Genomic DNA, 116,989 nt, shown 5'->3' on the forward strand with positions numbered 1-116,989 from the left:
CTTCAGAGAGGCTTTAAACATTCCTCTCTATTTTTCTATGTAAGGTTTCTAAGTGAAGTGTACATGTTGGTAACATGAAAGCATGCTTGTATGTATGCATACATTGAGACAGCTGCTTGTAAAGGTTATTATATGAGGTCCTGCCCAGTTTTCTCACTGTTGGATTAAGATGAAACGGCTTGGTGTCTTCAGAAAGAAAGGGAGGTAAGGGCTGTGACCTTCTCATGCACATTGCTGTGACCCTGGTGAGTGAAGTGGTCCTGTCAGCTGTGCAACGCAGGCCTCTCCCCTTCTCACAAGTTATTTATAGTGCTGTGTTATTGTCCTGTAGTCCTTGCATGTAGAAGTGCCTTGAATGTAGGCAGCTCTTGTGATCCTCTCTGCCTCCTGCACTCAGTGTTTGTAAAACATCATGTAAAATTCCAATTGAATAGAGAATTTTTTTTTTTTTCATCAGTACACCGACATCTGCGATTCCCACAGTTATTGAATTTGTACGAGATGGATTGATACCTCATTCTGCATTATGTTCTTTTCCATTGCCATTTTCATTGATTTGATTTGAGTAAATTGCATTCTTATGGAAAGTGTGTTAGTCTATTTGGGGGGCACATTCAATTGAATGGAGTTGAGTGCCCTTGACATCATGTTCCTTTAATTATACCAAGACTGAATGTTCTTCCTTGTTGCCATCACCTTACATGAACTGGATTAAATTGATTACTTTCCATCCATTTTTAATTTGCTACTTTATACAAAATAAAGAGGGGTTTAAAAAGAACAACTACAGTAATCTACACTCAGATTGCTGTAGGCTGAGCAGGTGCTTCCTCAATCCTATCAAAAACAAGGATCTGCATAGAGAAATGGTCCAACATTCCTCCAAAGTGTTCCTTAACCTTGTCAAGAGGACAAGGAACTGGACCCCAAGCTGTTACGTTTGCCAAAGCTAGATGCACTAAAGATGCACTAAAGTACTAAACCAGGGGTGCCAATAATTATGAAACCTGGTGAAATCCATTTTTCTTTTGAGTTTGATATTGGTTGGTTCCATTGAAGCATTATTAAAGTACAGTATTTTTTACATGTTGCCATTTCGTGTTTACCTCAATAATTATATTATTTATATAAGTAATTTTGCGCATGGCCAGTGAGGGGTGCAAAGCCCACTGTACATTTTATGGAGGCAGGGAGATGAGCTCATGAAAGGCAGAGTAAGGAAGACCGAACCATGGAGGTGTTATGTATGGGGTCATCAATCATTTCGGTTTAGGATTTTGGTTATTTCTCAAATTAAATCAGTAATTTATGAATGCCAACATACTGTCAACTACGGCCCATGAGAAATCACCATTACACGATTGCTACAGTATACATATTGTACATCTAAATGATTTGTTACTCTATGCATACTGTGATATTTATTGCCATATTGCACCACTGTGATTGACAATGTTGTAGGAAGAGAGGCTGCTTCTGTGGAAGCTGAAGCTTGGAGGCTCTCACCTCGACTCAGAAAGCTCTCTCTTTTTAATGGACCAAATGTGATATACGAGCCTTCAGGGGGATGAACGAGCTGAAATGGACAGAGAGCTCTTTATTTATTTATCTTATTTTAGCGGCTCTGAGCCAAACTCTTCCAGCGGCACTGGAGTGAGCACATTCACACCTGCCCCGCACCTTTCGTATCCCACCTTTACTTTCACACACTTCTCACGTCTTCCGGGAGTGTGAGAGCGGATCGTGTAACATTCATCCGCACTGAAGGGGCCTTCTGTCTTCTTCTTGGGCGCGCAGGCTGTGGGTTTGAACATGCCCGTGTTCCGCGTTTTCCCATTAACTCTGCGCCTGACATATTTGCATAACCATGGATGGGTGATGCTTTATTGTGTAGGTCTCTCGTGACACAGGAGATGCTCGCTCATGCACGAACGTAATTAATCAGCAGCCATCAATGTCATGTTGGGGGTGGGGTTCAGTCTCGTTGATAAGAGCTCTACAAGCACAAGCGATGAGACTCTGCTAAGCACACCCTCAGACATAGCAGAAGTTAATTTAATGAATTGAATAGACTGCATGCATGCATTGGAACAAATTATGCAATGACACCTCAGGATAAAATATTTTGTCCAAGAGCAGTGTACAATTACAATCGTGTTACCTGATTTACCTGTTAACCAGAATCTATTAATTTGATGCCACAAGAGGCGTTTCTAGTATAAAAGTTTTATAAATACATCCTCTATCACTATGCCGTCACTATGGTAATTGTGTCCCTGTAACCAGAACACAACACAGCAATGTAACAACAATGTAACAGACTTGTTTTTGCCTTCCTTGCCTTGCCTAGTTTTGCCTTCTCCCATTCTGTATGATCTGGCCCTGCTATCAAACAGCTGATCTCCTAGGCTTTTCGCACACAACAGTCTCCAAAGTTTGCAGTGAATGGTGCAAAAACATCCCGTGAGCAGCAGTTGTGGATAGGCTACAGCAGCAAACTTAATGAGTCTAAAAAATAGGTCTAATAAATACCTAATATAGTGCTCACTGAGTGTATATTCGCTTTCATTACTGTGTCCATTGTCCATTCACAGCGGCCCATTTTCACTGCTGCTGTTGCACCTTGCAGGCTGATCTGCATTGCAAATCTCATTGAGTCCAGACTTTATCTCCAGCTGGGGATATCATTAAAGGGAGCCAAAGACAGTCGTGTTGACAGTCTGTCTGGGCTTTTCATGGGAAACAATGCTGCCATGTGTGTGTATGTGTGTGTGTGTATATGTGTGTGTGCCTCCCATACCCTCCTTAGGAACTCCATTTTGTCGCCCTGTCTGACAAGTGTCCACACAGCCACAAAGACACAGCATAAGAAGGTGCCTGCTGTTTATAACAATAGCCTGTGAAGCCACCCATTGTATTATACATGGAGACACTGTAAACATAGTGGGGGAAGGCAGGCTAGAAATTGTCATGGTTCAAACATATTTGGCATATCTTTGCCCAGAATGTGCTTTTCGGGATCTTTACTTTAGTCTCTACTGAATTAATCAGCGGAAAGAGTCAAGTAAAAGATGTGGGAAAGGTGGAAGAGATGGGAAGGGAGCAGTTAAGGGGCAACAGGTCCGGCAGTCAGCTGGTTTGATCCCTCAGCCTGGGTGTGTTGAAGTGTCCCTGAACAAGACACCTAGCCCCCAAATGCTCCTGACGAGCTGGTTGGTGCCTTGCGTGGCAGCCAGTCACCTTTGGTGTGTGAGTGTGTGTGTAAATGGGTGAATGAGAGAATAAAAGCGCAATATAAATGCCTTCCATTTACCATTTACCAACTATGTCCCTTAATCTCCGACTGTTCTCAGGGGAGATGATCTGGATAGCCTATTGTTCTTGCTAAATAGGAAACAAAACAATAAACGTGGTAGCCAATGCAGATCACAGGAAGGGCAGTGTGATTACACACTGTGAGAATGAGCCAGAGAAGAGGCCAGAGTTGACTACTTGGCGTTCAGAGGCATCCCCTCAAAGCGCAACAAAGCAACATGTTCTATACTTTCAAACCCCTGTAGGGCAATGGTAGACTGTGTACTTAGGTGTGGCCATATGAATCAACATTGTCTTCTTATGGACAGGAAGTCCAGAATGACTCCCATTGTCCCTTGCTTCCTCCGACTACAGCAGGGTGTGTATTTTTAACTGAAATCTAATGCCATGCAAATGACCCGAGCTATAGTGGGCAATTAACAATATCAGGAAACTTTCCTTTTAGCACAGCAGCCGATTGTGACTACCATGTACACTTCCTGTATATAAACTACGGTGTATCCTATGAAAGATACGAAAAGAGTCACATCAAATTCTGATCATCTTTTCCTATGCGACTGTTGACCTTCTGTTCTAAAGTGAATTACACCTAACAAATGAGCTCACAGAGTTCGTATGTTTATTCAAGGTGTTCAAGGTCCAAGTTCTACTTTAAATAAAAGTCCACAATGCTTAAATCTCTATGCATTCAGGCAATATAATAAAGCCAATTTTATAAAAGGACAAATTCATAAGTATGAAAAAAAATATGCAGTGCTGATTCCATTATATTATCATGTATTATATTCCTGTGCTTTGAGATAGCATATGTGACTTAAATTGGAAGATATTGGGAATTCATAAGACAAAGTGCTTATTTTATACATCCATTTTATACAGAAACCCGTTTTAAAAAGCAGCTAGGCTGATGACAGGAACACAATTCTATTTTGAGGAGAGGTTCACTGTTCAGGAGATTAAATTAGGCTTTTACATTACTCTACAAAGCCACTATAAAAATGACATTGTCAAATCAGTTAGCTTGCACAATGTTATTACTGCAGGCGATTGAAATAGATCCTCATAGCCTTGAACTGAACTTTTGATATTTGATATTGTAATGCACTGTTGATATAAAGACCATTTTTTGTTCCCAGATCTACTCCGGTAAAACCACTAAAACGTTACATGAAATAATATTTGCCCTTTTTCATCACCACAGAACTGCTGGACAGTAAAAGTTAATGATTGAAGCTACATTGTAGCAGAAATAAAGCCCTGAATGCTAAAGAGTCACTGTGTGCACTGTGAATATATCACCCTGCTTTCTGACGGTTTACAAATGGCTTGCGCGAGGTGTCACAGGATTGCCTGGATCTGTCTAAGCCTTACAGTATCACACCCTAATCCTCTCATAAATAGATTGCAAACTGTGAGTACAGGACATTGGATTACCCCTCTTTATTCCATTCACTGTTTTTATTTGTTTTACTCTACAAACATCTTCTTTTTTTTTTTAGATTAGCTTGACTGCCAAGACTGCTGATTCAACAATCAGCTGAATATGGATCCATTACTGTTACAATAGCAGTGCAAGCATTCCTCGCTGATGTAATCTTGGTTTTCACCTCTTGGCTAACTGATTGGGTCTGGATTGAGTAAAACCGTTTACAATTTCACAAGCTCTTGAGTCAGCTTTGCATTGGCTAAAGCCAAACTATGAGAACAGATAAACATCTGTTCTTCAACTTGTACCACCTGGGTTTTGACTGGCTTACTGTATGTACAGTACCCTGTTTTACAGTAAAGTATACAGTTTATTTTACCATGGATTTATATATATATTTTGTATACTATATTTACCTTTATGTTTTCATCTATGGACATTTATCAGTGTTGTGTGTGTTTTCCATTTCTATTTTATTTCTTCCCCAATATTTACTTTAGTTTTTAGGTTTCCTGTTTTTGTTTTTTGTTTTTTTGTAATTCTAAACCCCCAAAGGAACTTCCAATCAATCTTTAGACTAAATCTTAATATATACCTTATATAGTGCTTGTCATAGCCATTGTCTTATCCAATTTCTAAATGAAAACAGCTAACTTGAAAACTAGCACATGAGCAAGAGAACTGCATATTCCTCCTCTTCAGATAAAAGGAAAACACTGATGATAACATCACAGAGAGTGGTCATTCATCCTCATTCTCTACCTGTCAGATGACCTTTGCTAATGTGATATGTGTTAGACCTGCTTTTCTTAGCCCGGCTGACATATTTTATGGCAACCGAATGCTCAGCTCCAATACGAATGCACAAGACTGCAGGAAGGACCCATGAACTCCTTAAGTCATTTGAAACCCTGCTGTGCACATGTTTGCCATGTGAAGCCCTACTTTCCTTTCTACGTGCAGTATCCAAATCAAGAGCACCGTTGTCACAACATATCATTGTTTTTGGGCCCGAGGCATTGCTGGAGAACCATGCTACCCTCCGAATATATACTGCATGCAGGAACATAATGGCTGTCACTTTGAGAGCTGCAATCTTCTAATGGCAATGGCACTGTAAGCAACAGAATGAACAACAAGCAGAGACTTGCCTGAGCAGAATGTATAATATGACAAAGACTTGATTATGGCTCTCTAAGGACAACCCAGGGGCCAGTCACACCAATGCTGATGTGAACAGCCTTACCTGTTTTTATTGATCGCTGGAGAGCAAACAGACTATTGTGCCAAAAACACACAGAAGGAAAGAGAGAAAACCAATCCTTTACTTCTTTCATCCCTGAGGCTGGCAGTAGGGTATTATTCCTTTCAAAGTTGCTTTTCTAATACAAAAAAAGCCCTTGACAACATTATATTCATTCCATAAGTCCTAATGGCACAATGGTAAACAGACCTCAAACAACAGCTTTAGGGTGGTGAACCACATTCATTGAAGGCTTTACATAAACTGAACTATAGATTCCTGGTTTACAGCCTGCCAAGTTCAGTCAATGAGAGAAACAATACTCACTTGGCAAAATCCTGACTCCATTACCCCATCATGAAGCTACTGGTAGTAATTGGATGCAAATGTTCAGACAAACTGAGCAAAAAAGGCACAATGTTAAGTCAGTTCAACCAAAAATTGCTATGAAGGTAGTTCTTTAAATATACTTAAGATTTAAAATATTGTATTTTTTATGTTATCATTTGAAGGAGCAAAGCTCACATAGCTCAGATAAAGATGATAAAGAGGTTAAGGTGTTTTGCATATCCATACCGTTTCTGTACTGGCTGACTCCTCAGGCATCTGGGGCTGCAGAAGAATGATCATGGTGTGTTTTTACAAAGCCACAGCACAGGGAGGATCCAACATTGTACATTGACTGGCCACGCTAGCATTTTCACATAGTGCCATTCTGCCAGTTCTAGGAACAGCACACCACCTTTCAGTCATTGAATAATCTAATTAATATGTAGGCTTGGAGGTCACTAATCTTCGGTGACAGTGAGAAATGCAGTCATGTCTACATATGTCCTTTTGGGCACTTTTCTAGGTAGATTATTACATGTTTGTGGAATTTCATATTTGTTCCATCCTTGGTCAGAGCACAACTAAATTCTTGCACGACTCACACGTTTCTCATAGGAAAAAGGCAGAGATTCAAACCTCAGCTCCTCCCATGCTGGTTCTTAGTGCCATAGACAATTCAGGGATCTCTGCTCATATCTTGCGCAATTATTCACCAGTTTGTCCAAGGATCTAAAAAATTTTTTTTAATGAAGCACAATTGTTCAAATGTTGTAGCTGGTGCAAAAAATATATATATATACAACATGGAAATATGTCATCCACATTTAAGTGTGAACAATCTTTCAACAATCAACGGAATATCTTTCAGGATCATATCACATGCCACATTTTTACTAACTTACATTTTTGGAAGTAAATGAGAGAGGCAGCTTGTACACATATAACTTGGACTGCATTTCTATTTTATTTTGGAGGACGTGTATCCCCCAAACACTCAAGAGCAGACTAAAGTATGAATATAAATGTTCGTAAAAAAATAAAAAAAACATAAAAAATGAAAGTGAAGAATGAGTAGCCTATATTGCAAGCAGGTAAAAAAAAAGTGTTCTTTTTTTTTTTTTTTTAACAGAGCATAGGGTTCATACGGGAAATATGTCATCAGAACGTGCGCGTGCATGTGGTCTGTGGGGCATGTGATTGCTCGTTCACAGAAAGACTGGGAACGAGAGCAGTAGACTACACACAATAGTGCGGCGTGCGAGAGTGAACTTTAATATTGTGGAGCTTCTCAAACTTTGACAGAGAAATCTGACACAAAAAGGTGTCCGACGGATGTTTTGACCTTCAGGGCGTCGGAGGGTTAACCTCTTAATACTACGAAAATCAACAAAGTTTTGTATTAAAGGGAATTTGCGGTTTTTTAGATTTAGCTCGTTAAACAACTAAATAGCTAGCTTGCTGGCTAGCTACATCTTCACACACGGACCTGCAACTTGCTTGTCTACAGCGTTGTTTCAGGAATACTTAGCTAGCAGCTTGCTAGCATTGTAGCAAACAGATTTTCATCCCAGAATGGACAAAGTGGTTGTCACTGAAAAGAAAAGGTAGGCTACATGTTGTGCTTTGTAGGGAGATGGGTGATGTGTATTTTTTATGTTCGTCTACAGGTTATGTTGCCAACCACGTCATCTTCTTAATACGTGCAATTTATTGATAAACACGTTCGTTTGCTAGCTAAATATGTTTGTATAGTTTTCTTGAGTTACCAATTTGGCCAATCTAAAAGGCATAGCTAGCTAACTTATACGTCGTTAAGCAGTGCTAGTTGGCCGTCCTGGCTTAACGTTACACTAGACACCGTCCACGTCGCCATTTTGTCGCTGACACTAGACCAGCTAGCTACATTTCTGTGGTGATCCTAATCTAACAAATTAAGTACATTGACCACATTGCTAGCTAGTTACTATTTTTAACGGAAAAACATGTAAAGTTAGCTTTAATGTGAGCAAGCTCTTTAGCAAATAGCTACACGTAAGTTAACTAACTGGGCAGCTGCTAGTTAGTGTTAGAACTAGTAGTACTCTAACTATGCTAGTTATCTAACGTTTGTTGTGAGCAATGTAGGTTTTCCTGCCTGACTTATTAGCTAACAGGCTTACCTTAGGCTATCTGTCTTTAACCGCATGTTTTGCCTTTCCATGACACTTAACGTTAATCCCTTGGTCTTCATTCGTTTGCATCGGTTTACCAGTTATTTAAAAGCTAACTTAGAAACCTAGTGTTGTCGGAAGTATAGAATGGATTTGGATGATTACTGTAAATCCGTTAAATTTATAATTCACAACTTTATAAAATGTTAACTTGTTGCTTCTATTTTCCCAAGTTTGTCTTAAGGGCTTTAACTTATTAGGTAGCATCTGTGTCAATCTGGCCACGGTTTCTGTTAATAAACTTGTTTTTCTTCTTAGCAGACGATTTCAGGTCGCCGTTTTGGTATTGTCCATTATATGGTTGCATATTTACTCAGGAAATTGTTGAGTAAAATCTTAATACTTGACCTTGTTTCACTTGGCTACGTTCATGATCCCCAAGAACATGTTTCTTGTCTTGTTGGTTTAAACGAACTGACGTTAAATTAGTTGGTAACATATAGGTACTTTCACTGAAACTTACTTCTATGGCTTTTTCACAGTTCAAATCAGGAAAATGTATTTGGCTATCTTGATATTGCCTATTTGCGTCGGGTTTATAATTTTTCTAGATGATTGTAAAAATGTGCCTGTTGCCTGCTTTGACAGCATATTTAAAAAAATGAATTGTGAATATTATAATGTACAATTATGAGCATTTAAGCTAAACCTATTTGGTAATATAGCTGTGGTAATGTTACATAATTCTAACATGATGTGTAAAAGTGATGGGGAGGGAAACTTGGCTTAGCGGAGGTACAGTGGTAGCGAAGTAATTTGATACAATACTTGGGGCCGTCTGCACAAGATCAGGCTTTCCTCCAGGGCATTAACTCGTGGTCGTGTCCTGTGTGATGTGGTGGGACTTCGTTTTTTTTGTTTCTGTGTTGGAGCGAGTTCCTGGTTACCCCAAGTCTTATTCGGTACATGTTCCTCGCCACCTGTCAGTAATACTTACTGACCAGTGAAATTTGTAGTCACCTTTGAGATTGTATTCCTGTGTGCTTTGTAGAGCACAATAATTACCAAATGGAGATGTTGCCATCCATGGAGGCTATGGGTTTTCAAGATGGAAAAATGGTCATGGATTTGTAAAGTTTCTGGATCTGATTTAGAAAAATAAATCCAATATCTTACAGTATCTTGTATTCAATTCGATGGGAAGTCGGTTTTGGGGACATCTGCTGTATTGCTCTGGGCTGGAGCTATCTCTTCTGCTGAAAGCTGTTCTATAGAGCATTATATATTTGAGCTGATTATCCTCCATTGTATACTGAGCCCAAGAGGTTGCCAGACAGTGTATAAGTTAGCTTTGCAGGCTTGAGTACAGTAGTGCTCCATCTTGTTCTCAAAAGCCGAGAATCATCAACAGTATTGTTTCTTAATTACTGTTTTAATATTTAGAGGGATTATTTACCCTCTTAAGCCACAGTATGCCGGAAATAGCCATGTATGATATGAAGAGTCAAATAAAAGTGAAGAAAAAAGACTACAAAAAGAGAAATTAAAAGGTTTTTAATGATCAAATTAAAGACTTAATGAACTTATGGACACATGGCCACTAAAACCGTTCAGTTGAAAATTAAGAAGTAAAGGACAAACCTGCATTGTGTTAATGTTTCAGGGACACGATTACAGACGTAATCGTGTTCAGTGACCTAATTAGGAACCTATTGATCCTCCTCCGTCTTTCTTTTCAACGGTTAAAAAGGAAAATGTTGTCTCTTTATGCGATAGTGCTCACAGTGCTATACTGCAAACTATGTCAACATGGAACTTTATTCTTAATGCCATGTTTAGCTTTTTCTGGAATAATGTGGTTTAAGAGTGAAAATAATCCATCCAAACATGAAAAGCAATGTATTAAAATACTCTGATTGCTATTGTGGCTAGAACAGAAAATAACATGCACAGGTCACACTTGGTCCTCTAGGACTGTGTTTAAGAACCACTGCTCTGGCTTATATTGCACACCATAGGAAAACAATGTGTTATTTCATTTCCGCCATGCATATGGGCTCAATATGTTTTGTGCATGTTCAGTGTACATTTGATTTTACATTTTGTTGTTCTACATATCTCAGTTCTTAGTCACTGAAAACCTGACGTCAATGAGAGTTCCTGTTGCAACATGTCGGAGCTGAGACTAGACTAGGGGAAGCAGCACTGAAATTGGCAGTTTAAAATATACTGTTTAGACTGGGGTGTGTTTTTTTAATGCTGTTCTTGTATCTGGAAATGGCTGTAAATTATTAAGTTTTACCTTTCAGTGAGAATTTCTAGACATTCTACTGTAATGTCAACCTGAGCGTGACAACATAAACTTAGTACTTACTTCCGAATTAAACTTATGTCCAAAACAGTCAATTGTGACCATTTTGAAATCTCATAAAATGTAGGCTAACAACAGGAAAATTCTTAAAAATAGATGTATTAGTCCCATACCAAGGCACCAACCAGCTCGTCAGGAGCAATTGGGGGTTAGGTAATGCTGCTATCTTCATGAATATCAAGACGAAGATATACATATTTTCATAATAGTCATTTTATTTTAATGACGCTATAGGCTGATTCGCTGTAATACTTTGTCAAATGGTAAATGTAGTTTCAAAAATGTGCCAAACTACTCAAGGCTCGAGAGTGCTCCTGTTTTAGGAGGGTTTGCATTTGATGCGTCAATAATTTAGGAGTACATTTACTATTTGGAATGCATTTGTGTGCTCCTACATTTTTTTATGTAATTTTTAGCCCAAGGTTATAAACTACAGACATTACCACGGTATTCTGCTAGAAGTGCATTTCTGCAGGCTTGTAGCCTGGCAAATATTACATAACGTTGGCCGTGATATTATATAATGCAAGATAATGTTTTGCATTACAATGCATGAATGTCTAGTGGCAGATATCCCTAGGCATTCCATGTGTATATATGTTAGTGACTGCCGTTTGAGGATGCAGTGAGGAAATGGGTTTAGCCTAGTGTTATTTTGATGATGATTTGGAGGTTAATAATGATTGGACACTACATTGCCTTAAGTCAGGCTGACTTTATTTTCAGTGTGGTAAAATGTCTTGATAATACCAAGCAGAAAATACTTGTGTGGTTGGGGATGGATAAACCATAACTCCATGTGGTAGAAGTCCTCTGAGATACCAGACATCAAATTTGGTAACTCAGGTTTATATTGGATGAATCCCTACTTCTTTTTGTAATTCTGATCGAACATTTCTACATCCTGTCTTGTTTTACTTTATTTCTACATGGCTGTTCATCTGGTCGAAAAACGTTACAAACATAGGACTTACGATGCTTCACAAATGCACTCTATCTTCTGAACACTCTTTAAAAGCTACAAGCTTGTCTCGCTGCACTGTCTGCTCTGCAGCATTGACAGTGCTCAGTTGTGGTTTGCTTTGCTCTGCTCTACGACATGAACAAATGCCAGAAATAATGTTTGAGGTCATCTCGTACTCCCTCAGTATGGTGCTATTATGCACTGTTACAAAAGCACCATTACCTATCCTCTTCGCAAACAAGCTTGCTGTCAGTGTGTTATAGATGTAACTTTGTATTTAGAATTTTAGTTTGATCCTTTGCAAACACAGTTAACTTAGTCGTGCTTTGTTGCACGTTTAATTTCCATTCTATGATTCCATCCAGGTCTAGCACGATTGCACATATTAATCAACTGAATGCACTTAATGTTTCTCATGCATTGTAAATTGCTGTGGGTAAGAGTGCCTGGGTTAGCCAATTCCATTTCCATTAGTCCAGAGGAATGGCACTTTTGAAAATATTAATGTGGTGAGGTTTTCTTTAACATGGATTATCTTGCCTTAATGCGAACCATAATAATGTATGTCAAGAAAGATGATTGTGTTGATCTTAGCCGTTCCATATTTTCTTGTCTACCCGTTTTTGTCAAGTCCCCTGGGCTGGGTTTGTCAGTGCTAGATATAAATATGGTAGTCCTCGGTGCCCGAGCTATCGATTCGGCCACCTCTGAACCATCATGTGATTACATACCACAATACAGAATTTGTGGCCCTTGAAGACATGATCACAGTATTTTGGAAGAAATGGGCATATTGCAGAAATTGTTTTATTTTCATTTTTAAAATTTCATACATTGACAAATTGGCCAGGTTCAAGTGCACGAAGGAGCGTGTTGTAGGTGTAATTAGGTTCTCATTCAGATTGGTTTATTTAAGTGTTAAAGTGCTTATTAATGAGGTTTGTACTCACTGTTTGCACACACTGACATTTCTTTGCTTATTGAATGATCTGGTTTCAGTTCAGCTTGTAGTGCTTGACATTGTTCTCGGTTTCAATTATGCGAAGAACTGTAGCTACACTGATTTGTCATTTACAGTGCTGTGAGGGGAGGTATTGTGAATTTGCAATGAGGTGTTTGCATAGTAATCCACAGGAAATAGTTATTTACAAACCGCATAATTTATAAACATTTTTTAAATTAAATTTAAAGTATTGGGCACGGAAAACCTCCCTACTCATTATAGGATGGTAGAATATTACAACTACATTATTTCTGAAAACAAGGAAGAAGCAGATCCGATGTTCGTCATTAGAAAACAGGAAAGTTTATTACAATCAGGAAAATGTTCCAAAGAGCAATGGTGTTTGGGATGTTTTAAAGGCTGACATTTGCATATATTCAAATATGTCTACAAATCCAAGTGTAACCTCTGATTGGTGGTAAGGAATTGCACCTATCCCGAGCACCTCGGATTGGGCCATTCAAATCCTTAATGGTTGTGAGGCCTTGCCCCGCTCCCCCCTGGAGTTCAGTGGAAAATCCCCAGTGGGGGAACCTTGAAACTGATAGCGGTCATTATCATATGTGAAGTGGTCCAGTACACAAATTTGTCTGTCTCCCAACACTTTGTATTATGTTCATAACGCCTGCCCTCCTCTCTCACCTTTTTTGAAATGGAATATTTCAGTATTTCTTTTAACATACCTGTTGAGGTAGTAAACCTTGGCAGTTCAGATCCTATCCATTGGGCGTTGATGGCATCCACTCTGCAGCGAGGCCTAGCAGCTTCCATGCCAACACATCACATGATCGCCGAAAAAGAAAGTTTATGTATATATTACACGTTAAAATCACTCCATAATGGTCAATATGGTTTCGCGCCCAGCCCTACTTTCAGTATTCTGAGATAATGAAAAGGTGCAGCCACTGCTAAGAGGTTCCACCGCTGGTGTCACTTGACTCTTGACTCCATCATAGGTTTCCAATGAATGCTTTTAATGTTTGTTTTTTAAATTAAATGGTGCAAGTTTCGTTCCAACACACTTTGCAAATTCTTAATCGTACTGTTGCTATGAAAACAATGAAATGTCTTTGACGGTATTGCAAAACCCCATACATTGCAATATTTCCAACATTCTTATATTGAACAGAACATCAATTGAAATAAATACTTTTCATCGCAGTTCAAGCAGTCTTGTGCAATCTGTTTCTCACATGTTCATATCTCAATGACAATGAATACGATATGTCGCGCAGCCCTAATTAAAAACGAAGTACTGTAGCTGTTGGCTATTTATGGCATTGTGAGGCGAAGTGCAGAATCTCAGTTGGCAAGCAGCACAAGCCCGGTTACATAATCTCCTGAATCCTCTTTTAAACGTGGACCCCGGTCCACCAGACGGGGGGAAAGGTTTGACCTACAAAGCGAAGGGAGTAGCTGTGTTTTCGCCCGGTCCCGTCAGGCGGCTAAAGTGTGGGAGAGGTGTGGCTCTGCCTGACCTTCACACTGCAGGCACGAGGCAGAGAAGTACGCTCTGTTCTGAACGCCTCTCTCCCAGGGACGATAAGACAGCTCTCCCGTCCAGGCCTGTGCTGAAATGGTGCAGTATTGCTATTAAACTTTACGAGCAGCGGCTCGTTGCAATCGGGTCCTTCTGAACGCGGGCGGCTCTGCGCGGTTTAAACGCTGTATTAACAGTCACCGCACCGCGCGCTGTACACCCCTGGTCACCCGTGGGGCCGCTGTATACGTAAGGGCCAGTGAGGTTAATAGGGTTTCTGATGTCTGAGAGGCCTGCTCTACCAGAGAGGGAAAAGATGGCATCATCCCAAGCATTTTTATTTACTGGTCGGTAAGAGACCTTATGACACAACATCCGCTGCAAAAATTCAAAACAGGAAAGAGTGTGAATCATTATGCCTTGAAGCTATTCTCATTCGTATTTATTTCATTTTTAATACGCAAAACTGTTATAATAGAAAGCAAGTTGAGACTGGCTATTGCTTTTCCCTGTAAAGGCTTCTGCTTAGGTTTTCGTAGAGCCAGCAGTGGTTCTTGATGCCTAGAATGTGCATTGCACCTTTTGAGAAGTTGCGTTTATAGGCTATGGCAATTTGATTACATACTTCAGCAGTTTGAAAATCAGGCAGTTCTCCTGCAAGTGCACTTTTTTTGTTCGTTTTTTGCAGTACAAAACTCATTATGAGTTATTGTAGCATGTACACTCCTGACATGCGATCATTTATTCCAGTAAGCTGTTCTGTGATGTTAGTATGTGCACACCACAAGTTAACCACCTGACAATCAAATCTTTTCTTTTCATCCATCATCTTCCACCCGTGAGAGATCATATTTAAACTGGGTGCTGGGCTCTGTAGATCAGAAACGAACTGTATTTCTCCTGAGTGATGTACAGTGACACATGGGTCAGTCAATGCCTTGGTGAACAACATTTTTTCATTACTCGTAGGTGACCTTCAAATATTAGAGCTCACATGCTGAAATCAGCAGCCAGACGGTCGTTCTTGACTTTTACTGTCTGAAATGGTGGTCAGGAAGTTTGCTTCTCCTAGTTGAAAGCTCCACTGCTCGCCTGTGTTTTGACTTCATGGAATAACAAAGAATCTTAAGTGTGGCTGTTGCTGCCACAAGAGTGATTCATTTTCTCCAGAAAATAAAGATTTATTCTTAATAGAGAGTTGGATTGCTTCCTCAAAACCATCAGGACAGGTAGGACATGTCATAGCAGCTCTTTTACAGTGTATTGCTAACCTGCACCAGTGTGCTAGCAGGTTTAACATATAAACAGTGCTACAATTTTCTCAAAAAACAAATAAACGTCACTGTGTATATTTCAGTCATTTGAAGTCAGATGCAAGACCGCTAGTGTATGCAGAGTTTTTGTGGAAGTAGCTGCCTACCCCAGATGCCGCTGTGTGTTTGAGCTAATCCTGAACAGTGACATATTTGTTATTGTATCGGCCTATTGCGCGTTGTCCCGGTCGTACATCACGCTGACACTTGTGTCACTCCATCCGTCTCCAGTCCAGTAACTAACGCTTTATTACCCTCACTATGTGCTGTACGCCGGGCACTTCCAATTAACTAGTGACCGAGTGCCCCTGCTTAAATCAACAGCAGAAATGGCGCTCTTGCAATGAATTATGCCCATAAAGACTTGCTTGCCTTGCACTTTGAACATACACTTCACTCAGTGTTCAGTTCGTAACAGTGCTGTGATAAAGCCAGTAAGAAGTGGGGTTTTTCTTTGCAAAAGTACAGTGTTCCTTGTGTACTTTATGTAGCAGAGCTGTCTGTTACAGTTCAATAATGCATAAATAATAATGAGGAAGTTTGTGGCACAGTATTTTATGGTGGGCTCATTCCTGTTTAGAAACAGAGGCATTGGGATGGATGATGTAGCCTAATGGTCTTTTTTTTCAGACAATTAGACAGTGTTGGTGATTTTCTCAGCGCCTCTAATGACATGTAGCCTAATTGTATTGCTGGAATGATCTGCTGGGGTTTGGGATGTGGCCCATTAGCTTAATTTCGTCCTCTCACATTTCAGTGTGAATGTGACTTTTCACTTTTAAATGTTCTCCCATGTTGACGTCACTTTCTGTAAAGCACTGGCAAAATCCATTCCCTTGGGTTGTACATGAAAAACATTCAAGACAAGAACCATTCATATTCTTGGCCTATCCGGTCTTGTTACAGGTTGTAGACTTGTTTATTGTTTGGCTACAGTCTCTTTTTTTCCATTTAATTTATAATAAAAATGCCATTGTCCTTTGGATATCAAAATGTTGGCTATGGATCTATGTATTTCTAAACCCAAATCTCCAAAGGGGAAACTTTAATTCAGATTAATTTTCCATTGTGAGTGTGCTGTGACTCAGGCCGGCCATATTGTCATGGCCTCGTCAGATGGGAGTCATCGTACGGGGCACTGTCTTGACAGGCACAACATGGCTTCCGTGCAAATAATAAAACGCAGCAAGAGGTGCTGTGTCTGTGGCATGAACCAAGCACAAGTTTCCAGTGCAGATGGGCTGTAAGGCGTCATGGGACCTGGACAAATGGCCGTGCTGAGCTGTGCCCCGTCCTCCTGACGCTGACCACAGTCATGTAGCGTAATTACACAGCTTGCTGATGGCCCGTTTCCATGGCTGGCCCCAGTGACCCTGGTGGGCTGAGGTGGCAGGGCTGGCTAAAAAAAGATGATACAGTGGAAAAAGGGGTGTATATTTCTCTAGGTGTACTGAGGGAGGGGGAGCTCTGTTGATTAGTGACCTATGCATCAAGCAAGAGGAAGGACACCCAGCTGTTAGTTATTCTGTCGGTGACGCAACGTCGACAAGGGATATAATTTTGCTGTGATCGATGGGGACCTTGACTTTGCGTGCATCCTGTAGGCGTGGGCTCCCTCCCAACAAGTGACGCCGTATTGCCAAGGCAATGGTCATAAGAGGAAGTGAACATGGGAGAACTAGAACTGCGGTGTATGTTATCTTTTGTATTACAGTGAAAAATGAACGATCAGAAAGGAAACTGAGGAGCTAAAATGTTGAGCAGTGAAAAGCTGAAAGCTGAAGTTTTCAGTGTAAATGGGGTTTAAGTGAAAGGTAAATGTTAGCTATTAGACGTGTGTGCTGGCTAGCTGAATGCAGTGATTTACCCAAAATGGATCGACATGAACAGTAGTTATGAACACGCATCTATGCCTGGGCTAAATGGCACTTCTTCTGAGAATTACTGGTACTCTGTCATGGAGTCGGAGTGAAAAGGCCGGACGTGTAATATATATGCCATTTTTTTAAGGTCAAAATAATTTGTTGTTTTCATAAAACTATCCCCTTCCTAAACGGAAGCTTTCTTGGACACTTTGGCCCATCACCCGGTCCAGCCAATAAGAGGAATGGGGAGTTCTTGTTTTCTTTAATGGGTGGTGTGTTCTACCATTAAGGTTCACCTAACTCAGGAAAGTGTCTGCTCTTGTGACATATTAATAGCCAGATAAAATGTGTCCACATCTTGCTGTAATGGTTCAAAAAAGTAATTGATCTTTCCCAGGTTAGGCTAATCGATGCTTGCCGTAGCTGTGGCTCATTACAGTAAACTCATTCTGGAACTTGGCTAAACTTGTGGCTGTAAAGCTGCCAAAATTTTTATTTATTTATGCAGCGAGGATCTTAACTAGTTAGCCATATGATACATCCAAGTTAAGGTACTCCACTTTAATCAGCCTAGGAAAACATTTATCCAATAACAGGCGTTTGTTCCTTAGGAATTTTATCAATTTTATTTTATCTCCTGCCACTGAAGAAATTTGAGAACCCCATTTCAATCTTTCAGCTGAAGGAGTTTAATGAGGCAGAAGTAGGACAGTTTCATATCCCGGTCATAGCCCCAACATATCTGCTTCTTGTTTTGTTGATCAGAGCTGCTCTACTCTGCACAGGCTCTGTACATGAGTTAAAGCTGTACTCCTGCTTTCTGTGTAGATTACATAGCTACTCTGCTGCTGCAAGGCGAAGTGCCATCCAGTGCGTTTTGAGCAGTTTATTGGGATTTGGGCAGATATTTCCTGCCATCAGCAGTCTCATCATCAATAGACAAGTGCGACAGTTCCTAGGTTAGCCATACATACCCAAGCCATAACACCACCTCCATGTTTCAAAGATGAGGGGGTGCTTTGGATCATGAGCTGTTCCTGTCTTCACACTTTCCCAATTCCGTCACTTTTGTACAGATTAATACGAGTCCATAAATGTTTGTTTTGGAATGCTAGTTTTTAAATGACTCTTCTGGCCTTGAGGTTTATTGGCAGTTTATTTTAGTCTTTGACACCTGTGTCTACATCCTGTGGAGTGTTCTTGATCTGTGACAGTTGAAAATAGTATTCTTCGGTAATCCACTGCAGTGGTCTTCATGGTCTACCAGGTTTTTTGCATTTGCTGTACTCATCAGTGCGTTCTTGCGTTTGAAACCAATGTACCAAGCTGTTGATTTTGACACACCCAGTCTTTTGGCTGTATCTCTGATTGATTTATAGATTTTACCACCCCTAGATAGCCTGATTTACTGGTGTTGACACTTATTTTGTCCACATGTTGAGAGAACTGCAACAGACTCCAAATGCGAATTCCCCACCGAGAATCAACTCTTGACCTTTTGGTAGCTTTCTTGAGAATAAGGTGATGCAACACACAGCTGTCCAAGGAACAACTGAGCAACAAATTGTCCAAAATTGGAGTGGGGGCTATGTATAAAAACATCAGAAATTCCTGCATGTTCAGCCAGTATGGATATAACTGTACTTAAACTGATAGTCTGCTCCGTAATCTCATATCCCTGAACTTGCATTTAACTGGAGTTAAAACAACAGAAATTGTAATGCTGACCAGTTACTTCACTTAATATTGGTTTAAACGGTTGTATTTCAAATCTCTATTTAATTCGCAGGATCACACCAGCTGTGATGCTTTGTTTTAAATTGTTGAAAGTTTACATTTGCACATGCCAATTTATTGCAATGCACTTGCAATCATTGAGACCGTCACTCTGACAGAATGAATCAATCATCCTCTGTCATTCCTGGGAATTCCCAGCTGTCCCAATGATGTATTGGCCAATTGGGAAAGGGATTCAGTCAGCTGGGCATACAAAGCAAGGTGTATTACAAAGTGTACAGGGAGTGGCGGACCAGGAGGAGGAAATGGGAGGTGATGAGGGGAGTGAAGATTACCAAAACAGGAAATTGGACAGGGTGGGCGTTTGTTTTCTGCCTCTCTCTCTTCCACTAGTTTTGCACTGTAATTTGATTAATACATTGATGCTTGGCTCAAGTCCTTTAATGAAACATGATTGAAAGCATTCAGTTCAAATCAGTTTGTCGCTCCCGTGTTAAAATGGTCTAAAGCATGAGATGTATTTTAATTGAGGAAGGTTGTCATCATAATGCATGCTCTCCAGACCCCACACCCACAGCCTGCAGTCTGCTATATGAATTAAACATCCCTCTCTCAGACCATGGTAACACTGGCCATTCTCCCCTCAGCGCACAGGGAAGAAGCAATAAGTGTCAGAGCGATGGGTGAGCCGATCTGGCTGTACTCCAAGATCCTGAACATAGAATCCCTGTGCATGTCATATGACCGTGACCCCCCGCGTCCAATCGCAGCGAGGGGAGGGGGGGGGACCCGCTGCGCTGCTTTTGGTCCGCAGCCAATAAGCTTTTAGAGTAAGACATTCATGTAAATGAGCCCCCGTCACATGAAGCGGCGGGTAGCGTCTTGGGAGACCACAGTGCTGCAGCGTCTGGTCTGCGCGGTGCGCCTCTGCAGAATGCCGCCCCGGGTGTCGAGCGCGGACGCTAACCAGGCCCCCGATGTGCCCCTCTCCTGCAGGGTGAGCTCGGAGCGCAGGAAGGAGAAGTCCAGAGATGCGGCGCGGAGCCGGAGGGGGAAGGAGTCGGAGGTGTTCTACGAGCTGGCCAACGAGCTGCCCCTGCCCCACAGCGTCACCTCCAACCTGGACAAGGCCTCCGTCATGAGGCTGGCCATCAGCTACCTGCGCGTGCGGAAGCTGCTCAACGCCGGTCAGTGTCTGCAGGGGAGCGGGGAGCGGGGAGCGGGGGGGGGGGGGGGGGGGGGGGGCAGGAGGGTAAAGAGCCAGGCTGTGCTGTCTGCATCTGGTGCAGTGTGACCTCCACCAAGGCCTCCGCCATGCGGCTGGCCGTCAGTTACTTCAGCATAAGGAAGCAGGTCAGTGTCCTGTGTGGGGTGGAGTCAGGCCGGGCAGGGGGTGGTTCTGGGTGGGCTGGTTATGGGTGGGTTAGTTTTGGGTGGGGCTCTGCAGGGTAGTACACAGCCAGACCCCAGCGGCATGGTGAGTGTGAATCCCTCGAACCGTGTGTGGTGCAGGAGACGCTCAACGTGTCATCAGCACGGTGGGTGAGATATGATCTCTTTGCGGGTTCATAAGTGATCCAATCGCAGGCGACACTGCAGCAGAGTGACTGTGCTCACCAGAGCTCCACAAATCCAGCCTCTTCACTCTACTTTATGTAGCCCGCCTGCGCACTCTTCTGCCCACTTCTCCAGGCGGCGGTAACAAACGGCGTCTTCGTGCCGTAACTCGAGAGTTGAGCGCTGCGTGATTCCCTCCTGCATTTACGCTGTTAATCCAGGCATAGAAATGGGGCCCAAGGCTAAATTATTCTGCTAAATTGGCAGCAAAAAGCCACGCTATAAAACAAGAATGTGCTTATAAGGAGTGAGAGCTCATGTAATGGGTTGTTCAGATTGTCACAGCGATTAGAGCTGTTTTTTTTTTGTTTGTCTTCCTTTCTCTCTCCCTTCCTCTCTTCTCAGAGCTGTGTGTGATGTATGATGTACAGATATGTGTGTGTGTGTGTGTGTGTGTGTTGTACAGGTGTATGATGTACTGAAAGTGTCCTTCCTCCTCCCCAGATGATGCAGTGGTGGAGTCTGACCTGGACTCCCAGCTCAACAGCTTCTACCTGAAGGCTCTGGAAGGCTTCCTCATGGTACTGTCTGAGGATGGAGACATGATCTATCTCTCCGAGAACGTCAGCAAGTGCCTGGGACTCGCCCAGGTGAGTGTGCTACTTCACTGTCTGTGTGCGTGTATCTGTGTGCACGCGCGTGTGTGCGTGCGTGTCTGTCTCTGTATGTCTGTGTGCGGGCTGCAGAGGGTGGTGTTCAGCCGATGATTGAGCTGTTTCTCTAAAACCTCTTTTCTCCTGTGACAGTTCGACCTGACGGGACACAGCGTCTTTGACTACGCTCACCCCTGCGACCACGAGGAGATGAGGGAGATGCTCGTACACAGAACAGGTGAAATACAGCGACTGCACGCACCCAGACAAACAGTCCACTAATCCCAAAGATCCCCCCCCAACATCGGTGTTGCAGCTCAGGCTTTTACAAACTGACATGCTCATTACTGACCCTTACTGATGTTGCGCAACTCAATTTCGCCTTGTTTGCATTTGTAAGAAGGAATGTTTATCCCCAGGGAGGTACAAGGTTAGAACATGTCGAAGAAGGGGTTTGGTTATTGCTGTGCTGGGCGAACAGTGGCCTGATTTCAGTAATATCCTCCAATGCCGTCTGAATCTGTGCAGTTAGCATTAATGCGTTTAGCACAGTTGAGACCTTGACGAGCTCTCCGATTTCTTTCCCAGGGTCTTCCAAAAAAGCCAAGCAGCCGAACACAGAGCGAAGCTTCTTCCTGCGCATGAAGTGCACACTCACCAACAGGGGACGCACCGTCAACGTCAAGTCAGCCACGTGGAAGGTAAGCCCTCTTGAGCTCGGACGGCGCCGTCAGGAAGCGCTCCTAAGCCCCGGCTTCCTTCCCTGCCGCCCCCCGCAGTTTTTTAAGAGGCTTGTGGCCTGGACAGCAAGTGATGGCTGGGGTCAGCGGGAGAAATTAGCCTTGCGCCTGCTTAGTCTTCCGGTCACCGGACACAGATTCCATAAGCAGAGCTCTCAGTATAGCTCCGCGTCCCCACGCTAGGCTAATCCAAGGCCCTGTACCTGGAGAAGTGGGCGACTTGCTGACCTGCACTGCTGTTTACGGTACACTCTGGCCTGGTTTCTCTGAACTGTTGTTCACTGCCTGCAGTCACGTATAAAGCGTCTAATCGCTTTAAACATGGATGAAAGGGTCGGTGGACACATAAGGGCTAATTTTGCATCAGTTAAACATCCCCACGTGGTATGTTTGTGAGACTGTGTGGAACTGAAGAAGAATGGCTCAATTACTTGTGATCCAGGCCTTTTCTAGAACTATCTTTTCAAAACCTCACACACAATTTCTCCAATAAGCAAGGCTGTAGCTTTGAGTTCTGAAGCCCGGTACAATATATGTTGTAGCAAATTTAAAATGGTTACACCCCATATCCTGGTCCCCCTTCTGTGGGTCAGTGGTCTCTCCAAATCTGTGGCCCTGCCACTGAGAATAAGACCAGCAGGAGTACATGGCTATCCAATAGAGCCTACTGTAATACTTCCCCTTTGTGTGCAGTGCGAGGTAGACAGACAGTCAGTCTCCTAAAATGGCGGCTTGGTTTAACCCCTGCCTCTCTTCCGTCCCCTCCACAGGTGCTCCAGTGCACGGGGCACATCAGAGTGCAGAAGAGCGAAGATGCCCAGGAGGAGTGCGGCTTCAAGGAGCCCCCCGTCCCGTACCTGGTGCTCATCTGCGAGCCCATCCCACACCCCTCCAACATCGAGTTCCCCCTGGACAGCAAGACCTTCCTCAGCCGCCACACTCTGGACATGAAGTTCTCCTACTGCGACGAGAGGTGAGCACGGCCCTTTCTCCTGTACAACCTTAAAGCAAAGCCAGGGCCCTTCCTCCTGTACAACCTTAAAGCAAAGCCAGGGCCCTTCCTCCTGTACAACCTTAAAGCAAAGCCAGGGCCCTTCCTCCTGTACAACCTTAAAGCAAAGCCAGGGCCCTCTCTCCTGTACAACCTTAAAGCAAAGCCAGGGCCCTTCCTCCTGTACAACCTTAAAGCAAAGCCAGGGCCCTTCCTCCTGTACAACCTTAAAGCAAAGCCAGGGCCCTTCCTCCTGTACAACCTTAAAGCAAAGCCAGGGCCCTTCCTCCTGTACAACCTTAAAGCAAAGCCAGGGCCCTTTCTCCTGTACAACCTTAAAGCAAAGCCAGGGCCCTTTCTCCTGTACAACCTTAAAGCAAAGCCAGGGCCCTTCCTCCTGTACAACCTTAAAGCAAAGCCAGGGCCCTTTCTCCTGTACAACCTTAAAGCAAAGCCAGGGCCCTTCCTCCTGTACAACCTTAAAGCAAAGCCAGGGCCCTTTCTCCTGTACAACCTTAAAGCAAAGCCAGGGCCCTTTCTCTTGTACAACCTTAAAGCAAAGCCAGGGCCCTTTCTCCTGTACAACCTTAAAGCAAAGCCAGGGCCCTTCCTCCTGTACAACCTTAAAGCAAAGCCAGGGCCCTTTCTCAAATATGTTATGCATTCTTGAAAATATTTCCATGGAAGTGTGGCTAAACATGTCAGTGACTGTTCCCGTTGAAGTTTATGCAACATTGCCACCTAGTGACAGATACATGAAACTGCTTACTGAAAGGAAAGGCTTTCAGTGGTGGCTTTCTTCCTTTGATTGAAAGATAACTTGGCTTCGACTGTGTGCTGATAGGCCCTCTCTCTGCGTCTCTCCCTCAGGATCACAGAGCTGATGGGATACAAGCCTGAGGACCTGCTGAATTGCTCCGTATACGAGTACTACCACGCCCTGGACTCAGACCACCTCACCAAGACTCACCATAACCGTGAGCATCACCCCACTCTGAAACACATTCACTCCCCAACTTTTCAGATAAAAACTTGATCGAGGCTGTCTGGGATTACCTGGAGAGCCAGAAGAAAGTGAGACCACCAAATCCTGCAGAAGACCTGTGGCAAGTTCTCCAATGTGTTTGGTACAACCTGCCAGCTAATTTTGTTATAAAACTGCAGTCTACATAATAGAATTGATGCCGTTTTAAAGATGAAGGGAGTCACAACCGTTTCTGTTCTTTACACTACATTTTTCAATAATTAAAACCATTCATTTGTTTTACATGTGCATAAAACTTTTGCACAGTACTATACATAAGCGTACTTTACCCTGCGGCTTTGATTCCGCCTGACACGCAGTTCAGCAGGTCTCAGGGCTGGTCTTTATTCTGCTCTCCTCCTCTCTTCCTCCAGTGTTTGCCAAGGGCCAGGCCACCACAGGTCAGTACCGCATGCTGGCTAAGAGGGGAGGCTATGCCTGGGTGGAGACCCAGGCCACCGTCATCTACAACAATAAGAACTCCCAGCCCCAGTGCATCGTGTGCGTCAACTACGTGCTCAGGTACGGACCCTGGTCTCCGGGGACATTGAGGGTATGTGTGGGATGCTGTTGGACATGGTGTCCGTGATATACAGTTATGTGTGTGATGATGGGAATGGGCCGTGGTGAAGTAGATGAGCAAGTATCTCACAATCTATTTTTTACACAAATGACTGAAACTGCAATGAAACTCTGCCAAACCTCCTAAACCTTGTACTAAATATTAATTGAAATTATTGCCGTTGAATTTGCCTATTTTAAGTGGTTAATAGGAGAACTCAAGTGGTCAGTCGGCTGGCTTCACCTGCCTTGCAGTGCAGACCTCCGTTAGTCCGCTGACCGCAGTTTGTGTACGACCCTTGATGATGCGCCGCTCTGTGAAAGCTCTGTGCGTGACCTGGGCCTGTCTCCTCAGCGGGGTGGTGCAGGAGGACCTCATCCTGTCCCTGGAGCAGACGGAGGAGAAGGCCGAGCCCCTGGAGAAGGAGAGTCCCCAGGCCGACGTGGTCAAGCTCTTCACCAAGGTGGCGGAGGCCGGCGGCACGGACAGCCTGTACGAGCAGCTGAAGAAGGAGCCCGATGCCCTCACCCTGCTGGCTCCTGCAGCTGGAGACACCATCATCCCCCTGGACTTCAGCTGCCCAGGTCAGTGAGCTCTCTCCTGTGTGAAGAGCGCATGTATAAGCTGTTACTCCCACAGTTCCAAGCCAACCAGACCTGGGTCAGGTAGCTAATTTATTTTGGATTCTAATACTATTCTGTACCTGACTGATCTTGCCTGGTATAATTGAGGCCACCAGAAGGCAGGCTTTGGACCTTTTGAGAGTATTTCATACTGGATTTCACACCAGACAAGTGCAGAAAAGTATTTGAATCCTAAACAATTACGTATTTGACCCAGGGCTCAAGCAAACGTGATTTTGATGTACTAATATTGGTAGAAATGATTAACAACTGATTTTTAACATTGTGTCCCTCCAGATGGTTAAAGTTAGAGATGGCAGACATTAGAAGAATGACTACACCCAGTGTCTTAGATGCGAAGCACCACCCGTAGCGCCCCCAAAATTTCAGCTGCTTGATTGCCAGTAGCTCCCCCTTGTGGGGAACTTTGTAAGTGAGAGAGTGAGTTACAAGCCAGGTCCCTCAGGTGCTTCATATGTAGAAATAGTGGGTTTGCACCACTTCACAGGATGGAGGCTCTTGTTTTTCAAGAGAAACATCTTAGTAGTTGGCTATCCTCATCTATCGTATGAAGTTGAAGCTCTGGAGCCCTGACCCAATCCTGACTCCTCTTTGGCTCTGCCCTGCAGAAGCTGAGATCCTGGTGGTGAAAGAGGTCCCTCTCTACAACGACGTGATGCTGCCCTCCAGCAGTGAGAAGCTGCCCCCCAGCAAGCCTGCCCAGTCCCTGGTCACCAAGCTGGAGCCCGGCCGTGAGACTTTCCCCTTCTCCGAAGCCTGTTCCCAGGACACCAGCACCCCCTCAAACTCCAGCACCTGCCCCAGTTCCCCAGAGGTGAGCATACCCAACCCTGCCAAACCCATGCCTGGAGCTAGGAGACATGATAGTAGTCAATCATACCCCATGGACTGGAGTCCTTTTTAAGATCATGGGGTACTTGCACCTGCTTGAGCAGTTTTGCATGGTATCTGGTTACAAGAAGTCTTAACATTGAACACATTTTTAAACTCATTTTTAAATAAAAGTGCAATGTTAATCATTTGCTTATAGATTTGAGATGTCCAGAGTTCCTCAGGCTAGAACAGCAGGCCCTGGTTGCCATTTACAACTGGTTCTCTCCTATTTAACAGTACTAGAACTGAACTGAAATGACACGATCTCTTTACTCTCTCCAGCCTGGTAGCCCGATGGACTTCTGCTTCCGTGTGGACTCTGATATCGGTGGCGAGTTTAAGCTGGACCTGGTGGAGAAACTGTTTGCCATCGACACAGAACCCAAGACTCCTTTTACTACACAGGTAGGCCTAATGCTTTATACGGAGAAAACGCTAGATATGTCAATACTGCTTCTACCACCAAGGTGTTCAAGGCCAATGCTGCATACTCTAGAAGTTAGTAAGCTGAATCTTCGACCAATTAGCCTGTTCTCGTGTGTTCCTATGTGAACCTACAGTAAATTGGAAATTGCATGTCAGAATCCAGGCATTGTACAGTAACTGGTAGGCTGTCCTACGTGACTGAAGACTGCATCGCTGACTCTGTCCCCTCGGCCTGGCCTTCCACAGACCATGCAGGACCAGGACCTGGACCTGGAGATGCTGGCTCCCTACATCCCCATGGACGATGACTTCCAGCTGCGCACGCTGTCCCCCGTGGAGGCCCCGCGGCCCAGCCCGGCCAAGCCCAGCCCCGCCCGGGCCCCCGCCGCCCTGCACCTCCACGAGCTGTGCACCTCTCCCAGCTCCCCCTTCAGCCAGAGCGCCTCCCCCGCCCCCTCAGAGGAGCCCCTCGCCCTGCGCTGCGCCTCCCCACTCGGTGCACCTTCCAAGAGGTGAGGCCCTGCCACCATCCCGCGTTTATTCACATTTACACTTAAGTCATTTAGCGTTCGACATCCCAATAGGCACATCTCAGTTCCTCTAAGACACCGCTCCACATAACCACGGGCTGCTTTTGAGTTGGACATGCCCCAGCAGAACTGTGACTGACCTGGGCACCTCTCGCCCACTTCCTGCACTTCAGGCTTCCTCTGGATGGACAGCTCACTCCCAGGATGGTGGCTGTACAAAACCTTCAGCGTAAGAGGAAGCTGGAGGACGTCACCACCTTGTCCCAGGCTTTTGGACTGGTATGTATCTGAAGATTTTGCATGTCCCCCGTTGATATAATTCTACTGCATGAACCAGAGAGCAGTGTTGTGGAATCTGAGCATTTTTTACATAAAATGAGAGGGCCCTAGACTGTTGCCACGGATTCATTTTGGTTACCATACTTACCATTCCTTTTCCCCCATTATTTTCTTTTTCACATGGTCTCAGTTAATTTACTGTTATGCCTTTTATCTCTTTTATTTGAGATTGTTTGTGCTTGATTTAGCATAACTTATATTGACTTGTATGGAACAAAGTTCGCTATGTAAGATTATTTCTGCTCATGTGATGGATTGAGTGATTGACTGGACTGTTCGTTTTCCCAGGGTGCCTTGCAGTTGTCCGACCCTGCCAAGCTGGGAAAAAAGGCCAAGCTGCTGGAGACCGGCGGCTCAGAGCTGCTGTCCAGTAAGACCATCCTTCTCCTGCCTTCAGGTGGGTCTCCTACAGCAGGATGTTAAACCTGCTTCTTCTCTCTTTTACTCGACTGTGCTACACGCTAAACCTCTCCACGGCCGTCGTCCGTTGCTCACGTGTGCCGTCTCTTGCGTTCAGATCTGGCGTGCCGCCTCCTGGGGACCTCGTTTGAGGGCAGCGGACTCCCCCAGCTCACGCGGTACGACTGCGAGGTCAACGCCCCGGTCCTGGGCCGACAGCACCTGCTGCAGGGAGAGGAGCTGCTGAGAGCCCTGGACCAAGTCATCTGACCTGAGCACCAGCCTGCCGCTTAACCCCACACCCCGCTGCCCCAGCCAAGACCCCTCTATTTATATTTTCTATGTTTAGTTATTTTACACGTCTGCTCCCGTCTCGCTCCATGCAGCGCATAGATCTCAATGGACTTCCCATTGAACATATATTATATAACACAGCAGCAGCCTTGAGGTCACCTTAGCCTTGAGCACCTGGAGGGAGGAGTGCACCAGCGGTGTTACCGCGGTTCAAACCCAATCACCCGTGACACGCAGTTAGCGGTTTGAAAAAGACGCGTCTAACTTTCTGTCTCCACGGCCCCGGTGCTTTCGCCAGTGGTGTACTGTAGCTTCAATCGCACAATTATATATTTTCTTAAAAAAAATAAATAAAAATAAACGACAAAAAAAGAACGATTCCGAGCAGACCATGCAATACGAGGCATTTTTAAGACTACTTTAATGAAAGATTCAACATTTATTTTTTTTTCTCCTGTATTTTCTTTCCTGTTCTGTGTCATGGTAGAGTGCATAAAATGTTCAGTCTCGATTCCTTTTCGTCGACCCTGTCTAATCTGTCACGGTCTGAGTGTAACATCTGTTAGTGGTTTGCCAATATATGCGGCTTCAGAAGTTGTATGTCAGTCCATGTATGTTGCTGTGTATATGTTTGCATAGATCACCTTTGACCTTTAGAATGACAAAGATTGTGTGTAAAAACACCAGCAAAATGAACATTTTGAAATGGAAAATTGATTGTGAAACGGGATCGAGTAATGTGGACCTGAAATTGTTTTTGTTTTTTTCCGTGTTAGCAAGGGAAGTTGGTTGAGCGATTTGTAGTCTAATTCTGAAATAGATTTTAAAATATATATATTTTAGTTACGTTAGTCACTTTTTTTCAGCCAGCTGAAAGGCAGCCATGCTGTAGACTTAAATCCTCATGCTTAATCACTGTAGTATAACCGTACGTTAAGCTTAATTGGCGTATTGTTGATCAGACGAGCAAGCCCGTTTTCCAAGCTTCACGTTGTGTTTAATGGTGGCAGTTATGCAATGTTGGTGCTCTTGCTTGTTGCCGTCAGTAATAATAATCATGTCATAATGCATCTGTTGACTTTTTTTTGTGTCATTTCCTAATATAGGATTTTTGTCATATGTATAAACGTCTGTTAATTCATCCTTCTGCTGTCTGTGGTTTGGTCTTCTAACACTAAATGTATTGTTTTATTGCATCAGTAAATGAAATATGTGGACCAGGCTATATGAAGTGTCTTTCTGTTCCTGTGGTCCATGCCAATGTAAGACATGAAACAAACTAGATATGCGATTGTAGTTCTGAGCCCTTAGGCTCAGGGTTGGCAACCCTGGTCCTGGAGAGCTGCTGGGTGTGCTGGCTTTCATTGTTGCTCAGCACTCAATTAATTAATGAAAGCCGTTGATTACACAGCTAACTCATAACACCTTGTTTCTTGGGTCTGAATCGGTGGCTTATTTTACGGTGAAAGCAAAAACCAGCACATCTGGCAGCTCTCTAGGACCAGGGTTGCCGACCCCGGGGCTAGGCTAATATTGTTCTGTCTGTTGCATTTATGGCAACTTCTCGTCACTGCTATGCCTTAAAGATGTAACCAGGGACCCTTTGGAAGGGACTGGTCCTTTTTCCCCATTCCTTCTTTCAGCATGGGCCATCATTATCATTACATTACATGTTATTGAGTTATTGACATGTTATTGACAGTTTTATCCAAAGCAGCTTCCAGTTGATTCAACTAAGCAGGGGACAACCCCTCCTGGAGCAATGTGGGGTTAAGGGCCTTGCTTTAGGGCCCAACCGCTACACAGATCTTATCGTGGCTACACCGGGAATTGAACCACCAGCCTTGCGGGTCCCGGCCTTGCATCTTAACCGCTACTATACATATACTATAACCGCTTTCATTAGTCATCATAAGCACTGTAATACTGCATTTCCTGAGAACCGGGGTTAAGTGTTTTCTGTATTTATAGAGTCCCTTTGCAAGTACAGCCGCCCTACCTGCTAAAATTCATTCAATCGTGACTGCAGAAGTCTCACAATGACCAATCAATGTTCAAAACTGACACCATTCTTTCCACTGACGTAACCTTATTTTCTCAACGTGGGAGCTGTTTCTGCCTGGTCATGTTTCCGATGCTGGACTACCACACCATATGTAACACCATGTTATACCGATACTTACATTAGGCATACAATTTAAAATACTGTTTATATGATAATCGGTATTCTGGTTACAAACGACCACAATAAAAGCTTCCGATATTTACCGGACTACATCAACATTAGGCTGTAACAGAAACAATTGTTCCCCTGTGGTGTTACAGTTTATAGGATAGCCTAACCGAACTTGAGATTTCTGAATTAAGATATAAGGGCAGACACAGAATCAAACATACTTTGTACAATTTACTTGAGACGATAACTTCCTTATTGAACGCACCAATTGCATCAAAACGGAAAACAGGCATTTTATTATTTTGCTATCGGCATCTTCAAGCTAATCTTAATTAAGCGACAGATTCTTTTATGAACTTATTCGCGGTTTTATAGCATTTAGCCTGCCTTATGACAGCACAGTAAACATATTTAGCCTACATATCGTTCTATAATTATTATTATATTTTAAACGACCAATACGTAGGCTACTTGTCTGGGCATAAAAAGAGACAAATTCAGCGTTTTGTAATAATTCTTACCGTTTTTAACGTATGCTGCCGAGTGAGGTCCGTCGTGCACCTCAACTGGATTCCGGCGTTTGACCACAGTGTGCTCGTTCGCTGTGTTGGCCACATCCCATGCTACGTGCAGAGCCTCATGGCATTATGACAGTGTAACAGCACACTGAGGCACGTACACAACAAGGAAGAAAAATGAAGAACTTTTGTTCTAGATTCAACTAAAGCTACGTGTTCCCGTGCATGTGTAAAACAAATGTGTCAACGACACATACGATTTTCATACTAATCAATCTGTTTTTCATATGTTCAGATACAAAATATTTTGTTCTTAAGTCATCAAGAGAACATTAGGCTACTACCCAGAGGCTTTGGAATGGCATTTAGCCTAATTTACATGTATTTTTCATGCTTTTGACTAGAATGTGTGTGCTTTATATCGGTGTGAATACTTCTCATTTTATTTTCGGGATGAAGTGATTTCATGACCGATTTGCGTAACGTACGACTACTTTGCTGAATGTGCAGTACCTCATTAAAACTAGGCTAACATTTGTGAAATATTTCTATAGTGTCTTTAAATAATCCTCCAGACGTTCGACATAAGGACAAATAGCTTTGCTAATTAAAATCTTGCACTGCTTATGAAAAAACAGGTCGCGAAGTATCACTGACCCGATTTGAGTGATACATTACTGTAGCATTTTCAAATAAACCAATTACAATATGGATTGCAATTTCTGACCTAAATTTCTTCATGATCACAAACCAGGTCCTGATAAACCCCTGACATATGCTGGGTGAAATACTACTGTAGCGCTTTTACACTCAAAGCATTCTATATAAACCAATAGAGGCCTTTCTAAAAAAAAAAATACCTCTGACCCTTCTTATTGACAGATGATCTTGCAGTACAGCTGACCCGATTCGGGTGAAATAGTACTGTAGTGTTTTCACTACCACACCAAACATTCTACTTAAGGCAATACAAATCTATTGAAAAAAAGGACAGTAGGAATCCATCCATCCATTATCAAACCTGCTTATTCCAGGTCAGGGTGGTCGGAGGTGCTAGAGCCTATGGCAAAATGGGAAAGGAAGTTTTGCACTTATGCTGTGACTAGATGCTGCATCCTGCTTTAGAAGGAAACATATTGTTGAATGGGGAAACCCTAGCAAAATGTAGCAAAATATTTTCTAATTAAACTTGCTCAGGATGTCTTAAAGGGCAGGACAACCTATAATAGAATTCAGGATCTTAAATTGAACAGGTTATTTGTGTGAAAACCTTTCATATAAAAAAATGTATTTTAAAAAGTGTAAGCCAACTCAGACTTTGGCATAGCTGTTTACTTTGCCATCTGGTTACAGCTTTCCAATCCACGTAAGCCTCCTCGGGCATGCACATATAAATACAATAATTAATATATAATGTATGTACAAATAGGACAGAAATGATTCAATATGTGCTGCAAAACTTTGTATTTATGAATGCAAAGAGAGAAATAAGGGTGACACAACCAATTTTATTATTATATAATTTTATTATAGTTATTCATGAAAGATTTATTACAAAATAAATATGGTAAATAGATGTGTCCAAATATCATAGAAAACAACATACAGGTATAGCCAAATATACATCAAAATGTATTTTGATACTAATTACAAAATACCATGAATGTAAATATATAAAATACAGTATTTTGAATTTAGAAAATTAATTAATCTACAATTAATCTGTATGTGATCAAAAGCAAACCTGAACTAAATGGTACTGAGTTAAACATGAGACCTTTCTGCAAATTCTAAAGCAAGATTGCTTTTCATTTTTTACTGCTTATAAATGATATCAAAAGATGAGTCAATAAGTATCCAAATGCATTGGCGGTTCTGTCTGGTGTTAACAACCATGGGTTCCTCTAAACAGTTGTCCAAGGATGTCAGAATAAAGATGGTTCATTTCCACCAAGAAGGAGATGGCTAAAACTCTCTAAATGTTTAAAACTAAGTATTTCCACTGTAAGAAAACTTATAAGAAAATGGAAGATAAATGGAACAGTTGAAGTCTATGCAAGGTCTGGAAGACCAAGAAAGATTTCAGATAAAATGGCCTGAGACCTGGTGAGAAATACTCAGAAGACCAAAAGTAATTTGTTAATTGACTTCTCAGCTGTTTCTGATTAGTCAATCGCTTCCTTGGTGCAGGTATAAGAAAGCTTTCAGTATCTAGGCATTTGATTGCCTTTGGAGTCTGTTATTGGAATCTGTTATCTGTTATGAGGACCAGAGTTGTGCCGATGACAGTCAAGGAAGCCACGATGAGGAATGAAAAAATAAATAAGAAAAAAAGAACAGTCAGTGACATACAGTTGGCCAAACAATGGGCTTACCCTAATAAACTGTCTGGAACATATTTAAGAAGAAAGAGAGCACTGGTGAACTCAGTAATTGCAGAGAGGCTGGTAGGCCAAAGAAGACCTCTTCAGTTGATGACTGCAAAATTACTGCCATTTTGAAGAAAAATATAAATAGGGGGAGGGATTCTACTGTTCTACTGACAGTGGTATGCAGGTCATTCCACAACTGAGGAACCGAACAGAGAACAAGAGTGAACATACAGCTGGACTACCTGGAGCCTGTAGTAAGGGGACCACAAGATGACTAGAGTTGGCAGACCAGAGTGGTCTTGCTGGGGTGTAGGGAGCAATTAAAGTCTGGATATGTAGTGGAGCCAAAATGAAGACCAGAAAAGCTTTTCTTTGAACCTTAGAAGAAAAATGTCATTTCACAAGCATTGGGGATAGCTTGTACAGCAACTTAGAATGTCCTGAAAAAGAAGGAAACTACTGGTGTACTGAGCAACAGACATCAAATAGGTTGATCGAGGGGAACAACAGCAGTTGATGACAGAAACATTGAGAGAGCTGTGAAGAAAAACCCCAAAACATCAGTCAGTGACACCACAAACACTCCAACAGGCAGGGGTTAAGGTCAACTGTTTGAAGATGACTTAGAAAGTAGCAATATAGAGGTTACACCACAAGATGCAAACCACTCATCAGTAGTAACAATTGGAAGGCAAGATTACAATTTGCAAATAAGTACAGCCTGCTGAGGGACACAGGGATATGCGAGGAGTACAGATTGAAACTCTCCAACAAATTTGAAGTTCTGCAAGAACTGTTCGACGACGAGACCAGCATTGACAGCCAGTGGCAAAATACTAAAGATACACTGACATCAACATGCCAAGAAGTTGTTGGCTACATAAAATTACGACAAAAGGAATGGATGTCCAGTGAAACTCTGAGAAAGATCAAAATAAGGAAAGAGGAGAAAGCAGCAGTGACAAACAGCCGCAGATGAATATCAAAACCAAGGGCACAAGAAGGGTATACTAATGCCAACCGAGAAGTGAGGAAAAGTATCATCAGATGGGTTGAACATGTTGAGGAGCTGCTCAATAGACCTACACCACCAAACCCCCCGGATATTAACCAGAAGAAAATGATCAGCCAAGACAGACCCAGTAGAGGGGAGATAAGAACGGCTTTACAGAAGTTAAAGAATGGCAAGGCAACAGGACCAGATAACATCCCAGCAGAAGCACTAAAGGCAGACTTGGATATCACTGTGGAGCTGCTGTACCCACTCTTCAGAAAGATCTGGGAAGAAGAAGAAGTGTGGAAAGAGGTCTTTATCATCAAGCTGCCTAAGAAAGGAGATCTTAGAAATTGTTTCAACTACAGAGGGATTACCCCACTCTCAGTGCCAAGAAAATTGTTCAATAGAGTCATTTTGGATAAAATGAAAGGTCTTCAATAACGGTATGTGGATGAGGACACAGCAACTACCAGCAGAAGACAAAATTGGAAGAAGATGGCATTGAACTGGGCACACATTACGAAAACCAGTGTCAAACACCCCCAGACAAGCCCTGCCATGGAGCCCTGAAGGGAAGAGGAAAAGAGACAGGGATCTCCAGGCAGATATCAAGAGATTGGGATACACCTTGAATCAGATTGAATGGAAAGCCCATGACCGAGCACTCCGGATGGCCTATACTCCGGGAGCCATGTCAGGCTATAACTACTAACTAATTGGGAGGAACTTAATCATACAGCAAGACAATGACCCAAAACACACTGTCAACACAACAAAGGACTAGATTATGGAGAAAAAGTGGAAGGTTTTAGACTGGCCAAGTCAATCACCAGACCTAAACTTAATTGAGCATGCATTCCACCTCCTGAAGAGGAGATTGAAGGGAAAAAAACCCTTGAAACAAACAACAACTGAAAGAGGCTGCAGTAAAAGAATGGAAAAAGCATGACGAAAGAACAATGCAACAGTTTGGTGATATGCTACTAAATATAAAGTGTTACTTACTTTTATTTACTTAAATAATCTCTGTTCCGAATACTTTTGCTCACTTGGGTGGTCTGATACCAAAGGTGCTATGTTCTAAGTAGTTTACCGTATCTAGGTGTAAATACCAGGAAATAAAATGTATTCAAGTATATTGCAAAAACAAAGGAATTGGCCTTGCTGTTCCAATACTTTTGGAGGGGACTGTACACCAGTGCTCTCTAGCATCTTAATGACTTAAACAACAAAGACCTACATGGCAGAGTTGCCAGAAAAAAACAATGCAAAATCAACATTTGAAGTACGTAAAAGAAAACATTGAGGGAAATGTGCTTTGGACTGACAAAACCTAAATGTAACTGTTTGGCCACCACCAAAGAAAGGTTTGGAGGAGAAACAGTGAAGCCTTTGTAGAGAAGAACACCCTGCCAACTGTTAAGCATAGAGGTGGATTCATTATGCTTTGGGGTGGTGTGGCAGCTCGGGGCACAGGAAATATTGTGCAAGTGGAAGGAAGAATGGATTCCACCTTCAGGAAAGACAGATGAAGGTTTTAGAATGGTCACCACGGCCCCCGGACTTGAATATTATTGATGCTGTACAAGCAAAGAGGCCAAAGAATATTTCAGAGCTAGAGGTGTTCTGCCAGGAAGAATGGGGAAACATTCCAAAAGCGAGAATTGAAACACTCTTAGCTGGCCACAGGAAGTGTTTACAAGCTGATATATTTGCCGAGGAGGAGATACAAAGTACTAACTGACAGGGTTCCCAAACTTTTGCTCAGGGCCTTTTCCATTTTTATTTTGAAACTGTAAAAAATTAAAATAGAAAGTAATAGTGCTTTAAATTTGGCATGTTTAACTTTTAGAAGTAGTTTGCTTCTGTTCACTTGGATATTAATAGTAAATGCATTTTTGCACACCACTGTATGTACAAAAGGGAACTAATTCCAACATACAGTGCATCCGGAAAGTATTCACAGCGCTTCACTTTTTCCACATTTTGTTATGTTACAGCCCTATTCCAAAATGGAATAAATTCATTTTTTTCCTCAAAATTCTACACACAACACTCCATAATGACAACATGAAAGGAGTTTTTTTGAAATTTTTGCAAATTTATTAAAAATAAAAAACTAAGAAATCACATGTACATAAGTATTCACAGCCTTTGCTCAATACTTTGTTGATGCACCTTTGGCAGCAATTACAGCCTCAAGTCTTTTTGAATATGATGCCACAAGCTTGGCACACCTATCTTTGGGCAGTTTCGCCCATTCCTCTTTGCAGCACCTCTCAAGCTCCATCAGGTTGGATGTGGAGCGTCGGTGCACAGCCATTTTCAGATCTCTCCAGAGATGTTCAATCAGATTCAAGTCTGGGCTCTGGCTGGGCCACTCAAGGACATTCACTGTGCTCATTGGGACCTTCAAAGCAGCAGAACTTTTTCTGTACCCTTCCCCAGATTTGTGCCTTGAGACAATCCTGTCTCAGAGGTCTACAGACAATTCCTTTGACTTCATGCTTGGTTTGTGCTCCGACATGCACTGTCAACTGTGGGACCTTATATAGACAGGTGTGTGCCTTTCCGAATCATGTCCAATCAACTGAATTTACCACAGGTGGACTCCAATTAAGCTGTAGAAACATCTCAAGGTTGATCAGTGGAAACAGGATGCATCTGAGCTCAATTTTGAGCTTCATGGCAAAGGCTGTGAATACTTATGTACATGTGATTTCTTAGTTTTTTATTTTGAATAAATTAGAATTTTGGAATAAGGCTGTAACATAACAAAATGTGGAAAAAGTGAAGCGCTGTGAATACTTTCCGGATGCACTGTAGTTCACCCGATATGGATGCAACTGAAATTAAAGGTAACAGTCTGCTCCTCAACCACATATTCATCATTTTGTTCTAAATCCAATATGCTGAAGTACAGAGCCAAAATACTTACTGACTGTACTGTATGCTTTTAGTTGTCCAAAAGTAAGTTAACAGATGACTGACAGGTGTTAACATAAAAGAGCAGTGAGTGTATAGTTTTGGATTCGGCCTGTTTTAATTACACTGCATTTTTCAGAAGACATACACCATCATGAAGACTATAAACTAACTATGGTTGAAAAACAACTCATTTCTGAGCTGAGAGGACAGAATAATTGATTAAGGATAGCACAGAAACTGGGTATATCAAGTACAGCTATTTGGCAAGAAATAAACCCCCGTTGTAAATTAAAGCCATGAAACAACAATCAGTGACATCACCCGTAATCTCCAGACTGCAGATAAAATGGGCTGAAAAACCTTGGATTCATGGATGAGAAGTCTGCAAAAGCAGATTGATCCATGGGGCCAATGTTGCGGCTGTCGCCCCAGGACACCTTAGGTGTCTCATTCAGGAGCTCCTCATCAAAATATCTGCAGTCTTTGGGGTTCGTCTGTGATTGACAAAAAAGAGATATCAGTCAGGAACCAGAGGTAGAGATTAATGATGCATGCTGGGAGCACATAATGGCAGGATGTCCTATCTGCCCTAACAGCCTCACTACCTGTACATTTACAGTTTAGCATAGAAGTATCTGAGCTGGCCTGTCCCTCTTTTATGCATTCTATGAGTTGACAGTCTCTGAACTCAATATATTGTTCTGTCAGCTTTCTAGTACAAACCTTAAGAGCCATTTTTACTATTAAGTACAAGTAAAGGTCGTCTCACATATAGTGGGAGCAATAATTATTTGATCCCTTGCTGATTTTGTAGGTTTTCCCACTTACAAAGAATGGAACTGTGTAGAATTTTAATCATAGGTACATTTTGACATTGAGAGACAGAATATCACAAAATAATCCACAATAACAACATCATATAATTTTTATTAATTTAATATCATATTTTCACATGAAATAAGTATTTGATCCATAGAACAATAGGACTTAATACTTTGTTGGCAAGTACGTTGTTGTTGGTCAGACGTTTGTTGTAGTTTTTCACCAGGTATGCACAGATCTTGGGAGGGATTTTGGTCCACTCCTTTTTACAGATCCTCTCCAAATCCTTAAGGTTCCGAGGCTGTCGCTTGGCAACTCGAAGCTTCAGCTCCCTCCACAGATTTCCGATGGGATTTAGGTCTTGTCATGTTGGAAGACCCATCCACGACCCATTTTCAGTGCTCTCACTGAGGGAAGGAGGTTGTCACCCAAAATTTCCTGGTACATGGCCCCATTCATCCTCCCCTCGATACGGTGAAGTCGTCCTGTCCCCTTAGCTGAGAAACACCCCCAAAGCATAAGGTTTCCACCTCCATGCTTCACAGTGGGGATGGTGTTCTTGGGGTTGTACTCAGCATTTCTCTTCCTCCAAACACGGCGAGTTGAGTTGATGCCAAATAGCTCTATTTTGGTGTCATCTGACCACATCACCTTCTCCCCAAGCCTCCTCTGGATCATCCAGGTGTTCTTTGGCAAACTTCAGATGGGCCTGTACATGTGCCTTCTTCAGCAGAGGAACCTTGCGCGCGCAGCAGGATTTTAATCCTTCATGGTGTAGTGTGTTACTGATGGTTCTCTTCGTGACTGTGGTCCCAACTGCCTTCAGGTCATTAACAAGCTCCCCCTGTGTAGTACTGGGCTGATCCCTGACCTTTCTCATGATCATTGATATCCCACGAGGCGAGATCTTGCGTGGAGCCCCAGACCAAGGGAGATTGGCGGTGACTTTGTGTTTCTTCCATTTTCTAATAATTGCTCCAACAGTTGTTAACTTCTCACCAAGCTGCTTGCTTATTTTCTTGTAGCCCATCCCAGCCTTGTGCAGGTCTACAATTTTGTCCCTGATGTCCTTAGACAGCTCCTTTGTCTTGGATCAAATACTTATTTCATGCAATAATACAATAGTAAATTTAGATGGTGTTATTGTGGATTATTTTGTGATATTCTGTCTCTCAATGTTAAAATGTACCTATGAGTAAAATACTACACAGTTCCATTCTTTGTAAGTGGGCAAACCTACAAAATCAGCAAGGGATCAAATAATTATTGCTCCCACTGTACACTTAATCTTATAGTACTGGACATGTCCATTGGTATATTATCAGCACATAAACATCACGACCCAGCAGATGGTACTGTACCAATTCAGGCTTAAATGGGGGCTCCATCTCTCTTCTTTCAAGCTTTGCCCAATCTATGGACTCAAAGAATGGGTGTTCCCTAATGTTTCCAAATGTGCCCAGCCTGTGGTTGGGGTCTTTCTCCAATAGCTGTGGGAATAAAAGGAATATCAGAGTGATGGCAACATGGGCAGAACAGTGCAGTAAACTGGCAAAAACAGCAATGTGCAGCTGGCCTCTACTAATTACTGACTATTGAGCTATTATTGGTAGATAGGCCCAACATTGACTTTGAAGGACAGACTGGATGTCACACATAGATACCTTTTCCATAATATCCTTTGACTCCTGGTTGATCCAGTTGGGATATTTAGGAATGTCCATACAGACAGACACGTAGACCTCCTTTTTATTAGCCCCATGAAAAGGACGCAAGTCAGTCAACATTTCGAAGAGCAGGACCCCAAATGACCACCAGTCCACAGGGGAAAAGTATTGTTGTCCCAGGATTATCTGTGCATGAGATGGATACATTTAGGGACTGTGTCATTGGCAGCATCAAGGCATTATACCACTGACAGCCCCGAACCTCCACCTTCTGGTCCCATACCTCCGGTGCAATATAATGTGGTGTCCCACAGAAAGTTTTAGCACGCTCATCACCAAGCATATTTAGTTTGCTCAGCCCAAAGTCCACAATTTTGATGTGCCCATCTCGATCCAGCATTACATTTTCTGGTTTCAGATCTCTGAGGGAGGAGAGGATGATAAAGAGAAACTGAGATGAGCACTTGGGGTTTCATTGGCAATCATGGAATGCATTCACATTCATAACAGAGATGACAAAGAAGTGCTCATTTGTAACTTGGAATTCAATTTGACCTTTTCACAGATGTAAATGTTTTAAATAAACACATGGAGATGCATTTAGTCCCTGACCCCATCACACAGAACCCTCTTGAGTTGTGGACACAATGAAACACAACTCACTGGCAGACCTGAGCTTGAGTAAAGTAGTACAACTTCCAGCAGATGGAACAAAAGTGTTTTACCGATATATGACTCCATTTCTGTGGAGAAATTGAAGCCCACATATCATCTCAGCAGCATAAAATCTAAGAGAGAGAGAGAGTAAGAAAGGGGAAAAGAACAGTAAGCCATAGACAAGAAAGTCAAGAGCATTTTACAATGTGGCATTTGATTAGAGACCTGAACAATTCATAGAGACAGACTGGTCTCCTCTAAACACTGAGCTCACTAAAAAGTGCAAGGCTAAGTAATGCAACCGAGGAAAGGTGCAGAGGATTGAGGATTTAGCATTAGCTCAATGCAAAATAACATTAAACTACATGTAACACTTTCATCTGAGAGTCAAATCAGTCTTGGAGTGGCAGTCACATTGTATAGATTATGGTCAATGAGCAAATAAGACATTACTATGACAACTGACAATACTGACAGCTGACAACTGAGAACCAAAACGCTGATTGACCCTGGATGGCCCTCCCTTCTTTAACCAACCTGGAATAGTGGCAAGCGCAAAGCTGCTTGGTACTCACTGTGTACTGATTAGGTCAAAGCATCCAATCTGTTCTTTGTGGAAAAACAGGTCTCCCCCATTCAGATATTCCATCACAAAGAACAACGTATCCTAATGACAGAAATAGCATTGTCATTTATGATGTTGAAAACCTGTCTAACCTTTAATTATGGTATGGAGAGCGAAGAAGTGGGTTTGGTAGCCACTTTGATATGGGAAATGGAATACAGATGGATAAAAGGAAGGTTTTTTTTTTTTTTATTGAGAGGTGGAGTAAAACTGTTGGAAAGGGAGGTGGTTTTACCGAAGTTTGAAATGTGAAGTACAAATGGCCAAGGAATGGGCTTCCTGCAGCTAACGTCAGCACACTCTTTTCAGACATCAAGTACTGGATGCCATGAGCCAGGACTTTGCCTTTATTGAGGGCTTTGATTGAAAAGTACACTCCACTTCCTTTGAATTCGGCCAGCATGACCTGGACAAAGGGAGAACAAGGAAAGAGCAGAAGCAGACGGATGGAAACGGACAAGAGAGATAGAGAGGAGTATAAGTTTAAGCCAGCTCTTTAAGAATCATTCATTATATATAGCTCAAACAGAGACAGAACCAGTAGCAGATAATCAGATCCTACCTTGCCAAAATAACCCCTGCCCAACACTTTGTGTAACACAAAGTTCTCTAAGGCCATGCTATCATCACAGTGGGGAGCGGTGGGATTCATTCCTAGCTCACTGTGGGTCTGCCACGTCTCCTCTTCCCAATCTGATTGGGAGTCTGCAGCTGTTTCGTCTTGGATAAAGTCTAGGTCCCTTTGGAGGTTGATGAAAATGTCATCCAGATTAGGTTCAAACTCATCTACCGAGGTATTCCGCTCATACAGAATGTGAGATGCTGCGTTTTCTATTTCTGTTTGGATCCAGGTGTCACTTTGATTTTGGACTTGCTCTTTCCAATCTGATTGGGAGTCTGCAGCTGTTTCCTCCTGGATAAAGTCTAGGTCCCTTTGGAGGTTGATGAAAATGTAATCCAGATTAGGTTCAAACTCATCTAACAATATATTCCGCTGATACAGAATGCGAGATACTGCATTTTCTATTTCTGTTTGGATCCAGGTGTCACTTTGATTTAGAACTTTCTCATCCTCTTCTCTCAACTTCTTCTGTTCAGCTTTTTCTTCCAGTCCGACTTGCCATTGAGCAAACCAGTCCTGAAGGTCCCTTTGGATCTCGATGGATGTTTCATACAGGTCGTGTTGAACCTTGTCAACTGGTACTTCCAGGTGACGCTGAATGTGGGAATCCAGTCTCTTCAGGTCTTCTTGGATCCAGGCCACTGTGTCATCTAGGTCACGTTGGATCCAGGTTGGGAGTTCATCAAAGTGAGCTTGGATCTGCAGATGCTTTCCTGCCAGGCTTTGCATCCTTCCGGCAACAAAGTCATCCAGGTCCCTTTTGATCGTCATGGTAAGTTCTTCAAAGTCCTGCTGAATTTTACAGACTGGTATTTCCAAGTCACGTTGAACGAGCTCCATGTTTTCCATGTCTGTTTGTGTTCTGGCTGCTGTTTCTTCCAGGTCACGTTGTATCTGGGCTGTCAGCATCTCCAGATTAACACTGCCCCTGTTCTCCTGATCATGGTGAGTGACTGTTCCTCTTCCTCCTCGTCCCAACTGCAGGTAGTGTTTTTCTGCGGTTTCAGAATGGCTGCTGTGTTCTCTGAGAGGCTGCTCCCACTTCGGCTGAGAGCCTTGACACTAAAGGAAGGAGAGCAAAGATGCACTTGCACTAAACATGCTTGTGAATATTACCATTTAGGCTACAAACATACAGGGCTCATCAGCTACTCAAATGAGGTAAAACACTAAAAGTTGCCCTGGTGTGAAATCAGAAAATCAGTCAACACCTTAATCATTATATCTATAATAGTAGTGCTGCATTATAATAGTAAATTAATGCAGTAATGGGGCGACATGGCTCAGGCAGTAAGGGCAGTTGTCTGGCAGTCGGAGGGTTGCCGGTTCGATCCCCTGCCCGGGCTGTGTTGAAGTGTCCCTGAGCAAGGCACCTAACCCCCAAATGCTCCTGATGAGCTGGTCGGCGCCTTGCATGGCAGCCAATTGCCGTCAGTGTGTGAGTGTGTGTATTAATGGGTGAATGAGAAGCATCAATTGTACAGCGCTTTGGATAAAGGCGCTATATAAATTCCAACCATTTAACCAATAGTCATTATGAAATTTGGCCTGCTTTTCTTTAGTATTTTTTGCTAATGACTTTTGTTAATGTAAGTGGATGCACGTTTTGCAGCATGTTTGGGGCTCTTAAATATGACCAGCAATAAAGGTAAAAATACTAAAAATTTAAAAATGCTTTATTTTCACATTCAGTATCTATCATCAGAAAAATATTTTTCCTTCTTCTTGTTGTTTTTTTTTTGGGGGGTTTTTGTTTTTGTTTTTAAAGCTGCAGCCATGGTTTCGATTGAACTAATTTGGTGTTCTAGAGAATAATTCAGGGGCCCTTTTTAAGGTACATTTCAAGGTCAGTTTAGCCTCAGCATCATTACAGACCAAAGGCTTAGTAAATTCTGATTATTCCAGAATTTGTAATCATTTGAGCCAATAAAATGTTTTTTTTCCATGGGTACATTCAAATGACATGTTTTCCTGACTTAATTTTTCAAAACTATTTACAAAAAAATTCCCGTTTGGGAAATTTTAATCCCCTTTAATATATCTGCTTTAGAAGCAAAGGGACTGAATGAAAAACAACTTAACAAGTCTAAAAAGAGAAGATAACTTACCAGAAATCATCTGAAAAAATGCATCGTAATTATTCTAAATTCAACAACTCAAAATGGCACTTAAAATCGCATGTAAAGTCTATGAATCAATATGATGTTCTGATACATTGCCTTGAGTATTTACCTTTAAATATGGGTGCAAAGTTTACTGATGTCACAATAGTAGCGACATAATGTCAACATTCTGAGCACTTGTGATGTCAGCACTTTTGTGCTTATATTTGAATGGTTAGCTAATTTGTAAGATTAGGTTCTGTTTCCTACTATTTTTCTCCTCATTGTCATGGCGATGTCTTGTCATGGAATTTCCATAGCAACGAAAGACTAATGGCAAACCTCTCTATCTACTTCATTAAAGAAAATCTATTTTGATAAAATAATCAATGAGTGTTTCTTCAGTAAACATGTCATTTTGCCAGGATTACATGCATATGTTGATAATCTTTTGGTAGGGTAAGTGGCAATGTCAAGTGCCACATTACCTCTTTTAACCCACTGTTTTTCCCCTGAGAGCACTGCTCTTACCTGATAACTTTGGCAACATATGCCAGAGTCTGGGATGATGACAGTATTTACATTAACAAAAAAAAACTTGGCTCGTCAATTCAATTATAATATATTCTTTCATTTTATTTTATTTTTGAAAAAATGACTTTAGTAATTTGAAGGGTACAAGTGTACCATTGTGACAAAAGTATCAAACCCTATGAGGAATTATTCATGGCACACACAGAATTTACAAAAAGCACTTTTTAATTTAATAGTCTTATTATTGGAGTACTTGTGATGTCAGCACTTTTGGGCTTATATTTGAATGGTTCATTTGTAAAATTACAGTTAGGTTCCAGTCCCTACTATTTTTCTCCTGGTTGTCATGGTGATGTCTTGTCATGGAATTTCCATAGCAACGAATGACAAATTGGAAACTACTCAATCAACTTAATTTGAGAAAATTGTTTCTGATTAAAGCGTCAATTTTTAGTTCTTCAGTAAACATTTCATGTTGTCAGGATGTTTTGGTAGGGAAAGTGGCAATATTATGTGCCACATTAACCCTTTTAACCCAATGTTCTTCCCTGTTTGCAATGTTCTTAAATAAAGCCTTATGACTGTGGTAACACACACCAGAGACTGGGATGATGACAATATTTACATAAACATAAAAAACATAAAAAGGGTTTGACCCCTTCAGCCCAACTTGGCTTGTCATTTCAATTTTATGTATTGATTTATTTAATAAATGAACTTAATTATTTACCACTAGGGGGCTGCGGGTAAGGGACAGTAATGGACTTTCGAAATGTCTGTAGGCCGAAAGACTGCACAGATAGTGGTAGCAATGGCTTCAGTGTCCACAAACTTGAAATTGGTTCCAGAGACACGTTAACAAGTAATTTGATGAAATCAGACCCAGCACCAAATATGAAAATATGAGCACTTTATTTAAAACACCGGTCCTGGACGGCTGGTCTGCGAGCTGGTTTTTGTTCCAACCAATTGGCTTAATTAATTTTTCTGGCAGCTCTAGAAATGATGTTGGCTCACTCCTGTACTTAAACAGAGTAAAATCTGCAGCTGTAGCTGGTGCACATACAAATCTCTGATCAAGACATTTTTCAAGATAGAAAAATAATACTCAATCAGTGTTTAATGCATACATGTATTTGAAAATAGGCTACTTCAAATATGTATTTACATGCATTTATTTTCAAATACAGAAATGCGCAGGTATTTGTATTTGCACCAGGTCTGTTTCACAGTCTTCCGTTTGCAAGGGATAATAAGAAACGGAACAATGGTGCGAATACGACAAAATATTTTGACATTTTATGCTATGGTTCACTGTATGCAGTATGTTTATATGAATCATAATTTATACTGTCCGAATAAAACGACATGTCACAAGGCTACAACTAAAACGCCTTTTTTGGCCGTTGCTGCTTCTCGTAGCTTACTCGCAACACGGAAGTTTACGAACTACGTTAGTCAGTCGTATGGTCATGCTGGTTGTAGCCCATGGCGGTAGCAAAGCGTAACTTGTTTAACTTAAGTTTATATCGTAAGTTCGTTTTTACATAATCGTAATATTGTGGCTGCAAACTAGGTTACGGAAAAATGGATTACTTCATTGAGCCAGTAAAATCAGACTGCGAAGATATACTGAGCAGATTTCAGAGGACTGAATCGGTGCGATACGAGGAATTCGCGACCATCTGGAGAAAAATGGACTTCCCCAGTATATTTTAGTAAGTTTTGGATTCTTTGAATGCATTACAGTTTTTAGTGGTGATTTTAAAAATAATTTACATTGCATTCATGGTATGGAATAAAATACTGCTTGCCTTAAGTTGAACATAGGGTAAGTTAGGTAATGCTCGTATGCATGAAGCAAAAGCGTTTCAGTCTTCATGGTATACCCACAGAAGGAGTATGCAACGATTTACTTTATTCCTATGTTTCGTTCGTAGATGCAATCAACTGTCAACGTAAATCGTATGGGCGGTGTTTATTTGTTTATAGCCTCCCGCCAGCGATGCATGGAGTATTCATCTACATTAGCCACATTCTGATTGCCTGTATTGTAACCTATTACAAACGTTTGTTCTCTCTTCGTTTCCAGTGGAAAGATGCCAGCGAATGAGACGAGAGCCTTCTGCCGTTTAGTCCTGACCACTGCCTATCCGTTCCTCCTACCTCCGTACAATTTCCAGATTCGAGTTGGCGGACTGTATTTGCTGTACGGCTTATATAACACACAACTTGCCGTACCTAAGGAAAAGGTAGGGCTAATTATCCGCCTATGCAATCCATGCACATTCAGTAAATATCAGCAATTCATAAAATGTTTTGACATTTCACTTCTGTTTATGTGGCTGTGGTTGTTGCTTCAAAATGTTTTGCTCTTAAGTCATCCTGTTCATGTCAATTTTATGGCGAAAGGCACAAGCCTGTTTTTGTGCTTCTTGTTTTCAGATTAGCATTGCTCTGAAGGACTGGGAAAACATAATGAAGTTCCTGCAGGACGCTTTGAGTTCTCAGCACTATGACGTCTGCTACATCTTCAGACAGCTCATCTCTGATAAAGCCTTTTACTTCGCTGCCATGCCCAAACAGGTATGTCACAAGCACTCGCAAGATCAGCAGTACGCCACTCAATGTGTTTCCAGGTTCTGCCTGGTTCTGGACAAACAGGCGTGACGGGACCTCTTGGGTTAATATAACTGTAATATTATTGCTGCCCCGCTCAGCAGTTTGGCACAACCCACGAGACTCTTGTGTGTCCCTTGCAGCTGATCTTCCAGGTGAAGAGGAAGCCCAAGAGGCAGGTCGTGTGCGAGGAGTTTCGGGATCGGCCGGCGCGTGTGAAGGAGCTCATCACCTCAGACACCCTGGAGGTGAGGCCGATTCCCTGGCTTCCGAACAACCTCCCTACCCCTAAACACACACGCGTCACCACTTTTCATCATTGTTCTACCCTGGTGCAAGGCCTACTGAGGATTTCTGTCATATTCTCAACCGTGTCACAATAAATGGCAAAGGGCTTCTGTAAATGATCTGAAGGGAATAGATCAACTCTGTAGATCTACTGCCTTCAGATATCAGTGATGAAAATGGATTCATATGCATGGGCAGAGAGCACAGTGGTTGGTGGTTGCAGTAGAGCCATATTTTCATTACGGAGATTGTGAAGCTGTGTGTTGCTGAGTCACCGTGTTTAGTTTATTTTGCTTACTTGGTTCAATGTGTTGGGTGCAGGAGATTATGAATGTGCAGGAACACTATGAGAAGCTGAAGGCAGCCATCTCTGCGACCCCTGGCCAGCCAGACCCAGCAATCAGCCTGATTAACAAGGACCTGGGAACAAGCCTGCAAAACACAGTGACTGGGTACCAGAAATGGCTAGATGGGATGGTAAGTGAAGTGTGAGTGTGTGCGAGTGTGCCATCATCTCTCACAGCTTAAAAGGGGGATAAAGTTAGGAGAAAAGCTGTTTGCAAAGCATTGTGGTTTATATCCACCTTTCCAGTGACCACAGTTGTCCACTAGATTTCACAGTGCATTGCGGGACATTTTTAGTGCCATAAAATGTGAGTAAAATTTGATTTGTGAATTCAGACACTAGGACAAGATGGCTGACTGCCAATATAGTTTACTCTTCAGTGAATAGTGAGCCATTTTGACCTGTTTTGTGACCATGTCTGCTATTGTCTTTCATTCTGCTGTACTGTGTATGATGGTGTGTTCTGTGTTTAGGCAGGTAAGAAGAATGAATCTGGAGATGCAGTTGCTGATCCTGGTGAAGGAACTTCTCAGCAGGGTGAAGTGAGTGGTTCTTATCTCAATCCTTGATCAAGTAGCTCAGCACTCAAATTATAGGTGGTTATCAGTTCAAATTAGAGGAGCTGGTAATTATTCATTTTCATAAACATAACTACTTGTTTTCATCCCTTACTTTAGACTACAGATTGCAATAATGATCTTCTCCATCTTAAATGCAAGGTGGCACTGCTAACAAAACTCACAGCCTAATCGTCTTTCCTGTTGTTTCTCCAGTCTTCTCGAAGAGCAGAACTGTTGGCATCCATCAAATCCAAATCTTATGGCCAGTTAGTGGAGGTATGTGTTTTTAAAAATATTAGAGTATGTTGCATGTGTTTATGCTGTGTCATGTGTGCATTATTTATCAACTTTTCCTTCTGAGTTCTGCGCTTTACAGCTTGATAAAGCAGCTTGATACAGCAGTGTGGCTGAATACCTCCAGCGGGATTTATTTCTATGGCCATGAGTGCTGTGTGTTTATTTCCTGGCAGAACTTTTTATCTGCTCTTTGCTGATGGAAAGATTCAAGTAATGGGTACAAATTTATGTCTCTGCGACCATGTATCAGATCATTTTTCATTTTAATTCCATATTTTCAGTGAGGGTCATCTACTATTACACTTGGCATATGTCAGAGTATCAGTATATCAGTATTTCAATGTATTGATGTTTTAAATAATAGAGGTATCTCTATATATTTTCCCTTTGAAATTGAGCATTTTCAACTGGTGCTTTTAGGCCTTATATCAAATTCCAAATTCAGAGAGAGAGACACTGCAGACAAACTTATTTGCAGCTAGTGCTGGTATGATGTATTAGTAATATGAAATGTTATTATCGAGTGTAATAAATGCCCTCTCCTTCACAGGCGTCTAAGTCCCGGCGGCACCGGCAGGTGGAGATGGACCCGTTGGCCTCAGAGGCGGAGCGCAGCCATGAGCCAACTCGGAAGAGGATGCCGTCTCTGAAAGCTAGGACCAAGAAGAACCTGCTCAGCAAAGGCAGGCTCACCGCCTACTACTGCACACACTGGAACCTACAGGCATCACCCACCCACACTGGCATCACCCACACACACTGGCACCACCCGCACACACTGGCACCACCCGCACACACTGGCATCACCCACACACACTGGCACCACCCGCACACACGAGCACCACCCGCACACACAGGCACCACCTGCACACACTGGCACCACCCGCACACACTGGCACCACCCGCACACATAGGCACCACCCACACACACTGGCACCACCCGCACACATAGGCACCACCCACACACACAGGCATCACCCACACACACTGGCACCACCCACACACACTGGCACCACCCACACACACTGGCACCACCCGCACACACGAGCACCACCCGCACACACTGGCACCACCCGCACACATAGGCACCACCCACACACACAGGCATCACCCACACACACTGGCATCACCCACACACACTGGCACCACCCACACACACTGGCACCACCCGCACACACTGGCACCACCCGCACACACGGGCACCTACACACACGGGCCCCCTCACACATGGGCCCCCTCACACATGGGCCCCCTCACACATGGGCCCCCTCACACATGGGCACCTACACACGGGCATTCTCAGAGGAGTCTGACCAGTATGCTTATTTATGTCTCTGTCTCGCAGGAAATTTGAAACAGGAAATTCTGGAGGCTACCAAGCAGTGGCGTCTCAGCGTCACTGAAGAGGACAAATCAGGTAGGCCCAAGCAGCTGAGGGACACGTGGTTGGATGGCGTAGAAGTTTGTGGAAATTATTCCTTGTCTTGCTTATCCTGGCAGTGTGTGCCTGTCTTAATTATTTAATTTGATAAAAACTGCCACAGCTGTAGCCCTGTAGCCCTAATAATAAAAATATTATTATTATTATTATTATTATTATAAAAATAATAATAATAATAATAATGGAAAAAAGTTTAAATAGATATTTTGTCCTCATTTCATCCAGAGAGACCAAGACAGAAAGCACGATTCAAATACTAAAGCCTGAGAAGTGGAAGAAGAGGATGCTGAAGAAGGGCCATGCTTTCCAGATGAAAGCTTCAGTTTAAGATGAGGAGAACTCAGAGGGCAAGCGGTGTCTGAGTTTTTGTCTGGTTGGACGTCTCACAGGAAGCAGCTTGACCATTCCTATGCTGATTCGTTGACAGAGTTCTCAATATTAAGGACAGAAGTCAAAACAGGACCTGCACATGTACTATAGAGTTTATTTATTTATCGTTTGTTATTGAACACCGTTTTAACCATTGTTTTCCATGGATTTTTTCTGATATGGAGTGTCCAGTTGTATTTCTGGGCCGGTCTCTCTGAGACGATGCCCTCTGAGTTCTGGAGGGCCCAGACGGGGATACACTCGGTCCCGGTGGGGATACCCTCTCCCCGGCTGCGGCCTGCTGCTTCTTCCTGCTCTGCAGTCGTCCGGTGCATGTCGCGATCGTGGACAATCCCACACACCGAAACTCTTCCCACCGTGACTGCACTATCCACTACAGAGTGCTGTATCCACTACTCTGCAGGGGGGTTGATTTTATACCAGACTATGGTGCTCATGCACACACAGTCCCAGTGTCTTTAACAGGGTGAGCCACCCAGCAATCCATTGGCTGTATGAGGCTTTCATGCTAACGTCCAGTACGGAGACTGTTAAACTCAATAATGCAAGGCCATATTATGGATTATTATTCAGTGTTCTGTTCAGTTTTCTCACCTGTTGGTGTACACCCCCTGTTATTGTCCATATGTATTGTGCAGTGCATATTGTCCAGCACCATTATGATACGTTCTGTATACTGGAACCCCGATTGTACTGCATATGGCTCACGACCATGTCTTTTTGCCACTTAATGCAGAAATATGTAAATTCTTTAGGATCCAGTCTTTCTTTTGTACTCTGGCTGCCTCATAATTGTGCTATTCGAGTCTAGTAACGTGTTGAATATTTATTTCATTTGTTGTCTCCACTGTGTGATGCAACGTAACAGCAGAACATTTTCTGTCTACCTGCACCCAGTCCTGCATTTTATTTCTGTTTTTGCTTTTTACAAATATGCTCATGACTGTGATTCATGTTTCCTGTTTGAACAGTGAACAAAAGAATATTATTATTTTTCCACTATTCTTTGTGAATATGGACGCCATGGGAAGCATTCTAGTGAAATTAACATCTGCATTTTTAATGAGGATCTTTCAGTGCATGAATGCTTGGTCCATCTAACCTTTTTATTTTATTGCAAAACCACCTGTGCTTTAGTGGAACACAATAAAGTAAATTAAAATGGGGAGTTAAATGAACTGTCTAAGCTTGACCTGCCTGTGATAAATAACTGAAAAGTTGCTATAATATTCTTCACACGGCTATTAGGGCTCAAGGCAAAACATGCAAGTTCTTTTAAAAGTTCTGTTGAAAATTGAAAGAAGCCAGTGTCGAGGTGTGTCTCTGCGGTGTAATGTCATGGCACAGATACTCTTGTAATGTTAATATGCCGATTGCCTTTTGATGTCAGCCAAATGAATGCTGTTGTGCATGTTAAAGATACCTCTGCCCTCAGGAACTACTGTGTCTGTTGTCGTCACATCGCAGGGCTGCAGTGCGACCATGTACCACTGTGCCAGTAATATTAAAATATATTTTTGTGCAGGTTTCATGGTCTACTCATATTCTGTGTAGTTTATAGGTTCTTGATTTGAAATAGTTGTAACTGAGCTACTCCATAAGCTCTGATATTTTGAGGGGTTGTATATTAACCTGTTCTTTTGTTCACAGTTGAATACTGTACTGAATACATTCCTCAAACATATAATTATAAATACAATTATATTAATCTCGCCTCTTTCAAGTCAGTTATTTGTGATGTCTAATAGCCTATACGTAATCCAATACGTTAAATATGCTTCTGGGACATCAGCTAATGTGGGACAGCAATGTTTTTTCACATATTTATTTATTCTGTCAAGTGCCAAACAAAATAATTATTGATAAATTATTTAAGAGAATGAAAACCACATAATTTAATTGACGTGATGTCATAATGGGGGTCAGGTTAAGCTTCATATTTGAAGATGAGTTCACCATTTTTTAAGTCATTACTTTTTTGTTCCAGTATTCCTTGTTTTGCAAATGAAAATTCCCTTGCTGCTATAGTCTTAGGAAAGTTATTTCTCGTTCCCAACCCAATTCATTCGTTGTGTAGTTGATGGATAGCTTTTGAAAGGAAATTACATTCACGCCCCTGTGGATGATAACTGCTACGATAATGTGTCCTGACAGGACGACCTGACACGCCATAGCTCATTCGTGATACCAGCATCACTACTGAGGTTACAGCGGCCGAGGCGCGTCTCTGAAGCTGTGTTAGACAAAGTAGCGCAAAGAAACTGGATCACTTACATCTCAGCTTTAGCTCCGAGTACTGTTCGACTACTTTTATTCCACCAGGGCTGTAGACTGTGGACTAACATTTGGTAAGTTTCCGACGTTATTCCATCACTGGAAATTGTTCTTCGTTATGTGATATGATGTAATGCCTATATGCCATGATATGATATTTAATTTTATTTGCATTAAAAAGGAATCGGCGGCGTGCTTTATTCAATACAGTGTGACAGACTGTCACTAAATTTAGTGTGACATTGTGCGCTCGGCGGGTGTGATTAACGCTGGTTAACCGGAGAAAGAGAGAAGGGAGGGTGCAGCACGTCACTGTTTGGATGCCAGTGGGACCCACAGAAAAAAAAGCAGGAGGCAGACAGGAAGAGGAACACAAACCGTAGCTGTGGTTGTTGAGAGATGGCCTAGGGGGTGGTAGGACAGGGCAAAGAGCTGCTCATTTCAGTAGCATCCCATTAGCAGCCGCTATCCGTGTTATCTGGAGATAATGTAACCATTAAGGAAAGCGCAATCCGTGTGTGCCGCATTCGGATGAAAAACGTGGGAAATCCAGATATTCAACCATGGCTTCTGATAGTGAGTGACTCTTTTACTAGATATGCTTAATATTAGTATTATTATTACTAATGTTATTAATACTACTCGTACTAATAATAATACATCTGTGTATACGCAGATGAATGATCTCCCAGTCGATGGTTGTTGCAATGCATAGACAAGCAATCGGAGGAGAGCAATTCATATCTCCAGTTTTGCACTTGCCTGCAGATAGAGCTATCCGTTAACAATCTCTTAGATAGGCCTATGCAACTGCGTTTATATTTCAAATGCATGCGTTTTATTTTCGTTGCGAATATTTGGGCGAATAAACTACTAGCCCGTGTAAGGGAATTGTGTGTGACTGCATTCACCATTACAGCGAGTTCACTGCAGACCGTTTCCCTTTTGTTGGCTTTAGCTGATTGGACTTAAATATTAATACGTGTTCTTCTGCACAAACACAAAAGAAACATCATAGCTTCGAATCCATACCGCTGTAATCGGTTTGCTTAAAGACGTCCATATGGAGATAATGTGTGACATGACGTAACAGAAACAGTACATGTTTTGATTTTTGGCATTTGTATTACTTCTTGATGTAAAAGTACACATGAAGCAATTGAGATGCACCGTATGCCTGCTTAAGCAAATGAAAACAGTACAGTAATGCAAAGTATATGTTCTGAGAGTGGTGATAGCCTACTCACCTTTCCAATGCCAGTTATGACATTTATAGGATGCTATATCTGTATTCTGAAATTATATCAGGTTTTATTTCATTTTGAAAACAAAATTTTAGGTTTAATTTACTCTACAAGGTACCCCTTTTGTTGGGTATCTATACAGTAATATTACAAAAACACAGAACAATCTGCTATTCTTTGGCTTAATTCACTGACAAATGGAAAGACACTTGCATTTAAGGCATTGAAATAGACACTTTGATTTGCTGTCTTACATCTCAAATTGACAGAAAGCGGAGGAAATTGTTAGTGTCACTCGAAGAGGTATCTCGAAGAGACTAGTCAGAAACGGATCCCATCATTGATCCTCACTGTCTCCAGGGAGTTGCCACATCATTCTCCAGAAGAGGGAAGGATAGATTCTCTTTGCTTCATTACTGGGTGGAGGCATGATTCCGCATTGTCTGTGATCAATCACCTCACGTGCTTAACAAGGCCCAGAGTGTGAGGAATTACCTCCGTAAATTGTGAGTGGTCTAATTTGACAGTATTGACCAACAAATGGAGGGCAGTAATTTGCTGGGGAAGAATAGGCCTTGGTTGTATTTTTATTTGACATGTGGAGAAAGCATATAATCCTAAAATCGTGTAGTTGCCCTGGCTTTTGCGCCGATGTAAACTGTTAATCTCTTGATGGACAGTGGTGAGGTCTGGAGGCCAGGACTGCTGATTAGCAGATCTGTTGCACCACCGCTGGTCGGCTTCCCCAGTGCTGACATGGGCAAACTGCCCAGCTGTGGGAAAGCTGTGTGGCTGAGCAGTGCACTGCATGCAGAATGCAGCATCAGGCCGGCTCTGGGCTAAGTGCTCTGTGCTGTCACACCGTCCGGGTGAATCCTGTCTTCAAGGCATAAATGTTAATGACATACGTGACTGGCTGCTGTGCAGAATGGTCTTTTTGCTGTGCAGTACTATTTTCTTTTAAACTTTTATCTGCCTAAGACCTATGTTTTTGAACAGAATTTATTTTCAAGATGAAAAAATACTTTGGGTACATTTGAATACAGAATATTTGTATGTAATTATATTATATGTATGTATATATATATATATATATATATATATATATATATATATATATATATATATATATACATAATTACAATTTTGATTGATACTTTGGGTTTGTAAGATTAAAGCTCACACACACCGTTCCCATGTAAGTCTGTGTACTTCTAGAGTACTGTTGCCATGGCACAGGGTAGAAAGCAGTGTGACATTCGCAAATCTCCATGCAGATCATCTTGCTTTGTTTCACTGTAGATCCCACCAACAGAAAGTAGCATACCACAACTGGTCTCTGTGAAACCTAGGCTTTGTACAAATATTTCATTTGAATGCATCAAACTTGGTGACACCACAGTGCTGAATTCCGTCAATTCCATCCTCATGTTTAATTAGGTGTAGTAACCTGTGTGAGCCTCCTATTTCTCCACCTCCTGTATCCATCATACCAGGGGTCCTTCTCAGAGCAACAGAGGGATGCGTGGAATGAGAGTTCAGACACACTCAGGTTGCTGGCCAAGAGTTTATTAAGGGGTTGGAGGCAAAGTCTCCCCTCTGATGTTATGCTAGTTGTGTCCTCTATCCCTGGTGATGTAAAGCTTGCATTGCTAGTTGTATTTTTGTTATAAATACAATGGACATTTGCTCAGGAGGTAAGAGCAGTTGTCTGGCAGTCGGAGGGTTGCCGGTTCGATCCTGCCATAGGTGTATCAAAGTGTCCCTGAGCCAGACGCCTAACCCCCAATTGCTGCTGGCGAGCTGGTTAGTGCCTTGCATGGCAGCCACTTGCCGTTGGTATGTGAGTGTCCAAAGATCAAACAGGATTTGTACTGGTCCCTCTGTTGGAAAGAGTTGACTGGATACAGTGCAGTCTGTAAAGTATTTGGACAGTGGTACAATTTCTGTTCTTTTGGCTTTGTACATTGGATTTGAAATACAACCACAGATATGAGATTACAATGCAAACATCATTCTTCATTCATTTGAGGGTATTTCATAATAAGTGACCCATGTAGGAATTACATCCCTTTTTATAAATAGTCTCCCTATTGTCTGGGTCCAAACTTAATTGGACAGCTTCTCAGCTGTTTCTAATTAGTCAGGTGTATTCAATCACTTCCTTTGTGCAGTTATAAGAAAGTTTTTAATATCTAAAAGGAATGTAATTCTTATGCGGATCCCCAAATATGGATGTAAATACTCTCAAATTAAAGGCTGCCTGCACTTTAACATATTCATTTGAAATCCAATGTGCTGGAGTATGGAGCCAAAACAAAAATTGTACCATTGCCCAAATATTGCGGACTGCGCTGTACATCATGGATTTGACTAGCCATATCATTACCCGAGTGTGTGGTGACTGCATGGAGTCAGTAAGGTGCCACTTTTTTTGTGGACAACAGGAAGACGTTCCGCCTGCATTGGATGTGTCAAGAGCTCTGACACTGTCACGCTATTCCAGCAGCTGAGGCTGATGTGTTTCTTCCCGATTTCCCATGTCCACAATCCAATTTCTGGTCCTGAAATAAATAAATGTCAATTTCTTTCCACATTGGAGTGGATGTTGAAACCCCAGAGATATGATAGTGGCATTTATCATGTTGAATTGCCAGTCTGATTTCCATGTACACTGACAGCAAAACAGAAACATGGATTTCATTGACTGACTGGAAAGAACTGCAGTGCGAGTCAGACACAGTGTCAGGCGAACTGTTCACCGAAAAGTTGTGTGAAAACACAGCACAAGGTTTAAACCCTTTCCTTTGGCCATTTTTAAAGAAATCATCTTCCATCTTTTACAGCTATCAGATGGTAGCGCCCTGAGTATTCTCTGTGGTTCTACAAGACTGCATGGCCTAGATTCCACCAGCAGTACCTACCAGCAGTGGGGGAGGGGTAGAGCTATCATGGTGCTATCATGCCCAGTACAGGCCTTTGTGGCCTCTAAACTCACTCACTCTGAAGACCCTGAGGACAGAAGGAAAGGGCACGATGTAATTTGCCTGGGTATTATTCAAGTTTTTAAGTCCTGTTTTTTGTGGTCTGGTGTTCAGCATTCCTATTATATAATTCCTAAAAACAGAAGTGTCGCATTTCTAGTGCATTTGGCAGTGAAGCTCCTTAGACATCTATACTACAAAGCCATTCAAAATATGATTTGTGTCGCTGAACATTAGCATTAATGTTTGATAGATTGTAAAAAGGACGGAGGTTTGATTACACTAAATAATTTCACAATAGATTAAAGCCTTATTTTGGAAATAAAACCCATTAGCAAAGCCCTCTCTCTGCTGAAAGATGATCCATCCATTCTCTGTCAGGACTCTTTCCTACGCCTTGTCTGCCAGGACTTATTTCAAGACACTGGCCTTATATGGTGTGTTAATCTCTCACAGGACATGTAATTAAGGCAAAATTTCACTGGGGAAATGGTCCTAATTTCAAATTTCCTGTTTTTTGTCCTCACTATGTTAGTAGCTTTGATATTTCAGTAGATATGAATATGTGAGTGTGGGTGTGTGCATGTGTGTCTGTGTATGTGGTTGTTTGTCTGTGTGTGTGGGTGTGTGTGTGTGTGTGGGTGTGTATTTAGCTAGCTGTGAACACAGACACATCTGTCACCAGCATTGCAGTGTTCCCATTTCTCTATTACTTACGTGTAGATGGGCAATGAACTGCCACTCCGGGATAGTTCAGCCTGTTATGGCACAGTTCCAATACATTGGTGGACCCCATGGCCTGGAACAAACTCAGACCATGCCAATGCCAAATATGACCAGCAGCCTGGCATGACAAAGCTTTAGTCTCCCCTATACTGCAGTCTTCAAATACCAGAATTACAATGTTTTATCTTAGACAGCAAGTGCAATATTTGTTTTATACTTCTAGAATGAGTTTCGTGTAGCCTTTGACAAATGCCCACAAGGTACCGCAGTGGATTACACAGTGCTGACTATTGATTTAAGTATTGGGATTTGGCCGTGTTTCCACAGAGCAAACTGTAGAGGACCTGCTTGAGTGTATCTCATTGCCCCAGAGAGGGCACTTCTCTGTCCCCTTGTTATGTCTTGATTGCGGTCCGGAAGGGTGTTGTGCCTGCTTGAACAGGACGTGCCCCAGCAGACTGGGGTGCTGTGTTCCTGAAGACAGAGGAGGAAGGAAAAGGGCTTGGTGTGTGAGAGAGGGCCAGTGCACTCAACTCCCCCGCTGCAGGAGCCAGTGTTTAAGCCTGGCAAGGAGTGGAAAAATGTCTCTCCAGCCAACTTAATTCCACCCTGCATTCTCCCATCCATATTCTGTGAACTGAGCGCATGTGAATCATTTCTTACAGGTGTATGATATTAAATATAAGAGTAAAACAATATAATGAATTGGCGGCCTGTCCAGGGTGTATTTGTTCTACAGTCTATGGTGTATTCCTGTCTTTTGTCCAATGCATGCTGGGATTGGCTCAAGCCCCCCTGCAACACTGACCAGGAATACCTGTCAGACAATGGATCGGGTAAAATGCTAATGCTAATACTGTACACTAATGGCACGGATGTGTGCTTTTCATTCCTGTATTGTGTATTTGTGTTTTTGTTTGAAAGTTAATTTTCTTTTCTTCAGAATATACATCAGAATTCTCTTAGAAATGGCCAGTAGATGGTGATATTTTATTAGTTTTAACTAGAGTGAGTTTGTTTTCTCCTCTTTCATATTGGGCAGCTATTTTTAAATATAACATGACTACATTGTGTTTTTAATTGTGTATTTTTTGTATATCACCCTTTATAATTGGTTTAATAATGTTTAAACCTGCATACATATTTAAAGAAGTTGTGCCAATGTGACTCAGTATGTGTCCAGCAGAGGGCGCACTATTATTCATAGGACGGCGTCTCCTCCTTTCATTAAAATGTTCAATGGGAATAGTCTCGTCATATTTGGGCATTTAGCGGTTCATCATCTATCAAAATGTCCTATTTCTATTCATTCTTTTTATTATATTTGTTCTAAGTTATATCACATGTATTTTCTGAAATTATTACAGGCTGCAACTGTTGTTAAAAATAGTGACTGGTGATTGCAGCAGTGTGGTTTCTGGGATGTTGAGCGGCATAGAGTGGAGCTGCTCCAGGTCCTGTCAGCTCCCTATGCAGCAGGGGTTCAGTGTAATCACAGGGATTATCTCAGAAGAGCTAGTGAACAGGAGAACATGACTAGGCTACGGCTGGGGGTTGGAGAATATTGCCTGTACATACACATAAACAGATTAATATGTACAGTATATATGTGTGTGTGTGGGTGTGTGTGTGCATTCAGAGCCATTCACTGTTGATATGAACACCAGCACTGCATATACTCGGTAGTGTAGGTAGTGTATGCCTTATTAGTGTGCATTCACAAATATTCATGTACACAGCTTCCTATAATCATTAAACACACCCACTCGCATATTTATACACAAGAACATGTACACGCGCGCATGCAGTATATACCCATGCATTCATTCATAAACGTGCGTGAGTACTCCCATTCTCTCCCATTCTCTGTCCCACACCATCTGCTTTGTGCCTTTCCTGGTAAACCAAGTCTTATCATTAGCAAGAATTGACATTTTTCATGAATACAACCTATAAAGCGATCCAACTTTAATGATGCCCACAAATGAGGTTCATAAGAGCTCACTTAGCGTGCCTTTTAAATGTGCAGACTAATCATGAACAGCCCTGAACAGAGGAGGAGAAATGGCACCATAATGAATAGGGCTTAATGAAGCCGGATCATGTGCATTGTGGCCTTGCTTGTTTATAAGTGGAGTGCGGGGGCTGGTGAGTCACATTAGCGGACCTGGAGCATCCCGTTTTTATGTGGCCCTCAGTGAGGTCCGCGGGGCCGTAGCTCGGTCCTCCAGGGCCGATGCGGGAGATACATGTGTCTAGAAGACACGCGGATTGTTCTCAGATGTGCACTCCAGCGTTAGAACGCACTTGTCATCCTGCCCAATCGTGCACGACCGTCTGCACCATGGCAACATGGAGCCTTTTTTTCCCCGCTCGGCGTGTGTGGGTGAGGCTTCAGACGCTCGGTGGGCCGAAGACAGACAGTTTCCAGGGAAACTGACCGCTCCGCGGCGCTCAGGTGTGCGGAGTTCCTCCTCCGCTGAGCTGTGAAAATAGCCGTGTGACATGTCAGGAGGCCGGGGGGGCGCACGCGATCTGAGCGGGAATGAAAGTGTTGTTCGGGATCTGTGCCTCCCTCTCTCCCTCTCACTCTGGGACACTGTGCTGTAGGGGTTCTTTTCAGCTGCAGGACTTTGAGAGTCGCATATACAGTTTCCTGACCCTGGTGTCTTGGGCCTGGTCTATTGGCCTTTCTGCTGCCAGCAGTTTCAAAACAGCTTGAGCAGGTCAAAGTATGTTGAGCATGGAGCTGGTCTGAACTGATCAACCGGCTATCAGCTGTTTCAAAAACTAGCTTGAGCTGTTTTTTTTGGGTTTGGGCAGGGAGGGTTTAAGCACTGTTGTTTCTGGATGGAATATTGACATCAGCGTCATGCTACAGCTACATGGTTTTGTTTCTCCTGGCCTGCTCATGTGAATCGTGGGCTGACCAAAAGTGTGCTCTGCCCTGTTCACACACACACCTGTATCACAGACCACACCTGCTGCTCACACAGTACCGGCAGGAGAGCAAACATTGAGCAGCCGCACCTCTCTCCCGCTCCCTCTCTCCGTCTCTCTCTTTCTCTGTTTTTGTTCAGACACCTCCTTTAAGTTCCCACTTCTTACCCGGGTACAGAAAGATTGCTGTCCCTCAGCTGGGCACGGGCTACGTTTGGACTTTACTCATCTCCATCTGTGACCACAGTTCACGTCCTTAGTCCTTAAAGCCTTTGGTCCTGCTAGTTCCTTGAGGCCATTTTGTTGGAGCACAGTGGTATGGACTGGTATGTGGAATGTGTGTGTTTGTAAACAATGTGTTTCTTCCCTTGAATATTGAAACGTGAGCAGCGAGTCACGGCGAAGATGGCGTCTTTTTCTTTCCTTTGATCTGAACTCGCTGAAAAGGAAGCAGATTGGTCTTTGATGTTGGCATTTCGATTTCCCTTCTTGATGTACTCTTTCATGTCGTTGCTTTGTGATGATCTCAGTTCTCCATAGGAGGCCCTGTCTCTGACTCCCTTTAAACTCGGGTCCAGTGCTGTTGAGGTGAACCATGTTCTAACTGGTTGTGAATCGGTAATTCATTTTTTTTTATCTTGGGGAAAATATGTGCTGATATTTCTTCAGGAAAAACTGAACAGTATAACTGAAATCCTCAGTGGGACTGCCATGCACTGATATGGGTTGGGGGGTTTATTAATTGAGGCAGTGTAATTGCAATAGTTCTGCCTTTTGCCAAAGGTTGTATGTGGTTTGAAGTTACATGCAGATTGAAAACATTCATACTCAGTTGTGCTGAACTTGATTTCAGAATTAAGGTATCATCAGTTACAAATGACTTGATTACTATTATTTAGAATGAGTGATTTTTGTTGCTTTATGAGAAATTCATTGCTACAGTGTTTTCATTTCTGTGTTCCGACATAAAACGATATTAGTTCCGGTGCTGTTCAGGGTACTGGTGAGGGGTATCCGACATTATCCTATTTCCCCCATTTTCCTTGTGTGTGGATGCACATGACATCCTGCAGCTCTGAGGAGCTTGGGAGGTGGGTGGCTCTGCTCAGTGTGAGAGCGAATCGCTGGGCTGTGTCTGTAGATAAGAGGGCTCTGCCACAGTGTTTCCTGCCGCACAGGGGAGAAAAGCAAGCACTGACTGTTTTCTCCATTGTGGCAAATCAGGGTCATCTGACAAGCACATTCAAAAGGGACTGAAGGACTGATCTAGATAGTGGGAAGGAAAGTGGGCGAGCTGGTTTTCCTTTACCCGGAGATGAGATAACTGATCACACAACTGCGCACACGCAAACACACGGATACGCATACGCACGCACGCTCACACACACACACACACACACACACACGCAGTGTGCACACACATACACACACTGCGCACACACACTCATACAAACACATTCACCTGGAGGCACATGCATGTGCACTCACACACACACACACCTAAACAGACGCACGTACACACACACATAGAAACACATTTGCCTGGAGACACACACGCACATACGCTCACACAAGCGCACATAGCACACACATGTGCACACACACAGTAGCGTAGGTTAATAATGTGTGAGCCTCCTTCAGGAGATGCAGGAGACCGCTACTTACAGTTGATAAGACTAATGCCAATGTGGAGCTAAGGGCCTTGATCAACAGCTGTGCAGATGTTATTGTGGCTACCCTGGGGCTTGAACCACCAACCTTCCAACCTAGGGCTCCTCAGCAATCACACAAAGAAAACTAATTTCTTATTGCAGATTTCACATAACTTCCAATTAACTCGCTCAGTACTTGTTTTAGGATGTTCCCTAACGAGAGCCAAAATGGCTGATCATTTTGGTGTCTGGGGCATTTTGGTGTTTGCATTCATTGTTTTTCTCATTACCAAATCGCATAATAGCAGTAGAATTGGACCACATAATCAAGTAATATGATCTGAGAAAGAACAAAATGTATACGTGTGTGTGTGTGTGTATGTGTATATGTGTGGTTGTGTGTACTCGAGCCACGTGTGTGCATGGTTGCGTGTACTCAGTCTGTGTGTGATCTGATGGGCGTCTCTCTCCCCCAGTCACCCCCGAGGCTATCGGCTTCCTCTCGGCTGTGGGCGTCTTCGTGGTGGTGCTGGCTGTGCTCTTCCTCTTCATCAACAAGAAGCTGTGTTTCTCTCGCGTGGGAGGCCTACCCTGCCTGGAGCAGTACACCCGGAGAAAGCGTGCCCGGGACAAGGCCAGCATCCACCAGGGCCTGGGTGAGTGTGTGTGCGCGTGCGTGGGTGGGCGCTGAGGTGGGAGCTGGCTCGGGTTATGGAACCTAATCACAGAGCGGCCATTTCCTCACAACTGCCAAGTCTCCGCGTACTATTCTGTCATTTCACATCAGTATCATCACCTCATTATCTAATTATGTTCTTCGTTTGCTCAGTAGACTTGCATGCCTGTCCTTTTTACTCATTATCAGCTTTTTACAACCGGCTCTTGAAGAAATCGAGCCTGACCAGCTTATTTGGTGTAGTGTCCTACCTGGGGTGAACTTCCTGCTCCACTGTCCCTCGCTGCCGCCCATGTTACAGCACATTTCCCTCGTAATCGGCCACTACAATCGGCTGCAATTTGTATTCTCAAGCTGTGTGACTCAACAGCGTAAACAACTATTCAGTCGTGTCTGACATCACCCGTGTGTCTGATGTACTCGGGAATCTTTCTACCCGAAAGCGCTAACTTGTCATGTTTGCTGCGGTTTGACTTCCTGTTGCTCCTTACAGTGGATTGACTCACTCCAATGCTGCCCTCTTTTGTCAGATGAGGACGTCCTCAGGAGTCGAACAACATTGTATTTTCACATGACCTTGTGCTTATTGTGTTGGGTAGCTGCTTGTGTGTGATATCGTATCCCCTGGGAGTGATGTTTACCTCTGAGCTGAGGTACCGCCACCTCACCTTTCAGGAAGAGGTGTTTAATCCTGTTAAGCACAGGTGTCAGCATCCAGCCCGGGAGGGCCGCAATGTCTGCTGGGCTTTGCTGCATTTCACCTTTTTTTTTTTTTTTTGATATTTTTTAGGCCTTTTTCAGCTTTATTGGACAGTATATAGTATAGAGAGACAGGAAGAATGGGAGCGAGAGAGAGGGGAAGACATGCGACAAATGTCGGACGGTCGGATTCGAACCGCCGACGTCGCGGCTCGCAATGAGCATGCGGTCAGTGCTCTACAGGCTGCGCCACCGAGACACCCTGCATTTCACCTTTTAATCCTATTTAATCCTCTGAAGAGACGTATGCAGTGTGGAAGAGCTAGCTATAACTACTCTACTTAAAGGTACAATAGGTAAGATTTTTGTGTTAAAACATTGTTACAAGTCCATTGTAAATCCCTTCCTATCATTGAAAAAGGCTCACTGACATGTTGACTCTCTCTGCCTGTGTTTATAGTCCTTAAATTTGGGTCTCAAAATATACAGTTGACAGCCCGACACTGTACCAAAACATTGTATAACTGTACAATAATTCAAGCTCATTGGTTGACAATTGGTTCTAATTTCCACAGCCAATGGCGTTTCAACGTCAGCGTATTTACAGAGAAGGGGGAGGGATAAACATTGTTGTGGTTTGAAGTTGTTTGTTGCTGCTATTCCTCTCTTCACCGTTAGAAGTCCGAAATTACCTATTGTACCTTTAACTGTATGTTCTTTCCCCAAATGTCTGCATTGGTAGAATAGAGTTGAAAACCTTTGGCAAGCAGACCTTACGGAACCGGGGGATTTAAAAGGCGCAAATCGAATCAAATGAAATCAGCACGGTTCCAGAGAGTGAATGTGCTTTGGTCAAAGATCTGTTTTTGGAGGCTATCTCTGAGAGCCTTGGCAGAGAACCTTGGCAAAGGGTGCTTCTTGCAGAACGGTAGCTGCCAGGTCTGATGGGTTCATTTTAGAGAGAAATAAAAGAGATAAAAGAGGAAATGAAGAGAGGTGAGAAGCCAGATATTCTTTATCTGTACACTTGAGAAGTACGCAGCTCACACCTTGCTTTCATTTACTCTCGATAGAACAAGACAAGGCTCATCAGTGCAGTGCCGGGGTTCTTATTACTGATCTACTTGTGTTGTATAGTCTGTAATAGAAAAGGTGTGGCACTTCTCACAATCCATCAATCAGTATTCAATCTATTAATTAAGTTACATAAATACCTATAATGGGCAATATTTTGAATTGAATTTTGACTATATTGTCTCTCTCATACAGCAGGTATGTCCAACCTGTTCCCGAATATCTACCATCCTGTTGGTTTTCATTTCAACCCTAATTTGGTGCACGTGATTCTTTTAATTAGCAGCTCAACAAATTGTATTGTGTTGAATGAGTTACTTTGTTAGGGTTGCAGTGAAAACAAACAGGATGCAGTCCAGGCATACAGGATTGCACATTCTCGAGGTTAAGATGTAATGTGCTTTGTTAGTGTTGGAGTGAAAACCTACAGGATTGCAGATCTCCATGAACAAGGTTGGGCGGTCTAGGCATACAGGATTGCACATTCTCGAGGTTAAGATGTAATGTGCTTTGTTAGTGTTGGAGTGAAAACCTACAGGATTGCAGATCGCCATGAACAAGGTTGGGCGGTCTAGGCATACAGTATTGCACATTCTCTAGGTTAAGATGATCCGTCTTGATTGAGCATGCTGTGTTGGGTCCTGGGTATACAGGCTTGATTGCTGTGTTGGGGGGTCCAACGCTCCTTCTTGAGGTGGGATATTGGGAGTCGGGTCTTGCTGTGCCTCCACTGGCGTACGGTGATGTCATCTCCTCAGGAGAGGAAGGGCGGAGAGTCTCCGCTCTCTGTCTGGCTCTCCCAAGTCTCCGGGGCCATTTCCGCGACCTTCCAGGGCCCCCCCAAACCGGGGCCTGCAGCGGCTCAAGTGTCCCCAGCAGACAGAGCCCAGGATGGGGCTGACCCCACGCAGGAAGGCCTGCAGTCAGGCAGGAGCTCCAGAGCAGGTGTGTCCAGCCCGGACCTGTCCCCCATGGACCCTCAGGAGAGACTGGAGGACCTCCGTGCCCAGCTGGGTCTGACGGATGAGGAGATGACAGAGGGTCTCTCTATTGTCCCGGAGGAGAGCGAGGACCTGGAGAGCGAGCTCCTAGCCCTAGAGGAGAGCAGAGCCAGCACGATGACATCACACTACTCCGGTAAGCACCGCCCCCTCAGGCACGTATGACCTCATCTCCCCAACCGGTCTGACGGTGACGTGAGAAACTCCGCAGTCACGGCGATGCGTTCCGACAGTCACAACTCCGATGTGTTTGACACGTGCGGCAAGTGAAATTTGCACCTTCTCTTTGCAAGGTGCTTTGGAACAGTTGCCAAGCTCTGACTTCTCTGAATAACACTGGTTACATCACCTTTATTTATTTTTTTCTTCGCATCATAAATCTATAGTGTGCTCGTTTGTGTCAAAATTGCAGTAGTACAGACCAGCAGATTAGTATAAACCTTACAGAATGTTCTATTTTGTCTCGGAAAAGTAGAGATGCACAGCGTGGTGAATTGCCTTTGTCCCTGCGGGAACAAATAAACCAAGGTTATGCCATTACTCACAAGGACAGCTGTGCACTCTCCCCAAGCCTTTGCATGAAGCAAACTATTATGCCTTCTGAGTGTGCATCAATACAGTGCCACACAAAGCGCGGAGAAGCAACATGGAATGTGACGCATTGCAAATACGCAATATATTTTAAGCCATTGTTTTTATTTCACAAGGGTAAATGGGTATGAACTGGCCTGCTTTTCTGGCTCAAAACAAAACACACACATATACCTCTGTTCCCGTTTATGTCAGCTTCCTATCCATAGATAGGCTCTCGGCCATACTTCTACTCCAAATCAAACCCTGGATTTAGTCCAGTATGATCATCAGTGAAGTGGCCAGTTCTCCTTGAGTGTACTCTGCGTTGAGGACCATGCTGCAGTCTACACGCCCTTGCTTTGTCGGTACTAAGCTGGAGGAGTGGGGCCACACAAACAAAAGACTCTAAATTGCCTACCTTTTGCCATGGGAGCAGTGCAGCAGAAGTGGCCTCTCATTTGGAGATCATTGTTTGGAAGTCTTCACAGCGGGAGCGTTTGTCTCTTGAGAGTGGGCACTTTCAGTCGGGGCATCAGATTGGGCAATCTGAAAGGAATGCCCATTTCTATGCATTTTACAGTCTTTTGTGCATAGACCCAGAGTCTATATTACAATCATTTTGATGGCTATCTCACTTGCATGTTCATATATAACTAGGTTCCAGGCAATTTGAGTTTTTTGGCCAAGTCAAGATTATTACAGGACTTCCCTGAGGTTGAAAATTCTTACCTGTCTTATGAACATTAGTGTAGTATAATGGGTAGGGAACTGGGCTTATAACCGAAAGCTTACGTGTTTGATTTTCTATGTAGGACACTGCTATTGTACCCTTTACTAAGTGAAAATGAACATGACCATCGATACGAGAGTCTGTTAAATGCCAGTAATGTAATGAATGAAAGACTGCTAATTTGTGACACATGATGGGATGCATGGCTTACTGTTGTGGTCATGGACTCGTGACAGTGGAGGTACATTTTTGTTCTTCAAGTATCACATTTCACAAATATACCCTGATAGTACTGTAATGTTCTCTTTGGGTACAAATGAGTACATTTTCCAAGCAAAAAACATATATATTAGTTTTATATTGCTTGCTTTGGGTACAGTTTTATGCACCTGTAGGGTACCGTTCCAGTGTCTAGCATTTGTACCTTTTTAGGCACTTTTCGTACCTTTATTTCTGAGAGTGTGAAATTTGTCAGGCAGGATGCCATAGCAAGTCAGGTTTTTTGTGTAATCTTGTGAACTGATATGGTTTTCTAGCTAACGGGTGCTTGTCATGACAGCAGTGTTGCTGTCTACTCACGCAGTCATTCTTAAGAATTGGGTCCTGGAAATTCATAGTATGGCTCCAAATTGGTAATGAGGGCAAGTTGTTGCGGCATATCAAGGAAGCTACACAAGCGGTCTTGCCCTCAAATGCTGTCTTCAAAGCTTTCCTCATCTCCCTGCTGTGTGCCGATGTTTGAAATGAGGAGCAGGCCTCCTACAGTAGCTCAAAGCAGACTCTGGAGGCTCCGGGAATATGAAAGAGGAGGTTGACAGGAAGTCACTCATCTTCCGCGCCCACACACTGGAGCTGGGCTGCACTGAAGGGTTTCCATGGTGACACTCCAGCCGTTTTCTCCTCCATATGGCTGTGGAGAAAGAAGGACATTGTGCACATCGGGAAGTACACGGGGGAAAACAGCTACCTACGACAGTGGCATGGTATTTGGAATTTAGATTATCTTACCGGAAATCTGTGATGTAATGACATCTTTACCCAGAAGAGCAAGTTTTGAAAAGAACAGGGTCTAACAACAGCAAACATGACTGGGAAAATAATGTGTGGCTCTACCTTTCAAAGGCTCCCCTCTCCTGGGTACTCATTCTATGCTGTAACTTGGGCTGGGCTATTTTTCTCTTCCATTCATGGCGAAACCATCTTCCAGTGCTGGTTTTTTTATCATATGGATGGTGGGTTTTCTTGTATTACCTGGGGTTTTTGGCATGGTATTCTGAATATCTCCTGCTCTATCCACAGTAATCTCTATTCTCTATATTACCTCCCATTTAAATCCTTTTCATTCTTTTTATTATAGGAGGCATCTTTCACCCCCATGTTCCACACTGGCCTTTCTTGTTTGTTTTCCCTGTAGAAAAATTTGCCCTACTTCCCCATCTTGATCTCTCTCTCTCTCTCTCTCTCTCTCTCTCTCTCTCTCTCTCTCTTTCTCTTTCTCTTTCTCTCTGGCTGTCTTTCTCTCTCTCCCTCTCTCTCTCTCCCTATCTGTCTCTTTTCCCGCTTCCTGTGTTCCTGTCCCCGGGCTCACCTGTCACCTCCCCTGTCTCCTTCCCGCCTCCCGCTGTGTGCACCTCCCGTAGTGAACAGCTACGGGGACGGCGAAGATCGCTCCTCGTCCTCGGACAGCGAGGAGGAGATCATCAAGCAGTTTGAGATCTCCGTGTCTCGCTCCCAGAGCTTCCGCTCGGGTGCGCCGGCGGCCGAGAGCACGCAGCAGGCCGCCTCCGGGCAGCGCCACAAATTTACGCGTCTGCTGTCCGACCAGGAGGAGGGCAGCACGGAGCCCTCGGACTGCGAAGGTACCAGCGGGGTGGGGGGTCCTGGAGAGCAGGGTGGGGTGGACAGAGAGGGAGAGTCCTGGAGAGCAGGGTGGGGCGGAGAGAGAGGGAGAGTCCTGGAGAGCAGGGTGGGGCGGAGAGAGTCCTGGAAAGCAGGGTGGGGCGAAGAGAGTCCTGGAGAGCAGGGTGGGACGGACAGGGTCCTGGAGAGCAGGGTGGGGCAGACAGTGAGGGAGAGTCCTGGAGAGTGCAAACAGAAAGGCAAACAAACAAACTACAGCTCCACTGCAGCCATACCAGCCTTGCCAGATGTGGTCCTGTTAGGTCGGTGCTGTTGCGCTGTCCATTCTGGAATGTGTGGAGTTCACAAACCGTTAATTGCCAGATCTCACCCTTCCCTCACTGTGATTCATACCACACTACTGGCAGCACAGAACCAAGCGTGGCGTGATCAGACTCAGCAGCATGCAAGCCCAGTCCACTTTCCACTGATCCAACACCAGGAATAACCGTACATTAAAGGTATAAAAATCTACAGAGCTTGACTAAAGGATCACCCTATTACACCCAGACAAGGACAGGAAATTGTACTTGAGCTGTAATGGTTAATTAGGCGTAAGTAAAGCTCATATGCATTGGACGCTATAAAATGAAGGTGTGCTTGCCCTGTCCACTTGCCCGGCACTGACTTGATGCACTATGATTAAGGAATACATAATAAGACCGATGATCACCGTGTCTCTTTGCCAGTCACACACTAATTGAAATTGTTCTGTTACTTTTCAGTACAATAAATATTGTACATATTTAGAGAATGTCCATATACAGTACATATATACAGTGTGTGTGTGCATACCCCTCAAACACAAACTGTCATTTCAGTGTATTATTTGCATTTAGAGACAGTAGAGATATGTATGCGGTGTGTGTCAGTCAGGGCCAGTTGTGCCTGTGCTTGTGTGTCTGTGCCTGGGTTTGTCTGTGCTTGTGTGTCTGTACCTGGGTGTGTCTGTGCTTGTGTGTCTGTGCCTGGGTGTGCAGTGCTTGTGTGTCTGTGCCTGGGTGTGTCTGTGCTTGTGTGTCTGTGCCTGGGTGTGTCTGTGCTTGTGTGTCTGTGCCTGGGTGTGTCTGTGCTTGTGTGTCTGTGCCTGGGTGTGCAGTGTTGTGTGTCTGCCTGGGTGTGTCTGTGCCTGGGTGTGTCTGTGCTTGTGTGTCTGTGCCTGGGTGTGTTTGTGCTTGTGTGTCTGTGCCTGGGTGTGTCTGTGCTTGTGTGTCTGTGCCTGGGTGTGTCTGTGCTTGTGTGTCTGTGCCTGGGTGTGTTTGTGCTTGTGTGTCTGTGCCTGGGTGTGTCTGTGCTTGTGTGTCTGTGCCTGAGTGTGTCTGTGCCTGGGTGTGCAGTGTTGTGTGTCTGCCTGGGTGTATCTGTGCTTGTGTGCCTGTTCCTGGGCGTGCAGCCTGACAGCGGTGTCCTGCTCCCGCAGACGCTGATGGACTCAGCAGGCTGAGCTATCAGGACCCCCTGACGTACGGGGAAGATGAGCGGCGCTCTGTCAGGTCCCAGGACATGGAGGACGGGCTGGAGCCCAAACCTCGCAGGGCCTCTGCAGTTACAGAGGGCAGCCTGGCCCCCAGCCAGAGCAGACAGGCCACAGAGGGCAGTGTGGAGATGGAGACTGCAGTGGACAACCAGGGCTACGACAACAACGAGGCCACGGACAGCTCCTCCACCTGGAGCCCCGAGGTACTGCTGCAAGGGGTGGGTTTCCTTTCACCCTCTGCCTTCTTTTCTGTCTTTTCTTCTCTGCATTTCCAATCAGCAGTCACAAATGTCCATGATATTGCTGTGAAATAGTATGCTGAAGTATACTACTTTATACTCCAGAATACTTTAAGTATAATTAAAGGTTATATAATTATGCTTCAGGTATACTGAGACTACTATGTTTTCACATTGGTTGCACCTAGCTGCTGCTTCTTTTGACTCTTCAGTGAAATAGTTTACTTGCACATACTGTATTCTGGAGGACTGCAGAACTAATAGAGCTGCTACAGGCAGACTGCAGGCCCCGGATCAATCAGCAGAGCTATTGCATGAGGAAAGGAGATACCCACCCATCCAAACTGAAACCCATCCTCCCTGGGCAGCCCTCTGGCCGATTATTCCCACACGTGCCCTGGCCACTTTCAATCCCGGTGCAGTCAGGATTCAGCTCTTCTCCATGAGGTGTATCACTGCACTGGGGAGTTGTGGGGAGTACACTAGCAGGAAGCGCTTGTTGTTTTCCGTATTAGCAACCGCAAGTTCCATATTTGCATTTTCCCTTTCAAATTGTATTCGGCATAACTGACCTTGCCCCAGTTTTCATTGTGATTGTCCATCTGTAATTCTGTCACTACCCCATGCAAGTGGCAGGAATCATAAATATTTATGGAACATTAAGAAAATCGGAACGCTGCTTGTCGATAACAAGCGGCGCTGTGTGTCACTAATGGATAATTCCCGCTAATGTGTTGTACTCATTTCTCAGCCCGGTAAGAGTGGGTGAGAGGTGTGGGTGGCTATCTTCCAAGCCGTCCTGGTTTTGGAGAAAGCTGCCTAGACCCGTGCCCGTTCTCACAACAGCCTGTGTGTGCGTGGTGCTGTTGCTCAGACGCTGAGTGACAGATCCTGCAAGCTGTGCGCTGAACATCCTTCCCACTCATCCAGGCTCCTCTTCTACCGTTCCTCCAGACATATCCGCACGATTTATTTTTTCCCCGTTTCGCTGGAGCCATTTTACAGTGAAATATTCTAACAGACATTTGTTTTACCCTAGGAAACCAGCAGCTAATTGGGCTAAGTTGGAATGTTGGGCATTGGCAGACAGTAGACGTGTAGCAGTGTGCGTGTTGGACAGTAATAGCGAAATTGTTTTCTGTGAAAAGTGGATAAAGCCAGAGACAGAGTGATTGTATTGCTGGGTGTGAAGAATGTGTGTGCTAGTATTCACCGCGTCGCTGCTGGCATGCTAGCGCAGATTAGACTAACAATAAGGGCAATTATCTCTCCATTTACTGTTCTCTCTGTCGCTTTCAGCTTTCTTCTTTTCTTCATGACTCAAACACCGTACGGTGACAAGGTCTTTCAGACTTTCATCTTATTTTTCATCCCTTGAATGAAGCAAGCAAATCAAAGCTGCAAACATTTTCTGCAGGCTTCTGAAAAATACAGTACATGAACCATTTCAAAAGGTATCCGTTTTCTTGATGAATTGTATGAATTGTGTGTGTATGTGTGTGTGCATCTGTATGTGTGTGTGTGTACATGTCTGTGTGTGTACGTACGTGTGTGTGCATGTGAATGTGTGTGTATGTGTGTGTGCATGTGTCTGTGCATGTGTGTGTATGTGTGCATGTGTACGTGTGTGTGTGTGTTTGTGTATGTGTGTCTATGTGTGTGTGCGTGTGTGTGTACGTGTTTATGTGTGTCTATGTGTGTGTGCGTTCGTGTGTATGTGTGTGTACGTGTGTGTGCGTGTATGTGTATGTGTGTGTGTGTATGCATGTGTGTGTGTGTATGTGTGTGTGTGTGTGCATGTGTGTGTATGTGTGTACGTGTGTGTGCGTGTGTTTGTGTGTCTATGTGTGTGTGCGGGTATGTGTATGTGTGTGTGTATGCATGTGTGTGTGTGTATGTGTGCATGTGTGTGTATGTGTGCATGTGTGCGTGTGTTTGTGTGTCTATGTGTGTGTGCGTGTGTGTGTGTGTGTGTGTATGTGTGTGTACGTGTGTGTGCGTGTATGTGTATGTGTGTGTGTATGCATGTGTGTGTGTGCGCATTCTTCAGGAGCACGCTACTGAGGAGCCTCTGTCCCAGCCGCCCTCCTCCCACCATCCCATCTCCAAGTGCGGCGACCTGGTCATCATCCTGGACTACCGGGTGGAGGCGCAGAAGCTGCTGGTGACGGTGGTGACGGCGCGCGACATCCCGGATAAGGAGCGCAGCGGGGTGGACTCCTGGCAGGTCCACGTGGTCCTCCTGCCCGCCAAGAAGCAGCGGCACAAGACCAGCGTCCAGCGGGGGCCAGCCCCGCGCTTCAGCGACACCTTCCGCTTCTCCCGCCTGGACCCGGCCGAGCTGGGCGGCTCCGCCCTGCGCTTCCGCCTCTACGCCGTGGGCAAGATGGGCCGCGAGCGCATGATGGGAGAGAGGCTGTTCCACCTGAGCGGCCTCAGCCCGGACGGGGAGATGGAGGCCACGCTGGTGCTGGAGCCTCGCAGCAACATGAAGGTCAGTCCCCTCACCGCTCTGAAGAGGAGGAGTTTTCTTCTCAATTCTCAGTCAGTGTCACCAGTAGTGATACTTACACCGGCATTTGTTCAGTTAAGAACATTTGTCAGTTAAGAACTTTTGAATGTTCATTCTCATCGCAAATTTTTAGTCTTGCTACTTAAAGGGTTGAGACATCACTGCTAAAGACACACTAGGGCACAGGAAACAATGATAACTTACAGGTGGGTGTAGTCATGGCCAAGTGAGTAACTAATAGTCAGGTCAAAGATTGGTACCATAAACCATGGGGAGGTAGAACTTCTAACATTCACAATAGCCCACAGGGCTAACTCAAACATACCTTCAACTGGAAAAAGCCGGAATATAGACATCTGGGGGGTCTGTAGGTTGAGAGACATTTAACATAAACTATCTTAACCCCAATATAGCTCAGTGTTTGTCCGGATATAGCCTGGCTATGTCCTAGTCAGCTAGAAAACTTTCACTTTTCAACCACATAGCCGGGTTTTCACCTGAACGCCTCGAGGCTTCCCTGTGTAATAGGTCAGACATACAAGGTAAGCAGTAACCCTGAGACTCAGTAGCTCACAAACACAGGGAGAGAACTTGAGTTAGGATTGGGGTTAGGGTTTGGCAGATCTGATCGTGTGCTTCTCTGGCCTCAGAGCGCAGACTCCCAGCTCAGCCTGTCGGCCGTGTCTCAGAGCGACAGCGCCTCGTCCACACAGTCTCTGTCCCACGGCGGGGTCCCTGAGCTGCTCATCGGCCTGTCCTACAACGCCACCACCGGCCGCCTGTCCGTGGAGCTCATCAAGGGCAGCCATTTCCGCAACCTCGCTGTCAACAGACCGCCCGGTGAGTGGGACACACTGCGCGCGCACATACACATACACCTCTTCCCCACAGACACACACACACAAACACACACACAGTACTAACTTCCAAGCAATTGGAGAAACTCCCATATGAAAACCTACGTCTTATTCTTCACGTCTCAGTGTCTCAGTCTGCTGCTTGCTATAGTTATAAACTTGTACTTGGCATTTAAGAGATTGCAGCATTTAGGCTTAAGTTCTACTTAATGATTTTGACATGGTTGTACCAGTGAACCCAGTGGGGGAAACTGTAGCGCTGGCAGTCTGCATCTGCTCTGACTGCCTCCACACACTAAGCTGGCCAGTTGCACCAGCTGGCTGAAGGATACCGCCAATGGTGCGCTTCCAGCCAGACATAACATTTACACCTGTTGTTTCACCTGGACAAATGTTATTTTCCTGGACCGAAAGACGACACCTAGATGACAGCAGGTGCAGGTTGAAACATAAGACTGTTCTCCATCATAATGCAAATTAAAATTACGGGTCGCTGTCATGATATATCTGTTCATATTAAAGTACTGCCATTATGCAACTTGTGTAGCTATAGATTTCACACAGTCGGGGATCATGCCAGTTTGCTGACTAATCATTTGATATGAAGGCACTCCATTGGCTGTTGAAACACTCTGGATTCCGTAGAGGCCTGTATTAATTTATTAATGACCTGTCACCTCTCTGAAAAACAGTGCACAGTTACCTGCCTTTCAGATGCTGTATTCAGTTTTTATACTAATGGTGAAAAATGTAGTAGCTGCCTGGAGATATAATTAACACAACAACCCACAGCACTCCTCAGATTCTCTTTCTGCCAGTCATTCTGTACTTGCTGTTGAATTATACAGCAAATTCAATTAATAAACAATACGATATGTTTTTCAATACTTGTTTTTTAGCACATATACACAAGGTAATGTGCCATGATGTATTCATTACCATATACACATCATGGCTTCTTGGTTTAATATTGTTGTTACTGGGGGAAAACACCATAGGGAGAGTACCGGTTCACCAGGTTGTTCTTGTGTGTAGGCTTCAATTAAATATGCCGTCATCCTGCTGAAGAGAAGTACACGGTCACCTAGTGCATTGCTACCAATGAGGTCCTCAAGAGAAAAAACCCAGGCTCATCTATCTATCCAGGCTTGCAATTATGGAAATGCACTTGGAAAAAGTAATAGTCCTGTAATGAGTTTCTCCATTATGGAATTGCAATAACACTGCCAGATTCATCAGTCATACGACCGTTACCAAGGGAGCTCTCAGGTGTCATGCTGACCTAACAGTGTCATGCGGTTTGAGATCTGCATGGGTGGAACAGCGCTATTCATCCAGGCCTTTTAAAATAGCTGCTTAAATGACATGGCCAGAGTATGATCCTCCCCCATGTACAGACCCAGCTGGGCTATGCTTACCTGTGCGATCGTTTTCAGAGGGTGAAATGTATGTAGACACCGAGGTCTAATGTAACAATTACAATGTAATGAAAGTGTGAGGAGCATTTACCTCTTGGTGACATTACATTACATTATATTATTGGCACAGAGGCTCATATCCAGAGCGATGTTCAACAAAGTGCAAAGCGCACACCCGTAACCAGGGAGCGATGTCGGTTAAAGATCCTCTCCGTGTCCCCCGCTCTCTCCCCGACAGACACCTACGGCAAAATGACTCTGCTCAACTCCGTGGGCCAGGAGATCTCTCGCTGCAAGACCTCGGTCCGACGGGGCCAGCCCAACCCCGTCTACAAGGAGACGTTCGTGTTCCAGGTGGCGCTGTTCCAGCTGAGCGATGTCACCCTCATGGTCTCCATCTACAATCGCCGCAGCATGAAGCGCAAGGAGATGGTGGGCTGGGTCTCCTTGGGCCAGAACAGCAGCGGCGAGGAGGAGCAGCTCCACTGGCAGGACATGAAGGACTCACGGGGCCAGCAGGTGTGCCGCTGGCACGTGCTGCTCGAGTCCTAAAAACCCCCAACCCCCCACCCCATCATCTATCTCCATGTGCCCGAGAGGTTCTACAGCCCTGAAGAACAGTACTGCTTCTCTTCTCTGTGGAAACCACCAAGATTTAAGTTAACCGAAAACTGATTTATCTCCTGTCTATATTGCGCACTGTGTGTTAATGGTCAGACACTAGAGGTTTTATTCCTTGAACAACTTCATTTTAAACTAACTTTATCAATGAAATGCTGTCACAAACGCTTATCGTGCACAACAAGGTCACTGTTGACTTGACCTGAATTTCAGTTTGGACGAGCTTTAAGCAATTATGATGGATAGGTTGCATGAGAGTTGACCCAGTAATCAGAGGTATTGACTCAGTGTGGACACAGCTTGAATAGCTCACAATCAGTGCCATACGTACCCAGTGAAGAGGTGACTCACTGGGCACTATGGTCGTTTTTAAACGACGGAGGAAAGATGAAATGGAAAATTAGATTCTTTAGTTACAGCTTTAAGGTAGATTGTGTGTTCTTCCGGCATAATCATTCAAGCGGCAATTGCTTGGGAGTCAAAAAACGAAGATCTTTTTTTTTTTTTTGCCTGTCATTTATGAAATTGTTCTTGAACATGCTTCTTTTAGCAGAAGGTAATGGACTGTGGCATTTAAAAATGAAGATTAATCTCAGGAATGCCATTTCACGAAATGGTATATTCCCTTGTGCTGCTTTGCTGCTGAAAGCCAGTCTGGACTGTGCTGGGAATTAATCCAACCCCGCCCCCCCCCCCTTTTTTTTTTCATCTTCCCTCCTTTCTCATCCAGCCAGGTTACTGATCTCTGTCTGCGTTTTCGTGCTTAGGTGCTGGCATCTCAAATCTCACCCTCCGTGCGTGTGAAAGAGCATAACCGTGTCAGTGGATGAAAGCAGAACTCTTCCCTTAGTTGGCTATAGCTGCTGCCCACTGGGGAGAGAGGGCTGGATGACTCACTCTACTCTCCCGCTGTGTGTGATGGGTGCGCTGTAGCCTTCCCTGAGAGCCACTCCACAGAGGCTTCATTCAACTCCCATCTGCTCCACTCTCAAAAGAAACTATTAATGTATTTCCACCATTAAAATCTGTATTCAGCTGATGTGCAAGGATACAATTTGTTGTAGGCTCCTCTGTAACCGATACAGGGTGATGCTGATCTATATCGCCGTGCATGCCTCGCTTGACTGGCTCCCTGAATACACGTTGCTGCTGTGATGGTGTTCTGTCTCATCCTGCCTGTAAGCTCTCAAGGTTAGCTTTCATAACAACAGCTGCGGGCAAAGATGAAGAGACCAAGCTATTGTCGTTCACCTCAGTTATTAGTGATGCTACTTTGTATTTGTACACTCAAGTCAAGCAGTGGGATTTACTGTTGCCTCTGTCTATAATTCCACTGGAGTAGAAAAAACTGATTTATCTGTTTATATTGTGCACTGTGTATTACTGGTCAGACACCTGAGGTTTTATTCCTCAAGCAACTGCTGTCACAAATGCTTATTATGCACAATGAAGTCGCTGTTGACTTGACCTGAAATTGAGTTGGGACTAGCTTTAAGCAGTTATGATGGATAGGTTGCATGAGGGTTGGTCAGTTGAACCTTTATCGAGTAGGGCTGTCATATAAAGCATCTTATAAAGCACTGAACTTGTACGTATACAAATGGTGGCATGAACAACCCCCAGCCTCTTTTCACTAGCATGAATAGTGCTGAAAATGGGAAATTTGGAAGAGAGGTTTTCATGTCTGTTCTACACTGGATGTAGAACATTGGTGATTTTAGTCTTTTTCTTTTCTCGCTAAGGGATTTTAAAATCCCTTGACAATTTAATTTCACCCTTCTGAATCCTCAGTCCCCCGATGATATCTTGCACAGATGAGCTATTGATCCCAAAACAACTACAATACATATTGTTATTATATGAAATGTATGCATGCCAAATATTAATGTACATATTTCTGTAAGTTTAAAAATATATATATTTTCTATAGCATGCCAGTTTTACAGCTTCCTGACCTGTATAAGAAGTGCCTGCAGTATATGTAAGAACAGTTTGTAGAGTGTAATTGTTGTAAGAAAATGAGATAAGCATGTATTGTCAATGATGTTTACTATTCCTGTCTGATGCTGAGTGCATGGACCAGTACAGTTACAATGTCTGTATAAACAGTGCCTGCACTGTGCATGCCAAAAGGATGTGGCAGAACATGTTTTGTACTTATTTTTGTCTTACAATAAATTGTGATTCTTGTTTTGATACTGCCGTTGCCTTGGTTTCTTGGATCCTCATTTTGTGCATTTCATGTCTCCCTTTTGCCAAATTTGGTTGCTGAACGATTCTCCTTCATAATAACGCAGGCCATATGCTCCTATGAAAATGATTTTAATTGTAAAAGAAAACGGTTTGTATGGTGTAAACAGCAAATCCAGTGGTGCGCCAATACAACACATGGCAATGAGAGCAAGCTCTTTGGATGACAAAACGTCGACTTCCACATTTAACCTTGTGTCAAATGTGTGTGCTTTGCAAAATTACAGAATGTGGATGCTTCCAACTTGACTAACAGGTTTCTTAAAGTACATTACAAATTATGCGGGTTTAGTCGAGAGCAGCTACATAAGACTGTGCGCAAATATTTCATTTAAATCAAACATTCTTATCTTCCCCTGTGTGTGTCTAATCCAGCGAATACAAAAATGACGAAACCTAGCACCAAATAGGGAGGATGCTGAAATAATGGAGCGTCATCATCGCCTAGCGACTCTCCTAGCAACAAGAAACATCTGCTTCTGCGAGGACCAATAAGGTTGCAGAAAGAACTGTGCTGTTGCTTGTTGCACAAAAAGGGATATTTTAAGACCAAGGAGTGTTGCGTGTTCCGAGGGGCTTATTAAGGCAGCGATACAACGTCAGGGTGTAAAAGGCAAACTTCAGTCAGTAGAGAGCGGAGACAATTGGACCAAGAACCAAAGGGATTAATGTCACCGCAAAGAACGTTTTCACACTGGACGGCAACAGACCTGAGCTGACTGATTTAACAGCGTATTACATCTGATTAATCTACATTTAGTCTCAAAGTGAATCATCTCTGACCATTATCAAAAGGTATTTATTCTCGTTGTCTTATTGTGATAAAACTGTAGACTATTGCATTTATTTATTTCTCACAATATAATACAAATGTAAAATGCTAAACTCCTATATATCTTTGGATAGCGTCTTTCTAATTTAATGTGCAGTTAGTGTTTTATTTCCATCTGCAACTTGCAGAACTTGGCTTTCACATTAATATATCTGAACATTGCCACGCTCAAGTGCTACAGTGTGACCTGTTCGCGGGAATAATGTATCATGACTTTACTAGCCTAGATGCCGACATATAGGCATCGTTTCAACTTGCATTAGGTCGCGAACTAATGTGGGAAAAAGCCAAGAAGAGATTAAAGTGCAGTTCTCAGAAGGCATGAATTTAGTGCCCCAGTCATTATATACGCATTCCGCACAGCCAGATGAATTGCTTGTAATAGCTGTCATCGCGGAGGAGGCAGAACAATAAACTCCAAGGTCCAGCTCAGTCAATTAACGAGCCACAGAGCACCTTTATGAATTCCCTCAAGGCAATATCTTCATTATTAATGATATAAACAGACACCTTCCCTTTTCTGGAAAGGTAACAATAATAACCTTGCCTAAAATTAATTGAGAGATAGATTTTCTAACTTCTCACTCTTTAAAGAAGAGATGTCAAGAGATGGGGAGAGATAGTTGGTCAACCAGTTGAGAGGGGAGGATTACACAGTTAAATTCTGCCTTTTAGAAGTGATGAGGGGTTTCAGCACATCACCTCTGGTCTGAAGTGATGTGTGCCATTTCCATATGAAACATGCCCCATGAAAAAGCATCAACTCTAAGTAATGGTTTCAAAGCAGAAGTAAATTATTATTATTGTAATAAAATGAGTTTAGTACTCCATATGACTAATGGTGAATGCACTGACAATATACCCGTATACAAAATGAAAATAAATAAAATATTCACTGCACCTGGATCATTTCAAGGGTTTTTAAAATAGTCTAGCAAGCGCTTACTTTCTATTTTGGCCACACTTCTTGATAAGAGGGATATATTTCACTGTTTATGTTGTCAGAGATTTCTCATTGTCAGTGGATTAGAGATGAAAAATAAAACATGTTGACCAGCACTATAAAAGCAGATGCATGTTGTTCAGCATAGAGCTCAATGACACCTGCTTTTAGTCATTAGGTAGGCTTCTCATTCTTGCATAATGCTGTAAGCTCCTGCAGCCTCATTGATGCAACTGCCAATGGTGGTTTTGAGCATCTGTGCTCTTTTCTCCTGTAGAAACTCGTGAAGGCAATGTGTGAAGCACAGAAGGAGGCTCAGAGGAAACCAGGCAGAGTGTTCATCTGGGGCTGATCCCTGCCATTATCAGGTACCGCGGACGCTGTCATTTTCACTCCTAACTGGTCAAACAGGTGACTCCGGTCAAATCAAACAGTGGAGTCGGTATCGACCACGTGACACCTTTATTTACAAAATGTCCTCTGTGTGCTGACAGCCGATTCCCTCCAAGAAAGACCAAATCGATCAACAACGTCGAAAGTCGCTTACTTCAAGAGGAAATATGCGGAAGAGGAGGATGTACAGAGAGACATTCACGGCTATTTCCAGAGAGTAAGAGACGCTTTCCTCCGAGAGCAATGTGTGCTTATCAGACGGGGCTGTTCAGACGTTGTGCGCTGACATAATGATGCATACTCTGTTATTTCTTGTGCGTCTTCCCAGCACCTGATACTGCCAGAAGACCGCAGCTGCATCCTCAAACTCTCCATGGAGAAGCTGAGGTTCCTGGAGGACCCGGAGGCATACCTGCGGCGCTCTGTGCTCATCAACAACCTGCTGCGGAAGATTCACCACGAGGAGGAGGAGATGGAGGAAGGGCGGGGGGCCTGCGAGCGGGGGCCCAGCCAGAGCCTGCTGTACTCGGACAGAAAGAGGCTGAAGCTGGTGGTGGCGGACTGCTGCTCCCAGACCTTTGGGTATGAGGAGATACAGCACTACCATGTCGTGCCCTACAGCTCCACCAGCTACCTTTACCGGCTGGGCAGCTACCCCACTGGCATGCCTGACCACAGCGCTAAAGTCCTGGTCTATAAACTGGATGATAACGGGTGAGCGGGTTTCTTGCTACCGACACATGGAAAGAAACAGATACTCACCCACACACCTGCACACGATAAAGCAACATTTAGTCACAGCCTGAGATCGCTGCAGCGTGGGCTGCCTCATTGAGTGCCTGTGCTGGCAGCGGCTCCGCAATCTGAAACGGTTGTTCATATCGGGCTGAAAAGACATTTATGGTCTGAATGTACAGTAACAGTACAAAGCAACAGCTTGTTTTAAAAGGACACATTGATATTGAAGATTCACTGCCATGGAATATCTGAATAATAAACAACTTATAACCAGACTGTTTTAGAACCAGTATCATTTTCAGGGATACTTTTTTTCAGTGTAGTTATTCAAATCATGCTATAGCATTAATGTACTTGTTTGAGAACAACTGAAATGCCTAAATTATCATAGCTATAAATCACAATTTTGATGTTTCCGAGTAAAGTGTCGTTGTATACAATCACATTCTTTCTGTGTACCCAATTGTGAAAAGCCATATTTGTGTTGCAGAATAAATTATATTTCAGACAAAGTCTTCTATTTAAAATACTTTGGAACTATGAAAGAATATCGTATATATTAAATACTTTGAATCTGTGAGCAAGAAGACATAAGCCAGATGATAAAAACATTCACAGGAACATCTTTCAGAAGTGTACATTTTTACATTGCAGGAAACATTTTAATTGTAGTTTAGTTTTTTGAACAGGAGCAGCACAAGATATATAAACCATGAACTTGAGGAGGTAAAACAGCAGTAAAAGCCACCTATTAAGCCAGCATATGTTCAGTCGAAGATTTTTTTCGTGTTGATGTCTCTAGTGTGGAACTGAAGCAGAATTATTTTGGAAATGTCACCATGGTAGAGGCAAACTCATTCACACTCTTACTAATGGCATTGTACTGCCCTCTACTGGTAACAGTTTATAGGTGAGTTTGTATTTTCATTGTAGATTTGCACTACAGGAATAGCTGGTAAAACTACTCTGTTCCTGCTGTACAAATGGCACAGGCTAATTTCTGAGGTTAAATTTGTCACATTGTTTTTCTTTACTTCTGATTACTGTCTGTCACCATCCCTAAATGTTTCTGTCTTCTGGATTCATATAATATTTTGTTAGTCCAGCTGTATATTTGCATATTGAAAAGCCACATAATTTATGTATATGTATGGCCACTCAGTGAACTTGACTATCTTCAATATTACTAACTTCACAGTGAAGCAGGCTTCTAAGCATGTTCTCCGCAAATACTTTTTTGTTATTTGCAAAAAACTGATGTGCATCATTTCTTAACCAGTGCATGTAAGGTCACAGGCCTTGAGATAGAAGAGTGTATCTTGCAGTTGTGTGTTTAATCTCTTGCAGAGTCAAACCAAAGACTTAAAAATGGTATTTGTTGACTCTTTACCTGTGCAGCAATTTAAAGGAGAATAAAACTCAAATCCACATTGGTCTTGGTCATAGTGACTACAGATAGACAGACCAGCTAGGCACAGGCTGCAGGGACCTGCCTCTCCACTCACAGGGGAATACTTCTTAGGAAAAGCTGCTATAGTGTTGTTGTGATGGACTTCTCATGTCTACACTTTGAAGCCAGAACAGTCTCAGATCTTTAGTCCAAGTCTCGGAATTCTGATTTTGTTTCATTTATATGCTGTATGCTCTGTGCTGTGTCATTTGTTGAAAGATTGCTTGTTCCTGCCAAAATCAATTTTGATATAAGTTTGTGGATTGTTTTTTAAAAATTTGAGAAATGGATACAATAATGTATGATTGTTTAGCATTATATGGTCATAAATCAAAGATAGCTTAATTGCATATATGTGGAATAAAAAGAAAACAATAATGCCATATTTAAATACCTGTGCCGCCAACAATTTTTCTGTACAGAGTGTCAAAGTCATTGTTATTTTGATATGTCCATGTCATTCTAATCAGTTTTCTGAAAAGTGACTCAAAAGTGCTATGAAATGACTCATTCGGTAATTATACAGTTGGTAATATTTTTCTGAATTGAAAAGTAGATGCAAAATATTTTACTCTATGAAATTATTTTTTGAAGACAATAACTGTTCAATATTTCTTCAAAATATTCTTCTTAAAAATAATGTTATTTTGGCAAATGTATTGAAAAAGTAGCATCAATGATCTGCCTTATTTTCAAGGATGTTTACTATCAAATAAAAATGTAAAACATTAAAAATGGCCTTTTGTGTTTTTTTCAGGAGCAGAACTGTTAAAATACTGCACTCACTGGACAAACTAGCCAGGGAATAACCCACAAAAGTGAATGTACATGTTTATAATCTAATAAAATTATTATTCGTTTTTTGATGCATGTTATTCCATATTTGAACTGAGGGGGGAACCATTGCCCAGTCAACCATTTCCCCTCAAGGTTCAATCGTAATCTACATTTTCGTTAGCTACGGCAGATATCTAGTGTGTTTGTTCTAAGACTTTTGTTTGCTTTTTTGCAATTGCAATTATATGTCTCTCAGATTAGTTGAATTTTACTTTTAACAGAACTGTGTTAATTTTATTCAACCTGTGATATAATGAATATTTAACATCAATCACATCAACCATGTAAAGCCCTGGAAACCCAACTTCAGCTGTGATCTATGATTAAGCTCCAAATTAAGCCATTATCACTTTTGTATATGGGGAAAGTGGGCCCTTGACCTCTTAGATCTCTCTCACATTTGACACCCATAATGTAAGCTTGGAGCATAGCCATTGGTATACTTTGAAGGAAAAAGAAACACAAACCATCATCTAGAAAATTAGGGACAAAGTGTCAATTTTCACTCCACTTTAGGTCTACCCACCTCTACTTTCAAGACCAACAGTTAACCATAAATTGTTAAAACAATATCTTGGTGTCATTATTAACATAAATACTATACCATGTGGCATGTTTGACTTTGACTTAATCCTTTGCATTAATTAAGATGGAAAATTAATTATTTCACTACTTTTTTAGATTTTGCTCAAATGTGCTCCTTTGTCATCTTGTGTGCTTGTGTCTATAGACTTGTTTTCTTTTTGTTTGATCTTTTTTTCCTTCTTTTGTCGCATACACTATTAAGCACACAGTTTTAGAACACTGTTGTTGTGGTTTGTAATATGAACATCTGGAGGAGCCTAATATTGGCTTCAGTTCTGTGAATTTACCACGTGTGATAGTGCACACAAATGAGCTCAAATCGGAATCAGTGCGGCGAGTGCGCGCGTGGTTGACACACATGGGGTTGACATTGAAATCGATTAAGCGCAAGCGCAGTAGTTCAATTCCGAGCGGGTATTCTGATCGTCCGTTCGTCGGCTATACGTGCGCGTCCCCGTCTGCTTTCCTCGCGGTCGCGGAGCTGTCAGTTAACTTACCGGATATTAGTGAAAGAAATAGCAGAGTGCGAAGCGACGGAGTACAAGCCTTGATCTCCGATTTTTAAAACTGAAGTTATACTGGATTCTGCATATGGAAATTACTTCATTGATATTTGTACGGTGAATGGATTGGGTGATCTGAGTTATATATTTTTTTCTTGTTATTTTCAGTGCAAACTATTTTGCAGTAAACTAAGCTCAGCCCGCGTTAGAGGTAGCTAGCTTGCACATCGTAGCTAGTTTGAGAACCCTTGCTCGTTAGCTAAGTGAGCTCAACTTGTGTTCGACGAGGCACTGCGATCGTGTTTTAATACTTTAACATGGGTCTAATAAATATGGCAAGTAATGTGAAATCAAGCTTTACGCAGCTCTGCAAAAATCTGCAAGACCCACATCATGTAGCGAGGTTTCAGAAGATTTGCGGTGTGAATGGGACATTTTCTGGGATTTCAAAAGAAAGTAAGTCTGAACAGGAACAGCTTTACAACGGAACCGGCATTAAGCGCTGCCAGGGTGAAAGTGACAATCATGACATTTACGCTGGTAAAGATAAAGTTACCGACGGACACCGGCAAAGAAAACCCACCACGACGGGCACCCGTGTGGAGCAGGATGGCTGTAAAAACGGCATGCCGAACGGAACAGGTCTGACTATCGGAGCTGGCGGCGAGACTGGAGGATACACCGCGAACTCTTTCCATTCTGGTATCACCGGTGCATCCCAGTCAGAAAACCCAAGTAACGGCTGCGGTCTGGACCGCATTTCAGATAAGGATACCGAGAGTCGGAACGAGGATTCCAAATACGGGAACACAGTAAAACCCACGCGCAAGAACTCACTGACTGGTGATATTGGGCAGGCATTCTTAATCGAGAATAAGTTTTTGTATTACCTGTTCTCTTTCGGAACCGAACTGGGGAATGAACTCTTCTACATCACTTTTTTCCCTTTCATAATTTGGAATGTTGACACCTTTGTGGGTCGGAGGCTGATTATCGTCTGGGTTTGGGTCATGTACCTGGGCCAGTGCACCAAAGACGTCATCCGGTGGTCTCGTCCGGCCTCGCCGCCCGTGGTCAAAGTGGAGATGTTCTACAACTCGGAGTATAGCATGCCCTCAACGCACGCCATGTCAGGCACTGCTATACCGTTTGAGATATTACTACTTACTTACACTCGATGGGAGGTAAAGTTATCACGTTTTTAAACTAAAGAAAAGCCACTAACTACTGGCAAATGCTTGACTAAATTGTATATTGGATTATAGTTTAAACTTGTGAAACAAATTGATTGCAGGTTTAGTTTAGTACTGATATATATATATATATATATATATATATATATATATATATATATATATATATATATATATTCCACATTTAAGTGTTAATATGTCCATGCAATTTGTCAATGAGTCATTCCAAACACATTTCAGCTTTCAGAGCTGAATCCTTTTATTTGCTTATAATGTGATATTAAATAGAGCACTGAACTGAACACAAAGCAGGCAAAGCAAAAATTTATACTCGAATACTCCATCTTTTTTCAGCCAGTAGAAAACGTTTTCCAGTACCTTTCTGGAACAAACAAACACACACACACACACACAGGCACACAGGCACACTGTCCTGTGGCACAGAAAGCGCCTAAGGGCATAGTATCTAAGCATTACTTGCGCAGTGTGCCTCATTTGGATATCCAGAAGACAGGGCAATCACTGCACCTGCCACCAGAGTGCAAGTGATGTGGGAATCTGTCCCAGTAGGTTAGGTTGTGAAATAAACAGAATATAGTGAGAGCTGCCTTTGGAATAGTGTAAGCTGCTTCCACCAGTAGTTTACATCTGTTCAATGGTAGTTGTTCTCCTGAGAAATGTGGCTGGTGACTATGGTTGCTTATTGACTATCTCAGACACTAAAACCCTTTGATTGATGTGAATTGGACCAATAATTATAGAGAAAACGACAAATAACTGCACAACATCCCTGTGTTCACTTAGCTCACGATGGTCCGAACACCCTGCCCGGCTCTCAGTCTCTTAGCTTCCCACCACAATGTCACAGTGGAGCTTCATTGGAAAGTCATTTCTTTGTTATTTATCAAGAAAGTTGCACTGTTCGGAACATGGTGAGCTAACTTGGCGTCCAGAACGCAGTGAGTTTAAGCTACAACAACCTAATGCACAATACTCTGCCTTGACTTTTGATCAATTAAAAATAAGGGACTTAACTTTTGAGAAAAAGGCATGTCATCATTGTAATTTTAGCCACCTGACACATGTGAGATAAGCAAATCTCTACCCCCTGCTTTTAAACTCTTCATTCAAGTACCTCATTATCCTTTCAGAATAGGCTAGGGTGGATTTCCTGGTGGTTGTTTGGGTAGTTATTATATCAGCCTGAACTGGGGCCTGATGAGGCTTAATTGCGCCTTTGTGTTGACACCCTTCGAGTGTGACAACAGAAGTACAGGAACCACTTTTTACAGAAAGTTCCCTTTTTCCTCTGAGCTGTCTGTGGGTACTGACCAGCAGGAAGTACTTTCCAGAATCATCTCTGCTGAGGCAATGTCTCGACCACTGTCGTCATTTTATGAGAAGTGGATCCACTCTGTGTGCCAAATGATGTAATAAAGGGGAACGGAAGAACGTCCAGGGTTGCTGTAAAGTTGGAGATCGTCCAGTCCCCGGTTCTGTCTGCTTATGTCATATTTCTGAGTAAATTATTTTTAAAAGATCACTTCAGTCGTGTGTCTAGGCTGTGCTGCTTGGTTACCAGGGATACTTGTGTGCATGCGATGCCCTCGGCATGTCCGATCGTATCTCAGGCCCTTTCGATTGTGCAGTGAAGTGTGGACTCAGTGAAAGAGATTAGACTAATTAGCCTGTTTGCTGGGTAAGTTTGTCCTGATAAACTCCCTTTCATTACTTGCACACGTTTCTGTGTGACCGATGCCCTCTTTAATGCTTTGGCAATAAAGACTGACCTAGGTGACCTGGAAGGCGGCAGTGTTATACATTTGAGTAGCCCCCTATAAGACCCCTGTAGCCAAGATTACTGGGGTACAATGTAGCCTGAGAAAAAGGAAACACACCCCGCTCTTCCCTTGTCAAACCTTCATTGTCTTACCCTCCCGCAGTCCCCTTGGCTTGTTTATTTTGTCGTTTGGTTCCTGTACTGCGTCTCTCCGGAAACAGGAATTCCACAGCAGTGACAGGCCTGTGCAGGAATTTCGGGTCCATGGCAGGCTGAAAGCCCCCCCGCTCCCACCTGCTTTGTACTGTAACTGAACACAGATGTTTATGCAGGGAATTGAGAGGAGTAGGCCATGTTTCAAATAGTTTGTGGACATTATACCATGGGAAGCCCATTGAAACCACAGTTATTACAATTGGGCCCATAATTCAGCCTTTAATTTATTGCAGTTTTGGTTTGTAATCAGCATGTTTGCTTTTCCTACTGTTTTTGGACAGATGTAACAAAAAAAGCATGTTGCTAATGGAGCCTTCCATTCTGCCTGGGTCCTCGTCCTCTTGCAGGTTGTTTGAAGGGTGCAGGGATTTGGGGCTGGCAGTGAAAATGATCCCCCCCCATTACTCTTGGACTAGGGCGGCCGTCACAGGCCTTTGATGGAAAGAGGTGCTCAGCTGTGACGTTTTGATTACGGCAAGGTGACTGAAAGGTGACGGCTGATAGCGTTTACCACCACTGATGTTATCACCTCTGTACACAGTCAAGAACCTTCGAGATTTACACAGCCTTCTAACTTTAATGCCCTTAACCTGTATTAGCCCCCATTGTTTTTAGTTGTTCATTGGGACAGTGTATGAAACGCTTATGCTGGTCCTGTTCAAACCAGGCACAAAGAAACAGCTGCTCTTAGGTGAAAACATAAGGTGGTGTCCGCCACTTTTCTCTTGAATAATTTAATGACACATTTCTTTTGAATAGGTTCAGTGTGTTTTCATTTTTATTCCATCGTCATCAACCTGGAAATTGATATGGACGTACAGTTAAGCTGACAATGGCTGTTTTTCTTTGTTTTATTGATGTCAAGTAACTTGAGACAGAATATCCTGGAGATGCTCTGCAGCATTTTCTCGTCACTGAATTCTGCTCAAAAGCACAGTGGCAGCAAACTTCTGTGGGTTTCATGAAAATATGTGTCCCACTATTCTTGGTCTTGGAAATCTTGCACAATCCCTTTCTGTCAGCTAATGTTCAAGGGAAGCCTACTCCCAGTGGGCCACTTACTGAAACATTTCACAATTACTTTGCTGTCAAAAGAAATGTGTGAACAGCAGAATCCACTCATTGCTAGACCTCTACTGAAGTGTAGAATGTCAGGGTCCCCACAAGGATGTGTCCCCAAGTTCAGGCACTGTAACCGTCTCCCACATAAATGAGAATAGTGCTTTGCCTCCTGTGTGTTTGGAAAGGACAGGGCCCTTCTTTCTCTTTTCTTCCAGTTCACACAACCCTTTTATGACGCAGTCATGTTTCATTCTGAACTTGTTTGTTGAATCTTCTCACTCTTCCGCTCATACCTTTTCACTTGTATTCTTTCTGGGTGAGTTTGCAAAGGGCGGCGTATTAGTTCAGGTGAGGTTGACTGAGTTACTTGTGCTCGACACCTCTCCCCTCATCTCGTGTCCCCAATGGACTGACTTCACCACCCTGCGATAGCCCCGGGAGGTGAGAGTTCCGGAGCCACTGCGTGAGCGCTCATTAACCAAGTTCACGATCTCTTCAGGAAACACAAGCTGGCCCTGGGCCAAGTGCCTATCCCTGCTGGACTGCATTTTTACCAACGGCTTTGCAGAGCCGGTCCTAATCCCGCTCGGCATGAAGCTGCAAGCAAACCGCGGTCTCCTAAAAGGCCGCTGGAGGTTGGATGCAGTGACCACAGCGTAGCTCTTTAGCGCGGGAAGCCTGCCAAATTAGCCTGCAGCCCTCTGTGAGGATGCTCGCAGATAGCTAAGGTGTTTCCGTAGATGAGTTCCTGTTGAGATGAGTAAGGAGACGGTTATGTCGAAAGTGCGATACTGAATAGGCGTTTCCCGCCCACCCCTGTTCCCCACTGACAATAACCAAATAAGGGTTTGACGCGGCTGACTGTAGGCTAACAGGCTGCCCTGCTTTTCCCTGCGAGCTCGCTGTGTTCTAATCCACGAGCACAATGCAGCCTCCCCCGCGTGTTTTCCCCCCGCCGCTCCAGGGTAAACCTTTGACCCCACTGGCCTGCCTAGATTGAGGCCACAGCGCCTGGGACCGGCACAGGGCACGGAAACCAGCTCTGCAGTCGAAGAAAGCGCTCGTCCGTGAAATTGTTTTAGAACAGAAACACGAACAACGGTCTTGGGCGCTCGCCAAAGCTACATCTAGCGGTAGACAGATCGCTGGTGTATTCCTCTTGGTTTATCTCAGCTGTAGATGCTGAATCACGCTGAATGTTTGGTAGAATGCAGTCTCTGAGACGCAGGGTGTCTCCGTCAAGAGGTGGGGGGAACACTCCCAGGGAGATGGAGGGTCAAAGGGACTGGTGAAAAGAAATTGGAGCTAAACTCCCAACACTGAAGCCATAGCGAAAAGAGCGGAACAAAAGGCTTTCAGACAGCTGGCAAACATCAGCAGTCATGGTGCTTTGCGTCCCACTCGCCCAATCACTGGCCTGGGCCAAGCTGGCCTCTGTCTGGTCCAGAAGGAAAAAGACGCCACGTTGAGTAGGAGTCTGAATTTGTGTGTCTGTAGTCAGAATGCACTTTAGCCTGACTAACCTCATTAAAGTTTTTCCACAGGGTACCAGAAAGCTGCAGAAACTCTTCTTTTGTTTCTGGGAAGCCTGAGAGACAAGTGTGTCCTTATATCCTGAGCCACAGTGTTTTATGGCTGTTCAACCCCTTTCATATGGAGGCCATGGGGAAAGACATTGGGTTGTAAAAGACACCTCCTCTCTCTGTACCCCAGCGAGGATGTTCAGGGCACTGTCCTCATTAAACAGTGTAATCACTCACCCTTGGTTGACTGGATCTGACCTAAATGATCAGTGGGTGTGAGTGGGAAGCTACAGCAGGTTCCCAGGAGACCCTCCCCCTCACACAACCCCCATGCACTGGCCCCTGGCCTCAGTCCCGCTCAGGGAGAGGTCCTCAATCTTGGCTGTGATTGGTGGATGGTTTGGATGGAGGGGTCACAGGGTCAGTGTGGATGGATGTGGGTAGAATCCGGTGAAGATGTCTGGATTTAGTGTCTGGTGTGGATGGTTGACCGAGCAGGTTTGACGTGCATCTCTGTGAATGGACGCCAGTGTGGATGGTTGATTGAGCAGGTTTAACGCGTATGTCTGTGAATGGACCAGTGCGAATGATTGCGTAAAAGAGGAAATCACGGGCTGGTCAGTGCAGATGGCAGGGTGAGGAGGGACTACCTTTGAGAGGGTTAGCTGGTTTTGTACCCCCCACTAACACATTTCCATCTGTCACTGCAGCTCAGGAAGAAAGCAACACCAGGGAGCATGCGCAGTCCTGCTAAGGGGAGGGCAGAGGAGTATACAGGGCTTTTTATCTGGGATTTAGGATTAACTCGGGGCTTGTGGTCTCCAGGGAACAGGGAACAGAAACTCCAACCACGAGGCATTTATCTCTGCGTTGTAGTGACAAAATAAAATAAAAAATCTGTGACAGTGGTTGCTTCATGTCTATGGCATGGGTGCTAATGGCAGACAATCCCTGGTTTGTATATTGAATACTGGCACAGAGTATGTAGCTACTTATAGCTAACAAGCAGTCTCTTATGTGTTCCATGAAACGCTGTGAAGCAAATGATGTTTGCAGCAAATTCATTTAACATCTTTACCAGGTTTTTATGTTGTAGTTAATACTCCTTTCATACAGTGAGTGTGTCAGTGAGAGAGAGAGAGAGAGAGTGTGTGTGAAACAGAGCCACACTGTGCATAACTATGCATGTTGTGTTAAATCAAATCATATTTTTGAACACCTGTTTGCACATGCCCTTTGAAGGTTCATCCTAAACGTTTATCTAATTGTACACCCTAAGAATATAAAAATATAGTCGGCTGAGAACTGCCTATTCAGCACCATCTAGGCGTGCCATTTATCTACCAGACAGAGAATCTCCAGCACGCATATAAATCCATAGAGCATACAGAAATCCGTGACATTAGTAATCCTTCACAGTAATACAGAAATCCCTGACTGGAATATGAGCACAGTTCAGCGGTGCAGTGGTTGCTGGCAGAAGATGAATGACCAAACTTGCAGCTGTGTGGGACACATATGAGGCTAGCAAAATACATATTAGCTGTGCTCTGTGGTCCACGTAATTTGCCAGCAGCAGAACCGTAGCCAAGTAACCACATTTCCCTCTCTCCATCTGTTCTCTCTGCCCTGTCCCTCCATCCTCTCTCTTTTCTCTACACAGTACCCCTTCTCGCTGGGCCTGGTGCTGTCCTTCAGCTGGTGCCTCCTGGTCTGCCTGAGCCGGATCTACATGGGCATGCACTCCATCCTGGTGAGTCAGCGTCTCCTCCACCCTCATTAACCCTCCACACCCGGGGCTGAGATCCCAGCGTCGCCCTGGAGACCGAGGGAGTAGAGGGCAACCCCGTCCACCATTTTAAATAAGCTCTTTCTCAGTCTGGGGAGCGGGGGTAGGGCTCACGTTGTCCATCGCTGTCAAATTACAGGGCTTAATTGAGGCAAATATGTGGCCTCTGAAGACCAGAGTGGCTTCTTCTTAAAGGCGGATTGGACTGTAGCCAGTGAGCAGCCACAGGGGCTGGTAGGAGTAATGGGTCCAGCGTTCCCCACCTGACCAGAGCCTTCCTGGCAGTTGGGACGGTGGCTAATGAAATGAGGCCAGTATGGGCGGTCTGGGAGGGCTAGGATAGGGGTCTGATTTGGAGCCTCGAGCTGTGCTGGTGGTCCAGTGATGACATGCCTGTCAGCACTCAGAGCTGGCTGGAGCCTCTCTAACGGTGTTCCAGTCAGAACTCCCCAACAGGCACGCATCACTGTTTCCCTCTGAACTCAGGACAGTGAACACTACAGAATTAACCATCTGAAGAGTGGGCTTTTTGGAATGTTTTCTTTTTCTTCAAGTCAGTGTTCTAGATCGCGATTTCTTTCCATTATCAGTAGTGATCTGATTAATGATTTTACACCGTAAGTGTGAAAACTGACCAGCCTGAAAAATGAAGCAATGAGAGAAATGTCTGATTAAATGACTTAATTACGTAATTTCTTCGAGTTTTGTAGACTTCAAATGACCTGAGTATGAAACGTTGAATATCATTTCACATTGTGACTTTTGAATACATGGACGGATACGTGGCTTGTTTGCCATACGGATGTGGCTTGACTTTCAGCCAGCCACTGTTGCTCTCACTCTCGCTTGTGGAGCTGTTGCAGAACATTTCTTGGTACAAGTGCAACACAGACACACCCCCACACTGCCCCTCGCTGTCCTCGGCGTGTGCGTTTGTGGGGCAAGTAAACACAGCCCGATCACCTGACAGACTGGGTGGGCTCCTCTGAACACTTACAGAGTAGAAGCTTGCCTTTGCTCATGCTCTGCAGGGCTCGAAAGGGCTCCCATTTCAGGAGCATTTGCTCCTGAAAATGGATGTGCGCTAACTGGGAGAATAATCATTAGCATAGAGCCCTGCTCTGTTCAGGTAGAATTTGCAGTGAGAAGGGGAGTAGAGTGTTTATCCCTCTCAGGCTAAACTCAGTTTCTGCTGCCGACCTGTGTGTCTGGCCCTGCCAACAGTCAATTATAGGATATTTGCCTTAACCTCATTTCACCAGCCCTGATGTGCCCCTTTTCATGTAAGTGTCTAAACTGAGTTAAATGGCTGGAAAACCTGGTAAACTACTGGCTCTTGGGGAACGTTTTGGCCGTGCCTGCTGAAAAGCAAGTCGGATCAATAGCCTCCTGCCTTGTTGAGGTACAGTAATGTTTTTTTTAGAAATGACGCCACATTGAAATGAACAACAATAGGAGCTGATTGCTAGCGGCCTGGAGTCACAGCGCAGACAGTTTCATGTGAACCAAGACGAGCTCCCCCACAGTGCAGCAGTCAAACAGCCCTTTGTGTTTGTTACTGTAAGTCGCCGCCTCCGTGAGCTTATTCCATAAAAGGAAGCTTAGAGGAAAGAAGATTTCAAGTTAAATTTGCAGTGGGATTATAGCGCAAAAGGGTAGAGCGGAGGTACATTTTCGTTCTTTAAGGATGAAATTTCCCAAATATACCCTGATGTGACAGCACTACTGAAAGAGCTTGTCGGTGTAATGAGGTTCAGCATTGCAGCCCTTAAATTTGAATGGATACCTGTATTTCCATAATACAGGAACTCGTAATTGAGTGCACTGCAACTGAACCCACAGTTACAGATTTGGGGGAATCTGGGCCGACAGGCTGCTCAAGTCTTCCAGTAATTATGCCCTGCCACTGTTGGAATGTCTTAAAACCGCTGTCACTCAAAAAACTGTTGGTTTAACACCCTCTCTTTACCTAGGAGCCAGTCAGTCAGTCTGGAGGCCAATCAGTAGCACAAATTGTTCAGTTAATTAACCTGGAGAAAAGAAAATCAGGGCTGGATCTGGATTTGAGGGATTTGATTATCTGCATGATCTACCACACCGTGCCACCCGTTGACCACTAGTGCTGTAAAGGCATAAAGCACTTCCTTTATCTCTGGGGCCCATAAACCCACTGTGCTTGTAAACCTGTCCAGCTGGTAAATTCAGTTAATTCAGTATCGTTACTTCTGTCCAGCAAGGCTGTTAACAGCACAGGACCTTGCATGTGAAGTACTGGTGCTATATACAATTAGCATTAAAATGCTCTGTCGCTGACTAAGCAGTTTTGTCGCTTGCGCAAGAACTGGCCTGCAGCCTGTGGTGACACAATGAAGTCATACCCAAATTTCAGAAAAACCACCTTTGCCTTTGAACCTGTGGGAATGTCCTGAAGCATTAACTTAATTCTGGCTGTTTAGCCTAAAGGTTAAATGGAAGAAGATTATCAACAGTGTTAGTCCAGTGTATATTTTGGGCATGGTGCTCTAATATTTAGCATGCTAGCTTTTTTTCTTATTCTCTTATTTTCTCTTTGGCTGTACAGGACAAACAAACAGATTATTTAACTGAGTGGTTATTTGTTGACAGTGGCACTAAAGTCAATGGTGAACATTGAACAGGCATTTCAAAACCTTTTGATATGCTTTTGATGGGCGGTGAAGAGAAATTACCCTCACTTGCAGAACCTGCCGTGCTACACTTCTTATTGAAATTTCGAAGTTAAAAATTAATTTCAGGCTGCACAATTTTACCAAGAGCCATTGCAAACATATAGTCAAAAGTACAAGGATAGTTAAAATGGCTGAATTACCTTTAACATATTATTAAAAAAAATAGGTAAGTCGACAGGGTTTAAGGTGAGTTGAGACATCTTTGATGTAAACACAGGACCCCAGCAAGGTTAAAAAAATAATAATAATAAAAAAAAATCCTGCATAGTATTCTATACACAATAACTTGTACTGAATTGTGTGTGCTGTAACTTGTACTTATGGCTGACACTGTGTCAGCCAGGTTCCCAGACGTCCAGGGTGGAGCTCTGTTATTCCCCTGGGGGTTGTCTGGCTGCTATGGTCATGTTGGATGAGCTCATTGGGTAGGTGTGTGAATGTGGCTGAGGCGCGTTGACCCACAGCGCAGCGTGCAGAGCACTCGCTCAATACGGCTGATCCCCAGCCGCTGCTGAATCAGCAGGGCCGGTGACCTCAGTGACCTGCGCTGCTCGTGCCCCGGTCCCGGTCGCTCGCCCCGCGCGCTTCACATCCCCCCCCTCCCCCCTGGCTCCCGCTATCGACCGCGGGCTGGCCCGGGCCGAGCGTGACGCCACGGGCCCTTATCTGCTCCAGCCCGCTTCTGCCTGCTCGGAAACCGCCGAGCCTCCAGGGTCCTCCAGCTGTGACCCTCAGGAGTGAGGGCTGGCTGCAGCGATGGCTGCTTCCTGCCCGCTGAGTTAGTGCAGCTGCAGCATCCAGCCCTGACCAGAGGACCTGCACTCAACCCCCTCCCTACCCCCTCCCAACAACCCCACCCCCCCTTCACTCCTTCCTTTCCACTCCAAACGCTCTCTCACCCCCCCCACCCAAACTCCCCACTCCCCCTCTCTCCTCCTCACTCTACCATCCCCACTCTCCCTAAACTCCTTCCTTCCTACTCCAAACACTCCATTCCCGATTCTCCTCCCCAGCTCCTCCCTACCCCCTCCCAGCTCCCCCCTCACATCTCCTCAGGATGATGTTACATAAACGTATGCAACATTGTAGAGCGGTGCCAGGGTGAGCCGTCTGCACCGACAGGGCCGTGTGGAGCTGCCTGTGACCGCAGAGTCTAGTCTCAGAGAGAGTGACTTCACTGGCTGAGACGGGCACACTTCTTTCTACATCCGAGATCATTTCAGTTTTGCTACATCTCAATTCTGGTACTCCCACCCTGAGGTCACAGGCTAAGTATGTGACTAAGATGGGATTTCGATACAATGGAAATTGTTGTTGTGTAACAGTGATTGTACAGTGTTTTTTCCAGTTTTAATGAGCAGTTACTTGGCTCTGCAGGTCAGTATCAAACAAGAGCACAGACTGATAGATAGTGTTCTGTTTACTTTGGGCACCTCCGCTAACAGCCATTCACATTTTGATTTTACCATCTGGAAGGCCTCCTTTGCAGCACCCAATACCCCTGAAATGGCCCTCACAACACCACCTGTTTGTCTATGCCTTATTCTGCTGAAGTTTCTTCTGCTTCACTGCAGACTTGCCCCCGTGATAGAAGAAGTGGAGCCTTGCTTGTCCAGCTAATAAGCCGTTAATGGGAGCCCTATTGGCGGTTAATGTTGTTTGTGTGAGAGACGGGCCTCTGTGCAACTCTGTTCTCCATGCTTCCCTTTCCCACTACACTGCAAAACGTCTGTCTTAACAAGTGTTTTAGTCTTGTAATGAGACCTAAAATCGTATTTCTCGGAAATAGAACATATTAGCTTGTTTTACGTGATGAGTCAACTTGTCTTACTACTTTGACAAATTAGGCGAAGAGTCTCACCTTGTTGGCAATATTTCAGTCTTTTTTTTTTTCGGGAAAGGGTAATAGAAATACGACACTTGTAGAAACTGACTCATGTTTTGGTTTTTGTAGCACTCTTTCTGCTCCCTGAAACAGAAACAGCACGGCTCCTTCGCTCTGTGCTTTAGACGGTTATGCCGTTCATCGCTAAGGTGTTTGCTCGTAATCTTCATTTCCGTGTAACCGACTTTCTCAAAGTTTGGTTGTGGAGTTTTCTAGCAAACTTAATATGCGCTACGTAAAACAACGCTCGTCTGTGACAGGTAGTGCCTAACCCTGTTTTTAAGGCTTTGATCCAGTACATTGTTTTGGTCATTCTTTAGCATTGAAAAATAGGAACACGTTGTCTTTGTACTAATGAAGGCAGATAATAGATCCGGTTAGGCAATAATCTGCTGCCATAGGGACGTGTTTATGCTTCTAAATGACTAGGTGGCCAGATCATGAAACTGATCGACAAACAAAATGGTGCACAATATGGCAGCTGCAGTAAAAACATAACCTCTGTAGAGCTAATGTTTATTTTATCATTAAACCATAAAAGCTGAGCCTGTACTGATAACAGCCATTTTGTGCGGTCTTTACGCCAGTGTGAAGTGATGGCTTTGGCTTCATTGCAGTAATTTAGAAAGGCTTGTGCTGTGGGCGACACAGAGCGCAGGCTGGCTAGACAGAGCGAAGGTTTGTGTGGTGGAGAGGAGGGGGGCGGGCGTTCCGTTTGTCGCAAGCTGTACCAGCCGAAAGCTGAAACTGCAGTAAACCACAAGTTTACTGCAAGTGGAGAAGTATGGGCCTATAATTGCAACTATGTAAATAAAATAAAAGGTCAATTTCATTCAGTTGACCCATGTGCAAGTGCGAAGAGTCTTCCCTGCAATAATAGCTTTGCGGTACAGTAATAAGTCTGTGTTTGTTTTTCTATTTATTTTTTTTAATGACAGGACGTGCTTAGGGAAATGTGGCCTATTTAGCATGAAATTAAAATGGAAGTAAACATATCATTTGAGGGCTATCTCAGAGCCTATAGTTCAAAGGGGCATTGAGTAGGCCTTGTGTGTCTAGCACGTGCTTTGAAGCCAGGCATTATTGCAGTGTTTGAGAGTTGCTGAGCAGAGCACATGACACTCGGTCCCACTGGTTAATAAATAAAAGGTCTGGGTGTGATCTGATCTGATACGGACGGAGTGGTGTGTCAGCATGGCCAAGTGGTTTGGTAGGTCAGTGATTGCAGGTGTACATTACCATACATGCACCCACACGCATACTCTCCCCCACACTCTCTCTCTCTATCTCACACACACACACACACACACACACACACGCATGCACGCACACGCATACTCTCCCGCACACTCTGTCTCTCGCTCTCTCTCTCTCTCTCACACACACACACACACACACACACACACACGCATGTACGCACACGCATACTCTCCCGCACACTCTGTCTCTCGCTCTCTCTCTCTCTCACACACACACACACACACACACACACACACACTCATATACACGCACACGCATGCGTAGACACACGCACATTCAGTATATACTGATACAGACACGCACACATACAAGCACAGACACACACACACACACACACGCACACACAGAAAGTCTCACCTCAGGATTCAGGACTCTCAACCTTAACCCAGTTAAAGGGGTTAGGAGTGAGATCCAAAGTCTCCCAGCGCAGGGCGTGTGGACTGGGGCCTGAGGACAGGGGGCAGTGACTGAGTACAGTGGGATGTAGTTGTGGAGAGTGACGGCCTGGCAGAGGCAGTGGTCTGTGTGTCTCGGATTCGTGCCCTGTGCCATTCGCGGAAACTCTCGCCAAACAGTGAAGTACTCCTGGGTTCTCACACCTCTGAAATCCAAACATAGTGTACAGCCCCAAGCCTGGAGAACCAGTTTTTCTTTATCTCTCTCTTTTTTTCTTTAATTTGCATGTTTTTTTTTTTTTTTTTTGCAAGGATACACAGCAGCAATGCACATGCAGGTTCAAGCGCAAGCACGTGCAAAGTAAGCACATGGACTCCCCTCCCCCAAACACACACCCACACAAGCACACACACACACACACACACACACAGGCATATGGTCTGCACACAGGGCTGCTTTAACTAACAGCACTGTCTTGCTGTCATGCACATCCTGTGTGTGTGTTTATGCCCATGAGTCTTCATTCTCCCACAAATTTGGGGTCATTTTGGGTCTGCCTTGCGTTGCCTAAACCCCTTTGAAGTAAACATGACTTTATTACGGTAATTTCATTCGTGGTTTAATAATGATTGTTTAAGAATGTTTGACAAGAGAAGACATACGTTTCATTATGTAGCACCTATTGCAGTTTTGAATTGGGTTTGTAAGTCAAAGGTTGTTCGATTTCCAGCTGATCTTGTACCCTTGAGCAAGGTGCTTAACCTGAATTGCTTCAGTAAAAAGGATTGTGTGTAAAAAATGCACTTTGTGTAAGTAGCTCTGGATAAGATGCTAAAATTAAAGTGTGACGTAATGCATTGATCTTAATTAACAACTGAACTTGCCTGAGCAGCACCATGATAACACACCCTCGGACTAAAAAATAAATGAGGTTCCAGCACCTTTCTCAGTCCAACTGGGCTGTTTACTGTTGCTTTTAGTATTCAACAGGCTACTGTAAGAAGACAAGGCGAGTATCCAGCTTAATGTGTTGCTTGTTCGGTGAATGGTGAATGTGTATCCAGCTGTAACCAAGGTATTAGAGTTAAATGTAGGGAAATCCCCCCCTCCCCATTACTCAGGTATCAGGGAAGCAAGGTTCAGTGAGAGTGCTCGTATCTTGTAAACTTTGCCTCGAAATTACCACAAACTCAATTACTGCACTGCAAAACAGACAGAAAATAGTATTTAAAGTATTTTATTTACTTCGTATTTCTTTTAGTCTACGTTCTTGCTAAATAAGGCAAGAATATTGCCAATGAGGTAAGACAGTTTGACTCATTTCAAGATTTGACAACAAAATAAGAACATTTCTCAACCAAATCTCACCTCAAGCAAACTTAAACCAAGCTAACATTTTCTGCTTGAGAGAAGAAAAGTAGAAAGGGTTCACTCTCAAGCCTGTGTGCATAGAGACATGGACAGTCGCATTTTGCTGTGTGTTGGGTCTGGACTTGGAGTCAGTACAGAGCATGGCGTGCTTGTATACAGTTGGAATTTAATGGATTCCCATCTGGGCTAAATATAGTGCTGCAGTATAAATGCTTTACAAACACTGTTTGTGGGGCTGAAGACCTGCCAACTGGTATCTTTTTCCCCCCATCAAATGAAGTTAGAATCTGTGATGATGCACTTGCTGCATATTGGCTGCTATGTGATAAGGGGCCATTCTGTGGTGTACCAGAGAAATTGCCTTCATTTTATTTTATTTTTTTACAAATAAATGACAGCATTTGTAAGAAGCATGCAATCGCTGCTCCGTTTCCACAGATAATATTAAAGCAATTGGTCATGAGGCTGCGGATTTGAGAGGATGTTGCTCTCCGCAGTAATGCTCTGACAGTTCCCTGCGGCCAGAAACTATAGGATATGTATCGCATCTGTTCAGGATTACCCTGGCGCTGTGCTGAGTGCACTTTAACCCTTTGAAGAGTGGGGTTTTTGGAATATTCTAAATATTCTAAATTCCAAGTCAGTGTTCTAGTGTCCAAGTCGGAGTTCTAGAACTCCACTGACTACAGTTACCAGTACTGATTACATCAGCAAAAAGAACGTTGAGTTAAGAACATTCTAATCACACATTTGTGATCTTACACCTTACACCAAACACCGGTCCTAGTAACATGGCCTCCGGTCCCCTGCACTGTTGTTGACCTGATGATGTGTGGCCACCCCTGATCCTTGGTTGCTGGTCTACAGGCTGAAACATTTTCTGGAACCTCTGCCTTAAAGGGTTCATTGGAAGCAGGCCTCATATCAGAGGATGTCAGCCAAGCCAGTTGTTACATGCTGATTGATTCGGGTTGGTAAGGGAGTGGCAAGCCTGGCAGTTATAGCAGTTATAAAGTCCGCTGCAGGGTACCTTGCCTGTGTGAAAGTGACTGTTGACAGAATCGTGGGTGGGGTGGGGTGGGGGGTGATTTGTGGCTCCCTGGCCGAGGGCCCGCAGCTGTGTCGTGCACGGTGAGGAGCGGCGAGATGCCCTTGACAGTGTGGAGGAACGCAGAGCTAGGGGGAGAGGGAGCGGCTCCCTGAGAAACCAAGCAGCTCCGCTTCTCAAACGGTAACCCGCCCCCCCCCCCCCCAGGAGCGCACGGTCGCTTTGTCTCGGTGTCGTCATTAAAGCCTGTTTTTCAGTTCCACATTTCTCCTCAGTTTCTCCTCGATGTTGCAGTTTCACCCCCCGTCCCCCCACCCTGCCTGTTTTCACCGCCGGCAGCTCCTTCAGGACCCTCCCCCGCCCGCCCCACACAGGGACACGCTATCTCCACCGCTGTCAGCGCACTGCAAAAACCCCCAAAATAAGACTAAAAAAGTATTGTATTCAGTCTTATTTATATAACTTTTGTGCAAAAAAAAGAAAAGAAAATTCCAGTTGTTGAGCACAGTAACTTAAAGCAAGTTAATCTATTTCTCAATTTTGAGAAAAAAAATAAGATTTTAAGCCTCATTACAAGACTAAAACTCTTGTTGAGACAGCCTTTTTTTTAGTTTTTTGCAGTGCAGGGTTCTCTCGCAGACCTGTGTGCAAAACTATCTGTTCAAACAAGACCCTTTCCCCCCCACAAACACCACACCCCTGAATGGAGATATTGAGACACTCTGTTACTAGGTGTTAGAAGGTGCTGGCAGACGGGGAAGTGCTTCATCCCTGTCCCGGTGGTCAGTGGAGAAGCGCCCCGCCCGAACGCTCCGCGGTTTCGGTCTGGAGTCGCGTGTCCGCGGCTGTGGGCTCGTTCCGCTCCGGTTAGCTCCACACGGAGCAGAGCGCAGTCGCTGGCAGGGACGAGGCCTGAGGTTTGGTCTCTTCATCTCTCTGCGTTCCTGACCAAGCTTCTTTTCCACTCATTTTCACCCAGGAGCCTTTGTGTGTGTCCACGGTTTTAACAGGCCTTTGTTGAGCAGTGTCTTAACAGTGAAGTAGAATAAAGGAAAGGATTTGCACTCGGTCCAGGCTGGCTAACCCTGTTCCTGGAGATCTGCCGTCCTGTAGGTTTTCACTCCAACCCTATAGCACCCCTCATTCAACAGTTGTAGATCTCGTTGTGCTGCTATTTGGTAGAATCGGGCGTGCTGAATTACGGTTGAAAGGAAAAACCTCCATGATAACAGGGTTGGGCAGTCCTGCGGGAGATAATATGTTGATTTGCTTTACTGCAGTTGATTGGAAACGTATTGTGGTCTCAGTCATGAATCAGATTCAGAGACACTGTTTAATCTTGCTCTCGGCAGTTGGGCAGCTGCTTCTCGTGTGCATCTGGCCTAACTGTCAGCATGTGTGGCTCCAGCCTTTGAAGTACGGCAGATGTGAATCCCAGTGAACAGCACTGCTAGATGCATTTCTGTCTATATATGGGCACTTAACAGCACTGCTAGATGCATTTCTGTCTATATATGCCCACTGAACAGCACTGCTAGATGCATTTCTGTCTGTATGTGGGCACTGAACAGCACTGCTAGATGCATTTCTGTCTATATATGGGCACTGAACAGCACTGCTAGATGCATTTCTGTCTATATATGGGCACTGAACAGCACTGCTAGATGCATTTCTGTCTGTATGTAGGCACTGAACAGCACTGCTAGATGCATTTCTGTCTATTTATGGGCACTGAACAGCACTGCTAGATGCATTTCTGTCTATATATGGGCACTGAACAGCACTGCTAGATGCATTTCTGTCTATAGTTGGGCACTGAACAGCACTGCTAGATGCATTTCTGTCTATAGTTGGGCACTGAACAGCACTGCTAGATGCATTTCTGTCTATAGTTGGGCACTGAACAGCACTGCTAGATGCATTTCTGTGTATATGTGGGCAGGGAACAGCACTGCTAGATGCATTTCTGTGTCAAATTCAAAAAGGTACAAATGAATTAATTATATATTGCTAGTTTGGGGTACAATTTTATCTACATATACTGTAGGGTACCTTTTTAGGCACTTTTACATTTATTTCTGAGGGTGCATCCATTATTTTAGAAAATAACATCATGAGTCATGTATAGAAATGCTGAGCACTCCTGCTTGCCTGTAGTTGTAAGAGGAGGCCTCAGTAGCATTGAAAGGCAGGGGATTGTGGGGTAGCATTTGGCAGGAGGTTCAGTGACCAAAAAAGCTCAACTAGCTGGTGTGTCACGAGCAGCTGTGTTTAAGGTGACTTCAGCAGGGCTCTCTGGAGAATACAGATCATCAGCTAAGGGCAAGAGTGGGCATAGTCCTGGCCCACAATGCCCAGGTGTTAACTCAAAAGTATGAGGCAAAACAAGCAAGAGCAGATTGTTTGTCTGCTAATTTCAGCCTGGGGTGAGCACAGCTAGCCTCATAAAAAAACTGTAATGGCTATTAAGTGAGTTTGTTTTGATATTGCCATGTTTTTTTAATTACCTGTACATTTCCTGATGACTCATTATGTGCCTTTCGGCATATTCAAAATTCAAAACTGTTATGAGAAGAGAATTCATTTAGCCTGAGCGTGGGGAATTCGGTGAAGACACATCTCCCCCTCTGTCACACGGTCAGCCATGTTCACTGGTCTAATTCCCAGTTTACAGCAATGTCGACATGCAGGTATATCCTGTTGTGCCCATACGGATACCTTGATAACGGAGGAATGTCTGTTGTTCATTTCACTGACACATACCTAGAGTCAGTACCATAGTGTATGGGAGACAATGCTGCACAGTATCATTCAGAACTTAATGTAGTTTATGTTTTTACTGCAAGATACTATTGTTCACTGTTCTGTTCTGTATGTACTTTACATAGGTGCGTCTCTGTGTCATTGCAATTCTTCAGCAAGGAATTTGGGTTGCCTTTATTTTCTGTGGAGATTAGCCATGTGACCAGAGTAGATGGTGAAGATTAGTAAAGCATTTTGATGTAATCTACATCCAAACAAATGACTCTGGCGCATGTACAGAAATGAGTTTCGCTTGACTGAAACGTTCTATTGTCGCCCAAACGCAGATTGATTGTCCTCCGAAAAAGGTATAAATGTACCTATAAATACACTTAAAGTATAATGTCAAATGTCACTGCGACAAGCGATATCCATTGTATGTCATCAGTCTCAGCATTGCTCTTTTGCTGTCCTATAAACTGGTCTTAAGTGTACTATTATTATTTGACAAGGTCAATGCTCATTAATAACATCTCTGTAAATGCACCAGTTAGCCAGAGAGGCTAATTCTCACCTATTGGCCTTATAGGCATTATATGGAAATTGATCGGTGAGTTAATTTTATTTTGAATAAATGCAGCCGTTTCTAAAACTTAGAAGTGTATCTCTTTGTCAGCTGCCTGGTGGCATGGATTTAAACATCATATCAGGCCATCAAAAGGACACTATTTTTCGTTAGTTGAAAAGTAAAGCTTTCTTTTTTAAATAAAAAAACATATTTTTTGTCTTTGGCAGGACATCATCGCCGGCATCCTCTACAGCATCCTGATCCTGGTGGTGTTCCAGCCGGCTCTGGAGGTGATCGACAACTTCAACCAGACCTGCCAGTACGCCCCCCTCATCATCACCTCCCTGCACCTGGCCATGGGCCTCTTCTCCTTCACCCTGGACACCTGGAGCACCTCCCGGGGGGACACCGCCCAGATCCTGGGCTCCGGGGCCGGCATCGCCCTGGGCTTCCACCTCAACAACCGGCTGGGCCTGGTCCCCGACCCGCCCCTGTCCCAGCTGCCCCTGGCCGTGCCGGCCCTCAGCGCGGGCCTGGGGGGGCTGTGCCTGCTGAGGTTCGTCGTGGGCATGGCGGTGCTCCTCCTCACGCGAGCCGTGATGAAGGCCCTGACCATCCCGCTGGTGTGCCGTCTCACCGGAGTGCCCAGCCACGACGTGCGCAAGGCGCGGCAGCACATGGAGGTGGAGCTGCCGTACCGTTACATCGTCTACGGCACGGTGGGCTTCAACATCGTCTGCCTGGTCCCCCAGGTCTTCCGCTGGCTCCGCCTGCTCTGATAGCCGCCGTTAGTGCCCCCCCCCCCGCCTCCACCCTCCAAACCCAGCCTTGGGCTTCTGGAGAAAGAACACGACACCTTTGGGTGTGATTTCCACCCGAACTGTGTGCTTTAATGATTACTATTGTATTACTTCGATGACTCAAGTCTTAAATCTGTTTTTTTTGTTTTGTTTTGTTTTTTTTCCCCCTTCCTGATTTTGTTTTGTGCTGTCCTCAGGGCCTGGCTGTTAGACGTCCATGTGAGCAGAGTCATAGAAGGACGTCTGCGGTTGTGAGGGTGGTACAGGGGTTTGGTTAGAAGGAGTCTGTGCAGCACTTCCCTGTTCTGGCCTGGCTTGTTTTATGGTCCAGTCACCATCACACACACGCCATGCGCAAACACACGGACGCGCACGCGCATACACACACACACACGCACACGCAAAACCATTGAACATTGGTTGTTGTTTTTTTTTGCTTGGAGAACTATTTAACACAGGAATTCTGTTTGATTGTCGTCTTGATAGGAGTCTTGTGTTTCGTATTTTTCTTTCCAAAGGGCTCTTTGTCCGTTTCTATGTTTGTTTTGTTGAAAGGAGAGGTTGGAGTTCTCTGTACTGGGAGGATAGAAGCCATAAACGGGCACATATAATTCATCGATGTCCCCGATAGCTGTGGGCTGGGTGTAGAGGGATGTCTCCTGGTTGTCTGTGCCGGGGTTACATACCTAACATATTCTGCTCATCTTCACTATCACTAACACAATCTGATCTGGGCCTGCTGCTCAGGGACTTCCTGTTTTAGCGGAGAGTCGCCCCCGGGGGCACACATCAGCTTCCTGTGGTCGTCGTATCTCGCGCCGTGGGGCCGCGGAGGATGAGGCGGGGGGCCAGGGCCGCTCACAGAGGCCAAGGGTAGGGGTGAGAGAGAGGGCGAGAGAGAGAGAGGGAGGGAGGTAGGGAGGTAGAGAGCGAGAAAGAGAGCACTCTGGATGAAGGGGGAACTGGCTGTTCTGATCTGCTGCACATTCAGGTTACTCGTGGCCTTTCGGAGGAACTGAAAGTTGTTCCCTAACCTTCCTGCAGGAGGCAGCAGCGTGCCCGTCTGGCGTGAGGCACAAAAAGAGAAGTTTAGAACAGAAGTGAAATTTCACGGTCTCACGCCGCAGACTGCTGTCTCGGCTGAGATTGTACTGCCTGAAGGTGCACTTTCTAATACAGCTGGTGCAGTTTAGTGTCTTTCGCTTTTATTGTGATACATCTGTTCCCCTAGCACTGCAGCAACCCCACCCACGCAAATTAGTACCCTGTCACATGACACATGTCAGCGCACCACCCTTCACTGTCTGCACCTTCCTACCTGCAGACTCGCCAGCCATGACTGCTCTGTGAGGTTCTGCTCACAACACAGTGAAATATAGCAGAAAATAATCTAGTTTTACTGCAATATTCCTATTTTATGCTCTCCCCAGATGACCATGGTAATTGCTGCTTTAGTATGGTACATAAAGGATACATAAATGTTTTTGAGTTTTTTTTGTCGAATGTTTTATTTGTTTTTTTGATTTTCTGAAATGTCCTTGTGAAAATGGAGCAGCATTAGATGAGAGTGGAATGTCACTTCGCCACCGTGGAAACGGTTGGCTGAGCCCACTTCCCCTCAGGTCATTTATTGTGCTGCTCCCAGAATGCACTGCTCCCGTGTCTGCTGCTGCCTCCTCTCCGTCACCTGCCAGAGCTGGAGAAGGAGCCTGGAGACAGGCCAGCTCTTAGCAGTGTGTGTGTGTGTGTGTGTGTACGTGTGTCAGTGTGTGGGTGTATGTGCGTGCGTGCGTGCAAGTGCGTGCAAGTGTGTGTCACGCTCGGCTGCTTGCTTATGTGCTTCTTTTTTTTGTTGCTTTTTTTTTTTTTTTTTTTTTTACACCTGCATCCTTGTCCTGAGTTTGGATATGTTCCAGTCAGCTGTACTTAAGGTCACGGGATGTGATCTATTTTAACAGGACAATGTAGGGCTTGGATTCCGAAAAAAGCAAACAAAAGAAGGCGGTGTTCCTGATTGCCTCTTATCTCCAGAAGGGCAGGAGAGCTTGTTATCTCTGGCTGCCCTCTGTATCTGGGACCGGGGAGAACAGGGTTAATGACACTGCAATGTTGGTGTTACTGGTGCTGTCACACTTACTGTCATTTTTACTGAGCTCTGCTCACCATGGATTTCAAGTAATATCTTTGATCCAGAATGGTTCCACTTACCTCATTTTCACCGTAGTCATTTCAACTCTTGCTTTTGCATATTCTCCCATGTCAATATTCTTAAAACATGGTTCAGATTTTGTTATGTACACCCAAAAGGAATTTTAGAAGTTTGTATTCCTAATTAATTGATCATATTGGATAAGGTGACATGAGGAAATGAAGACATGAGTTTGCTATTTTCTTGTGCCTTTGGCAGAGCGGAGGGAAATTGAATTTATTTGTAATTTCCTGAACTATATTACTACAGCTTTAAAATGAGCGAGGACAGCTGCAAAGTTTTGAAATCTCATCCCTACAAATATTCAATATTATATGTTGAAAAGGAAGTAAGATATTGGGCATCACTGTGTCTGTATGTAGATTTGTGTACTTTTATTATTTTCAAGCTTTTTTCTGTGCTTGTATGTACAATAGCTACTGTACTGTTTTTTGTTTGTTTAGTTAATGATACTTTAGGTCACTGGCATGCAAAACTGTCCACCAGGATGTTGAATTCAGCACTGCACCTCAGCAAGAAATGAAAGACAAAAAAAAACCACGTTAACCTACGTTTTTTAAGCTTGACCTAAGTTCCATTGATATATGTACCCTAGTGCCTTCACTGTAACCCAAGACTCTGTTCTAAAGCGCTGATTGACTCCAGTGTTTTGGAGCAGCAAGACTACGGATGTGTTCTATAATGACTGTGGAATGTTCTGGAATAAGTCTATTGACGTGTTTTGGTCCTTTATGTATTGGATCTCCATCTTTAATTTCATTCTGTAAAAAGTTTGTCTGGTTTGTTCTTTAGCTCTTGAATTTGTACCTGCAGAATTTAGATTAAAAACTCACTATTGCTTGACTTAACCAACACAATTAAAATATCCTGCATATATTTTGTGGTTTTTTTTTCTTGTAACATTCTGCCTTCGTGTTCTCATTTTGAGTGCTGTGTTTGTTCCTCAATCATTAAAACGCCAACCTTAGGTGAGGGCCAGTCCTATTGGTGTTAAAAGCAGTATTTTCAGTGGATGAATATGCATACTTCTCTTTTCTCCAGGTTCACAGTAGGAGGCGACTCAGATGAGTTGTTCAAATTGCTGCATAACTATTTTACTCTCAACACAAACAGCTACACCTGTGACTATGATTTTAGAGAAAGTAATATTATTGTATTTTGCGATTGAACCTACAGTAGGACTATTTGATTCAGGAAAGCTCAATCATTTGCACATATATTTCCAGAAAAGCAGGCTGTGGCATGTCTCTAAACTGTGTATGGGAAGCTTAGATTAAGACACCTGTGGTCAAGAGTCTAGACTACAGGTGTCTTCTGTAGTTCTCAGCTAGGTTGGTGTCATTTCTCCAAGATGGCTACTTCTGCTCTGGCTATAGCTGGCTTCCCTTTGGTCTGTGGACTGCAAATTAGCCTTTTCTTTACTCTTTTCATACGGATTAAAAGCTGTGTCAGCTTCAGCGCAGGGGTACTGGTAGAGGTGCAAGGCATTGGAATGTTGGTTTTGGCTCAACATTTCTTGCTGAAGCTACAAGAGGTCTTGTTTTGCTTCAGTTCGGCCTTTGATCCACTTTTGTGGAACAACCCAGGTCAGATTCCCCGAATGAAACCGCACTGTCCAAAATAAACTTTAAGTCATGATAGATTAAGCAATGCTCATGACACCGAGTACATCCATACAGTACGCCCTGCTGCAAATGAATGCCTTTCGTGTGCTTGTATCAGTTAGACCCAAGCCTGACTGACCATTCAAATTAGTCATGTTTATGTGATGTGCATTTTCCACATTGCTTTTTCCTTTCTGAAAAATGTCTGTACAGGCAGCAAGGGGACTAATTTCTCCTCATGATTACTGTGAGTAATCAATAAAGAACAATAAAGAAATGGAACAAACAAGACTTTTTATCTCTTTTTGTGCATATGGTTCTGTTCAGTCCAGCCATTTGTATTAACTCATCTACAGATGGCAAATGGATATGCCAATTTGATCACTTGTTTGAGTGTCTGTGCTGCTGATATGCAATTAAAAGTTAAATGTTTAGTGGCATTGTCTATTATGTCTATAAAAAATCACATTAAATAAATAGACATTGGGAATTTACCTCATGGTCATTGTTCGATATGAAATACAAATTTGGTTAGTAGAGAAAAAAAAACAGTTTGACACAACTGTCCCATCACGTTTGCATGTAAATGTATCTTCAAGGTAAGGATACCCTCCTCTGTTTTTTCTATTCAGCTGTGGGTTTGGAAAAGAAGGTCTGTTGAGCGTCTGTCACCCTAGTCTCCGGTGGTGTAATGGGACCAGCCTTCTCTTTTCAGCCCTGGGAGGCGGAGGCAGAATAGGTCATTGGATCCACCCCAGTCCCATGCTGTGTTATGTGACAACGGCTGAATTATTAATGTGTGCCCAAGTTGGGTGCTGGATAACAGAGCCCTGCTAGCATGCATGCACCTGACCTGGCCACATTCACAGCTGAGGGCCAAAATGGATTATATTAAAAATAACTCCCTTTAAAAAGGCCTCCCTCTTACTCCCACTTAGCCAACCCAGCTCTGACTCACATTCTTCTTCCTCCTCCTCTGCCTCTAGTGTTTAGATTTTGGTGAATTGTCGGCTTTGCTTGTACCTTGAGGAGACACGGAGCAGAGTTTCCACCGCTTCCTGCCAAACTGCCAGACGGAACCAGACAGGCAGACATGCGTAGACATTTAAGCTCGGCTTTGAAGTAAAGTCCTTTTTTTCCAGTTATGAAGTGTAGGTTTTGGTCAACTTTTTTTAATGAACATGACGCTTTCATGATGCCACCGCCTCTCGCTCAGTCGCGCGGCCGTGGCGCATACGGTGCGCACGTGGCTGGCCACCTGGCCCGAAATGGAGCCGCCAGAACCGCAGCGGCAGCGTCTGATCTGGTTCCCCACCACGAGAGGCTTGATGCTGAGGCAGAATGGGAGCAGCAGGGCCCCTACCACAGGCAGATGGGAATCTGGACAGTACATCCCCTCCTTCCTCTGATCATATCCCACCAAACAGTGGTGTTCTGGGTAGCTTCTGTTCACAATGGTACCCTTGCCCGTCATATCCCTTCCCCAGAGCCGTCCCTCCCACTATCCCAGATCAGGCACTGCTCTTCGGGCTCCGCCTCCTTGCCTGCCTTTGACAGATCGTTTTTAAAAAGCTCAGTATGACTCTGTTTGGGAGGGGCCCCCAAATTATTTTTTGCCTCGAACCCCCGGCTCTGCCTCCCTCTCCGAAAAATCAAACACCCTGTAGGAGACCCAGTTTTCTTTCTCAATCTATTTCATCACCCGGCTTGAAGCAGGAAAGCAGGAAAGCAGGGCGCCCATGGGGAAGGGCTGCAGAGATGACACGGCATCAAACAAAGCGAAGCGGGGGGCTGCGTCTCTCCCAATCCCACAGGCGGCTCAGACAAAGACGCCTCTGTTGCCGGGAGAATAATGCCGGGTATCTGCCACCCTCCCCTTACCGAACCATGTGCAGAAAAGCAGACTTTGTTTCATCTCCCCCGCTTTCCAGTTTCACGGTCTGCGATCCGTGACTTTGTCGGGGGTGTTCATCTCACTTCTCACCAAGGAGGCACCAGGAGCTGAAGGGCTTAAGTGCACCTTTGTCCGTACAGATCAGAGCGATCATCTGAGCAACGCGTGCAGGGCAGAGAGCGGCGGGTTTGACCTTTTCCTTTTTCGCACATCCTGATTGTGAAAAAATGCCACTCAAGGGCAAGGCAGAGGCAGACTTTTTAACCCATTGTCAACCCACTGTATGGTAAAGTAAAAGTTAACAGGAAATAAATTGTGTTTATAACGATGTTATATGTATTGTAAATCTGTAACATCATATACATGGATTTCAAATTGTCTGGGTTAATAAAGCATTAACCATCATTGCCTATACATGTGGGACAGCACCTTTTAAAAGGTAAAAATCCTTTTATTCCATTACCAATAAAACTTCCCTTCTATTCCATTTAACTTCCTCAGGCATAGTCTCCTACTGCTTCTCTAGTCTTCCATGTTGTTTATTTGAGAAGAATGTGGTCCATTGGAATGCCATTACTCTGAAAAATAAAGACCCGTTTTACATTATTAACAACATGCACGCCCTTGCCATTCTTATTCTATAACAAGTCTCTTTAAAAAAATTTAAAAAAACCTAACAAACTGTAGACAATGCTATGTGGGCAGCAGATGTACTGTAAATGCAGGTCCGTTGAGAAGGCTATGACTGCATAACACAAAAATATGCTCAAACATAAATGGTTGGCATGGTTGAATGGAAAATGAAAAAAAAAAAAAAAATTGTTTAAATTAAACAAATAAGGAACAACAATCTGGCTTCATGCAGCAGTCAATTATACGGAAATTATATAGGGGATCCTTTGGTTTAAAGATGAAAACACTTTCATATCTCATAAGTACTTTGAACAAATCAGGGAAAGTTGAATTTTAATAATAAAAGATTGGAATCACATTACAAGTTAAAGAACAATGCTGCTGCTTGTAAATTACGGGAAAGAAGTTGTTGACATTAGTTGACGACATTAGTACCAGATTTAATACATGAGACGGAAGTCACCATTTGTGAGTTCGGTTGAAAGAGTTACAGTGAACTACTCCCATCTGGTGGTCAAATACAGCAATTATCATTCATAAAAATAAGTGAATAATATTTCATATTCATTTTCTCAGATATTCGTCCAAAATTTAAATATAACGCTTTTTAAACAAACATTTTAAATTTTGTTTTCATTTTCAAAACGCATTAATACTGTAGTTCAATGTTTCATTTCCGCTTTAGGACACGGAACAATTCTCATTATACGACGAGTTTCCAAGGACCTCAAATTGTTGTTACTCCGCGATGCAACACATGTGTAACATCTGAATCAGGTTAGCTAACTGCGTAACGTTAGTTTATATTTTGGTTATGTGGTTGCGGATATGATTGTTATCTGCATGTGTACATTGTTAGATGATTTGCACGATACGCCGTAATACAGTATTTCTGATGACTTGTTTGCCAGTTTGACACAAAACACGTCGCTGAACACAGTATTGAAGCTAATGATTTAGCTAAATTATCTTTTAATGTGGGAGTAAGTAAGAGGGCAATTAATGTAACTTATCACACTTTTGTAGATTTATTTTGAATGTGAGAGATATACTTGCGAGATACAGGGTTCGGTGCAGCGGATCATGTTCGTGTAATCGCTTGGAATCATAAAATGTCCATGAGTAATGTCCAGCACGTAATTTTAAGTCCCCGTGGTATAGGCTACTGTTTGCTAACCAACAGCGTTTCAGTATTTACACTCATAACCTCTCCCTCTTAATTTCACAGTGTGTGTGAGCTAGCTACACATACGAATGATAATTTTGGCAAACAGTCCTTATCATGTTTTTCTTCCTCCAGCAGGATATTCTGGCAGGCTGTGGATGAGTGTTGCCATGGAGAACCTGGAGGACAAGTTTGCAGCTCTGTCAGTTGCTCGACGCCTGCAGCCTGGGGAGCCCACGTACCTGCTGGACCTTGTTGTTCACACTCCAGGCTCTGGGGGTGGGCTGGTGGCGGCTTGTTGCTCCAACCGCTCAGTTGTTCTGCACGACTCACACACCCTCAGTCTTCAGGGTGAGTTCAAGGGTCACACAGGGACAGTGTGCGGAGTGCGTTTTGCCCACACCTCTCCAGGCCTGCTGTTCTCAGGTTCTGCCGATGGGACGTTGTGCGCCTGGGATGTGCGCTGCCCTGGGTCGCAGGCTGTGCAGGTGTTCCAGAGCTCCCCCTCTCATTCTTTCTGCAGCTTTGACATCAGCTGCAATGATGTGGTGCTGTGTGCCGGCACCGAGCAAGTGGAGGAGGACAGCTTCCTGGTATTCTGGGATTCCCGCATGGCGAAGGAGAGCGGCGGGGTTTTGGGGGTTTACTCTGAGTCGCACAGTGATGACATCACTCAGGTGCGCTTCCACCCTCAGGATCCGGACCGCCTGGCTTCTGGCTCAACTGATGGCCTGGTCAACGTCTATGACCTGGGCCACGGCTCGGAAGAAGAAGCCCTGCTGGCCACCTGTAACTCCAGCTCTTCTGTCAGTGCGGTGTGCTGGGCCGGGAAAGACTATGGCAGACTCCTGTGCCTGAGCCATGATGAGGGCCTCCACCTGTGGGACCTGGCCCAAATGGAAACAGAGGAACCGCTGACCATTCTGAGTGTCCCTGACGCCCGGGGTTCTGCCTCTCTCCCTGGGGATTCGACCCTGGATTACTTTGTAGGAGCAGCCTGGGTGGAGCAGGTGGAGAGGCTCCTGGTGATGGGCGGCACCGTCAGAGGGGAGCTCCACCTCTTTGACTGCAGTGACCAGGGCCTGGAGCTGCTGAAGTCTCTGCAGGGGGGCCACTCCGCCACTGTGCGCTGTTTCCAGTGGGACCCTGCAGTGGGCGCTCTATTCACAGGTGGGGAGGACGCACAGCTGGTGCAGTGGAAGCCCGGGGCGGAGGAACTCGAGTCTGGGAAGAGACACACCCTAAAAAGTGCCTCTGCGTTGAAGCTCAAAGCCGGACGCCACGGGAAGCACACAGGCAAGAGAGAGAAGTGACGTAGGGGTGGGGGCTGGGGAGGACATCAAAAGGAAGGGAACAGTGTTCTGCTTTGTAGACCGTGTTTCCATAGATGGCACTGAGCACTGTCAGCTGAGAACAGCTGTGTAAGCATCCGTCTAGGACGTCTTCTGGTGTTTTACGGTAAACCAAAAGGCTGCAGGCATGCAGTACCGGGGGTCCATGTAGGCCTGTGCATTAGTACCCAGCACAGCTCAGGGCCACTGCCTTCCAGGATGCACGCGCGGAAGGAATGGCAGGTTTTTTCTAGGCACTCGCTGTTAATATTCGTGCCTTACCCTGAATCAGTTGATTGTCAGTTGGAGTTTGCTTCAAGTCTGCAGAGGCACAAGACCCGTGGGGTAGCCTTTCCCCTGTGCTTTTTCAAAGTTTAGGCCCGTTACCTACCTTGTGACCCCACACTATGAAAGATTATCTGTTGGTTGTTTTTTTTGTTTTTTAATCTATCTTGAATTTAGAATTTTCTGCTCTGAAGTTTTATATAACCTTCATCTTGGATTCTAATCACAGGGTTCATATTATTAAGTCAGTGAGATGATAGTATGCACATAGGAGCAACAATGTCCCGTCTTGTTCTACGAAATAAATATAATGATATTTAATGATGTTGACATGGAATTCAATCTAGAGGCCTTCCCTGTAATCACTCAAGAAAATGATATTTGGATGGTCCTGTGCAGTGTTGGGGTCAAAACCAGTATACAGAGAAGAAAATGCAATACACTTTGGCAAGGGTTTGTTTTGGGTAATTCTGAGAAGTACCTGTAAGAGGATAGTCTGTTATTCTCTATTCATTGCCATCAAGCTTGCTCTTCGATGATATAAGATCATTTTAAGTGTGTTTTAGACATAGGCCTTTGTGTATCATGTAACTTCAGTAAATCTTTTAAACCTTTGTGTGCTGGGTTGGATATCCTTGTTTTTGTGCACAACTAAAAGGAATTGTTACGGAATGGCTGGATTGTTACAGAATCTTCCTAAAACAGTTGGCATGAACTCTGCAAAAAAAGCATAATCACTGTCATTTTATAATGTTTTATAGAAAGAGATAATTATTCCAGCAAGGCTTTATACCTTAACATTCTTTGTACATTAGAAACGGTATCATACAAGCATATGAAGACAATTGCATAAACCATGACTGTTGTGCCATTTGTTTTACTGTTAAGTGGCCTTTAAATTTGTATGATTTGTCTCAGAGTTTTAGAATGAATGGGCTCAGTAGCCCAGTGTTTCAGAAAAGTATTTTTAAAATATTTGATCGTGACTTGATACCTTTGACACCGTGTCAGGCAATAAATCATATGTTAGCATTATAACAGAATGGCAATGTTTTATACAAACTGAACTTGTCGAATAGGTTTAATAAATTGATTACAGAAATGCATTCAGATCTGAAATTTCTTCATCAGATCATATTTATTTTGACAAGATTGTTATATATTTTCCTGAAAAATTAAATGTGTAAATCAGCAATTCCTTAACTCTCTGCAAAACATTCAAAGACCGGTATTCTGTGGTAAATTATATTTCAGATGTAATTAAATTCTCTTGAGTGTAATTTATTTGAATTGCAATGAATAAAATTCCCAATTTAACAATTTAACATTCTGTGAGGTGTGGGCAATACAATTTAATTTCCAACTCGTGAATCGAATGGGAGCTAATTCTAAAATTCATAATTCTGCACAACCCTGGCATCAGCACTGGGGAAAAAATGTTTGTTGTTTTATGCAAGCCTAACAATCTATAGAATTAGTTTGTGTAATTCAGTGTAATTGAATTCGCTAAAATGCTGCTCATTCATAATACCTAGCTGGTTGTATGCTGAGCACAAGTTATACTGTAGTTGCTTGCACATGGAGAGGAGCATTGCCTATACGACGATTTTCTGCTACTGGCCAAAGAACCTTGTAGCTGGGCTGATCGTGTACCAGAGGGCCTATTCAAAATGAGGATATAGCATTCCCATGTGCAAGTACATTAGTACAAGTAGGCCTATGCAACAGAGAAATGGACAACAAAACTCTAAGTTCAATAAACAATGGCCATTATGCATGTATTTCCTAGTTAGCATGTTTTTGGAATTAGAAACTATGATGCATTTGGTTCGTTGGACCCTTGCCATGAAAAGAATACCAAATTAACCCTGATTCGCTAAAATCGTAAAGTAGTTTACACATAGAACCGTAAGTTTTAATGCTCAAAAATTTCACTGTGAATTCAAATAACAATGTGATTTGTGGGGTTAAGCAAGAGTTTATATCATAACTTTTTTCTGTTATTCTTTGTGGATGGATGGATGGCTCCAAAATTGCTTTGACAACTGACGTGGTCAGAAAATCCAGGGTTTTTCTTCTTTTTTTTCTTGCTTTTTAAGTAGAGTGGCAAAATCTTGTATGTGTACAGAATGGCAAGGCAGTGTAAGATTTGGACTTTACATGCAGGCAGAATGTATATAGACCCTGGAAACATGTAAATAGCTTAAATCATATGTCAGAATTCTCAGTAAAATAATTGGCAAGATATTCAGTTTATGCAGCATTGAGAAACGTGTAATGTGCTTGTCCACCCAAAAACGTTACTGCATTTAAGGATACCATTTTTAAATAAACAGTATTTATTTTAGTCACAACTTAGTGGGGTGATTTCTTTTTCCCCTTTATGTATTTCTTTTGTAAAAATTTGAAGTTCGAAGAGCATCGCTTAAACCTGATATCAATGTCCGTATGTCAGTTCACTATGGGAGAGCTAATCTTGCCTAATCTCATGTAAAATTGTTGAATTTTAATATATCCATAGTAGAAATTCATCCAAAATTGAACAACCAATACTTGGCACATTGCTGTGTATTTGTTTTGTGGAAACTAAAAGAGACAAAATAAAACTTGTGTGGAATTAATATTCTCCACAGTTATCAACATCATAACAGACCTATTAGGGTGAAAGAGCACTTGTAAACACATCAGCAATAGTTCACACAAGCTCACAGACCATATTCTGAATTGCACTAGATACAAGAGCTTGTTTTATTATTATTAGCTTCATAAATAACTGCAACAGTATCTATATGTCCAGCATTCAGAATATCATAAACATATCAAAATTATTTTTGTCATTACTGGACTGATTTTAACCCTTAATATAGGTTTTACCACTGGGAGGCCATGATGAAATTAAAATGGGTATTTGTTTTTAGGTGGATTGTTAAACTATTGTGAGCAGAAAAGCTGCCATTTAAAATAATATTTTTATCCATTTCTTTGAAAACACTACATCCACTATGATATCGGAATTGCTATTGTTATTGTTACTACTGTTATGCAACATTTTGCTCCAGAGGGTGGTATTAGTTGATGAAAAAAATCCCCATTTAATCCTTTTCTCTGAACGGGACCAGCTGCCAGAGTAAATCCTTGTCCTTTGGTCGATGGCATTGAACAGTATGGAGTTCTGCAGCAATCAAGCACAAGAAAGTGCGGTTTGAGTTG

The 116,989-nt window shown here is 43.7% G+C and overlaps 7 protein-coding genes and 1 long non-coding RNA gene across 12 annotated transcripts; 6 read left to right on the plus strand and 2 right to left on the minus strand.

Annotated features, from left to right (window-relative positions):
• Window positions 1-7,521: 7,521 nt before the first annotated feature.
• On the plus strand, window positions 7,522-29,454 carry hif1aa (hypoxia inducible factor 1 subunit alpha a). Its single transcript, XM_061241629.1, has 15 exons — window positions 7,522-7,918; window positions 20,194-20,384; window positions 21,259-21,404; window positions 21,561-21,645; window positions 21,996-22,108; window positions 22,918-23,120; window positions 24,009-24,115; window positions 24,537-24,684; window positions 25,079-25,308; window positions 25,977-26,182; window positions 26,524-26,646; window positions 26,914-27,179; window positions 27,371-27,476; window positions 27,825-27,933; window positions 28,054-29,454. The coding sequence occupies exons 1-15, from the start codon at window positions 7,887-7,889 to the stop codon at window positions 28,203-28,205; spliced, it is 2,217 nt and encodes a 738-aa protein (XP_061097613.1). The 5' UTR covers window positions 7,522-7,886; the 3' UTR covers window positions 28,206-29,454.
• Window positions 29,455-37,537: 8,083 nt separating this feature from the next.
• On the minus strand, window positions 37,538-42,384 carry LOC133105570 (protein kinase C delta type-like). Its single transcript, XM_061215755.1, has 9 exons — window positions 42,113-42,384; window positions 41,554-41,731; window positions 41,227-41,397; window positions 40,942-41,033; window positions 40,435-40,497; window positions 39,993-40,131; window positions 39,707-39,895; window positions 39,404-39,532; window positions 37,538-37,714 (listed from the first exon to the last, which is right to left on the minus strand). Exons 1-9 carry the CDS (start codon window positions 42,382-42,384, stop codon window positions 37,538-37,540), a joined length of 1,410 nt encoding a protein of 469 aa, XP_061071739.1.
• A 3,299-nt stretch (window positions 42,385-45,683) lies between these two features.
• Window positions 45,684-50,323, plus strand: snapc1b (small nuclear RNA activating complex, polypeptide 1b). Its single transcript, XM_061256886.1, has 10 exons — window positions 45,684-45,967; window positions 46,342-46,501; window positions 46,695-46,835; window positions 47,012-47,116; window positions 47,478-47,633; window positions 47,976-48,044; window positions 48,276-48,338; window positions 48,910-49,042; window positions 49,705-49,776; window positions 50,026-50,323. Exons 1-10 carry the CDS (start codon window positions 45,837-45,839, stop codon window positions 50,058-50,060), a joined length of 1,065 nt encoding a protein of 354 aa, XP_061112870.1. The 5' UTR covers window positions 45,684-45,836; the 3' UTR covers window positions 50,061-50,323.
• A 2,086-nt stretch (window positions 50,324-52,409) lies between these two features.
• On the plus strand, window positions 52,410-75,738 carry syt16 (synaptotagmin XVI). 4 transcript variants are annotated; one of them, XM_061248945.1, is made up of 7 exons: window positions 52,410-52,538; window positions 62,487-62,666; window positions 65,113-65,596; window positions 70,083-70,357; window positions 72,429-72,872; window positions 73,541-73,730; window positions 75,404-75,738. In XM_061248945.1, exons 3-7 carry the CDS (start codon window positions 65,203-65,205, stop codon window positions 75,715-75,717), a joined length of 1,617 nt encoding a protein of 538 aa, XP_061104929.1. In that variant the 5' UTR covers window positions 52,410-52,538; window positions 62,487-62,666; window positions 65,113-65,202; the 3' UTR covers window positions 75,718-75,738. The 4 variants fall into 4 exon arrangements, with proteins under 4 accessions (XP_061104929.1, XP_061104910.1, XP_061104920.1 ...); XM_061248926.1 differs by lacking the exons at window positions 52,410-52,538; window positions 65,113-65,596 and adding exons at window positions 52,797-53,040; window positions 68,404-68,622; XM_061248936.1 differs by lacking the exons at window positions 52,410-52,538; window positions 65,113-65,596 and adding exons at window positions 52,797-53,040; window positions 68,404-68,622 and having other exon boundaries at window positions 70,083-70,342.
• Window positions 75,739-78,616: 2,878 nt separating this feature from the next.
• sertad4 (SERTA domain containing 4) lies at window positions 78,617-83,127 on the plus strand. Its single transcript, XM_061216054.1, has 4 exons — window positions 78,617-78,831; window positions 80,089-80,179; window positions 80,306-80,421; window positions 80,533-83,127. Exon 4 carries the CDS (start codon window positions 80,578-80,580, stop codon window positions 80,920-80,922), a length of 345 nt encoding a protein of 114 aa, XP_061072038.1. The 5' UTR covers window positions 78,617-78,831; window positions 80,089-80,179; window positions 80,306-80,421; window positions 80,533-80,577; the 3' UTR covers window positions 80,923-83,127.
• Window positions 83,128-84,328: 1,201 nt separating this feature from the next.
• Window positions 84,329-104,957, plus strand: sgpp1b (sphingosine-1-phosphate phosphatase 1b). Its single transcript, XM_061216966.1, has 3 exons — window positions 84,329-85,501; window positions 91,755-91,844; window positions 104,086-104,957. The coding sequence occupies exons 1-3, from the start codon at window positions 84,635-84,637 to the stop codon at window positions 104,635-104,637; spliced, it is 1,509 nt and encodes a 502-aa protein (XP_061072950.1). The 5' UTR covers window positions 84,329-84,634; the 3' UTR covers window positions 104,638-104,957.
• Window positions 104,958-108,745: 3,788 nt separating this feature from the next.
• LOC133107789 (uncharacterized) lies at window positions 108,746-109,918 on the minus strand. Its single transcript, XR_009704624.1, has 2 exons — window positions 109,495-109,918; window positions 108,746-109,188 (listed from the first exon to the last, which is right to left on the minus strand). It is a non-coding gene; the product is annotated as an uncharacterized LOC133107789 (long non-coding RNA).
• A 1,775-nt stretch (window positions 109,919-111,693) lies between these two features.
• wdr89 (WD repeat domain 89) lies at window positions 111,694-115,104 on the plus strand. Of its 2 annotated transcripts, none has more exons than XM_061258868.1 (2): window positions 111,694-111,775; window positions 112,299-115,104. In XM_061258868.1, the coding sequence occupies exon 2, from the start codon at window positions 112,322-112,324 to the stop codon at window positions 113,474-113,476; it is 1,155 nt and encodes a 384-aa protein (XP_061114852.1). In that variant the 5' UTR covers window positions 111,694-111,775; window positions 112,299-112,321; the 3' UTR covers window positions 113,477-115,104. The 2 variants fall into 2 exon arrangements, with proteins under 2 accessions (XP_061114852.1, XP_061114859.1); XM_061258875.1 differs by having other exon boundaries at window positions 111,725-111,775; window positions 112,302-115,104.
• The last annotated feature ends 1,885 nt before the right edge of the window (window positions 115,105-116,989 follow it).

This window comes from Conger conger, chromosome 1 (genome assembly GCF_963514075.1).
Source record: "Conger conger chromosome 1, fConCon1.1, whole genome shotgun sequence".
Taxonomy (NCBI): Eukaryota; Metazoa; Chordata; class Actinopteri; order Anguilliformes; family Congridae; genus Conger; species Conger conger.

Bases quoted from the DNA above. Each gene is read 5' to 3' on its own strand.
- hif1aa (XM_061241629.1), top strand. From the start codon at position 7,887: ATGGACAAAGTGGTTGTCACTGAAAAGAAAAG. The intron at 26,647-26,913 runs GTAGGCCTAATG...GGCCTTCCACAG, and splicing joins AGACTCCTTTTACTACACAG to ACCATGCAGGACCAGGACCT. The intron at 27,477-27,824 runs GTATGTATCTGA...TCGTTTTCCCAG, and splicing joins TGTCCCAGGCTTTTGGACTG to GGTGCCTTGCAGTTGTCCGA.
- LOC133105570 (XM_061215755.1), bottom strand. From the start codon at position 42,384: ATGACGATCAAAAGGGACCTGGATGACTTTGTTGCCGGAAGGATGCAA. The intron at 39,896-39,992 runs GTATGGGACCAG...TCTCATGCACAG, and splicing joins CACATTATATTGCACCGGAG to ATAATCCTGGGACAACAATA. The intron at 37,715-39,403 runs GTACAGTACCAT...TGTCAATCACAG, and splicing joins CCCCATTTAAGCCTGAATTG to ACGAACCCCAAAGACTGCAG.
- snapc1b (XM_061256886.1), top strand. From the start codon at position 45,837: ATGGATTACTTCATTGAGCCAGTAAAATCAGACTGCGAAGATATACTG. The intron at 46,836-47,011 runs GTATGTCACAAG...TGTCCCTTGCAG, and splicing joins TCGCTGCCATGCCCAAACAG to CTGATCTTCCAGGTGAAGAG. The intron at 47,634-47,975 runs GTAAGTGAAGTG...TTCTGTGTTTAG, and splicing joins AGAAATGGCTAGATGGGATG to GCAGGTAAGAAGAATGAATC.
- syt16 (XM_061248926.1), top strand. The intron at 68,623-70,082 runs GTACCAGCGGGG...CTGCTCCCGCAG, and splicing joins GGAGCCCTCGGACTGCGAAG to ACGCTGATGGACTCAGCAGG. The intron at 70,358-72,428 runs GTGGGTTTCCTT...CGCATTCTTCAG, and splicing joins CCGAGGTACTGCTGCAAGGG to GAGCACGCTACTGAGGAGCC.
- sertad4 (XM_061216054.1), top strand. From the start codon at position 80,578: ATGGAGAAGCTGAGGTTCCTGGAGGACCCGGAGGCATACCTGCGGCGC.
- sgpp1b (XM_061216966.1), top strand. From the start codon at position 84,635: ATGGGTCTAATAAATATGGCAAGTAATGTGAAATCAAGCTTTACGCAG. The intron at 85,502-91,754 runs GTAAAGTTATCA...TTCTCTACACAG, and splicing joins TTACTTACACTCGATGGGAG to TACCCCTTCTCGCTGGGCCT. The intron at 91,845-104,085 runs GTGAGTCAGCGT...TGTCTTTGGCAG, and splicing joins TGGGCATGCACTCCATCCTG to GACATCATCGCCGGCATCCT.
- wdr89 (XM_061258868.1), top strand. From the start codon at position 112,322: ATGAGTGTTGCCATGGAGAACCTGGAGGACAAGTTTGCAGCTCTGTCA.